The sequence below is a fragment of the Cervus elaphus genome, chromosome 18 (genome assembly GCF_910594005.1).
Source record: "Cervus elaphus chromosome 18, mCerEla1.1, whole genome shotgun sequence".
NCBI classification, from domain to species: domain Eukaryota; kingdom Metazoa; phylum Chordata; class Mammalia; order Artiodactyla; family Cervidae; genus Cervus; species Cervus elaphus.
Window position 1 is genome coordinate 89,506,985 of NC_057832.1, and position 144,179 is coordinate 89,651,163.

A 144,179-nucleotide genomic window follows, 5' to 3' on the forward strand; every position below is an offset into this window, starting at 1 on the left:
CAGGGCTCCTCCCCAGGCCTCCCCCAACACCCACCCCTTCTGGGCTCAGCCTGGTGGTCTTTAAGAGAGATCCTCGCTGACTCCCTTGCCTGTCACATCTGCTGGGAAACTCAGTCTAGCTCACTGTCCCAGCCATGCTGCCGGTCCCAGCACTGCTTCTGGTTTTCCTGGCTCCTGGTAAGTGTGTTGCCTGGATGCTCTGGGGACTTTTCTGTACTTTTTGGCATTGGTGATGGGGAGGGTCATACTAAGAAATGGTGTTTCCTCTTCCTCATGATTTTTTGTTGCTTTCCTTATTGCAGTCACACAGGTATCTTCCAACATGGAAGAGGACAAGTTGTCAGTCATGAGGGCCACTGGGTCATCTGTTGTAATCGATTGTGATCTTACACACAACTATATCCACTGGTACAAATTCCAGGAGGGAGCTGTACCCCGACGCCTTCTCTACTATGATGTCTACAACTCAAAGGTTGTGTTGGAACCAGGAACCAGCCAAGGGAAATACCACGTTTACAAAGGCACGGGGAAGGGCTACACAATTGTAATCTCAAGCTTGCAAGAAAGTGATTCTGGCACGTACTACTGTGCCTTCTGGGAGAAGCACATTGGTTTAGACTTCCTTTACTCTGCACTGGAAATTTTGCTTGTGGTTGCCAAAACAGCCGTGATACACAGGCGACACCAACGCCTGTCTCACTTCCTGACCCCAGTTCTTTTTACTCTGAATGAAGAGAAATCCTGAGCTCAACGCCCAGCCCCAGTCATTGCTACCTCAACAGCCTCCCCTCGACGGCCATTGTTTGTTATGGTCAAAGATTTTTCCTAAAAGCGGGTCTCCATCTTAAGGCCTCAGGCAAGCAGCTGGTAGGCAGCACATTCTTTTAACTTCCCTAGGAGCTGGTGGAGTCTATTCAACCTTCTCTTGAGGACAGACAGGGCACCTCGGATTGACCTATTAAGGGGAATATTTAGGAGAACAAAATGAAAGGTTATTTTATTGAATCATTTATCTGATCATTTTCCAGAGAAGATAGCTAGGAATGAAGCATCTTTATTATTCAGGATTATGAAATATGAGCAAAGATGGAGTGAAAACTTGGATTCCTGAAGCCCAAGCTGGTATCTGACCTATCTTTTGGACAAATTGATAGTTTTATCATATAACCAACCAGGACATGGAATGTAGGAAAAGGGGGATTGGTATAGTTATGCCAATCATAGTATTCTACTTACACCTTCTGTTGAAGTTCAGTCCACAGCCAGAACTGTTCTGTATTAAACAAGTAAAGCCAGAAGTTCTTTTCACTGCCACCCCCAATATTGACATGACCAAGTTCCAAACTGGAATGAGACTTAGAAATTTTTTTTTCAATAATTCAAGTTAAAGAACACTTCAGGTGAACAATTAAACAATGAGTGGTATTTACATCAACAGAAAAGTCTTGTAAGAAAGGGTGTGACTTTCTTATTGGGCTAGGTTTAATGACATAAAATTAATACTGAAGTACAGAAATGCCATATTCATATGTATGTTGTCTCTTGTGTATGCGTGTGGGCTAAGTTGTTTCAGTTGTGTCTGACTCTGTGAGACCCTATGGACTGTAGCCTGCCAGGGATAGTCTGTACTGTCCATTGGGTTCTCCAGGCAAGAATACTGGAGTGGGTTGCATGCCCTCCTCTAGGGGATCTTTCCAACCCACGGATCGAACCTGGGTCTCCTGCATCTTCTGCATTCCAGGCAGATTCTTCACCACTGAGTCACCAGGGAAGCCCCTCTTGTATATCGTATCCTCCAAATTTCTATCAGAGCAGTGTTTCTTAAACTGTGGTCCATGGACCACCTGAGTCAGAAGCATTGGGTTGGAATAAAAGTCCCCATTCTGGATGGCACCCAGTATCGTGAACACATATCTTGGAATGAAGACTGAAAATGTGCATTTTTCAATAAGTTCCATAGCTGATTCTTACTCAAATTGATTTGTATCAATTTATATCAACTGCTGTGCTAGCAGTAACAGATAAAGTGACATGCCTCCCTCTGAAATGGGCCAGTTCCTGGCCTCACACAGGAGTGAACACAGTTTTCATGGGCTTATCCCCAGCCTAGACGTCCTTCCTTTCTTGCTGCATCTTGGATGCTGCTGCTCTCCCAGGTCATCACATTTCTCCATGAGAATCCCACAACCACAGGTCAAAGTTTCTGGTCCTTCTCATTCCTGTGACTGCACACAAGAAGGAATTGGATAGTAAATGTACTGACTTTAACTTGGGCCTCAGTACCAGGGACCATGCACTATTTTGGAGCTTTAAAAAAGATTGAAACAAAAACTTCTTGTCATTTATATTTTTCCAATGTTGTTTACACTTTGTTCTGCACATTTATTTCTTTGATCCACTTTGAATTTAAATTTTGCATAAAATTGGACCTGCACAAATGGAGAGACATGACATATTCATGAAGGAAAATTTCAATGTCATAAAGATGTTGATCTTTCCTAAATTCATGTATGTAAACTGACTATAATTCCTATCAGAATTAAGAAAAGATTTTATTTTTGTTCTATGATGTAGAACAAAATGTTTGAAACATAGAGAATTTCTATTTATTGGATAAAGCATGATTAAGTAATGAAACAACCCAAGTATTTATGTAAATAATGACAGGAATAGCACTATGCTGTTCATTATGTGGGGCTTCCCTGGTGACTCAGATGGTAAAGAAACCACCTACCAATGCAGGAGATGTGGGTTCAATCCTTGGGTTAGGAAGATCCCCTGGAGAAGGAAATGGTGACTCACTCCAGTATTCTTGCCTGGAGAATTCCATGGATGGAGGAGCCTGGTAGGCTACAGTCCATGGGATCTGAAAGAGTTGGACATGACTTAATGACTAAACAACAACAACATTATCATTTCCTGGGAGTCATCTTGACACAATAAATGCTGGTTTTGGTGTGAGATGACTCTAAATTACAAAGTGTAGTTATAGGTTCCGAATTTAAACAGTGGACTTCATAAGTTAGTGTGGCTTTTGTTTCTAATAACCAGGGAAGCATGATATCTCTTTGCTTCTAGAATATTGGTTGTGCTAGTAGCTAATACATGAACTGACCCTTACCAAAAATTTCTTATGTGGAAGATATTGTGCTTTATCGTGCATGCATTTTCTATTTAATCCTCATTACTCACCTTATGGTGTTAACAATATTTCTCCCTGCCCCTACTTTGTAGATGTGTTTTTGTAAGTTGTTAAAATTAAGTTCCTTCAAATGAAGCCACACAGCTCTAATCTGGGGATTCAACCCAGACTACCCAAATCAATGGTTCACATAATTAATTCTCTATCCCTCCCCTAGGATACAGACATAGAGCAAGAATACCAAAGCCAAGGCCCTAAGACATGACAGCCTAATGGTCAGGAGTGTAAGTGCATGGGCTTCTGAGTATCACAGATTAAACTTTAAACCCCAGTTCTTTCTTTATTAGCTATATGAAAGTGCGAAAATTCATTATGTTGTCCTCATTGACCAATTGGGAGTAATTACATCCAACTCAGTTATTACAGAGAAAAGAACACACATATGGATTGTCTCCCACCAGGTATCCATTTAGCCAGCACAGAATCAGTACAAGTCTGTGACCCCTTCTCCTACATGAAGGTTCTAAAGGAAATAGAAGCTCTGGCTCTGGCCCTGCTGATCCCTCCTTCACTCCCTGTATCAGGGGGTCCGGAACTCAGCTAATACGTGACCTGACTGAGGGGAGTAAGCAGGTCAGCCCCTGATAGCCTTTCCACACCAAATGCTAGTGATTCTGGAGTTCTGACTCTGTGAAGATGAAGTATGGAAAAGGGAAATTTCCTCAGGAACACATTCAGCCTTGTGGTTCATTCAGTAACCAAGGCAGACCCATCATAATTAATGTTAATTATTTCTTGACATCATGTACTTCCTGAAAAATTTCAAAGACGAGTAAGTGCCATTGTTCTATAACATCACAGCCACGATGAGAGACATTCAAGGCAGAGAGGTGAATGAGGCATGAGCTCCTAAAGAGTCTGAGAGTTTGGGTTAACCACTTTCTTCCATTTTATACAATGTTCTCTTTAATAGACTCAACCCCACTCCACTGTGAACGCCAGCAGGTTTCATGGGTTTTACCCTTCATAGGAATCTCATTGATGCATAATATGTAATGGCTCAGATGCTTCTAAACCAGTGATTCAACCTGATATTCATGCTAAACCTTTTCATGTCTGAGGTATTTGTTGCACACGGAGATGAAGGCTTACAGAGCAGTTAAGACCATGATCTTTACAGTCAGGTTGCTGGGAATGAAATATGATTTCTGGTATTTTCTAAATGTGTGACATCAGAAAAATTAGTTCTTTCTATCCTCAGTTGATTTTTAAAATGGGGCTGAAAATAACAATCTCATAGATTATTGTAAAATGAAATAAGATTAGAGCTTTGCTTGCAAAGTTCTCAGAATAAGTACCTGGTGTTTGGATCATGGTTAATAAAGATTAACTGCCATTATTATTAGGAGACATGATGAGGGCAAAGAAGGTGCTAAAATCTCTCAGAAAAAAATTTTCCCCTTCTGGACTCATTCATTAAATACACAGATTATTTGCTAATATTTGAGAAGGTTCTAAGTGAATTTGGCAGAAGTTGTTGATTAACTTGAACTTTGAGTTGGATTCTGGGTAGTTCTGCTGGTGGTGGTGGGCCTTGTTTACCTTGAGGATTGGCGGTGCTAGGGTGTCACTTTATAGTAGGTCATCAGAAATAACTAATTGTGACCTTCTCCCATCACTATTCCCTGAACTTTCAAAGGAACAGGTAACCAATCAAAGGACTTCTTCTAGATACCCTGCAGCTTCAGCTCGTGAACACCTCTGCCATTGCACTTACCTCCTCCCCCTCCTCCTCCTCAAGAGTGCAGTCTACTTTGTCATCATTGCCTTCTGCATGTACAAGAGAACAGGTGTCAGCAACAATGGGAAGAGCTCGTGACAGAGGGGCCACAAAGGGGTCAATGTTCCTTCATCATCTATTGTCTCAGAAAGTGTCTGCTGAGGATCTAGACTGGCTTCCTTTCTGATTTGGGTTATTTCTATTCACATGGTATTTTTTTATTATATCTTTATTTTGTAAGAGTTTTTCAAATCTTTGGGCAGACAGTCTGACTCTGTACCAAGGAATTCTGCCATTACTCAGGGGCAGGGTCCCGGGCTGGCCTAGGGGAGCCCCTCCCACCACTATCCCCACAACCCCATCAGCTCCTGCAGCCCTTGAATCCTTGCACCTCCTGAGCGCACACAGTGGGCAGCTCCCTGTCTTCTTCTCCTTTAGCTCCTCCACACAGACCACGGCTGGGACCTTCACTGCTATACACCCTGGGGCTGCCAGCTTTGGTACTTAAATTCTGCACCTTGATTTTCATAATAGGCACAAAAAATTAAATATATCAAAAGCTCACATTTGTCTCTGAGTACTTTAATTTCATGAAATATAATGAAGGTTAGAAACAGCATGACAACTGAGCTATCAAATTCAACATTGGTTGTAATAATGGTCATTAACACATTTCTATGTCTAACGTGATTATGGTGCTTTCTTTGGGGCCACTGGCTCCCATGGGCGTGTGTGTGTGTGTGTGTGTGTGTGAGTCACTCAGTTGTGTTTGACTCTTTGTGACCCCATGGACTGTAGCCCCCCAGGCTCCTCTGTCCACGGAATTTTCCAGATAAGAATACTGGAGCGTTTGCCACAGCCAAACTGAGGTGACAGGGTTCTTCTTTTCCAAAATTGCCAGCTTCGGAGTCGTTGGCTTGAAACGCTCCTGTGGTGACAGTGTGACACCCAGCATGACTTGCACTGCGTGTGCTCAGACTGTACTCGTGTCTCACAAACATCGACTGCTGATTCTCACATTAACCCCATGACGCTACACCAACACCAGAGGGGTGTCAGGTGGAGGGTTAACACGTAGATTTTGACCCCTAAGGACCTGGATTTGAACCCTGAGTCTGTATTAGCATCTGTGTGACCTCAGGCAGTGTTGGAAGGAAGGCTCTATGCCATTGAATCTTCAACTATGTAATGAAGTCACAGTGCCCTGTTTCCTGGAGCATGAGGAATAGATGAGCTAATGATGCTTAATCCATGCAAGTCCTGAACGACATTAGCTTCTACTCTCATGGCTCTACTGTAAAATCAATAGATTCCATACGTACACAAAGCCCTGAAAGCCATCTCTAGCCTCATTCCCTACAGACAGGTTAGAGGTGGATGGAACAGGGACTCAGTTTCTATCTTTCACCAGGGAATCTCATGATTCCCAGTGTGTCTAGTTCACTCACAATAAAACGAGGTCCCAGAGAGACTAAGAAATATGCTCAAATTTAAACACAGATCAGTGCTGGGTTCTACATGGGCCAGGTCGGCCTGACTTAAAATAGGCTGCATTTTTTTTTCCCGATATACCAATGGCCCTCTTATTATAACTGTAATTAATTATTAGAGAAACAGATTGCTAAGTAAATAAATGCATAAGAAAGAAAAGTCACTGAGGTCCAGACTTCATCACAGGCCGGGCATCAGACTTTAAAAACACTCTTTCAGTAATTGTAATGTGCAGCTGGGTTGAGCCAGCAGGTAACATTTCCAGCGCTGCCAGCTTGGATTTCAGGCATCAAGGAAGCATGCAATTAGCTTCACTGTGAAATAAATCCGTGAAAAACCACATAGAGGTTCCCATTCTAAAACATAAAAGACCAATCAGATACAAGATGGATGAAATCTAATTTAAATCAATTCCTTGGTTGTTATGAATTTGATCAGACCTCTCTAGACAAAATATGTGACCTTGGTCTTCGAGATTTGGAACTATTTCTTCATTGTGATAAAACAGTGTATTAAGTGTAGGAGGAAAGGGGGAAACTTGCAAATCACTGAAAGTTTTGTGCAGCTGATTTTACAGCCAGGGTCCTGCTGGGCAGTGTCTCCAGTGGTTTCCAACATCTCAGCAACCTCCTGCCCCAACTCGCCCTGGGCTGCCCTGGCCTGGGAGGTCCGGATAGGGGAGGGCAGTGGGGGTGGGAGTGACAGCCAGCCCGAATGGCAGCTGGAGGGGACGGATATGCTGATGGAGTTTCATTTTCTCATGCTTCTTTTGTTTACACTCCCTGCTTAATGTGGTTGATTCTTGGAAAATGCTCAAACTGGCCCCTACTGGTTGAGGCTGTGCAAGGGGTAGCCGGGGTGTCACAAGGAAATGAGAACAGTTAAACCATGGCCAACTTTGCTCACTTTCAAAGGGTCACAGCTAATGGAAGAAAATATCCTTCTACACTCACATGTGATCGTTATTAAAACACTCTAGGCTATGGGTCCAGGTTCCCCATTCTACACATATAAAGTTCCTCCTATCAGCTCCTATATAAGTTGGGAAACTTACACATAGGCTGTTCAGGTGCTGCTCCTCTGCCATGTTCTGGACCCTGAATGAAGGAGCAGACAGGGCTTCTTTGCAGCCCTAAAATCATCCCTGACTTTCCACCAACCACCTGTGCTCCTCCATGATCTGTGACTTACTGAGGCTGTTACTTCTTGGTCTCATTTTCTCAGTGTAAACAGGGTGACACAAGACCTGATCCCTGAACCAAGCTGCATGGACAGATGTGAAGGGCTTTTTTCCTCATAGGAGCAGAGGTTCCAAGGCCTTGCTCTCTCATCTGTGCGAGTGTCATATACTAAGTCATGTAAATGCCCCAAAAGGGACAAAATGACTACAGAGTTAACTTCAACAAGGCTTACTGGGGCACTAACATCAGATGGCAGCATGACGGGTGAATAGCAGAGGGCTGCTCAGACGCATGAGCTTGAAGAGCAGGTATCCCACCCCCTCCCCACCCAGCAGGCCCAGGATGGGATCCATGCCCTGGATTCCATCTGTCCAGTCTCAGAGCGAAGCAGGGCTCCACTGCTGAGATCATGGTTTCAGCTCTCACATTCTGACCTCAGGGCACATTCAAATCACATCCTTCATTCCTCTTGGTCTCTGCTCTGAAAGTCAACATCTGGGGGGCCTTGCCCTCCTAGGAGGACTGGCTACATCTAAGTGGTGCAGCCAGTGTCAGGGGTGGAGTCCCTTCTCAGGTTAAAGTCACACCCTGATGTCCAGCTCAGGCCCCATCTGTGGTCGTGCTGTAGACGCGGACAAATCATTGTGATGACACCACTGAATTCTTGAGGTCTTAGTCCAAGGCCAGACCCTGGTGCTCTCCCTCCTCCATGTTCTCCATGTAAGGAGCTGCTCCTGCTTAGACCCCAGCCTCCCAGGGAGCCTCCAGCTGCATTTCTGTCCTGTGGCCCATTCTTAGACCAAGCATGGATAGAGTTGATTAGAGCTGCATAAATGACCAATTCCCACACAAGCCAGACCATCTCCATTGTACAGCTGGATTTTACTTGAATGATGGTGAATAATGAAAGGAAATTGACAGACACACTGCGTTCCCATGAAGCATTGCATTGAATATTTCTGTTTTACAAAAACAACTCACAATATAATTGAGTTCATTTGAATTCAAATTAGCTAAACACAAGGGAAAATGATTTCATAGAATGGGTTCAAAATAAGAGTACTCAGACTATTTTAGGGAATACATCTATAAGAAAACTATTGTTTCATGATACATAATACAAAATGTTTGGTACTTTTTATATGTATTCACCATCCATCATGTCTTCTTGTTGTGATTCCAAGACTTTAGGCCAAATATGCAATGCAAAGCAAGAAAAATAAAACTAATCATTTTGACATGTTTAGTTTTATTATTTTTTACAGTTGTACAAATAGTGAATATGCATGAGCTAAATAACAGAAGAAAAATGTAGGGTGCTAAAAAACACCAAAGAAATCTGAGACATGAAACAAAAAATTCCATTCTGCAAAGCAAAATAAAAAGAGATTTTACTTACAAAGAAATGCTACTCAAACATATTAAGAGAGATTTTTTGATTAGGAACACAGCATAAGCCTTTTCTCCAACTTTACATTAAAGGATCAGACTCAGTCTCTCTGAATATAGGGTGGACCATGATAGTATCTTACTAGCCACAGGCAGGTGATTAATGTATGTGGATATAGTACTTATGTGCGTATGGTACCACGTCTGTGAGGTAATTACAGTTAATTAACTCTTTACTAGCCATTCACTAACATCAGCAGGGGGTGTCCTCATTTCAACTTTCAAAAAGGAAACTCCATCTTTAAGAATTTTTTTTGTCTTCTGATGACTTTCAATGAAGGTTTTTTTTTTTTTCATGTAGAAAAGGACAGAACACAAAATACACTTGAAATGTAACATGAAAAGGCAAAAATCTGTTTTTCACCCTGTATTTTTATAACAAAGTTCATGTACCAAACATAAGCCGTGACATAGATACTGCATAGACCGTGGTTGAGGCCACCCAAGAATTTGTTTTAAAGCATTTTAGAAGATGATCTGCTCTGTATATGCCCGCATTTTTGCTTTATGTCTGAACACTGTTGTGGAAACGAGAGGTTGAGATGTGTTGAGAACCGCAGATGCAGGACGGGGCTTCTCTTTGCTGTGACTCTGGCTGCCTCTGCTGGTTCCCTTGCCCCAGTGCCAGCTGCCCAGCTACTCCATTCAGTCCACTACTTTCCCCTTCTTTCAAAAATTTTTTATTATTTTTCAGTGGAGATATAATTGATATAAAACATTACATTAGTCTCTGTCATGCAACATAGGGATTTGATATTTGTATATATGCTGAAATGGTCACCAGACTAAGTCAACATCCCTCACTGTATATAGTTACAGATTATTTTTTTCTTCCAAGACAAAGTTTTAAGATCTACTCTTTCCTTTTTTGGTTAAATATTTAAGCAGAGTTACTGCTTTTACAATTGACTGTATATTTATCTGCTCAAATTTGTGAGAATAAAAGGTTTCCTTTGACGACTTGAAGGGACTGAACAATGTGCTCCGACCTGGAGGCACATGGAGCCCAACTGCTGTGACTGAACCATGTCTGTCATCTCAGAAGCTCCTGTACACTCCAGAGACAACCGTGCTGCTCAGAACCAGAGCTGATCCTGGTACCAGATGGGGAGCCTGAGTCCTGGCTCTGCCGCTGTCAGCTGTGGGACCCTGGACCAGTCACTCACCCTCAGTCTCACCTGTCTCCGTGTAAGTGGAGACAAGGACCGTACCATCCTCCCAGGACAGTTATCCTTGCTGCCTGCAGAAGTTAGGGTTTGTGGTTAATGTCTGACACAGAGATATTCTGGTTCAGTCAACAAAATGAATTAAATCATCATTATTTGGTTATTGGGACTCTGAGGTATTTTTCAATATTCACAAATTTATACCTCTAAGGAAAATGTTTATAAAAATCTACATTATGAAAGGTATGGTTATAGAGTCACAACCATATTCTATACATTTTACTTTGAAACTACCCTTGGTGGTCCACACAACGCAGTGTGAATAGCACTGCAAAGTCCTCAAAAACTGCAGTATTTGGACCCGCCCTTCAAGAGCAGGTAGGAACTTACATTCCATACCTAGGTCAATTCTTAGCTAACAAAAACACTCAGCACTTGCCGTAGTATTTAAAAATACAGCCTAGAGCCCATAACCTAATATCCAAAATGTGCAGAATACAATCCCCAATTACTCAACTTACAGGGGACTCAGAAAATCTCATCATCTTAATATGGAAAGGTAAATTAACAGGTGCCAATCCTGAGATATTGCAGATGTTGGATTAACAGAGAAATTAAAATTGTTATGGTGACCATGGGAGGAAATGGAAAGAGAGATAGAAACAGAGAGGTAAAATCCCTAAGAGTCATAAATGGAGAAATAGAAAAGGAAAGATAGGTGTTAGAGACAGACAAGTAGAGAGAGAGAAAGTGACAGAAATAGAGATGAGGAAGGAAATTTTAAAACAGAGGACAGATAAAGAGAAAGAGGGAAAGGGAAGAAGTCAGATCTGGAAAAAAAAAAAGACAGAGAAGGAGCCTTGGTAGGGTTGCAGTAGGAAAGGGAAAAGATCTGTGGGCAAAGATGTGGACCGACAGAGGGACATAAAGAGTGGTACAATGGGGAAAAAGAGAAGCAGAACAGTAGAGAGAGAAAAAGAACAAGTCAAGAGATAGAGCTGTAAAGTAGGAAATTAGGGGCCATATATTGGTAATTATACATGCATATATACCACAGCGACTTTATTCATCCACTGATGGGTACTTGACTTGTTTCTAAGTCTTGGCTGTTATAAACAATGAACATAGGCTTTTAGATATATTTTAGTGTTTTTGTTTTCAAAAACACTCAGATGAACAGATAAACACTCAGAAGTGGAATTGCTGGATCATGTGGTAGTTCCTCTTCTAACTTACGGAGGAAGCTCCATGCTGTTTTCCATAGCACTACACCAGTTTACTTTCCCACCAACAGTGCACAAGGGTTCTCTTTTCTCCACATCTTCAACACTTGTTATTTCCAGCCTTGTTAATAATAGCCATTCTGACAGGGATGAGGTGATACTTCATTGATGCTTTGATTTGCATTTCCCTGAATTCCAAATAAATGAAAACTGTCTTTTTAGTTTCAGTTTGTTCAAAATACTGCGAAGCTCTCTTTTTAAAAATGAAATCTGGAAACTCTATATGAGGCAACATTTTACTTGAGAATGAACATAAATCCTCCATCGAATTGATTTATAAGACATGCACACAAACACCCATCCATTTACTTTTTTGTGTGTGTTTCATTTTTTTTCCATTTACTTTTAAGGAGAATCAAATGTAGACCCACATAAATGATCTTAATTTCTTATAATAAGGCAGATTTGATTCTTATTAGGTTTGCTAGTTGTTGCCTCAGAGTTTGCTTACAGGTGTAAAAGGAATGATAGTTAAGGGAAAGAATATAAAGACGTTTAGTCACTGGGCAAGACCACTGCATCAACATTAACACTGAAACACTGAACTGATGGGAACTTAGCCCAGTTCAGCTCTGCTCACTCCACTAGGCACCAGGCAAGCTTGTCCACGTTTCTCTGCCTGCCCCTCCATCTGATCCCTCTGCTTGCAGTTCTGAGCTCTCGGAGCTCAGCCTTCTCTTCTCCTGTGGGGGAGGTGGCTGCTCTCAGCCTGCCACAGGGGGGCCCTCCAGAAAGGCGTTGGTACAGAGAGGTGGGGCTCCTCCCCAGGTCCCAACCAGCCCCACCCACTCTGGGCTCAGCCTGGTGGTCTTTAAGAGAAGTATTCGCTGCCTGACCTGCCTGCCACTTATACTGGGAACCCAGTCCAGCTCACCGTCCCAGGCATGATGCGGGTCCCAGCACTGCTTCTGGTTTTCCTGGCTCCTGGTAAGTGTGTTGCCTGAATGTTGGGGGGATTCTTCTGTGTTTTGTGGCAACGGTGTGTGTGTGTTGCGGGGCGGGGGGTGGTCATACTAAGAAATGGTGTTTCCTCTTCCTCATTATTTTTTGTTGCTTTTCCAATTTCAGTCACGCGGGTGTCTTCCAACACGGAAGGGGAGAAGATGTCAATCACTAAGGCGACTGGGTCGTCTGTTGAAATCATTTGTGATCTTATTACCCAAACCCTCAAATATATCCACTGGTACAAGTACCAGGAGGGCACAGCTCCCCAACGCCTTCTTTACTACGACATCTCCTACTCAAAGGTTACGTTGGAATCAGGAGTCAGTGAAGGGAAGTACAAAGTTTATAAAGAGAAGAGCTATACTTTTGCAATCTCAAACCTGCAAGAAAGTGATTCTGGAATGTACTACTGTGCTGCCTGGGAGAAGCACGTTGGTTTAGACTGCCTTTACACTGCACTGGAAATTTTGCTTGTCACGGCCAAGCACAGCCGTGATATACAGTCTAGAGCAGCCCTTGCCTCACTCACTGCCCCCAATTCTCTTTACTCTGAAGGAAGAGAAATCCTGAGTTCAATGCCCATTCCCCAACATTTATATTCAGTTACTACTCACCCCTCCTCTCAGAAGCCACATTTTTCCTAAAAATAGGTCCCCACCTTTAGGCCTCAGGCAAGCAGCTGCCAGGCAACATATTCTTTTAGCTCCCCTAGGAGCTAGTGGAGTCTATTTCACCTTCTCTTTAGGATAGACAGGGCACCTCGGATTGATCTGTTCCTGGAGATATTTAGGAGAATGGAATGAAATGATTAGCTATACTGAATCATTCATCCAGTCATTATCCTGAGCAGATGGCAGGGAATGAAGCACCTACATTATTCAGGATTATGAAGAATGAGAAAAGATGGAATGAAAATTTGGACTTTCTGAACCTCAAGCTGGTATCTGATTTATATTTTGAACAAACTGATATTTTCCTTACATCACCAACCAGGGCATGGCCGACACAGGGAAAGTGTAGGAAAAAGGTGATTGCTGTAGTTGGGCTAACCATTGCCCAGAGCCAGAACTGTTCTGTTTTAAACAAGCAAAGCCAGAGATTGTTTCCACCCTCCCTCCTACTTTGATATGACCAAATCCCAAACTGGAATGAGACTTATCAGATTGTATTTCTCTCAATAATTCATCTGAAAAAACAATTTGGGTGAACAACCAGACAATGAGTGGTATCTATTTCAACTGAAAGGTCAATTAAGAAAGGGCTGAGGCTTTCTTACTGGGTTAAGTTTAAGAACATAAATTGATACTGAAGTACAGAAATGCCAGATTCATATGTATATGTCTCTTTTGTACTGGATCCTTCAAATATCTATCAGAACAGTGTTTCTTAAACTGTGGTCCATGGACCACCTGCATCAGAAATATCTGGATTTGAGTAAAAGTGCACGTTCTGGGTTGCATTCAACACCATGAACACAAATCTTGGGCTGACAGCTGGAAATGAGGCTTCAATAAGCTCCACCCCAAAGTGAATGTTGCTCAGTCGTGTCTGACTCTTTCCGACCCCATACAGTCCATGGAATTCTCCAGGTCAGAATACTGGAGTGGGTAGCCTTTCCCTTCTCCAGGGGATCCTCTCAACCCAGGGATCCAACCCAGGTCTCCCGTAGTGCAGGCGGATTCTTAAGCTCCATAGCTGATTCTTATTCAAGTTGATTTATAAGAACTGCTGTGCTAACATGTCTCCCTCTCAAATGGGCTGATTCCCAGCCTGACACAGGAAAGCATTCTAGAATATTGCTCCTGGGCTTGTCTCCAACCCAGAATCCCTCCTGTTCTGTTGCACCCTGGATGCTTCTGCTCTCCCTAGTCACCACACTTCTCCATAATTCCACAACCACAAGTCAAAGTTTCAGGTCCTTCTCACTTCTGTGACTGCAGAGAAGAAGGGATTGGATAGTAATGGAGCCAATTTGAACTTGCCCCTCTGGACCAGGAACCATGTATTTTAACTATTTCAGAACTTCAGAAAGCCTGAAGCATAAACTTACTGTAATTTATATTTTTCCAGTGTTGTTCTGCACATTTATTTCTTTGATCTGCTTTGAATTCAAATTTTGGGTATGGGGGTAATGTAGAGAACTCACTACAGAGAATATTTAATACAACAAATTTTTCCTGAAATCTGAGTTATAAGAATTTTTATGAGAAAAAGTAGGCATAACAACTCTATTGAGCCAAAAAAAGTATCAGGATGGAACACAAAGACATGCCCCTTGATTATCACATTTTGTGCTGCTGGAAAGGACAGAAATAGTCTCCATAGGTGGCAGGAAAAGAGGGTAGAGGACTTCCAGCTCAGTCATGGGCACTGAATTGATAGGTTGGTTTGACCACTTTCTTTGCTGGAATTCTTCACTGAAATTCTTTTGGACACATTCCTGACCTCACTGGTAACAGCCTGAGAGCTGCTCAGAAATGGAAAATCCTTTGTGATAAGAACCTGAGCATTAGGGTGTATGATGTGACTAAGAGGTCATTTTGCCTGAGCTGAGAGAGGACAAGTTCATGGAGGAGGCGGCCTCCACATTGAAAAAATTCCAAAGTGAATCAAGGATTTTTGGAAGCAGCTGTACAGAGTGTTAATTGACTTACTGTGCGCAGTTCAAAAACTGTGTTGGAGCGTGTCCCTTTCCACCTATGACACCCCTTTTTTCTAATATATGTAGGTACCCACACAAGACATACAGCAACCTTATTAAATGTTCTCAGCTTCAGTCTCTCCATTAATTAAAAGGATGTAATAAGTGTTCCCATGTTGTAGGATTGGTGGAAGATTTATTGGGTTAAAACTTATAGAGAACTTAGACCTGTGCTGATCACACACTAATGACCATTAGTGCTTGTCATTGTTATCTGTAGCCTCAGCCCTGACTAAAGAGGGTATTAGTGAGACAGACAGGAGTCCTCCACGATGAGCTTTCCTCCCAGGAGCTACTTGGAGCCCAGATAACTGAAAGACAAAACCACAGCCTTGGCTGAGATACGCCCATTACTCTCTGCTTCCTCTCTGCTGCCAAAAGCATTCGGCAAGTGCTGAGCACCAAGGAGGTGCCAGAAGTCTTAGTGGAGTTAGAAGATTTAAATTAATATGTAGCTGAATAAGAAAGGGCTTCCGTGGTAGATCAGCTGGTAAAGAATCTGCCTGCAATGTGGGAGACTTGGGTTAGATCCCTGGGTTGGGAAGATCCCCCAAAGAAGGGAAAGGCTACCCACTCCAGTATTCTGACCTGGAGAATCCCACGGACTGCAGTCCATGGGGGTCACAAAAAGTCAGACACAAGGGGGTGACTTTCACTTCACTAAATAAGAAAATGGGAGGGTCTACTTTTGTCACACTTGGCATGGTTGAACCAGTAAGAGGGGTCAGTAAAACTGCTTCTGGAATCGTTTCCTACACTGAAAGAATAGGTCTTTGGAGAAGAACATCCCAAAATTTCAAACTTCCTGTATCTTCCTTGGCACAGGAACAAATAGAATATTTGCACCCAGCTCCCACTTTACCCTGGTTTGCTGTGAGGTGATTGAAATCTTCCTGAAGGACTTGGATAGGATGTCTCTCTACAATCTTGACCATGAAGCTCCACCACACAGTGTGTGTATTGGGATATTAAAACATCTTTTTCTTTACTTTCAGCATTAATAATTTGAATTTTCCCACGTGAATACCTTAGAAATTCTGAAAAACATGTTAATATTTATGGTACCAGCCCTTCTGTCCATCCTCACTGTCACTACAGTAACCTGGGTCCTCAGACGCCTCTCAGTGACTTATGGCGACCGTCTCTGAAACATGTCTGCTTTCCTTGGGATTGCTCCCCTGCCCAATTCACCTATCTGCACTTGATCTTCCTAAAGCTCAGAGCTGATCAAGTCACTCTCCTCTCTACAGTCTTCAGTATCTTCTCGTAATGAATTCTTTTTAAAAAAATAATGATTTGGAAATGCTGTAGAAAGGAAAGATTGTCTACATTCTTCTTCCTTAGAAATTAAGTATGCCTCCTGTTCTCTTGTCACTTTTCTATTCCAAGTTTCTCTACCCAAGGACCCAATTAGTTTCCTGCTTGTTCTTTCTAGCTCACGCCTCTAGATGCTGTTAAATATAAATCTAACATATGGTGTTTGATAGAAAGCTATTTTTGTTTTCATAACAAATAACCTATAGTTCAAGTCTAGTTTTAAAATAACCTATCATTTCTCCAACATTTAAACATGCTTTTGTAGTAGTTTTATTTCAGTATATACTTGGAGTATTGGCTGGAAGATTTCTGTTTCATTTATGTCTCAATATTCCTATATTCTTATCACATTATTTGCAATAGCAGATGAGGTTTGCTATGCCAAATGTCTATTCATTGTTATTCTTAAAAAATAATTTTAAAATTATTTCATATTTATATAACTTAACTAGCTTACTCCCCAACGCTTATACCATAGAACAAAAACAAAATATTTTCTTAATTCTGATTGGAATTATAAGCATATACATGAATTTAGGAAAGATTAGCATCTTTATGATTTTGAGTTTTTCTTTCACAACTATGATATATCTTTCATTTATTCATGTTTAATTTTAGTGCCCTTTACTAATATCTAATACTCTTTATAGTTCTTGTATTTCCTTAAAAGTTAATAAATGATTAAATAAATGATTTTACAACTTTGTACTTATATTTTGCATTTTATTATTCAAAACTTTTATAAATTTTGAAATATATACAACTCCTAAAGCTTCTGAGAATTCAACTCACGGTCTTAGAATAAGAAAAAACAGATCACAAGGTATCAGAGAGGTACCGAGTAAGTATCATTCAAATCTACATAGGTGCAAAGAGTATTTGACAACTGAAAGCATGAATAACTTAATTTTTAATTACAAAAAAAATGTTTTAAACAAAATATTCATCCAGGTCTCTCTTCCTCTTCTATTATGTTGAGGGATGTGAGCCACTGTGAATGAGCAGTTGCCCACCATGTCCTCTTTTTACTTTCATCCTCAGGGCAGAAGCAATGCCTGCTCCCTGGACTAAAGATGGAACCAGGCGGATCTAGCGAGGACATGGGAATAGTCAGGGCCTGTCCTCTCTGGGGCCTGGCAGATGGTCAGCTCATCTGTGCTCAAAGGAATACTCAGCTGCCTCTGGCAACTTCTTTTTCCCATGATCTAGGATGAATGGTTTAAGATTACACAACAGCCTCCAAGAGACTACTTTCTTTTATTTATTTATTTAATGGAGATGAATTTAATTTTATTTTATTTTTCATTTATTTTTATTAGTTGGAGGCTAATTACTTTCAACATATCAGAGAAATGGATATTACTTTCCAGTTTTAGTTTCAATAAAGAACAAAGGAGAAAGAATTCTGCAAATTTCTTTCTTTATCCTAGGAAAAATAAGTTATCACAGGACTTATTTTCTCACCGTGTGTTGGCATGGTAAAGAATCTTGTTGCCCAATAAATGAAGAACATTACTCACATTTCACAAATACACTTGTGATGATATATTTGCATTTTCAGTTACTGAAGAGATTCCTCCTTTTAGAAATACATTCCCACATTGCTAACAGACTGGCCCTGGTCATTGTGAGAACAGAAGCCTTTATCTGATGCATTTTCTGAGCAGTTTCAACAGAGTTGAACATCTGGAAATTAAAAAAAAAAAGTTTTAATTTTTTGAATCCTTTTCCTGGAAACGTAGAAAAGTAGGTGAGTAACCAGTTGGTCCAAACTCTTCTTTTTATTTCTTTCATCTATTATCTGTATTTTCAATGATTTCTCCTCCAAGGAAAACAAACATTTGGGTCCATTTAGGTGAGGAAAACTTGTAAAACATCAAATGCTCTAAAACCTATGTTCAAGGACTTCCAAAACAATCCAGATGACCAAATTGCCAGGACAAACTGCTGTCATGGCCTGAAGCTTAGAAGGCTGAGACTTTTGTAGGAGCTTTAATCAGTGTGACAGCTCAGGAAAGAAAAAAATATTTGGAAAAGTGACTGAGCTCATGGTAGCTCCCCCTTGTAAGTAACTCTTTTTCTAATTTTACCTTAGTTATAAAAGACTGACAGATTTTTTCTAAATTAATATTTCTTTTATCTGACTGTCACATTCTTGGCCTCAGCATAAGAATAGCAATTCTATAGCTACTGGTCATTGTGTAGGGAAACTACATTACTTTGCAACTAATTTATTCTCTGTTTGGATGTAGACTGAAATTCTCCTTTTAAAATACACACACACACACACACACACGACTAAAATTAGATAGTAAAACATTTTACTTTATTGTTTCATTTATGTTTCAATATTCTTACACCTTTAATATACTATATCATTATGTTGGTAAAAAGTTATTGGTTCAAGTGTCTTTTCTTATAGACAGTATATTAAGTGAGAAATATTTTTCTTAATTATTTGTCCTCTAGAGTTTGAAATAAAGCACAGTGCTCCTATCTCACAATAACCTTTAAAATCTATATTATTGGTTTTCCTCTCATCCCTAAAATCAGTGCATAAAAATTCGTACAGTAAATGACTATAGATATTGATAAATTCCACTTAACTTCTTGGAGAGAACCTGAGATCAGTTGAAATTCCTGCAGTCACATATCTGGTTACACTGCCTGGATATGGACCAGTTTCATGGAATTTGTGAGCTCAATGAGCCATTTCAGCTCCAAAGTCCACGAAAAGGGTCTGTATGGTTGGGCATCCTCATTTGCTTATTCTCTAAACAAATATTTATTGAGGACATTTTCTGTGCTGGATGCTGAGATAAAAGGGTAAACAAGACACAGATAGAACAAGTCCTAATGCTCAAACAGCTTCTAGTCTAGGAAAGTATTCTGGATTCTGGCTTGGTTGGGACCCATGTTCTATGGTGTGTAGCTCAGAGGCAGGAGTTCTTGAACTGACTATTTTGTTTCTCTTCCTAATTGGTGTAATAGTTACTATGTTTCATGGAAGCATTTGAGGAAATCTTCCTAAACCATCCTGTTAAATATTTTAATATTAGAGACTATTTTCTGAGGGCCAGACACCATGATAAGTAGTTTCAATGCTTTATCTCTTTCCTCAACAGGAATCTTCTTATTTCCACTTTGTTGGTAAGGAAATAGATTTAGAGAAGTTCCGGTACTTGCTTAAAATTATATGACAGGTTACATTGCAAAGTTTAGGATCCAATAGAGACTTGTCTATTCTAAAGTGCATGGTCTGGACAATTAAGTCATGTGAGAAATATTTAGGTCATATTTTTATATTCTGAGTATTAACTGTTCCTAACAGTAGGAACCACTGTTTTCCAGTTAGCTCATAAGATGTTTTACTACTGACGTGTGAAAACAATGCTTCTACTTCTAACCATGGCACTAAAATGACTTCTCTTCCCCCTAAAAAGTTTACAGAAGTCATATTGAATATAGATTTATTAAATATTCAAAATAGGATTCTTAGTGTATCTCAACAGAATGACACCATTGCACTGAATTTTCTGTTTTGGCATCATATTTGTCAGAAATATTGAAGCTTTAAAAGAAATGGAGCATTTGTACTAAACTTCATTGTACATAGATGTGTGGGATGGAGGGATGGGAGGGAGGTTCAAGAGGAAGAGGATATATTTATACATGGGGCTCTCCAGGTGGTCCTAGTGGTAAAGAACCCGCCTGCCAATGCAGGAAGGTGGTTCTGATCCCTGGGTCAGGAAGATCCCCTGGAGGAGGTCATGGCAACCCACTCCAGTATTCTTGCCTGGAGAATCCCATGAATAGAGGAGCCTGGCAGGCTACTGTCCATGGGGTCGCAAAGAGTCAGACATGACTGAAGTGACTTAGCATGCAGGCACATGGCTGATTCACTGTGCTGGGCAGCAAAAACTAAAATAACATTGTAAAAAATTACACTCCAAAAAAAAGTCTGTAACAACTCATGTGGTCTCCTAAGTGAGAACTGGATTCTGGAATGAAGCTACTTTAGAATCGTTTTAGATGCTTACACCTCAACACATACAAATCACAAAAATACCTGGAAAACATATTGAACGTACATTTATTAAATGCTCAACTATATTATTCCTATAAATATTCCTCATTGATAAGTAGAGGCACATTAACTCCGCCTCACACTCTCAGCAAAGAACTGACTTTATACAGGAAAGCTTTTGAAAGGAGATTTTAAAACACAGGCAAAATGGTAAGAAAAGGTGAAACCCTACTCCCAACTGATGTGAGACAGAAACAGATGTAAGCCAAGCAGCCCAGGCAGAGAAGGGACAGCTCTTCAGTTCTCAACACATTCATACTGTATGTCACTTGCTGGGAGTCACCTCTGTGTCAGGGTAGCAGGGCCAATTTCTCTCTACATTTCTGTAAGTATTGAAACAATATGGACACAACTTTAAAACAGGCACAATTCTTTTTAAATTCTGTATATTTTGTATCTTTATCAAAGAATTAGGATTTGCAAATATATTATCTGATTCCTCCTGCCATATTGGAGTTAGCACTTACTAAATTATCAACCCCCAGGGCAGAAAAGGAAACAAGCTATAATGCACAAACTATTATTTTATTTAAACTGCTAGTTTCCGAAATCTACTTGAGAAGACCTAAGATAAAAAACATAGGTACAGACCATGGCAACAAACTAGAAGACCAAAGTCACTCAGGGAAGTAGAAGGAAAGAGGCTTGTGATGACCTAGCAGGAAGCACAGGATAAGATTTCATTCTCAAAGGTAGGAAAGGTATGTGTCTGTTCTATCTCTATAAAAAAAAAGTAAGCAAAAAATGTAAAAGTTGAAAAATGTAGCGGAATAATAGTTATAATTAACTTTGGTGTGATAAGGAAGCACACCAAATTTTACAATAAGATATGCTTTTCCTACCATAAAATTAGAAAGGGACCTCAATGCTGGAGTCTTTGGTAGGAAAATGAAGATAAAGGGGAACATTGACTTCAATATCTATTTTATAAAATGGAAGAAATCAGTTCAGTTCAGTTGCTCAGTTGTGTCTGACTCTTTGCGACACCTTGAACCGCAGCACGCCAGGCCTCCCTGTCCATCATCAACTCTCGGAGTCCACCCAAACCCATGTCCATTGAGTCAGTGATGCCATCCAACCATCTCATCCTCTGTCGTCCCCTTCTCCTCCTGCCCTCAATCTTTCCCAGCATCAGGGTCTTTTCCAATGAGTCAGCTCTTCGCATCAGGTGGCCAAAGTATTGGAGTTTCAGCCTTAACATCAGTCCCTCCAATGATCCCCCAGGACTGATCTCCTTTAGGATGGACTGGTTGGATCTCCTTGCAGTCCAAGGGACTCTCAAGAGTCTTCTCTAACACCACAGTTCAAAAGCATCAGTTCTTCGGCTCTCAACTTTCTTTATAGTCCAACTCTCACATCCATACATGACTACTGGGAAAACCATAGCCGTGACTAGATGGACCTTTGTTGGCAAAGTAATGTCTCTGCTTTTTAACATGCTATCTAGGTTGGTCATAACTCTCCTTCCAAGGAATAAGCGTCTTTTAATTTCATGGCTGCAATCACCATCTGCAGTGATTTTGGAGCCCCCCAAAAATAAAGTCAGCCACTGTTGCCACTGTTTCCCCATCTATTTCCCATGAAGTGATGGGACTGGATGCCATGATCTTAGTTTTCTGAATGTTGAGCTTTAAGCCAACTTTTTCACTTTCGTCTTTCATTTTCATCAAGAACCTTTTTAGTTCTTCACTTTCTGCCATACGGGTGGTGTAATCTGCATATCTGAGGTTATTGATATTTCTCCTGGCAATCTTGATTCCAGCTTGTGTTTCATCCAGCCCAGTGTTTCTCATGATGTACTCTGCATAGAAGTTAAATAAGCAGGGTGACAATATACAACCTTGATGTACTCCTCTTCCTATTTGGAACCAGTCTGTTGTTCCATGTCCAGTTCTAACTGTTGCTTCCTGACCTGCATACAGGTTTCTCAAGAGACAGGTCAGGTGGTCTGGTATTCCTATCTCTTTCAGAATTTTCCACAGTTTATTGTGATCCACACAGTCAAAGGCTTTGGATTAGTCAATAAAGCAGAAATGTTTTTCTGGAACTCTCTTGCTTTTTTGATGATCCAGTAGATGTTGGCAATTTGATCTGGTTTCTCTGCCTTTTCTAAAACCAGCTTGAATATCTGGAAGTTCACAGTTCACGTATTGCTGAAACGTGGCTTGGAGAATTCTGAGCATTACTTTACTAGAGTGTGAGATGAGTGCAATTGTGTGGTAGTTTGAGCATTCTTTGGCATTGTCTTGAAATAAACCCAGTTCATGCCTTTGGTGCATCAATAGTACAATATTCATAAAATTTAATATCATTCATTTGGGGACCCTGCAGAGAGGGTCAGGCAGGTAAGGTATTGGTGATGAAATGTGACTGTCCACTCACCCACAAAAATTTTGAATTTGAGTTACTTGTCTCTCTTTAGCTTGCTTTATCCCACTTGGAGAGAAAAATGATATTTAAATGTAGGTTTTTTGTATGTCCTATAGAGAGATCATCATAGTTATCTGGTCTCCTTTTGTATACCCATTCCCACCATACCACCTATCCACCCTAAAATATGTTTCCCTATGATAGAATAAAAGAGATTTTTTAAATATATTTTTTCTACCTTTTAAAATTTATTTTATAAGTGGTGGAAAATTTCTTTACAATGTTCCACCATAGAACAACACAAATCAGCCATAATTATACATATAACACCTCCCCTCTTGAGCCTTCCTCCCCTCCCCTCACCCCCCTTCTAGGTAATCACAGAGAGCCAAGCTGGACTCCCTGTGTCAAGTAGCAACTTCTCACGAGTTATCTATATTACACATGGTAGTGTATATATGTCGATTCTACTAATAAAGGAGATCATTTAAAAATGTGTTCATGAATGCTGGAAGCCTTGATATGTGGCAGTTAAAAGTCACAGTTCACTTTAACATGTGGAGAAAGAACAAAGGCCAACATGTAATCTATCCTCTGTTATTTAGTAGCTAGGATGTTTTTCAAGTTACATGATGGCTTGAATTTCTCTTCCCATTGAAAATAAAGACAACAGTGACCACTCACCATCTACGGCAGATGAACAGCCAGGCTGTAATTCAATGGCAACTTTTCTTCCTTTTACCACTTGCTGGGTTGTTTCAAGCCACACAATGTTTGTATTTATCTAGCAACTCTTTTTAATGACTACTTTATTCTCCCCTACAGATAGAGACCTTGATGTAGACATGTCCCCCAAGCCCACTATGTTTCTTCCTTCAATTACTGAAATCAACTGCAATAATGCTGGAACATACCTTTGTCTTCTGGAGAATTTTTCGCTCATGTTATTAAGGTTTATTGGAGAGAAAAAAATGGCAACAGAGTTCTGCCATCCCAACAGGGAAACACCACGAAGATCAGTGATACATACTTGAAGTTCAGCTCGTTGACCATGACTGAAAAATGCATGGAGAAAGAACACATACGTATCATCAAACATGAGAAAAATAAAAGAGGAAAAGATCAGGAGATCTTTCTTCCTTCAGTTAGTCAAGGTATGTGTATATACTGAATGCAGCCTCCCAGAACATTTTTTTCAAAGGGATTACCCCATATCTTCTGTCCATTAATGAAAAACAAATATAAATCTTTTTTAAAATGTTGAGCTATGTCCTTACAGAATGGAAAAAGTAGAGTTTGAAGTTTAATAAAGAGATAAATGTGCTTAAATATTACCCATCTTAATTTCATCAGCCAAAATATTAAGTTTATAATGATGCCTTTTAGGATTGTTATATGGTTTAAATAAAACAATGTATATGGAAGCACCTATAGTGTTCATAGCATACTTGTTCAGTCTCGCAGTTGTGTCTGACTCTTTGCAACACTATGGACTGCAGCTCGCCAGCAAAGCACACAAAAAGAAATTCCACTGTTGTTGATCTTACGTGATCAGGAAGTAAGAAGAATTATGTCTTTTATGAATATTCTGCTTATCAAGCAAAGTCACCTCATTTCAATCTTGCTTACTCAAACTATATCCAGAAATGCGTATTGTTGACAAAATGGTGTTTGTATGAGAGAGTCAGATTGCAGCTCAATAGGAAGTGGAATAATTCGACTACTGTACTTTTGTTATGATCCATGGTCTTATATTTTCAAGATTTGTGTTTTATATACCACCATAAGGTAGAATTTTGTAAACAAAAATGGGTTGAGGCTGAAGTGTAGAGACTTACATTCTATATAATGAATGTATTTCTTGCTAATGGAAAATTCCTCGCACAACTCTCACTGCAGCGCTAGCACACACCAGGCCTGAAGGGACGTGTGGATGAACATACTGGGGTGAATTCCTCTTCCAGGATGATGTCCTACATCAATGAGTATATGGCCTTTCTGTAATCACTCAAAAGTGTTCTGAATCACTTACAGTCCTTCATATGAACACAACTGCCCAAAGGTCCCAGAGGGCCCATAAGAAGGAATCAGTTTGGACTTTTCCCTCTGATTAAAGACCCTTTTTAAACAGTGGGAAACATGCCCAAAATATAATAAAATGTACAGAGACTTTTGCACTGAGCCATCCATACTTCTGAAGTAAGTTTCTCTGACCCTTAGTTTGTCCAAATACTTGCTTTGAACATTTTGTCCTGGGACTGCAATGAAGAGTAAGTGAAGTAATGACAGTGGAAATGCTTGCTTTCAAAAACATAACAGGTGTATTTATTCATATATTCACTGTGGGTTTTTTGTATCTTTTATAAGACTCTTTAAAGTAAGATTATAAAGTAGCCCTGAATCTTTATTTCTGTGGCTAAGAAATAAAGGGGAAGCAAACAAAGTGCTGGTTTAGTATAACTATGGACTTAATTGTCCTTAGATTTTAAGTTTTCTAGTGATCAGAAAAAAATAAGAATTCAAGTTACTTTCATAGTGATGATTATCATAAAGAAGAGAAGGTTTGGGTTATAATGTGTTACACTTGGCACTTAATTGATCAGACAAATGTTTTCCACAGGCTACTCATGGCAACAAAGTGAATGAGGTCATTTCAGTTAACTTCATTCTGCAGCAAATTTCTAAGGAGGAACCCAGTTGACTTTTGTGACTCTGTGTTCCTCTATCCAACAAACCATTATCTATACAGAAAATGTTTTACTTATATGTATGCCTTTTTAAAATTGCAAATAAATACAATTCTTGCCTCAGGTTTTTAATAGTCAGGGGATTATAAATGTGATTTGACCTATTTTTCTGTCCTTTAAAAAATTCCACTGAAATGCCAAGCCCCCGTAATAAAATTGTCATTGCTAAGAATACTTGAGATATATAGAAGAGAAGGTTTTAGTGTCCACAGTAGTGGAATTCTGTTTTCTTTCTATAGAGCAATTTCTTACATTTCTATGTTATTTTCACAAAGTACCTTCCATATGTTTTGTCTCATTTAATCCCCCACCATGATCCTTGGAATGCTGACTCTGCCGTCACTGGTATGACTCTCAGCAAGTTACCCTCTAATTCTTATTCCTGTTTTGTATTATGAAATCTTCCAAAATACAGTTCACTCCAGTGTCACTGGGACAAGACATTGCATGTGAAGTATTTAAATTAGTGCCTGGCACAGTAATAATCACTCAATGACTATTAGACTCTCAATATTGTTTTCTTTATTCCCACCCATACCACATCTGTAGAACTTTGTGCAAGAGTAGCTGATAATGGGAATATGAGTGGTATAGAAAGTTGTGGCTGGTTGTTTATTTTTCCCAGATTGGAAATTTACTTGAGCCAGACTCCTTCAAACATGAGATTCTATTTTAGTTTCTGGGATCAGATGAGTTCATTTTGATGCTGAATTGACCTACTGAATTGCACAGAATCAGACCAACTATTCCTAGATTATAGGGCTCTTATTTTTAATGAATGTTTCTTTGTCAGCAGAGTATATACTTATATGTGTGTGTTACAACAACACATGTATAAACCCATGTACACACTGTCAAATAACAGGCATGAAAAGTTATTAATAATTGTTCTCATTTCTTGTAGTTGTCACTTCAATTGTCATTACTACTGAACTTCCAAATAATGGTTTGATGATGAAAGTGGTAAGTTTTTGTATATGTTTGCCTATAAGTTAGGCTTCAGTAATTTTTCCCTTCTGATTATTTTCCCTTTTGAAGTTTTCCTGGCTTAAAAGGCAACCCACTCCAGTATTCTTGCCTGAAAAATTCCACGGACAGAGGAGCCTGGTGGGCTAAAGTCCATGGGGTCTCAAAGAGTAGGACAGGACTGAGCAACTGAACAAATTAAAAAAGACCAATTATCTGCAATTGTGGGGTTCATCATTGTGAAACTTTTAATGACTCCTCTTTTGTTTCTCTGTCAGGAGAATATATATATATATATGTATATATAAACAGATGTATGTATACAGACACACATGTATATGTACAGGCATATGGACAGATTCTAAAATAATAGGCAAGGGTGACTGATAATTTCTGATCTCATTGCTTCTAGAAGGCACTGATGTTTATTCTACAAAAGCTGTCTAACACAGGAAAATGGTAAGTTTTTGAATATATCTGCATTCATTTCATCCTCTAGCCTTCCCCCCTCCTAATCAAATTATCTTTTTAACTTCCCTGGTCTATAGTGGGAAAGACCAATTATTTGTGGATTTGTGGGGCTGACATTTTTAATCAGTATCTCTCCTGACTCTTTACTGGCAAAGTATATACATTATATATATATATACACACACATAGATTATACATGATAAAATATGTAGATTATGAGTGTGTATATAGACACACACACATACATTCATATCACAGTGTCAAAAACTAGGTATGAACAATAAACTAATATTTTGTCTTCTTTCTTCCAGAAGTCACTGATGTTCATCCTACAAAAACACGTCTGAATGATGGAAACAGTAAGTTTTGTCTATGTTTGCCTTCATGTCAGGCTATAGCACGTTTTTTTTTCCTCTGGATAAACTTAAGTTTTGAACTTTCTTGGTTTAAGGCAGAAAAATCAGACTGTTTGGATTTGCAGAAATAGGCTGAGTGATATTTTAATTCAATATACTATCATTTCCTAGGACCCATCTTAATACAATAAATGCTGGTTTTGGTGTGAGTGGACTGTAAATTAGAGGGTATAGTGATAGGCCCTGAATTATCTAAACAATGGGTTTCATTCATTAGTGTGGCTTTGTTTCTTTTTTAAAATTATTTTTAATTTTTTCTTTCTTTTTTATTTTTTAAATTATGAAAGTACAATAACACATTAACAGGAGACTTGGAAAATACAGAACAAACTTACATATAGTTTCACTATATATTACAGTTATTTTTTAAGTAGATAAATTAAGATTTTAGTTGGAATTTCAATATCAAAGTCTAAAAAATTAATAGAATGAATATACAGAAAAGTAGGAGGATATGTAGATATGAAAATCATTATGAACCAACTCAACATAATTAAGATTTATATAATTTTCAAACAGCAGCAGGATACAAATTCTATTTCAGTTCCCATAGACTATAAACCAGGAGACACTGCAACATATCTGTGGACATGAAGCAAGATGCAAAAGTTTCATAGTTTTGTACTGAAATCATACAGAGTCTGTTCTCTTATCACTGTGGAATTATGTTATAAATCAATATCAAAAGATGTTTGAAAACAGCCCACATATTTTCTAGTGCATGCTAAGTTATGTTCAACTCTTTGTGACCCTATGGACTCACCAGGTTCCTTTGTCCATGGGCTTCCCCAGGCAAGAATACTGGAGTGGGTTTTCATGCCCTTTGCCAGGGTATTTTCCTGACCTACCAAGACAGTGGCACCCCACTCCAGTACTCTTGCCTGGAAAATCCCATGGACGGAGGAGCTTGGTGCGTTCGCTAAGAGTCCATGGGGTCGCTAAGAGTCGGACACGACTGAGCGACTTCACTTTCACGTATTGGAGAAGAAAATGGCAACCCACTCCAGTGTTCTTGCCTGGAGAATCCCAGGGATGGGGCAGCCTGGCAGGCTGCCATCTATGGGGTCGCATAGAGTCGGACACGGCTAAAGCGACTTAGCAGCAGTAGCAGCAAAGATTGAATCGTGTCTCTTGTCTCCTGCATTGGCAGGTGGATTCTTTACCACTAGCACCACTTGGGAAGCCTCATTTTCAAGGGCAACATGACATTTACCAAGAGAGATCTTTGATTAAGTCATTGAAAGCCTCAATAAAGTTGAAAGACTGAGAAAACAGAGAAGGTGATTGTAGAGAAAGTGAAAGAAAGAAAGAAAGTGAAGTCAGTCAGTAGTGTCCAACTCTTTGTGACCCCATGGACTGTAGCCCACCAGGCTCCTCCATCCATGGAATTTTCTAGGCAAGAAGACTGGAGTGGGTTGCCGTTTCCTTCTCCAGGGGATATTCCTGACCCAGGGATCGAACCGGGGTCTCCCGCAATGCAGGCAGACGCTTTTACGGTCCTAGCCGCCAGAATAGAAAGCATTTAAATGAGAAATTAATATCAAAATGAGAGATTGATATCCAAGATACTTTTAAAGCCCCATGGGTTTGGAGATTAAATGTCTGCTTTTAAATTATGAGTGTATCTAAGAAGCGTGTGACTTTGCTTCTAATGACCAGGAAAACCTGATTTCTCTTTGCTTCTAGATATTTTTCATCTGTATTCAATGCTAGTAGCTAATACATGAAATCTGACACTAACTGAAACCTTCTTATACACAAGGTGCTGTGCTGTCTCTTGCATGCGTGTATTTTCTGTGTAATCCTCATTAAACTCCCAGGAGGTGGTATAATATTTCCCCTGCACCCACGTTATTGATGGGAGCAAGCTATTATAATTAAGCCCCTTGAACAAAGCCACACAGGTACATCTGGGGATTCAACCCAGGCCATCTGAATAAATGGTTTATACACTTACTCAATTCTCTCTTCCTCCTTTATGATATAGGTATAGAGCAAGAATCCCAAAGCCCAGGCCCTGAGACAGGATGGCCTGTGGGCAAGGGTGTAAGTGCATGGGCTTCTTGGCATCACAGACTGAAATTTAAACACCAGTTCTTTTCTTTATTAGCTATATGAAAAACTGGTAAATCCCTTATGTTTTCTGAGCAATATGTTCCTCTTTTGCTATTAGGGAACAGATTCCTTGGGGATTCTCAATCCTTTTGCCAGATCCCCAGATTGGGAAGACAGATGTGGGGCCTAGAACCTTCGCAAAAGTGTGAGAACTTCTTTGATACTATTGTTCTCCAGTTTGTAGGTCACCTACCCAGTGGGTATGGGATTTGATTTTAATGTGATTGCACCCCTCCTACCATCTCATTGCAACGTCTCCTTTGTCCTTGGACCTGGGGTATGTTCTTTTGTGCATTTCAACATCCTCCTGTCTGTAGTTGTTCAGCAGCTAGTTGTGATTTTAGTGTTATTTCAGGAGAAGACAAGCGTACATCTTTCTACTCTGTCATTTTGGGATAGTCAACACATTGGAAAAGTCCCTGATGCTGGGAAAGATTGAGGGCAAGAGGAGAAGGGGGTGACAGAGGAAGAGATGGTTGGATGGCACCACCAACTCAATGACATGAGTTTGAGCAAACTCCAGGAAATAGTGAAGGACAGGGAAGCCTGGCATGCTGCAGTCCATGGGGTTGCAAAGAGCCGGTCATGACTTAGCGACTGAACAAAAATAGGGAACAATCACACCAACTCAGTTATTAGAGAGATAAGATCACATATGTGGAAAGTCTTCCACAAGGTATCTATTTAGCTAGCACAGAATCAGAACTAGTTGGTGGCCCTTTCTCCCTACATGAAGGTTCTTAGTGAATTTAGATGCTCTGGCTCTGGTCCTGCTGATCCCTCCTCTATTCCCAGTATCAGGGGGCCCGGAACTCAGCTAACACCTGACCTGACCAAGGGCAGTGAGTTATGAGCCCGTCACTTCCTGAGATCCTTTCCATACCAAATGCTAGTGATTCTGGAGTTCTGACTCTTTTGAGATAAAGTGTGGAAAAGGAAAATTTCCACAAGAAGAAACTCAGCCTTATAGTTAATTGAGTAGACAAGTCACGTCCATCATCATTGTTGTTAATTAGTTTTTGACATCATATATTTCTTGCAAAACTTCAAAGGAGAGTAAGTGCAATTTTCCTATAACATGACAGCTGTGATGTTAGACATTGAAGAAAAACAGGTGAGTGAGGCTTGAGCTCCTGCAGCTTCAGGGACCTGGGACCAAGACTTTGATCCATTATTTACAATATCCTCTTACTAGAAGCCCCTGTCCACACGACTGTGAACCCCACCTGATTTCCATGGTTTGTTTTCTTCTTAGGAATCTCACTGATGCACAGTATATAATGGTTCAGATACCAAATCAGCAATTTAACTTCATATTTATACTTAACTCTGATGTCTGGAGTATTTATTGCACATGGTGATGCAGGATTACAGAGCAGCTAAGGCTTCTTCAAAGTCATGTTGCTGCAATTGAAATGTGGTTTCTGGTACTTTTAAAATGTAAGCCATCAGGAAAATTATTTCTGTGTTCAGTTTACTGGTAAAATGGGATTGAAACTAATAATAACTAAATTTGGTTATTTTAAAACTTAAATAAAAGTAGAATTTTACATACAAAGCTCACAGAATAGATGTTTGACATTTGATTAGTGGTTAATGAATATTACCTATTATTCTTACTCAGAGATGTGGTGGGGGCAAAAACAGGCTAAATGCTATTTATCAAAAATACTTTTTTCTATTGGACTCATTCATTAAAAACATAACCTTGCTTTTTAATATTTTGGGAGGATCTAGTGAGTTTAGCTGAGGTTGTTGATTGACTTGAATTGTCAAGTGGGTTCTGCGTTGGTCTGGCGGAGATAGTGCTCATGGTGGTTGTACTTGTTTCTTTGGGGTTTCATGGTGCAGAGGTGTCACTAGGTTACTGGAAATTAATAGTTGTGACCACTGCTTCCATTAATATATCCTATTCTCTCAAAAGAACACTTGAAACTAACCAAAATGACTTCTCCTAGATACCCTGCAGCTACAGCTCATGAACACCTCTGCCTATTACACCTACCTCCTCCTCATCTTCAAGAGTGTGGTCTATTTTGTCATCATCACCTTCTCTGTGTGTTTAGAAGAGGCATCTGCTGTGATGGAAAGAGCTCATGACAGAGGGGACCACAAAAGGGTCAATTTTTCATCATCTATCCCTAAAATGCTCTACTTTCTTGCTGGGTTTGGATTGTCTCAGTTCATAGGTGTATTTATCTATTATGTCATTTTTAGGTAACAATTTTTCAAGCCATTGGGCAAACAGAGAGTTTGACTCTGTAACAAGGAATTCTGCCATTACTCGGGGCAGGGCCCAGGGCTGGTCCCGGGAGCCTCTCCCACCACTGTCCCCACAACCTCAGCAGCTGCTCCCACCCCCGAATCCACAGGCCTCCCAAGGACACACAGCAGGCAGCTCCCCATCTCCTCCATCAGCGCATCCACCCAGACCATGACCCTGACCCTCCCTGCCCCACACCCTGGAGCCGCCAGCTTTGTTGCTTGAACTCTGAACTTTAATTTTCATAATAGGCATAAAATTTAAAAATATATAAAAAGTCCATTTTTGTCTGTGTGTACTTTAATTTCATGAAATCCAATCAAGATAAGAAACAGCATGACAAACATGACGAATTCAGCATGGTTATAATAATGGTCAGTACCATGTTTCTATGTCTAAGTGATTATGGTCTTTCTTTGGGGCACTGGTTCCAAGGGGAGCCACAGCTAAAGGAAGGGGCCCATCTGGTGACTTCTCTTTCAAAGTCACCAGATGCAGACTCCTTGGTTTGGGACATTCACTTGGAGATACTCTGACACCCAGCATACTTTGCACTGTGTGTGCTCAGATTGTGCTGGAGTCTCACGAACACTGCCTGCTAATCCTCACATTAACGCCATGAGAACTGCTCCAGCACCAGAGGAGCTTCAGGTGGAGGGTAAAGCATGCAGACTGTGGCCTTCGAAGGCCTGCATTTGAACCCTGGGCCTGTTTTAGGATCCGTGTGACCTCAGCAGGACTCTGTGAGTCTTATGCCATCATCCCCCCATCTGTGCAATGAAGTTACAGAACCCTGTCTCCTGGGGCGTGTGGAATAGACGAGTCAGTGATGCTTGATCCATGCAAGTCCTCAACACCAGCTAGTTTCTACTGTTGGTATCTCTACTGTAGAATCAGTAGATTCCACACAAACACGGAGCCACTAAGAATCATCTCTAATTTAATTTCCTTCATGCACAGGTTAGATGTGGACAAAATAGGGATTCAGTTACTATCTTTCACCAGGTAATCTCGTGAATCCTCTAAGAGACCTTGAAGGAAGGTACAGTTATAGTTCACAGTTTAAAGATGGAAGAGGTGGAGTTATCTGCTCACTACAACCATTTTGTAAGTAGTAATTATTTAGAGCCGAGTTTCTCTGATCTCTGTGCCTGTAATTTGTTACCTCATATCTCTAATTCATTCATAAGAAGGAGGTCCCAGAGAGGCTAGGAAATACCCAGGGTTAAATACAGAGCAGTGCAGAGTCCACATGGGCCAGGTCTGCCTGACTTAAATCCTGCTGCTTTTTTCAGTGTATCAGTGGCTCTCTTACAATAACTGTAAATAAATGATTACATTGCTAAATAAATAAATAATACATGCCTACATGCTCAGTTTCTAGGTCATGTTTGACTCTTTGCAACCGCATGGACTGTAAGCTGCCAGGTCCTCTGTCCATGGGATTCTCCATCAAAAATACTGGAGTGGGTTGCCATTTCCTTCTCCAGGGGGTCTTCCTGACCCAGGGATTGAACCCATGTCTTCTGCATTGGCAGGTGGATTCTTAATCATTGAATCACTAGGGAAGCTGAAGTAATACATAGATAATAATAGTAAATAGATAAATAAATAAAAAGTAATAATCATATAAGAAAAAAAAGTTACCAGAGTCAAGAGTTCATCACAGCCCAGATATCAGACTTTTAAAATCTCCTTCAATATTAAATAACTCTAATGTGCAGCCAGGTTGAGGCATCAAGTGACTAAAATAGTTCCAGCATTGCCAGATCAGATCTCAGGCACAAGAAGACATCACAGAACTCATTATACAAGTGTACGATGTGCTTTACTCTGAAAGTGACTTACCATTCACTTACCAATTTCACAAGGAAACAGAATGTACGTACTAAATTTATGTGCCTGGATGTTCATTCATTGTAGTACCATTTACTGCAGCCCTTAGTGAACTGTAATCCTCAATAAGAAACTGAAAATAAATGATGTCATGTGACAGACTACTTTGCATCTTTAAAAAATATAGATTATTTTTAGAAATGGAACATCAATCAGGAAGTGTCATTGAAAAAATAAACTGCATTATGAAAGTGAAAATAACTCAGTCGTGTCTGATTCTTTGTGACCCCATGGATTATACAGTCCCTGGAATTCTCCAGGCCAGAATACTGGAGTGGGTAGCCTTTCCCTTCTCCAGGGGATCTTCTTAACCCAGGGATAGAACCCAGGTCTCCCACATTGCAGGTGGATTCTTTACCAGCTAACCACAAGGGAAGCCCAAGAATACTGTAGTGGGTAGCCTATCCCTTCTCCAGTGGATCTTCCCAACCGAGGAATTGAACCAGGGTCTCCTGCATTGTAGGTAGATTCTTTATTGACTGAGCTATCAGGGAAGCCAATCTTCATTATAGTATCCATCAAAAATTTTGGATAATATCTTTGCATGGATCTAAAATCAATCAAAACACTCTAAAAAATACACCAAGTAACCTTGCTTGAACCATTGTATTTACCTTTCTTCCTCTTTAATGTTATACTTTTTCTTTCTCTGAATCTTTTATAACATATATGAGTATACATATAACTATATATGCATGTATACATACTCTAACTTCCCTCTTTATACTCAAAGGTAGTACACAGCATATATTGTTTTGAACTTCTCTGTACTTACACAACCTAAGAGCTCTTTTTCTGCAAATGTACAGAGATGCTTGAAGAGCTAGGTTAATGTACAATAATTTATAAAATAATTTCCCCTCATAATACAGTATTATCTTACACATTTTGCTATTAATTTTAAAATGCTGAAATCATAATAGTGTTTTATATCATTAAGACTATTTATTTGTAATTTTTATGGGAAAAAAGTGAAAGTGAAAGTTCAGTGGAAAGAATCTGCCTGCTAAAGCAGGAGACTCAGGTTCAATCCCTGGGTAGGGAAAATCCCCTAGAGAAGGATATGACAATCCACTCCAGTATTCTTGCCTGGGAAATCCCACGGACAGAGGAGTCTGGTGGACTACAGCCCATGGGATCGCTAAGAGTCAGCCATGACTTAGTGACCAACTTTCACTTCACCTTTTTTTTTTGCCAATCACAAAGTAAGTGAATGTCAGGAGACTGTTGTGAAATGTAGGATTTTGCTAATTGGATAAGTGAAAATAGATAAAACCTAATCTACTCAACTCCTTGTTGTTTAGTTGCTGAGTTGTATCTGACACTTTTGGGACCCTACGGACTATAGCCCTCCAGGCTCCTCTGCCCATGGGATTTTTCTGGCAAGAATATTGGAGTGGGTTGCTATTTTCTCCTCCAGGGGATCTTCCCAACCCAAGGATCGAACTTGGAGTCTCCTGCATTGGCAGATGGATTCTTTACCACTGAGTCACTTTGGAAGTCCGATCAACTCCTTGGTTCTTAGGAATTTGATCAGACCTCTTTAGACAGAATATGTGGCCCTGGTCTTAGAGATTTGGAACTATTTCTTCACTGTGAATAAACAGTGTATTTAAGTGTAGAAGGCGAGAAAGGGAAACGTGCAAATCACTGAAAGTTTTATGCTGCTGATGTCACAGACAGGGCCCTGCTGGGCATGTCTTCTTTGGTTTCCAACTTCTCAGCAACCTCCTGCCCCAACTTGCCCTGGACTGCCCTGGCCTGGGGGGGGCGGAAAGGGAAGGGCAGTGGGGCTGGGGGTGACAGTCTGCGTGGCAGCAGGAGGGGGTTGATGCGCTGATGTGTTGACTGGGTTTCATTTTCTCAGGTTTCTTTGTTCACCTGCACTGTCGAATGTGGTTGATTCGTGGAAAATGCTCAAACTGGCCTCTACTAGTTGGGACTATGCAAGGAGTAGGTGGGGTGTAGCAAGTAAATGATAACAGTTAAACCACAGCCAACTTTGCTCACTTTCAAAGGGTCACAGCTAATGGATGAAAAGATCCTTCTGCAAGCACATGTGATTGTTATCAAATATACCCTAGACTGTGTGACTGGACTTCCTCATTATTTCTTTGTATAGTTCCTCTGATGAGCTCCTACACAAGTTGGGAACTTTATGCTCAGGATGTTCGTATCTGCATCTTTGTCTACGCTCATGACCCTGAAGGAAGGAGCAGACAGGACTTGCAGCACTAAGATCATCCCTGACTTTCCACCAGCCACCTGGGATCTTCCATGATCTGTGACTTTCTGAGGCTGCTCCTTCCTGGTTTCATTTTCTCTGTGTAGACGGGGTGACACAAGACCCGATCCTTGACCCAAGCTTCATGGACAGATGTGACATGCTTGGTTCCTCACAAGAACAGAGATTTGGAGGCCTGATCTCACCTGTGCAATTGAGTCTGTCATATACGAAGTCATATAAGTTCTTTAAAAGGGAAAAAATGATTTCACAGTCAATCTGAGCAAGACTTACTAGGGGCACTAACATCAGGTGACAATGTGATAGGTGAATAGCAGAGGGCTGCTCAGACGCATGAGCTTGAAGAGCAGGTGTCCCACCCCCTCCCCACCCAGCAGGCCCACGATGGGGGTCCATGTCCTGGATTCCATCCGTCCAGTCTCAGAGGGAAGCAGGGCTCCACTGCTGAGATCATGGCTTCAGCTCCCACATTCTGACCTCAGGGCACATTCAAATCACATCCTTCATTCCTCTTGGTCTCTGCTCTGAGAGTCAACATCTAGGGAGCCTTGCCCTCCTAGGAGGACTGGCTGCATCTAAGTGGTGCAGCCAGTGTCAGGGGTGGAGTCCCTTCTCAGGTTAAAGTCACACCCTGATGTCCAGCTCAGGCCCCATCTGTGGTCGTGCTGTAGACACGAGTCCACTCCTGACACAAGACAAATCATTGTGATGACACCACTGAATTCTTGAGGTTTCTGTCCAAGGCCAGACCCAGCATGTTCTCCATGTAAGGAGCTCTCCCTGGTTAGACCCCAGCCTCCCAGGGAGCCTCCGTTTTTGCATTTCTGTCCTGCGGCCCATTCTTAGACCAAGCATGGATGGAGTTGATTAGATCCACATATATGACCAGTTTCCCCCCAAGCCAGACCATTTCCTTCATGCCGTTGGATTTTACTTGAATGATGGTACATAATGAAAGGAAACTGACAGACACGCTGCCTTCCCATGAAGCATTGCATTGAATATTTCTGCTTTACAAAAGCAACTCAAAATATAATTGAGTTCATTTGAATTCAAACTAGCTAAACGCAAGGGAAAATGATTTCATAGTATGGGTTCAAAGCTAAACACAAGGGAAAATGATTTCATAGCGTGGGTTCAAAATAAGAGTACTCAGACTATTTTAGGGGCTTTATCTGTGAGAAAACTATTATTTCATGATACATAATACAAAATGTCTGGTACCTTTTATATATATTCACAATCCATCATGTCTTCTTGTGATCCTAGTACTTCAGGCCAAATACGTAATGCAAAATAAGAAAAACAAAACTAATCATTTTGATATGTTCAGTATTACTTTTTACAATAGTACAAATGGTGCACGTACATGAGCTAAAAACCAGAAAAGAAATGTAAGGTGTTGAAAAACATAAAAAGAAATCTGAGACATGAAACAAGAATTACCTTCTGCAAACCAAAACAGAAAGAGATTTTGCTTACAAATAAATTCTACTCGAATTTATTAAGAGGTTTTTTTGATCAGGAACACAACACAAGACTTCTCCAACTTTTCATTAAGAGATCACTCAGTCTCACTGAATATAGGGTGGACCTTAACATTATTTTACCAGCCACAGTCAGGTGTATGTATATATGTGTGGACATGATACCATGTCTGTGAATCAATAAATTCTTTACTAGCCATTCAATAATATCAGCAGTGGGTGTCCTCATTTCAACTTTCAAAAAGGAGACACCATCTTCAGTTTTTTCCCTTCTGGTGACTTTCAATTACATTTTTTAAATTAATTAATTAATTTTTTATTGAAAGATAATTGCTTTACAGAATTTTGTTGTTTTCTGTCAAACCTCAACATGAATCAGCCATAGGTATACATATAACCCCTCCCTTTTGGAACTCCCTCAATTATGGTTTTTTTTTCATGCTGAAAAAGACAGAATCCCCCCAAAAATTTGAGATGCAATGTGAAAAGCAAAAAGCTACATTTTACTCTGTATTTTTATAGCAGTTTATGTATCAAACATAAACATGGCAAACATGAGCCATGAGATAGACACTGAAGAGACCAAGGATGAGGTCACCCAAGAATTTACTTTAAAGCATTTTACAAAAAGATCATACTCTTCACATGCCCACATTTTTGCTTTATGTCTGAACACTGTTGTGGAAAAGAGGCTGGATTGTCTTGGGAACCATGCATTCAGGGCGGGGCTCCTGTTTGCTGCAACTGGCTGTTTCTGCCGGCTCTCTTGCCCTATGCCTGCTGCCCAGATACTCCATTCAGTCCACCACTTTTCTCCCTTTTTTAAAAACATAACTTTAAAATAAAACTGACATAAAATATTATATTATTCTCAATTATACAAGATAGAAATTTGATATTTTATATATATTGAAATGGTCACCACATTTTCAATATCCCTCACTGTATATAGTTACAGATTACTTTTTTCTTATAAGATAAAATTGTAAGATCTACTCTTTCCCTTCTTGGTTAAATATTTAAGCAGAGTTACTGCTTTTATAATTGACTGTATGTTTATATGCTCATATTTGTGAGACTGTAATATTTCCTTTGATGTTTGGAAGGGACTGAACGATATTATCAGACCTGGATGCACATGGATTCCGTCTTCTGTATGTATATATGTGTGGACATGATACCATGTCTGTGAATCAATAAATTCTTTACTAGCCATTCAATAATATCAGCAGTGGGTGTCCTCATTTCAACTTTCAAAAAGGAGACATCTGTCATCTCAGAAGCTCCAGAACACTCCAGTAGAGCTCTCTAAATCCATCAGATAATTAGGGCACAAAATGGTAATTATCTCTCTCTCTCTCTCTATATATATATATATATATATATATGTATGTATACAACACACATATATACCATATATATGTACATATATACCACACCTAGTTTATCTGTCCATCTGGTTTTTGGCACTTAGGTTGTTTTTGTGTCTTGGTTGTTATAAAAAATGAACATAGAGGTGCTGGTATCTCTTAGTGTTTTTGTTTTCTATGGATAAACACTCAAGTGAAATTGTTGGATCATGTGGTAGTTCCATTTCTAACTTATGGAGGAAGATCCCTACTGTTTTCCATAGTGACTACACCAGTTTACATTCCCACCAACAGTGCACAAGTCTTCTCTTTTCTCCACATCTTTAACACTTGTTATTTCCAGCCTTGTTGATATTAGCCATTCTGACAGGAGTGAGGTGAAATCTCATGGTTGGTTTGATTTTCATTTCCCTGAATTTCAGATAAACAAAATATTATTTTTAGTTTAAGTTTGTTCCAAATACTGCAAAGCTTCTTGCTTTTATTTTTGTTTTTTGAGAAATCTGGAAACCCAATGTGAGGTGGCTTTTTACTTTGGGATGAACATACACTCTCTATCAGAATGATTTGTAACGCAGACACACTCACACACACATATCCCTTCACTATAGAGAGTCAAATGCAGACCAACATTATAATCTTAATTTTAATAAAGCAGGTCAGTTCTTATTGGATTTGCTGTTTGTTGTCTCAAACTTTGCTTACAGGTAAAGAGGAAAGGTAGATCAGGGAAAGACTATAGACGTTTCGTCACTGGACAAGACCACGGCAGCAGCCTGAGCTGCAGGGAACTTAGCCCATTCAGGTCTGCTCACTCCACTAGGCAACGAGCAAGCTTTGTCCGTGTTTCCCCATCCACCCCCCACCTGATCCCTCTGCTTGCAGTTCTGAGCTCTCACAGCTCAGGCTTCTCTTCTGTGGGGGACGTGGCTGCTCCCAGCCTGCCAGAGGGGGCCCTCAAGAAAGGGGTTGGTGTAGAGAGGCGGGGCTCCTTTGCCCGCCTCCCCCAGCACCCACCCCTTCTGGGCTCAGCCTGGTGGCCTTTAAGAGAGATCCTTGCTAACTTCCCTGCCTGTTATATCTGCTGGGAACCAAGTCTCGCTATTGTCCCAGCCATGCTGCGGGCCCCAGTGCTGCTTCTGGTGTTCCTGGCTCTTGGTGAGTGTGTTGCCTGGATGCTCCTGGGATTTTTCTGTATTTTTTGGCAATAGTGTGTTTGTGTGTGTGTGTGTGTGTGTGTGGTGCGGTGGTGGTGGGAGGGGGTCATACTAAGAAATGCTGTTTCCTCTTCCTCAGGATTTTTTGTTGCTTTTCCCATTGCAGTCACTCAGGTATCTTCCAACATGGAAGACGACAGGATGTCAATCACCAGGGCAACTGGGTCCTCTGCTGTAATCCCTTGTGATCTTCCTACACAAAGCATCCAATATATCCACTGGTACAAATTCCAGGAGGGAACTGTACCCCGACGCCTTCTCTATTATGATGTCTCTTCCTCAAAGGTTGTGTTGGAACCAGGAATCAGTCCAGGGAAATACCATAGCTATGAAGGCACAGACAAGATGTATAAATTTGTAATCTCAAATCTTCAAGAAAGTGATTCTGGCGTGTACCGCTGCGCTGTCTGGGAGAAGCACATTGGTTCAGCCTACCTTTACACTGCACTGAAATTTTGCTTGTCGCTGCCAAAAAACAGCCTGGGTACACAAGATAGACCAACCCCTGCCTCACTTCCTGCTGTCAATGCCAGTTCTCTTCACTCTGAACAAAGTGAAATCCTGAGCTCATCGCCCCATCCCCCAACACTTTATTCAATTGTTACTCACCCCCCTGCACCAAAGCCACAGTTTTTTCTAAAAGCAGGCTTTCATTTTCATGCCTGAGGCAAGCAGCTGTCAGGCCTCATCTTCTTTTAACTCCCGTAGGAGCTGGTGGAGTCTATTCAACCTCCTCTTTAGCAGACAGAGCACATAGGATCGATCTGTTAATCGAAATATTTAGGAGAAATATTTAGGAGAGCTTGGAAAGGTTGGGAACCACACTGTGGTCCAGTGTTTAAGGATCTGCCTTGGAATGCAGGGCACTTGTGTTCTGGAGCAACTACACCTGCATGTTTTGAAGACTCTATTCCACAACTAGAAGTTCCTGTGCCACAAGGGAAGACCCCACATGATGCAACAGAGATCCTGCATGTTGCAAGTAAGACCCGATGCAGAAAGTAAATAAGTTTTTAAAAAAAAATAAAAACCACAAACATTAAAAAAAAAAAAAAAAGAAAAACCTAGCTATACCGAATCATTTATCTGATCATTATCCAGAGAAAATGACTGGGAATGAAGCATCTTCAATATTCAGGAGTATGAAGAGTAAGAAAAGATGAAAATGAAAACTTGAACTTCCTGAACCTCAAACTGGTATCATATTTCTCTTGGACAAAATGATATTTTCCTCATAAAACCAATCAGGGCATGGCTGACATAGTGAAAGGGTAGGAAAACAGTGATTTGTGTAACAATGTCAACCATTGTACTCTTCTTTCACTTTCTTTTGAATTCAGCCCATAACCAGAACTGTTCTGTATTAAACAAGTCAAGCTAGGGGTTCTTTCCACCCCTACCCTCTACATTGATGTGGCCAAGTCCCAAACTGGAATGAGATTTAACAGATTAGTTTTTTTTTTCAGTAATTCATCTTCAAGAATGCTTTGGGTGAACCATTAGACAATGAATAGTATCTCTTTCAGCTGAAAAGTATACATGAAAGGAGTATGGCTTTCTTATTGGGCTAGACTTAAGGATGTGAAATTCCTGGTGGCTCAGCTGTAAAGAATCCACCTGTAATTCAGGAGCTGCAGGAGACCCGGCTTCAGTCCCTGAGTCGGGAAGATCCCCTGGAGGAGGGCATGGCAACCCACTCCAGTGTTCTTGCCTGGAGAATTCCATGGACAGAGAAGCTTGGCGGGCTTCGGTCCATAGGGTTGCAAAGAGTTGGACATGACTGAAGCAACTTAGCAGGAACAGAAATGCTAGATTCACATGTATGTGATCTCCTGTGTATTGGATCCTCCAAGTTTCTATCAGAGCAGTGTTTCTTAAGCTGTGGTCCACCAACAACTTGCATCAGAAGCACCTGAGTTGGAATAAAAGTGCTAATTCTAGGTGATACCCAATACCATTAATACAAACATTGGAATGAAGGCTGAAAATGTGTGTTTTTCAATAGACCCCATAGCTGATTCTTATTCAAAATGATTTTTAAGAACTGCTGCCCTGGTGGTAACAGATAAAGTGACACACTTCTCTCTGAAATGGACAGGTTCCCAGCCTGACACAGAAATGTATTCCAGAATGGTACTCATGGGCTTGTTCCTAGCCCAAAACCCTTCCTGTCTTGCTGCACCTTGGATTTCCCTGCTTTCCCAGGTCGTCATATTTTTGCTTGAGAATCCCACAACTACAGGTCAAGTTTCAGGTTCTTCTTATTTCTGTAATTGCAGGGAAAAAGGAATTGGATAGTAAACAAACCAACTTTAACTTGGTTCTCTACCAGGGACCATGTATTTTAACTATTTTACAACTTTAAAAAAGACTGAAGCATAAACTTATTGTCATTTATATTTTTCTAATATTGTTTAGGTTTTATTCTGCATATTTATTTCCCTGACCTGCTTTACATTGAAATTTTGTGTATTGGGAAATTGTAGAGAATTCTCTGCAGAGGGACTTTTTATGCAATGAAATTTTCCTGACTTCTGAGTTCTAGGAATTTTTTTCAAGGCAAAAAGACATGACAAATCTTTTGAGCAACAGAAAATCATCAAGATGAAACACTAAGATGCCCTTTGATTACTGCATTGGGGTTTCATTGCCCCATCTACCCTGCTGGGAAAGACAGAAGTATTTGTCACAGGTCATGGAAAAGAGTAAACGATTTCCGGCTCAATCATGGGGACTGAATTGAGAGGTTGGCTTGACTGGAGTTCTTCACTGGAATTCTTTTGGACACACCAGACCTCACTGCTAGCAGCCTGAGACCTGCTCAGAAATGAAAGACCTTTAGTGATGAGAACCTGAAATTTAGGGTGTATGGTGGCAAGGAGGTCATTGTGCCCGAGTTGGGAGAGGATAGATTCATGGAGGAGGTGGCCGCCATATTGAAAAAAAATTCAAAAGTGAATCAAGGATTTTTGGAGGCATCTGTACAAAGTCTTATGGACTTATTGTGTGCTGTTCAAAAATTGTGATGAAGCATGTCCCTTTCCATCTCAAATGCCCATTTTTTTCTAATATGCATAGGTGCCCCGACACAGGACACACAATTACCCTGTTCAACATTCTCAGATTCAATCTCTCCCTCAGTTAAAGGGTTGTAATAAGTGTTCCCACCTTGGAGGGTTTCTGGACAATTCATTGGGTCAATCCATGTAAAGAACTTAGACCCATGCTTGTCACATAGTGTGAGTTCAATAACTGTCAGTGCTTGTAACTGTTATCTGTGGCCTGGCCTCTATGTAAAGAATATACAGATGAAGCAGATAGGAGTCTTCCTCCCAGGAGCCACTTGCAGTTCAGACAGTTGAAGACAAAACTGCAGCCTTGGCTGAGATGGCCCCGTTACCCTGTGCTTCCTCTGTGGCTGCTGGGAACACTTGGCAATGGCTGAGCAACAAGGAATTTCCAGACCTGTACTTGACATCATTTTTCTGACTTAGGTACTATCATATCCTCCCCTACCCCTAATGCATGATGAGCTTGGGATTCAGAGAAACTCTGTAGCATCCAAGACCACAAAGGCATTGAATCAGAAGAGACGCAGTTTGAAACCAAGTATAAATGTCATTTAAACTTACGCTTTTCCTTACACTCTACCCAGAACCAACAAGAAGTAATGAAAGGATAGAGAAGAGAAGCGGGGGAGTCAGGGTGGTCTCTGATCACAGAGATGCAGCATGTGTTCTTGTAAATGTATCCAGGTAGGAAAATTGATCCTTTGATGAAAATGGTTGGAACAGAAAGAATTCCTATCTTTCAGATAAAACATGATTAAGCAATATAACAGTTCACATATTTAGAAAATAATGATAGGAGTTGCACTGTGCTATTTACTATGTACCTCAAAGGAAATATCAAATTAAACTAATGATTTGTTCATTTCCTATAGTCAGAAATTAATGGGCCATCGAGAATGCTTTGTGGAGCCAGAAGATCCAAGTCAATATGTAGACGAAAAATGAGAGGGTTGACATGTGTCACATTTGGCATGGTCGAACCAATAAGAAGGATCATAAATAGCTTCTGTAATTAGGTTTTCTATCCTGGAGGGACAGATATTTGGAAAATAGCAACCTGACTTTTCGATTATCCTATATCTGGTTGGCACAGGAAAAAACAGAATATTTACACCCAGCTCCTTCCTTGCCCCTGATTTCTGTGAAATGGGTAGGAATTTCCCTGAAAGACAAGGATGTGTGTAGCTGCCCCACAACCTTGACCATGAAGCTTCACCACACAGACTGTGTCCCAGGATGTTAAAACATCTTTTTCTTTACTTTCAACCTTGCTAATGGTCATTTTATTTATCTCTTGTGAATTCCTTAGAAACTCTGTCAAACCTGTTAATATTTATTGCACCAGTCCTTCTACACATCCCCACTGTCACTACAGTAACCTGGGTCCTCAGAGACCTCTCAGTAGCTCGTGGTGATCATCTCTGAAATGTGTCTGCTTCCCAGGGATTGCTCTTCTGACACCAACCTTCCTGCTTTTTCTTCCTAAAGCACAGATCTGATCATATCACTTTCCTCCCTACCACCATCAGTATCTCCTCCTCATTCATTCTTTTCTAAAAATATATATATGAAAATGCTGTAAAAATTGCTCACATTCCTACTTCTTAAAAAATAACTATTAAGTAAGGATGTCTCCTGTTTTCTTTCTATTCAAAGTTTCCCTACCCAAGGAGTCAATTAGGTTTCTACTTGTTCCTTTTAACTCACATCTCTCGGCTCAGTTCAGTCGCTCAGACATGTCCGACTCTTTGTGACCCCATGGATTGCAGCACACCAGGCTTCCCTGTCCATCATCAACTTCTGGAGCTTGCTCAAATTCATGTCCATTGAGTAGGTGATGCCATCCAACCATCTCATCCTCTGTTGTCCCCTTCTCCTCCTGCCTTCAATCTTTCCCAGCATCAGGGTCTTTTCCAGTGAGTCAGTTCTTCACTCTGGTGGCCAACATATTAAGAGTTTCACCTCTCTAGACATTGTTTAATATGAACTTCACTTATATTGTGTTTGGTAGAAAACTATTTCTGTTTTCCCAACAGATAATCAATCACCCTAATTTAGTTTTAAGATAATCTTTACGTTTCCCTACAATTTAAAAATGACTTACCATATTTTTATATCAACATATGCTTTTGAACTGTGGTGTTGGAGAAGACTCTTGAGAGTCCCTTGGACTGCAAGGAGATCCAACCAGTCCATCCTGAAGGAGATCAGTCCTGGGTGTTCATTGGAAGGACTGATGTTGAAGCTGAGACTCCAATACTTAGGCCACCTGATGCGAAGAGCTGACTCATTTGAAAAGACCTTGATGCTGGGAAAGATTGAGGGCAGGAGGAGAAGGGGACGACAGAGGATGAGATGGTTGGATGGTATCACCGACTCAATGGACATGGGTTTGGGTAAACTCTGGGAGCTGGTGATGGACAGGGAGGCCTGGCATGCTGTGGTTCATGGGGTCGCAAAGAGTTGGACACGACTGAGCAACTGAACTGAACTGAACTGATACTTGGAGTATTTGCTAGAGGATTTCTGTTTCGTTTATGTCTCAGTATTCATACACCATTATCACATTATGTCAGCAACTTTGCAATAAGGATTTAGACCTGCTAGGCCAAATGTCTATTCAATATTATTCTTAAAAATAATTTTTAGTAATTTCATATTTGATGTTATTTAACTAGCTAACCCTGAACCCTTATACCATAGAACAAAAAATAAAATGTTTTCTTAATTCTCATAAGAATTGTAGTAACTTCATAAATGTGAATTTAGGAAAGATCAGTATCTTTATGATATTTAGTTTTTCTCACACAAATTTGATGTCTCTTTATTTATTCAGGTTTAATTTTATGCTCTTATAAAACCTTATACTCTTTCTTCTTATAGCTTTGGAATTTTCTTATAAATTTGACAAATGATTGTATAACTCTTTACTTACTCTTTTGCATTTTATTGGTAAAGCTTTCATGATTTTGAAAAATAGGCAACTCCTAAAGCTCCTGATAATTTGATTCATGGTCTAGAATAAGGAAAAACAGAGTACAAGCTACCAGAGAGGTACTGAGTGGTACCTCAGATACCACTGAGATCTCAATAGGTCCAAATGGTATTTGACAACTCAAAGTATTAATACTAATAACTCAATTTTCAATTAAAGAAAGGTTTCTAAACAAAATATTCACCCAGATCTCTCATCTTCTCCTGTGTGTTAGGGGCTCAGCTACTATGAATGGACAGTTGTTACTGTGACCTTCTATTTTCATTCTCAGGGCAAAGGCACTGTTTGTTAATAGGACTTAGGCCAGGACCAACCAGGTGGATCTGGCATGGACAGAGGGATACTCAACCTGTCTTGTGTGGGTCCTGGAGGATGGCCAGCTCATCTGTGCTCAGAGGAGCACCCAGATGCCTCTGACAACCTTTTTTTACCCTGATCCAAGATGAGTATCTCCAGATTACAAAACAGTCTCCAAGAGTCTTCTTACAACATATCAGAGAAATGGATATTATTTTCAAGTTTTAGTTTCAATAAGGAATCTATTATTTCAAAGGAGAGAAAATTCTACAAATTTCTTCTTTTATCCTAGGGAAAAAAACAATAACTCATCACAGAACTTACTTTCTTATCTTGTGTTGCCATGGTAAAGAATGTTACCCAGTGAATGGAGAACTTTGTTCACATTTTACAAGTACACTTGTGATGGAGTATTTGCATTTTCAGTGACTGAAGAGTTTCTTCCTTTCAACAATATAGCCCCAAATCCCTAAGGGACAAGTTTTGGTGTTTGTGAGAAGAGAAGGGTCTTTCTTTGATGCAAACTCTGAGCAGTTTCAACAGATTTGAACACCTGGAAATTAAAAAAAAAAAAAAAGGCTTAATTCTTTGAATACTATTACTGGAAATTTAGGAAGGCAGGTGGTTAACCCGTTGGTGGTGAACTCTTCTTTTCCTGTTTTTATTCCTTTCATCTTTCATCAGTGTCTTCAATGATTTCTCCTCCATGGAAAGCAGATATTTGGGTCCTTTTGTCTGAGGAAAGTTAGTAAAACACCAGATACCATAAAACGTATGTTTAAGGACTTTCAAAAGAATCCAGAAGATTGTATTTCCAGTACAAAATTTTTAACTTCCAGTCGTGACATGGAGTTAGGAGAAGGCTAAGATTATTGTAGGAGCTTCAACCAGTGTGACAGCGCAGGTTGGAAGAAGATATTTGGAAAAGCAACTGAGCTCATAGTAGCTGCCCCTGGTAAGTAATGTTTTTCTCTTTTTTTCCTTAGTTACGGGAAAGTGACAGGTGTTTTTTTTAGAGAAAACAATCTGTGTTGTGTGTTAAGTCGCTTTAGTCATGTTCGCCTCTTTATGACCCTGTGGACTATAGCCTGCCAGGCTCCTCTGTCCATGGGATTCCGCAGGCAAAAATTCTGAAGTGGGTTGCCATTTCCTTCTCCAGGGTATCTTCTTGACCCAAGGATCTAAAGTATTCACTTTATCTAACTGCCACATGCTTGGTCTTAGCATATGAACAATTCCGCAGGTACTGGTCACTGTACATATTATGTCATTACATCGGTATAAGCTATTGAATCGATTCTAGACAATCTATTAAGTGAGAATCACTTTTCTTAATTATTTCTTCTCTACAGTTTGAGATAAAACACAGTGTCCTTGTCTCCCAATATTTCACAAAATTACATTATCGGTTTTCATCTCATCCCTAAAATCTGTACATAAAAATTCTTATAGTAAATGACTATAGAACATAGGTAAATCCCATTTCTTATTACTGTAGCTTCTTAGAGGGAGGCTGAGATCAGTTGAAATTCATGCAGTCACATCTCTTGTTACATTTCCTGGATATGGATCAGTTTCATGGAATTTGTGAGCTCAATGAGCCCTGTCTTCCCTGGTGGCTCAGATGGCAAAGAATCTGCCCGTGATGCTGGAGACCTGGGTTTGATCCCTGGGTGAAGAAGATCCCCTGAAGAAGGGAATGGCTACCCACTCCAGCATTCTAGTCTGGAGAATTTCATGGACAGAGGAACCTGGTGGGCTATAGTCCATGGGGTTGCAAAGAATCAGACATGACCAGAGACTTTTACTCCCTCACTTATGAGCCATGTCAGCTCCAAAGTCCATGGAAATAGTTTACATGGTTGAACATCCTCATCTGCGCATTCTCTTAGCATTTATTTATTGAGGGCAGTTTCTGTGTTGGCTGATGGAGATAAAAGAGTAAGCTAGACAAAGATAGAGCAAGTCCCAACACTCAAACAGCTTCTATTCTACCAGTTGAGCTTTATAGATTCTGGCTTGATTGGGACCCATATTCTATGATCCGTGGCTGCTAGACAGATGGCTGATTTTGGATTGATGGACTTGTTTCTTTCTCAATTGACGTAATAGTTATAGCTTATAAAACTCTTATATTTTATCTGGTGGAAGAATTTAATGAAATGTCCTTAAGTCATCCCACTAAAGAGAATTTTAGTATCAACTGCTATTTGCTGAGAATCAGACAGCAAAAGAAGTTTCAGTGCCGTATCTCATTCCTCAACAGGAATCATCTTATTCCCAGTTCATATATAAGGACACTGAGGTTTCAAGAACCTCAGTTACTAGTGTAAATTCACCTGACAAGATACATTGCAAAGTTTAGGATTCAATAGGGATTTGTCTATTCCAAAGTGCATGATCTGAACTGTTATTGATGTTCGAAACACTTAAGTCATGTTTTTACATCCTGAGTATTTACTGTTCCATAGCCTGACCTTTTCCAGTATTCTCACCTGAAAAACCCATGGTCAGAGGAGCTGGCAGGCTGCAGTCCAAAGGGTCTCCAAGAGTCAGACACAACTGAGTGAATGAGCACTCAGCCTGACCTTTAAAATGAGTGCTTTAATTGACTACTTAGTAGATTATAATTTACTTTACTCTCATGTGTGAAAACAATGCTTCTGCTCCTCTTTGGTAGTTAAAGACATATTTACTCTAAGTGACATTCTTGACCAAGAACTGACTTTATACTGAAAACCCTTTTTGAAAGCAGATTTAAAAAGATTCAGGCAAAATAGTGAGAAAAGATGGAACCCTACTCCCAATGGATGTGAGATGGAAACAGAGGTAATCCAAGCAGCCCAGAGAGAGAAGGGACAGTTCTTCAGTTCTTGACACATTCATACCTTACGTGGTTTGCTGAAAGTCACCTCTGTGTCATGGTACCAGAATCAATTTCTCCATATATTTATGTAAATATTGAAAAAAGTGGACACAAATTCAAAACAGATGCAATTCTGTATGTTTTGCATCTATCTCACAGAACTAGGATTTGTAAACACGTTATCTGATTCCTCACGCTCTGTTGGAGTTAGAACTTACTAAATTATTAAAACCCAGGGCAGAAAAAGACACACGATATTTGTCATTTTATATGTTGCTTGTTTCCAACCTCCATTTGAGAAGACCTAAGATAAAAACACACATACAGGGACTTCCCTGCTGGACCAGTGGCTGGGTCTCTGAATTCCCTGTGCGGGAGCCTGGGTTCATTCTCTTATCAGGGAGCTAGATCCTACATGCGGCAAAGAAGAGCCTGTGTGCCACAACTAGAGACCTGGTACATTCGAATAAATAAATATTTAAACACACACACACACACACACACACACACACAGGTTCAGGCAGGGCAAAAATAGGAATAGAAAATCAAAGGTACTCAGGAAAGTAGAAGGAAAAAGGCCTGTGAAGACCTGGCAGGAAGCACAGGGTAAGAGTTCATTCTCAGAGATAGGAGAGATATGTGTATGTTCTATCTCTATAAACAAGTGATTAAAAATTTTAAAAGTTGAAAAAATGTAGCGGAATAATATTTTTAATTAAGTGATAAAGAAGCACACCAAATTTTCCAACAAGGTATGTTAAAATAATATTAGAAAGAGATATCAATGCAGGAGTTTTTTAAAAATGAAGTAAAAGGGGGACATTGGCTTCAACATCTGTTATATGAATTGGAAGAAATGGTCTTTAAATAAATCCAGTTCTTGCTTCCAGGGCATCAATGTTACAAACATCATAAAGTTTAATGTCATTCAGAGATGACCCTGCAGAGAGGGTCAGGCAGGGAAGGTTTTCGTGATGCAATATGACTCTAGGAGAATCTGAGGACCAGGTATCCTGCCATTTCTCTAGTCATCCTGTCTTGAAGGCCCACTGCAAGGACTCACAAGTTGAACTCTGTTCAGGAGCTGGATAGAAGTCAATTCAAGGCTAAAATTTCTAGTCAAAGCTTGGAGCCAAAATCAATTGTGGTCTTGATTGGGGGGAATGCCATTTGTTTTGTACAAAACAAGTGAAACAGTTTCATATAGTAACTGCATATATTAGGTTTTAACCAATGTTCCTTTTGATTTTTTTAACCCTGGAAATACAGTGGCTAAGACAAGACTAGTAATTTTCCATCAATTTGGTTTGTGAAAGGCATGTTTCCTGTGATGATGGAGTTGAGGATTTCAGACAGTTGAGAGCACAGTAGAATTGCAATCAAGGGAACCAGTGTTCAAAGTTAATTGGGAGGGATTTACATGAACATCTTCATTTTCAAATAAATAAAGCATCAAAGGCTTTAATTGACCCAATTGGCTCAGTCACAGAACTTATAAGGAAAATGAAGCAGGATCAGAAGCCTGGTCTCTTGAACTGAAGGCCACCATAGTTTCCCTAGGATTTGAAGAAGTCAGAGAAGCTAAATTAGTCTAACAATTTCCATATGGGTTGAATAATTTTGAAATTATTATAGAAAAATATTTGTTAATGGAATAAAATTTTTGTCATAGGTAGATAGCAGGAGAAAGCAATTTTTTTTTCAAGGGAATTGGGGAAGGCAAGAAACAATTCAAGGAAAAACATATGGTTAAGAATGTTTAGGAAAAAATGGGAATGTGAAAGGGGATTAAATGTAGAACTCTTAGGAAGAATTTTAAAACAAATCCCTGTTTGTAAAGGGCACCATGGAAAAACATTGTGCAAGTAACCTAATAGGATTTGTCTTGTGTACATGAGGACTACTACTAAGGATTCATGTATAAAGTGTGCAGTCATCTTGAAAGTGTTTGGCCCAAGGTTTAAATTTGTTATTATAAGTAAGTTTTGTGAGTTGACACATTTCCTTTTCTGAAGTGGAAGGGATGTTTTCAAAGAAAACTTTGGAATCAGGTTGACTTGGAATTTCAGGTACACTACTTACTGCTTATGTGAATCTGGGTAATTATTTTCTGGCCTCAGTATCCTAATCCATAAAGTGGGATAATAATATATACCCAGTAGGGGTTGTATAAAAGTTGAATGAGATAGTGTGTAGCTATCATATTTGGTACATTGTCTTGGCATATGATAGGGAATGTATATGTGTACCTACACTCAATTCAAATGTTAAGGGAGAATTGTATGCAGTAGGGAGTTGTTTGCAGACAAGAACGCTGACTGAATTAAAATTCTCCAGAGAATACAGCTGTACTTTTAACTCCTCAAATGGAAAGTTATCTTACTGTCCACTCACTGCAAAAAATTGAATTTGGAGATATTTGTCTCTCCTTAGCATATTTTTCCCACTTGATAAGAAAAATGAGTTATAAATATGTTTTTTAATATGTCCTATAGAGACATTTTCATAGTTACCTGGTCTTCTCCCTCAACCTATTCCCACCACGCACTCCCATTCACCCTAAAACAGTTTCCATTATAATAGAATAAAATAGATTTTTAAATAATAAATGTGTTCATGAAGGCTGGAAGCATTTGATATGGGCAGTTAAAAGTCATACCCCATCGTAACATGTGGAGAAAGAACAAATGTAAACGTTAATCCAGCCTCTGTTACATATTAGTGGGGACTTTTAAGTTTTACGATGTCTTGAACCTCTCTTCCCATTGAAAATAAGAACAATAAAACATACCTCACCACCTACTGTGGATGAACAACCAGGCTATAATTCAATGACAAATTTTCTTCCTCTTACCACTTGCTAGATTGTTCCAAATCACACCAACATTTGTGTTTGTGAAATAACTCTTTTTAATTACTATTCCATTTTCTCCTACAGATAGAGACCTTGATATAGACATGTCCCCCAAGCCCACTATGTTTCTTCCTTCGATTACTGAAATCAAGCATGATAAGACTGGAACATATCTTTGTCTTCTGGAGAAATTTTTCCCTCATGTTATTAAGGTTTATTGGAGAGAAAAAAGTGGCAACAGAGTTTTGCCATCCCAGCAGGGAAATACCATGAAGACTGATGACACATACATGAAGTTCAGCTGGCTGACCGTGTCGGGAAACTCCATGGATAAAGAACACATGTGTATTGTCAAACATGAGAAAAATAAAAGAGACAGAAATCAAGAGATTCTTTTTCCGTCAGTGAATGAAGGTATGTGAATAGAAATATAAGTATAACCTCCTAGAACAATTTTTCAAATGGATACTCCACCTCTTCTATCAAGCATTAATGAAAAACAAATGCAAATCTTTCTTAAATTTCAAGCTATTTCCTTACAGAATTAAAAAAAAAAAGTTTAGGGTTTGAAATGCAAAAAAGAAAGAGAAAAGTTTACCTAAACTTTATCAACCTCAGTTTCATCATCCAAAATATTAAGGTCATAATGAAGTATTTTGGGGTTGTTATATGGTTTAAATCAAACAACATATATGGAAGCACCTAACAATTTAGCACACTATAAACACACAAAAAGAGATTCCACTGTTGAAGATCTTAGTTTATTAGGAAGTAAGAATAATTGTATGTCTTTTATGAATGTTCTATTCATCAAACAAAGTCATCTAATTTCAATCTTGCTTTACTCAAACGGTAGTCCAGAAACGAGTCTTAACATCAATTGATGTGCTTATGAGCAAGCCAGAGTACAGATCAACAGAAAGCAGAGTAACTTGGCTACTGTACATTTATTATGGTCCATGGTGTTAGGTTTCTAAGATTTGGATTTTTTTATATATCACTTGGAGTAAAATTTTGTGATTAAAGACGGGGTGAGGCTAGAGTACACAGAGTTACTTACATTCTACATAATGAATATATTTCTTGCCATTGGAAAATGCCTCTCACCAACTTTCATTGAAGCCTAGCACGTGCCAGGCCTGAAGGGAGTCTGGATGAACACACTCAGGTGAATTACTGTCCTTTCTATAATTACTCAAAAGTCCTAAGTCACTTAGAGTCCTGCATCATATAAACACACTGACTAAAGGTCCCAGAGGGCTCTTATGAAGGAATCAGAAGTCCCTTTAAACAGTGAGAAACAAGCCGATCATAGCATGTGCAGCCAGTTTTGCTGTGTGCCTGTCTGAATTTCTTTCTTTTTTTTCAATCTGAATTTCTGAAGTAAGTCTTTATTTTCTCTGACCCTTAGTTTGTCCTGTGATCAAATTAGGTCCAAACATTTGCTTTGGTCTTTTCTTGGAGCTGTGAAGAGCAAATGAAATAATGTCAGTGAAAACACTTGCTTTAGATAACATGACATAGATGTATTTATTCATATATTCATTATATTTTTATATCATTTCCTAAAACTCTTTAAAAGTAAGATTACAAAATAGCCCTAAATTTTTGTTTTACCATAAGAAAAAGAAGGGAAGCAGATATGCAAAATGCTAGTTTAATATAGCGATGGGCTTAATTGTCCTTATATTTTTATTTTTTGGGTGATCAGGGAAAAATAAGAATTAAAATAAGTTTCATGGTGATGATTATTGTAAAGGAAACAAATTCCAGTTTATAATGTGTTTCACTTGGCACTTAATTGACTAGGCAATGTTTCCCATTGACTACTCATGGCAGCCAAGCTAAGAGGGTATTTCTGTTAATGCCATTCTACTGCAAATTTCTAAGGAGGAACCAAAATGACTATTGTGACTGTTTTCTTCCCATCCAACAAACTATTATGTATACAAATAAATATTTCACTTACATGTATTCCTTTTTACCTGGAGAAGGGAATGGCAGCCCACTCTAGTGTTCTTGCCTGGAGAGTCCCATGGACAGAGGAGCCTGGTGGGCTACAAGTCCATGAGGTTCCAAAGTGTCAGACACGGCTGAGTGGCTAACACTTTGATGTCTTTCTAAAAATTGTAAATAAACCCAACTCTCACCTCAGGTTTTTTTTTTTTTTTTTTTTTTTATGAAATTGTCTTTCCTTTTTTAATAATTTTATTTCTTTATGGCTGTGCTGGGTCTGTGTCGTTGTGCATGGGCTTTTCTCTAGTTGTAGTGAGTGGGGGTTACTCTTCCTTGTAATGCACAGGCTTATCATGGTGTTTTCTCTTGTTGCGGAGCATGGGCTCTAGGGAGAGCAGGCTCAGTAGGTGTGGTGATTGGGCTCAGTTGCTCCACAGTGTGTGGAATCTTCCTATACCAGGGATCGAACCCAGGCCCCTCGCATTGGCAGGCAGATTCCTATCCACTGCTCCACCAGGGAAGTCCTCCCCTTAGGTTTTCTATAGCTAGAGGACTATAAATGGGATTTGGCCTATTTTTCAGTCCTCAAAGGAATCGCACTGAAATGCTGAGCTCCTGTAATAAAATCATCATTGCTAAAAATATTTAAGAAAGGAAGCTGTTTTTGGTATGAAATTCTGTTTTCTGTCTATAGATTAATTTTTCTGCATTTCTATGGATTATTTCTATGAAGTACTTTTCACAGCTTTGTCTCATTTAATCTCCCTCAACGATCCTTAGAGTTCTGACTCTGCCATCAGTGATATGACTCTAAGCAAGTTACTTACCATCTGATTCTTATTTCCTCCTTTGTAACATGGAATCCTCCAAAATACACCTCACTCCAGTGTCAGTGGGAGATTAAATGACATACTGCATGTTCAGTATGTAAGCGAGTGCCTGGCACAGGCATTGAGTAATTATTATTACTCAATGGCTATTAGTATTAGTATTGTTTTCTTTATTCCCACACATACCACAACTGCAAGAGTATCGGATGCTGGAGATATGAGTGATGTAGAAAGGTGTGACTGGTTTTTCATTTTTCCTTGATGGGAAATTTGCTGGAGCCAGATTCCTTCAAATAAGAGATTCTGTTTTATTTTCTGGGATTGGATGAATTTGTTTTGATGTTGAACTGATCTACTGAATTATGCAGAATCAGACCAACTCTTCCTGGGTTGTAGGGCTCATATTTTTTAATGAGTGTTTCTTTCTCAGCAGATTATCTACTTATATATGTTTTAATAATACATATATAAACACAAACGCACATTGCCAAATAACAGGCATGAAAAATTGATGAATAATTGTTCTCATTTCTTGTAGTTGCCTCTTCAGTTGTCACTACTACTAAACCTCCAAATGATGGTTTGAAGGATAAAAGTGGTAAGTTTTTGTCCATGTTTGCCTTTATGTCATGCTTCAGTCTTTTTTTCCTTCTTATCCCACATCTTCTGCATCTCCTGCATTGCTTTCTGAAGAATTTCCCTTTTGAAGTCTACCTGGCTTTAAAGTAAAAAGACCAATTACCTGCAATTGTGGGGCTCATCATTGTTATACTTTTAATGACTCCTCTTCTGTCAGGAGAATATATTCTATCAGGAGAATACATATATGTGTACAGACATATAGCCACAGACACACACATGTATGTACAGACATATAGACAGACTAAAATAACAGGCAGGGACAATTGATCATATATATATCTGATCATATATATATATCATATATATATCTACACACACATGAATATATGACTTCCCAATATAAAGAATCTGCTTGTAATGCAGGAGACCTGAGTTTGATCCCTGGGTCAACAAGATCCCCTGGAGAAGGAAGTAGCAATCCACTCCAGTATTCTTGCCTGGAAAACCCCATGAACAGAGGAGCCTGGTGGGCTGTAGTTAATGGGGTCACTAGAGTTGGGCATGACTTGGTGACTAAACCGCAGCCATGGCTTCCTAGGTGGCCGGGTGGCAGGGAGTCCACCTGCCAGTGCAGGAAATGCAGGAGATCTGGGAGATGTGGGTTCAATCCCTAGGTCGGGAAAATCCCCTGGAGGAGAAAATAGCAACCCACTCTAGTATTCTTTCCAGAAGAATCCCACGGACAAGGAATCTGACGGGCTACAGTCCATGGGGTAGCAAAGAATTGGACAGGACTCAGCAATGGAGCATGCACATAGATGTCTATATGCACATGCATATGCATATACATATCACACTGTCAAAAATAGATATACACAATCAACTAATACTTGCTCTCCTTTCTTCTAGAAAAACAAACCCCTGCTGGAAATTCTACAAAAGCATGTCTGAAAGATGAAAATAGTAAGTTTTTGTTTAGTTTTGTTGTTATGTCAGCTACAGCACTTTTTTCCACCATATAAAATTAACTTTTGAACTTACTTGGTTTAAGGTAAAAAAGCTATACTGTTGGGATTTGCAGAAATAGACGGAGTGGTATTTTAAGTAAATCTATCATCATTTCTTGGGCTTGGTGGCTCAGTGATAAAGAATCTGCCTGCCAATGCAGGAGACACAGGTTCAATCCCTGGGTTGGGAAGATCCCCTGGAAAAAGAAGTGGCCACCCACTCCAGTATTCTTGCCTGGGAAATCCCATGGACAGAGGAGCCTGGTGGGCTACAGTCCATGGAGTCTCAAAAGAGTCGGACACGACTTACCTACTACACGTTATCACTTCCTATGGGTCATCTTAGCACAATAAAATGCTGGTTTTGGTGTGAGATGACTCTAAATTAGAAACTGTTATGATAGATTCTGAACCATTTACACAGTGGATTTCATTTGTTAGTGTGGCTTTTGTTTCTAATGACCAGGGAAACATGATATGCCTTTGCTTCTAGTATTTTGGTTGTGCTAGTAGTTAATACGTGAAAAGACACTTACTGAAATCTTCTTATATGGAAGGTGTTGTGCTGTATCTTGCATGCATTTTCTGTGCATGCAATGTTCTCTTTACTAAACCCCACTATCCACCCTCTGTGAACACCAGAAAACTTCATGGATTGTAACTTTTGTAGGAATCTAACTAATGCACAACATATAATGGCTCAGATGCTTCCAAATCAGCAATTCCACTTGATGTTTATGCTAAGACTTTTCCTGTCTGGGGTATTTATCACATGTGGAGATGCAGGGCCCCAGAGCAGTTAAGAGTGTGTTCTTTACAGTCAAGTTGCTAGGAATGAAATACGGTTTCTGGTATTTTCTAAATGTATGGCATCTGGCAAATTCATTCTCTCCATTCACAACTGACTTGTAAAATGGAAACGAAAATAACAATCTTATAAATTATTGCGAAATGAAGTAAGATTAGCACTTTGCTTACAAAGCTCTCAGAATAAATGCCTGGTATTTGGATCATGGTTAATGAAGATTAGCTGTTTTTATTACTTAGAGACATAGTGAGGGCAAAGAAAATGCTAAAATCTCTCAAAAATTCTTTTTTCCCACTGCACTAATTTATTAAAAACACAGACTTACTTTTTAATATTTAGAAAGGTTCTAAGTGAATTTAGCAGAAGTTGTTGATTGACTTGAACTTTAAGTTGGATTCTGAGTCGTTCTGGCGGTGGTGTGATGGTAGTGGTGGTCCTTGTTGACTGTGGGGATTGGTGATGCTGGGGTGTCACTTTATAGTAGGTTGTCAGAAATAAACAATTGTGACCTCATCCCATCACTGTGTACTGACCTTTCAGAAGAACAGGCAACTAATCAAAGGACTTCTCCTAGATACCCTGCAGCTGCAGCTCATGAATACCTCTGCCTATTACACATACCTCCTCCTCCTCATTAAGAGCACGGTCTACTTTGTCATCATCACCTCCTGTGTGTTCAGGGGAACAGGCATCTGGGGCAGTCAGAAGAGCTCGTGACAGAGGGGCCCCATAAGAGGATCAGCGTTCCTTTATCATCTACGGTCTCTAAAAGCTCTGCTGAGAATCTAGCCTGGTTTTTATTCTGGATTTGGGTTATTTCATGTGTTATTTTTATATTATGTCTTTATTTTGTAAGAGTTTTTCAAACCACTGGGCAAACAGACAGTTTGACTCTGTAACAACAAATTCTGCCATTACTACTGGGGCACGACCCAGGGTGGGTCCGGACAGCCTCTCCCCTCGCTGTCCCCACAACCTCATCAGCTCCTTGGGCCCCTGAGTCTTCACGCCTTCTCAGCGCACACAGCGGGCAGCTCCCCATCTCTTCCCTCAGCGCCTCCCCCCAGATCATGACCCTGACCCTCCCTGCCACACACCCTGGGGCTGCCAGCTTTGCTACTTGAATTCTGTACTTTCTATTTCATAATAGACGCGATTAATAAAAGAAAAACGCAAAAGTCCGTCTTTGTCTGTGTGTACTTTAATTTTATGAAATCTGACCAAGGTAAAAGACAGCATGACAACCGAGCTATCAAATTCAGCCCTGGTTGTAATAATGAGCAACAACACATTTCTAAGTCCTTCCCTGGGATGGTGGTTGTGGCACTTTCTTTGGGGCATTGGCCCCAAGGGGATCCATAGCCAAAGCAAGGTGCCTGGGTTCTTTCTCTTTTAAAGTCAGCGGATTCAAACTTACTGGTTCGGGACATTCCTGTGGTGACTGACACTCAGCATGACTTTCTCAGTGTGTGCTCAGATCTGTGCTGGTGTCTCTTAGGCACTGCCTCCTGATCCTCATCTTAACCCCATGAGAACTGCACCGATACCAGAGGGGCATCGGGTGGAGGTGAAGCATGCAGACTCTAATCCCTGAGGGCCTGCATTTGAACCCTGGGTCTGTGTTAGCATCTGTGTGACCCCAGGCAGTGACTTGAACTCTCTGTGTGATGAAGTTACAGTGCCCTGTCTCCTGGAGCAGGTGAAGTAGATAAGTTCATGATGCGTGGTCCACGCAAACCCTAAGCCACATTAGCATCTACTGTTGGTAGCTCTACTGTAGAATCCGTAGACTTCACAGTTACACAAATGCACTGAGAATTTTCTCTGATCTCATTCCCCATGGACAGTTTAGATGTAGATGGAACAGGGATTCAGTTGTTGCAGTTCACCCAGATAATTCCATTAATCCTCTAAGCACCCTTGGAGGAAAGTACAGTTAGAGGCCACAGTTTTCAGATGGAAGAGGTTATCTGCTCATCACATCTACTTTTAAAGTAATAGTTATTTAGAACCGGGTTTCTCTGACCTCCGAGCCTGTATTTTGTTACTTAACATCTCTAATTCACTGATAAGAAGATGAGGTCCCAGAGAGGTTACGAAATATGCCCAAAGGTAAACCCAGAGCAGTGCCAGAGTCCACTTGGGCCAGGTCTGCCTGACTTCAAAACCTGCTCCCTTTTTCAGTACACCAGTGGCTCTCTTATTATAGCGATAAATAAATGATTAGAGACATAGATTGATAAATGTATAAGAAAAAAGTCACTGATGTCCAAACTACATCACAGGCCAGGCATCACATTTTAAAAATTCTCCTTCATTAATCCTAATGTGCAACCGGGTGGAGGCATCAAGTAACTGAAACAGTTCTAGCGTTGCCAGCTCAGATCTCACGCAGCAAGGGGCCATCACAGAGCTCACAAGTGTAGAACGTGCTTTACTCGGAAAGTGATCTTAACATCCATTCATTAATTTCCTAAGGAAACAAAATGTACTAAGATTTATGTTCGTTAACTGCGGCCCCCAATGAACCCTAGTCCCCAGTAAGAAGCTAAAAAATAAACTAAAAGACCACTATGTGTCTTCCAAAAAATATACATCATGTATATTTATTGACTACTCCAAAGCCTTTGACTGTGTGGATCACAACAAACTGTGGAAAATTCTTCAAGAGATGGGAATACCAGACCATCTTTCCTGCCTCCTGTAGGCAGGTCAGGAAGCAACAGTTAGAACTGGACATGGAACAACAGACTGATTCCAAATCAGGAAAGGAATATGTCAAGGCTTTATATTGTCACCCTGCTTATTTAACTTATATGCGGTGTACATCGTGTGAAATGCTGGGCTGAATGAAACACAAGCAGGAGTCAAGATGGCCGGGAGAAATATCAATAACCTCAGATATGCAGATGACACCACCCTTATGGCAGAAAGTGAAGAAGAATTAAAGAGTCTCTTGATAAAAGTGAAAGAGAAGAATGAAAAAGTTGGCTTAAAACTCAGCATTCAGAAAGCTAAGATCACGGCATCTGGTCCCATCACTTCATGGCAGGAAGATGAAGAAACAATGAAAACAGTGACAGACTTTATTCTCTTGGGCTCCAAATCACTGAAGATGGTGACTGCAGCCATGAAATTAAAAGACACTTGCTTCTTGGAAGAAAAGCTATGACCAACCTAGACAGCATACTACAAAGCAGAGACATTACTTTGCCAACAAAGGTCCCTCTAGTCAAAGCTATGGTTTATCCAGTGGTCATGTATGGATGTGAGTGTTGGACTATAAGGAAAGCTAAGCACCAAAGAATTGATGCTCTTGAACTGTGGTGTTGGAGAAGACTCTTGAGAGCCCCTTGGACTGCAAGGAGATCCAACCAGTCTATCCTAAAGGAAATCAGTCCTGAATATTTATTGGAAGGACTGATGTTGAAGCTGAAACTCCAATATTTTGGCCACCTGATGCAAAAAAACTGACTTATTTGAAAACACCCTGATGCTGGGAAAGACTGAAGGTGGGAGGAGAAGGGGACGACAGAGGATGAGATGGTTGGATGGCATCACCGACTCAATGGACATGAGTTTGAGTAAACTCCGGGAGTTGGTGATAGACAGGGAGGCCTGGCATGCTGCGGTCCACGGGGTCACAAAGAGTCAGACACAACTGAGCAACAGAACAGAACTGAACTGAACTGGTCTTAGAGATTTGAAACTATTTCTTCATTGTGAAGAATCAGTGTATTAAACGTAGGAGGCAAGAAGGGAAATTTGCAAATCACTGAAAGTTTTGTGTAGCTGATTCCATAGCTGGGGCCCCGCTGGGCAGTGTTTCCTGTGGTTTCCAACTTCTCCTCAACCTCCTGCCCCGACTCGCCCTGGGCTGCCCTGGCCCTGGAGGTGCAGAGAGGGGAGGGCTGTGGGTATGGGGTGACAGCCTGAGAGGCAGCAGGAGGGCGCTGGTGTGGCTGATGGGGTTTCATTTTCTCGGGGTTTTTCTGTTTACGTGCTCTGTCAAATGTGGTTGATTCGTGGAAAATGCTCAAAGTCAAACTGGCCTCTACTGGCTGAGGCTGTGCATGGGGTAGCTGGGGTGTTACAAGGAAATGAGAACAGTTAAACCACAGCCGACTTCCTACAAGCAGCTCCTGGGTGAGCTGGGAACTTTATGTCCAGGATGTTCAGTGGCTGCACGTCTGTCCATGCTCAGGACCCTGTTCTGGAGGAAAGAGCAGACAGGACTCCTTGCAGCACTAAGATCATCCCTGACTTTCCACCAGCCATCTGGGCTCTTCCATGATCTTGACTTATTGAGGCTGCTGCTTCTTGGTTCCATTTTTCTCAGTATAGACAGGTGACACAAAACCCGATTCCCTGAACCCAGTGACGTGGACAGATCGCAGATGTGTGCAGCAGTGACAACTGTGTGCTTCTTCAATAACAACAGCAATAGTGTGCCTTTTCCCTCATGAGAACCAAGATATGGGGGCCCTGGGTTCACCTGTCCAGTTGAATATCATATACTGAGTCATATTAAGTTCTCCTAAAAGGACAAAATGAGAATTAACCTGAGCAAGGCTTACTAGGGGCACTGACATCAGATGACAATGTGACAGGAGAACAGCAGAGGGCTGCTCAGACACATGAGCATGAAGAGCAGGTGTCCCACCTCCATCCCACCCAGCACGTCCAGGATGGGGGTCCATGCCCTGGACTCCATCCATCCAGTCCCAGAGGGAAGCGGGGCTCCACTGCTGAGGTCACAGCTTCAGCTCTGACAGTCTGACCTCAGGGCACATTCAAGTCACATCCTTCATTCCTCTCGGTCCCTGCTCTGAAAGCCAACATGTGGGGGGCCTTGACCTCCTAGGAAGATTGGCCACATCTAACTGGTGGGGTCAGCGCGTCGGGAGAGAGCTCCTTCTCAGGTTAAAGTCACACTCTGACGACTGGCTCAGGCCCCATCCGTGGTCGTGCTGTAGATGCAAGTCCACTGCTGACGCAGGACGCACTCATTGTGATGACACCACTGAACTCCTGAGGTCTGAGTCCAAGGCCAGACTCTAGTGCTCCTCTCCCCCAAGTTCTCCATGTAAGGAGCTCCCCTGCTTAGGATTCAGGCTCCCAGGGAGCTTCCAGCTGCACTTCTGTCTTATTGCTCATTCTTAAACCAAGCATGGGTGGAGTTGATTAGATCCACACAAATGGCCAGTTTGCACCCAAACCAACACCATTTTCACTACACAGAGTTGAATTTTTCTTGAACAACACAAGTGAATAATGAAAAGAAACGGACAGACATGCTGCCTTCCCATGAAGCATTGCATTGAAAATTCCTGCTTAACAAAATCAGCTCACAGTATGAATTAATTTTAGTTCAAACTAGCTAAACATAAGGAAAAATGATGGCAATGGTTTCATAGAATGGATTCAAAATAAGAGTACTCAGAGTGGTTTAGAAGATAAGTCTAAGAGAGAAATATTTCATGCTACGTAATACAAAATGGTTGGTACTTTTATATGTATTCACAATCCATCTTGCCTTCCTGTTATAATTCAACACTGTAGGCCAAATACATAATGCAAATCAGGAATGAAATGAATCATTTTGATAGGTTCAGGGTTTTTTATTTTGTTTTATTTTTTGGCTGCAGTGGAAGTGCTGAGCTCTAGCCACAGGACTATTAGGGAACCCCCGACATATTCTGTTTTCTTACTTTTTACAATTGTACAAATAGTGCATGAGTTTAAAAACACAATAGAAAGGTAGGGTGTTAAAAAAGATATTAAAAAGAAGTCCAAGATACAAAAGGAAAAAAACCCCTCTGTTCTGCAAATCAAAATAAAATTAAAACTAAAAAGAGATTTTGCTTACAAAGAAATGCTACTCCAATATATTAAGAGGTCTTTTGATTAGGAACACAGCACAGGTCTTTTCCCCAACTTTTCATTAAGAGATCAGACTCAGTCTCATGGAATAGAGGGTGGATCATGACATAATCTTATCAGCCACAGGCAGGCAACTAACTCTATGGTGCCATGTCTGTGAGCTACTACAATCAATAAAACCTTTATTAACCTCTGAATAACATCAGCAGTGCATGTCACCATTTCAGTTTTCAAAAAGAATAATCAATTTCCAGTCTTTTTTTTCCCCCTCTAGTGACTTTCAATGAAGGTTTTTCATGCAGAAAAAGAAAGAACACAAAAATTATTTGAGATGTAGCATGAAAAGGCTAAATATTGCATGTTATTTTGTGTTCTTTTTTTTTAATAACAAAGTCTATGTATTTCATGGGCTGTGAAATAGACATTGAAGTGTCTATATGATTTAGGCCACCCAAGAATTTTATTTTAAAGCATTTTAGAAAAGGATCTACTCTTCACATGCCCACATTTTTGCTTTATGTCTGAACACTGTTGTGGAAACAAGAGGCCCGGGTTCGTTGAGAACCACAGAAGCCGGACAGGGTCTCTGTTCGCTGTGACTGTGGCTGCTTCTGCTGGCCTGCCTGTCCCTGTATCAGCTGCCCAGCTACTCCATTCCAGTCCTCTGCTTTCCCCTTCTTTTAGAAAAGATTTTATTAGCTTTCAGTGCGGCTATAATTGACATGAAACTTTACATTAGTCTCAGTTATCAGCATAATGATTCCATATTTGTATACATTTATAAATGGTCACTGGGCTTCCCTCGTGGCTCAGCGACGTGTTTTAAGATCTACTCTCTTTTCCCTTCTATGGTTAAATAATTATGCAGAGTCATTGCTATTACAACTGATCATGTGTTTATTTGCTTGTATTTCTGAGGTTGAAATGTTTCCTTGGTGACTTGAGGGACTGAATAATGAATGTGCCTCGCCTTGGAGGCACATGGAGCTGCATTCCCGGCAGAGGACCGTGTCTGTCGTCTCAGAAGCTCCCGTACGCTCCAGAGACATCCACTGGTGCAGGATCAGCGCGGATCCTGGGACCAGAGAGGGCGCCTGAGTCCTGGCTCTGCCTCTGTCAGCTGTGGGACCCTGGACCAGGCACTCACCCTTGGTCTCACCTGTCTCCGTGTAGGTGGAGACAAGGACAGTACCATCCTCCCAGGACTGCTGCCCTCACTGCCTGCGGAAGTTAGGGTTTGTAGTTAAACTGTGTCTGACACAGAGACATTCTGGCTACATAAATGAGAGTGAACTAAGTCATCCTTATTTGGAAATTTGGGACTCTGGGGTGATTTTCATGCTTCACAAATTTATACCTAAAAGGAAAAGGTTTAAAAAAAACCTCCCTTTATAAAATCACAATCATATTCCTGAAATTTTACTTTGAATCTACTCAGAGAAAGGCTCCATATTTAACTACTTTGTCACGTAGTTTCATTTTCAAAGACTTACTTTAACAAAAGAGTTTTCATTGTCCTAAAAGTGGTTTTTCACTATCCTGCTTTTCTTCTGCTTCTCCTGAAGAGTCTAGATGGTAGGAAAGGGGAAGGAGAAAAAGAACTGCACTTGATTGCAGTAACAAATGATTTCTTTTACATTACAGTACACACGGTTAGAATATAAAATGAGAGGTACGTAGGTTTAATCCTTGAGAGGTTTAGATTAACACAATGCCATGTGTAAACTAAAGTTTTATCTTATTTCTTGTCGGAGGAAACCCTTTATAACAGGAGCTACCTGTTGCGCTAATTTGTCAAAAGAGATTTCACGTATGTCTATCAAAAAATATTTATCTAGACCAAGGACTGTTTTCCACCGTTCCTCCTCCTGCATCTCTTTACTGACAAGCTTATGCAGGTTTTTCAAGTGCAGTTAGTTTGGACTTTGGTACAAATAATTTACCCTTCATATTTTGACAAATGGCTATATTCAGTTAGTGAGAGAGTTTCTAGTGCAGAGATAAAACGGACAGTCATGCTCTCATGTTATTGCCAGCAACCATTGTGTTACAATCTTCCTTGGTCAGTGTCTCCTGAACCTTATATTGTTGTTGAGTTCTACCTAGATATCCACTCAGGAGTTATCTCCAAACTACACTGTTATACATCTATTTAATATATGAATATGCTTGATATGATAAATAAAATGTCTTTCTTTCTCTCTTTATATATACTATCCTTCTGCATATTTTCCCTATCTATCTCTTCCTCTCTCTCTCTGTACTATTGCACAGCAACACTGTATAACAAACATCCCAAAGCATAGTGGTTTAAAACAGCAATCATTTATTAAGCCTCAGCGAGGCTGTTCTCCTGATTTGAGTCAGACTCAGCTGATGACCACCCAGGCTCCAGCCAACCCATCAGCGGATCACCAGGTGACCAGGTCAAGGTAGCCTGGGCAAGGATGAATCAACTCTATACGCGGTGGGTCTTCATCCTCCAGGACTTGTTGTCATGACAATGGTGGGGATCCAAGAGATCTGCCAGAATTTCATCAGGCCTTTTAAGGTCTAGACTCAGACCTGGAACCCCATTCTAATGGGGAAAGAAACTGCAGCCTTGGATTGAAGGACTGACTGTGAATTCACACTGCAAGGAGTCAGTTCCAATCTGGAAAATTCGCCGAGAAGCACATTTGGCCTTTGAATGTCTCTTACTAAATGCAAATAACACCCATGATTTTGGGAGCTGCAAAAAGTAAATGACAGCTACAAAAGTAAATGAAGTATTTTGAAAAAGGAAAGCATAAAGTTAGCACTACTGAACTGATGGTGAGTTTCTCTCATTTTTCTTTTGGTCTCCCCTAGCTGGCACTCAGAGAAGCCTGATGCCTGAATGTGCATCAGGTGCAGAGAGAGGGATGGCATGCTCAGTGGCCAGGAGAACTGCTTTTCTGTTTTTGCTTGTGCTTCTTTTGTCCTTTTCCATTCTCTCCCACTCTCACCATTCCGCACTCACACCCCCAGCCCAGGCCATCCCAGTGTCTATGACAGCAGCAGTGACTATATGGAGGTTAAGCCCTGAGGGAAGGGACCGTCTCTCTCACATAGGAAACTGTGGTCCCAAGAGCACACGGAGAATCCCAGTGGCTTTTGTTCTCTCTGTCCTGTTCCTGCTTGGTGCGGAAGGGAGACACAGTTGCAGGAATGCACAGCAGAGCAAATATACAGTAGTCTACTTATCTGGTCCAAGAGCCAGAAGGACAATTCCTGTGAGCTGGAAAGTGGTGCAGAGCTTGCGGAGAGGAGAGAGATTAAGAAAGAAATCTCATATAAGGGTGTTTGACAGCTAGGATCACCGCCCCCTAGCTGCACATGCATAAAGTGGAAAAAAGTGAAAGTGAAGTCGCTCAGTTGTGTCCGACTCTTTGTGACCCCATGGACTGTAACCTACCAGGCTCCTCCTTCCGTCCATGGGATTTTCCAGGCAAGAGTACTGGAGTGGGTTGCCATTTCCTTCCCCAGCACCTGCATAAATGTGATCCAAAACAGATTTTGCAAACTGATCTAAGTGTAAACAAACACCCAGGGCCACTGGGTGGCGCACACAGTGCAGTGTGAATAATACTGCAAAAGCTTTGAAAACTGCGCTATCTGGACCTGCCCATCACAGACAGGTAGGGATTATTATTCCATAACTGGATCAATTCCCAGCAAAAAAAAAAAAAACAAAAAAACACGTGTAGGATATAATCCAGAATCATTCAATTTATAGAAAGCCAGGAAAATCTCAACATATTACTGTAGAAAAGTCAGTTAACAGATGCCAATCCTTAAATAGGGCTTCCCTGATAGCTCAGCTGGTAAAGAATTCACCTGCAATGCAGGAGACCCCGGTTCCTGAATATCACACATGTTGGAATGACAGAGAATTTAAAATAGTTATGAGGACCGTGGGAGGAAATGGAAAGAGGGAGAGATAGAAAGTACAATAGGTAAGAGATATAAACAGAGAAATAGAACAGGAAAGACAGGTGGTGGAGGTAGGCAAGTAGAGAGATAGAGTCAGAAATAGAGACGAGGAAAGAAATAGTAAAACAGAGGAGAGACAAAGAGAAAGAGAGGAGGGGAAGAAGTCAGAGCTGAAAAGAAAGGGGGGGGGTATAGCAATAGGAAATAGAGAAGATCTGTGAACATAGAGATGGACAGACAGAGGGATATAAAGAATGGTGCTTTGGGGAGATAGAGAAACAGAATAGTGATAGGAGAAAGCGAGTCAGTCAAGAGACAGCTGTAGAGCAGTCAGGAGAGTCATCTAAACCCACCACATAATTAAGGGCCACATAATGGTAATTTCATATATTCATATAACCACAGCTACTTTACCTATTCATCTGTTGATGGGCACTTAGCTATTATAAACAATGAACTTAGGAGTGCAGGTATCTTTTAGTGTTTTTGTTTTCTTTTGATAAACACTCAGAAGTAGAATTGCTGGATCATGTGGTAGTTCCATTTTTAACTTTTTGAGGAATATCCACATTGTTTTCAGTAGTGACTGAACCAATTTGCATTCCACCAAAAGTGTACTTAGACTGTAAAGAATTCCTGGTGGCTCAGATGATAAAGAATTTGCCTGCACTGCTGGAGACCTGAGTTCTGTCCCTGGGTTGGGAAGATCCCCTGGAGGAGGGCATGGCAACCCACTCCAGTACTCTTGCCTGGAGAATCCCCATGGACAGAGGAAACTGAGGGTTACAGTCTATGGTGTCACACAGAATCCTACACAACTGAGCGACTAAGCACAGCAAAAGTGTACAAGGGTTCTCTTTTCCCCACATCCTCACCAACATGTATTGTTTGTGTTCTTTTTGATAATAGCCATTCTGACAGATGTGAGATGATATCTCGTTGTTGTTTCGATTTGCATTTCCCTGCATTTCAGATAAGTAAAAAATTTGTTTTCCTTTGTGGATGTTTCAAATATTGCAAAGTTCCCTGCATTTTTTTTCCCCCACAAAATCTGGAAACCCTATATGAGACAGTCTTTTACTTGAGGATGAACATAAATCCTCCATCAAACTGTTTTATGAGGCATGCATACACACAAACACACATCTGTTTACTTTAAAGGAGAGTCAAATGTAGACCACTATAACTGATATTAGTTTCTTTTAATAAGGCTCATTCAATTCTTATTGGATTTGCTGCTCAAAGTCGGCTTACAGGTATAAAAGGAAAGGTAGTTCAGGGAAACTATATAAAGATGTTTAATCACCGGACAAGACCATGGTATCAACATTAACACTGAAAGGCTGAACTGCAGGGAATTTAGCCCGATTCGGGTCTTCTCACTCCACCAGGCAACAGGCAAGCTTTGTCCGTGTTTCTCCTCCCCAGACCCCAATCTGATCCCTCTGCTTGCAGTTCTGAGCTCTCAGTGCTCAGGCGTCTCTTCTCCTGGGTGGGGGAGGTGTTCCCAGCCTGCCACAGGGGGGTCTTCAAGAAAAGGGTTGGTACAGAGAGGCGCAGCTCCACCCCAGGCCTCTTCCGACACCGCCCCGTCTGGGCTCAGCCTGGTGGTTTTTAAGAAAGATCTTCCTTGACTCCTCTGCCTGTCACATCTGCTGAGAACCCCAGTCTAGCTCACTGATCCAGGCATGTTGCCGGCCCTAGTGCTGCTTTTGGTTTTCCTGGCTCTTGGTAAGTGTGTTGCCTGGATGCTCCGTGGATTTTTCTGAATTTTGTGGCATTGGTGGGGGCACTGGTGGGGGTAGGGAAGGGTCATACTAAGAAACTGGTGTTTCCTCTTCATCATTATTTTTTGTTGCTTTTCCCATTGCAGTCACTCCGGTATCTTCCAGCGCGAAAGGGGCCCAGATGTCAGTCACTAGTAAGACTTGGGAGACTGCTTCTTTCACTTGCGATCTTACACAAGATGCCACATATATCCACCTGTACAAACAACAGGAGGGGATGGCTCCCCGACGCCTTTTCTACTACGATGTCTACTACTCCAAGATTGAGTTCGAATCAGGAACCAACAAAGCAAAATACAGTGTTTATAAAAGCTCAGGAAGGAGCTATAGATTTGCAATCCTAAATCTGGAACACAGTGATTCTGGCATGTACTACTGTGCTGTCTGGGATAAGCACGTTGGTTCAGACTTCCTGTACACTGCACTGGAAATTTTGCTTGTGGCTGCCAAGTGCAGCTCTGGTAACAACCCCTGCCTCACTTCTTCCCCCAAATTTTCTTTACTCTGAACAAAGAGAAACCCTGAGCTCAATGCCCATTTCCGAAGCTATATATTCCATAGCCACCTCTTTCCTCTCCAAAACAGCCATAGTTTTTCCTGAAAACAGACCTTCATCCCCAGACTGTAAGCAAGCAATCTAGCAGGCAGCATATTCTCACTCTCCTAGGAACTGGTAGAGTTCATATAATTTTTTCTTTAGGACAAACAGGGCATCTAGGATTGATCTCTTAGGAGACACATTTAGAAGAGCAAAATGGAAAGGTTAGACAATATGGAATCATTAATTCCATCATTATCCAGAGAAAATGGCTGGGGATGGAGCATCTTCATTATTCAGGAATATGAAAAATAAGAAATGATGGAATGAAAACTTGAGACTTCCTAAACCTCAAGCTGGTATCTGATCTCTCTTATGGACAAATAGATATTTTCCTCATATAACTAACTAGGGCAAGACTGACATAGTGAATGTGTAGGAAAAAAGTGATTGTTTTAGGTAAGCCAACCATGGTATTCTATTTACACCTGCTTTTGAAGTTCAGCCCACAGCTGAAACTGGTCTGTCTGGTAACAGATAAAGTGGTATGTCTCCCTTTGAAATGGGCCACTTCCCAGCCTAACACAGGAATGCATCCTAGAAGAGGGCTTGTGAGCTTCCTCCTGACCAGGAAGCCCCTCCTCTCTTATCGCTCCCCTGGGCCCTGCCGCTCTCACAGGTCATCGTATTTGTCCATGATAACCCCACAACCACAAGTCACAGCTTCAGGTCCTTCCCCTTCTGTGACTGCAGGGAAGATGGGATTGGCTAGTAAATGCACCAACTTTAACTTGCTCTATTGCTCAGCAAGCTCTGGGAGTTGGTGATGGACAGGGAAGCCTGGCGTGCTGCAGTCCGTGGGGCTGCAAAGAGTCGGACATGACTGAGCAACTAAACTGAACTTGAACTGATCAGCAACCACATGGTTTAACTATTTGCAGCTTTAGGACAGTCTGAAGCATTAAACATATTTTAATTTAGATTTTCCAGTGGTGGTAAGATTTTGTTCTGCACATTTGTTTCTTTGATCTGCTGTGATCTCAATTTCTGTGTAAGGTAGCAATCTTAATATGGAGATCCAGTTTCTTCCCCAATTACTGACAAATACATCATTACACCACTGTTTTTCATCATCACGTAGTGATAACTACCTTGTCCTATGCTCACGGGGTCCTTGTTCTCTCCCTCCTCTTCCCACTCTCCATCTGCTTATATAGGCCAGTTTCTCCAAGGGCACAGCTAGAGTTGGCAGTCACTGTGTACACACAAGAAACACAATCACAACCTTGTGTAGGATAAAAGGTATGCTATACATAACCCGTGTGTGACCAAAGAAATCAGAGAAAATAAAAAATACTTGAAGACGATAAAACTGGAAGTGAGTGACGCGAAAGTCGCTCAGTCATGTCTAACTCTTTGCGACCCCATGGACTATGCAGTCCATGGAATTGCCCAGGTGGGTAGCTTTTCCCTTCTCCGGGGGATCTTTCCAACTCAAGGATCAAACCCAGGTCTCCTACAGTGCGGGTGGATCCTTTACCAGCTGAGCCAGAAGGGAAGCCCAAGAAGACTGGAGTGGGTAGCCTATCCCTTCTCCAGTGGGTCTTCCTGACTCAGGAATCGAACTGGGGTCTCCTGCTTTGCAGATGGCTTCTTTTCCAACTGAGCTATTAGGGAAGCCCCAAAATAGAAGAACACCATAAAAATCTGTGGCACACAGCAAAAGCAGTTCTAAGAGAGGTTTATAGTGATACAAGCCTACTTCAGGGGACAAGAACAACCTGAATAAACAGCCTAAACTAACACCTAAAAGAACTAGAGAAAAGAAGAACAAACAAACCTAAAAGTAAGTAGAAGGAAAGAATAATAAAGATCAGAGCAGATATAAATAAAATAGAGCCTAAAAAAAAAACCCAGAAAATATCAGTGATATTAAGAACTGGTTTTTTGAAGACAAATTGGAAAAACAAATTTATCAAGTTAAAAAGAGAGAAATCTCAAACATGCAAAATTAGACATGAAATAGAAGAAATTGCAATTGACACCATCAAAATACAAAGAATAAGACATTACTGCAAATAATCATATGCCATGCAAGAAAACAGACAACCTAGAATAAATGGATAAATTCCTAGAAATGTAAAATCTCTCCACTTAACCAGGAAGAAACAAAATATAAATACACTACCAGAAATGAAACTGCATCAGTAATCAAAAGCATTCCAAAAACAAAAGTCTAGGACCAGAGAGCTTCTAAGATTAATTCTACCTAATATTTAGAAAAGAACTTCTGTCTCAAAATATTCCAAAACTATCAAAGAGGGAGGAACACTTCCCACCACATCATCAAAAATTAAATATTGAGTATTGAGGTCCCCTAATGCTTAGTCATTAAGTCACATCCAACTCTTTGCAACCCCATGGACTGTAGCCTGCCAGGTTCCTCTGTCCATGGGATTTCCCAGGCAAGAATACTGGAGTGGGTTGCCATTTCCTTCTCCAGGGCATCTTCCTAACCCAGGGATCAAACCCACATCTCCTGCATTGGCAGGTAAATTCTTTACCGCTGAGTCACCTGGAAAGCCAAAGATGTCTCTTTCCATCTTCTCATTCCAAGTTTCTCTACCCAAAGATCCAAACAGTCTCATACTTGTTCCTTCTAGCTCACTTTTCTAGATGCTTTTTAATATAAACCTAATACTTTCAGGTGTATAGAAAAGGTAGAGGAACCAGAGATCAAGTTGCCAACATTCTTCAGATCTTAGAGAAAGCAGGAGAATTCTAGGAAAACATCTACTTCTGCTTCATTGACTATGCTAAAACCTTTGTGTGGATCACAACAAACTGGAAAATTCTCAAAGGGATGGGAATACCAGACCTGTCTCTTGAGAAACCTGTATGGGGGTCAAGAAGCAAGAGTTAGAACTGGACGTGGAACTGACTGTTTCAAAATTAATAAAGGAGTATGACAAGGCTGTATACTGTCACCCTGCTTATTTAACTTATATGCAGAGTACATCCTGGGAAATGCCAGGCTGGATGAAGCACAAGCTGTAATCAAGACTGCTGGGAGAATCACCAACAACCTCAGATACGCAGATGATTCTACTCTAATGACACAAAGTGAAGAGAATCTAAAGAGTCTCTTGATGAGGGTGAAAGAGGAGAGTGAAAAACCTGGCTTTTTCAACATTCAAAAAATAAAGATCATGGCATCTGGTCCCGTTACTTCATGGCAAATAAAAGGAGAAAAAGTGGAAGCAGTGACAGAATTTATTTTTCTGGACTCCAAAATCACTGCAGATGGTCACTTTAGCTTTGAAATTAAAAGACACTTGCTACTTGGAAAGAAAACTATGACTAACCCAGATAGCATATTAAAAAGCAGAGACATCGCTTTGCCAAAAAAATCTGTATAGTCAAAGCTGTAATTTTTCTAGTAGTCATGTATGGATATGACAGTTGGATCATAAATAAGGTTGAGTGCCCAAGAATCGATGCTTTCGAATTGCAGTGCTAGAGAAGACACTTGAGAAGTGTCTTGAGAAGTCACTTGGACAGCAAGGAGATCAACCCAGTCAATACTAAAGGAAATCAATCCTGAATCTTCATTGGAAGGACTGATACTGAAGCTGAACCTCCAGTACTTTGGCCACCTGATGCAAAGAGCTGACTGATTGGAAAAGAACCCTATGCTGGGAAAAATTGAAGACAAAAGGAGTAGGGGCAGCAAAGGATCAGATGTTTAGATAGCAACACTGACTCAATGTACTGAGTTTGAGCAAACTCTGGGACACAGTGGAGGTCAGAAGAGCCTGGTGTGCTGTAGTCCATGGGGTTGCAAAGAGTCTAACATGACTTAGTAACTGAACAACTGTCAGGGAATGTTTAACAGTAGGATTCCTGTGTGCTGTTTCCTATCTCTCTTGAGCCCTCTGTTCCTTATCGGTCCATTTAGGTGCAAGAGGAGCAGGCAAGCCTCTCCCAGGATGGAGATCAAAGAGATGGGATGCTTGCATAGGATTTCCTTCATTGGCTTTTCCATTTGGTGAAAGGGATTATTTATGACCCTCTTATGATATGGATCGCCTTTTGGCCTTATGGCCTCTATTGCTCCTTGCTTCCTTGGTAACTTGTAAAGTCTGGTCTCTTGATCTTTATCTGAAGAAGCTACCTTGTATTGTGGTATATATATTATTCTTACAGAATTCAATAAAACACCCTTGTTCCATCAAAGCTTGGGTCCCTGTGTCTTTCTCTCTCTCTCTCTCTCTATTTCTGGCTGATTCCCTGGAGTGTGAAAGCCGGCTGCGTAACCCAGGAATATTAGCCTCTTTCTTTCTTTCCCTTTCTCATAGTCGACTCCGGACGACCAGGTTCCGGCCCATTAAAGGACCCCAACAAACAACAGCAACAAATTTATATGGTATTTGATAAAGAGCTATTGTTGTTTTCCCAAGAAATGATCAGTAGCTCAAAGCCAGTTTTAAAATAATCTCTCATTGCCCTACAACTTAAAAATTCCTTATCATATTTTTACATTAATATATGCTTGCAGTGTTTTGTGCAGGACTTTTGTTTCATTTATGTTTCAAAATTCTTACAACATAATTAGCTCAACCCCAATTCTTACAACATAAAACAGCAACAAACAAAGTTTATCTTAACTCTGATTGGAATTACAGTCAATTTATGCAGTTTTTTTCTCAGCCCTTTAGTAAAATCCTATACTGTTTTCTTCATATGGTCTTGTATTATTTTGTAAATATAATCAAAGATTTTATAGCTGTTTACCTGTTCTTTTACATTTTACTACTTAAATCCTTCATAGGTCTTGGAATACAGACAACTCTTAAGCTTCTGATAATTCTGCTCGTGGTCTTAGAATAAGGAAAAACAGAAGACAAGATGTCAAAAAGGAGATGAGTGGGCATCACTCATGTCTATAATAGATGCAAAGAGTATATGTCAGCCCCAAGTACTAATAACCCAGAATTCTCAATTTAAAAAAATGAGATGAGATGTGCTTAGTCACTCAGACATGTTCAACTCTGCAACGCCATGGACTGTAGCCTGCCAGGCTCTTCTTTCCATGGGGATTCTCCAGGCAAGAACACTGGAGTGGGTTGCTGTTCCCTCCTCCAGATCTTCCCAACCCAGGGATCAAACCCAGGTCTCCTGCATTACAGGCAGATTCTTTACCATCTTTGCCACCAGGGAAGCCCTTAAAAAAAAGACTCCTTTCTAAATATGATTTTCATCCAGGTCTCTCATCCTTTTCTATTGTGTTGGGTGCTATGAGTGGACAGCTGCTCACCATGATCTCCTCTTACTTTCACCCTCAGGGCAGTGGCATTGAGTGCTCACGAGCCTCAGGCCAGGACTGGGTGGATCTGCATGGACATGGGAATCTCAGGGCCAGTCCAGTCTGGATTCTGGCAGATGGACTGTTCATCTGTGCTCAGAGAAGCAGTCAGTTGCTTCTGGCTATTTCTTTTTCTCCTGATCTAAGGTGAGTGGCTTGAGATTACAGAACAGCCTCTAAGAGTCTTCTTTCAACATATCAGAGAAATGGATATTGTTTTCAAGTTTTAGTTTCAGTAAGGAATCTAATCTCAAAGCAGATAGAGTTCTACAAATTTCTTCCTTTATTCCAGGAAAAATAGTAAGTCATCATAGGAGATATTTTCTCATCTTGCATTGGCGTGGTAAAGAATTACATTACTCAACAAATGGAAAACTTTGTTCACATTTCTCAAGTATACTTGTGTTGGCATATTTGCATTTTCAGTTACTGAAGAGTTTCCTCTCTTCAGAAATACATTCCTAAATTGCTAAGGGAGCAGCCCTGGTGTTTGTGGAAACAGAAGGGCCTTTCCTTTGATGTAAACTCTAAGCAGTTTCAACAGAGCTGAACACCTGGAAAAAAAAAGTCTTAATTCTTTGAATACTATTCCTGGAAATTTAGAAAGGCCAGTAATTAACTGTTTGGTGCCAGTGATGTGTTCTTTTCCTGCTTTAACACTTTTCATCTATTATCAGTGTTTCCAATGATCTCTCCTCTGTGGAAAGCAGATATTTGGGTCCATTTATCTGAGGAAAACTAATAAAACATCAAATACCACAAAACCTATGTTCAAGGACTTCCAAAAGAACCCAGAAAATCAAATTGCCAGTACAAAGTTTTTAACTGCTAGTCATGTCATGAAGGTAGGTGAAGGCTGAGATTATTGTAGGGGCTTCAACCGGGGTAAACGGCTCAGAATGAAAGAAGATATTTGGAAAAGGAACTAGGCTCATAATAATTCCCCATGGTAAGTAACTTTTTTCTGTTTTTTACCTTGGTCATGAAAGACTAACAGACTCTTTTCATTTTATTTTGGAGGCTTGTGGGATCTTAGTTCCCTGATCAGTGATCAAACCCAAGACCATGGTAGTGAAAGTGCCAAATCCTAACCCCTGGATAGCCAAGAAATTTCTGACAGATGCTTTTTAGAGAAAAGCAATTTAGGATTCCTCCTTATGTGACTGCCACATTCTTGGGCTCAGAATACAAACAACAATTTTTCAGCTACTGGTCACTGTATATGGAAACTAAACTACTTTGGAAATGGTTTACTTTCTCTGCTTGTAAGCAGTTGAAATTTTTCTTCTAGAAAACACACACACACACAGAATAGGCTCAGGCTAGATAATAAAATATTCCGAGGACTCAGTTTTATTGTTTCATTTATATTCCAATATTTTTATGCCATTATCATGTTCCTTACTATGTTAGTGTAAGTTTTTGGTTCAGGTTCCTTTTCTTGTAGATGGTCTATTAAGTGAGTTACTCTTCTCTTAATTAGCTCTTCTCTAGAGTTTGAGATAAAACTTCTCCATTCTCCTAATAACTTGCAAAACAAATATTATAGGTTTTCACCTCATCCCTAATAGCAGTGCAAAAAGATTCTATAGTAAACGACTATAGAACTTTGATAAATCTCACTTCTTGTTTCTCTAGCTTCTTAGAGGTAGGCTGATATTCTTTAAAACTTGTGCTATTGGATTTCTTTTTTTAATTAATTAATCTTTTAAAACTGAAGAATAATTGCTTTACAGAATTTTGCTGTTCTCTTTCAAACCTCAACATGAATCAGCCATAAATTTCCTGGATATGGACAAGTTTGTCAGCTCAAGTCATTTCAGCTCCAAAGTCCATGAAAATGGTGTGCATGGTTACATATCCTCATTTGCTCTTTCATTCTTTCAGCAAATATTTATTGAATTGTTTCTGTGCTGGGTGCTTAAGATAAAAGTGTGAACATGACAGAACAAGGATAACACTCAAACCATTTCTATTGTGGTGGAAAAGTGTTTGAAATTCTGGCTTAATGGGGACCCATGTTCTATGATCTGTGGCTGGCAGGACACCTTGATGAACTTGTTTCCTTTCTTAATTGATTAAATAGTTGTTGTTGTTGTTGAGTCATTAGGTCATGTCTGACTCCTTTGTGACCCCATGAACTGAAGCCTGCCAGACTCTTTCATCCATGGGATTTCCCAGGCAATAATATTGGAGTGGGTTGCCATTTCTTTCTCCAGGGGATCTTCCTGACTCAGGGATCGAACTCATGATGCCTACATTGGCAGGCAGACTCTTTAACACTCAACCACCAGGGAAGCCCAATGTAATAGTTATTGCTTGTAAAATCTACACCTTTTGTTTGGTGGAAGACTGATAAAATGGCCTCGATACCATCCCATTAAAGAGAATTTTAATATTAATCAATATTAGCTATATTTACTGAGGGCCAGGCATCATGATAAGTATTTCAATGCCTTATCTTTTCCTCAACAGGAATCCTTTCATTCTCATTTCATAGATAAGGAAACTGAGGTTTAGAGAAGTTCACTTAAATGCTGTAAGTCACATGACTAGTTACTGTTGGCAAAATTTGGGATCCAATAGGGATTCCCTTGTGGCTCAGCTGGTAAAGAATCTGCTTGTAATGCAAGAGACCTGGGTTCGATCCCTGGGTTGGGAAGATCCCCTGGAGAAGGGAAAGGCTATCCACTTGAGTATTCTGGCCTAGAGAATTCCATGGATTGCATAGTCCATAGGGTCGCAAAGAGCTGGACATGACTGAGTGACTTTCACACTCACACAGAGACTTGTTTATTCTGAAGTAAGTGGACTGGACCACTGCATGATATTAGAAACATTAAGTCATGTTTTTATATCCTAAATATTTACTCTCTGTAATCTGACTTGGATCCTTCAATTAACTACAGTATTGTCATTGTGCATAGGGAAATGGCAACCCACTCCGGTACTCTTGCCTGGAAAATCCCATGGATGGAGAAGCCTGTAGGCTACAGTATATGGTAGGTTACAGTCTATGGGGTCGCAAAGACTCGGACATGACTGAGTGACTTCACTTTCACTTTCTTTATTTTATACTTTGTATTGCTACTTATATGTGAAAACAATGCTTTTGCTTTTAATGATGGCACTGAAATGACCTCTCTTTATGCCCAAAAGATCATGTAAGTCATACTGAGTATGTATTTATTAAATATTCAGAATATGTGTCAGTTCTATTTCAATACAAAAGAGGCAAGTAAGAAAAAGAAATAAGAAAGAAGAAAAAATTGTAGTGGAATACATACTTTTTGTTAACTGGTAAACACACCAAATTTTCAAATATGATATGCTTTTCCCTCCAAAATTAGAAAAGAACTTCAATGCAGGAGTTTTTAAGAGGTAAATGAAGTAAAAAGTGAACATTGCAAAATAAATAAATAAAAAGGGGATATTGCCTTCAGTATCCATTTTATAAAATGGAAGAAATGGTCTTTAAACAAATACATTTATACTCCCAGTACATCAATGCTATGTCCTGCAACATTTAATATCATCCACAGGTGGTGACCCTCAGCAGTTAAAGTTAAGCAGGCAATGTTTTAGTGATCCAAGGGGACAATAGGAGGATTTGAGGACCGGGCATCTTCATTTGGACCAGGCCATTTGTCTTAGTCATTCTGTCCTAAGGTACAGTGCCCAGAGTTGCAAATTGAACTTTGGGCATAAGTTAGGTAGAAGTCATTTTGAGGCTGTAATTTCGGGTAAAAGCTTGGAATGCCAGTAGATGTGCTGTTAATGGGGGAAAAAATGCCATTTATTTTGGACAACATCAGTGAAGAAGTTCCATGTACTGACTGCTTCAGCCAATGTTCTCTTTGACTTTCTTAAACGTGGAAATACAACAAATAAGAATAAACAAATGATTGCCTATTAATTGGGTATGTGAAAAGCTATGATGATGGTTTTGAGAGCTCTAGACATATATAGCATAGAGTAAAGCAAACAAGTCATTAGTTGCTACAAATCTAATTGCAAACCCCAAACACTGAATTTTTATCAGGGTATGCAAAGTTTGGTCCTATGCTATTAAAATGTCATGTTGGACCACACAATTATCAGAAATAAAAATGCTAATAATAATGTTAATGATAACATAGCAACTTTTAGAATATCTTATCTCCATATTATTTTTATTCAAATCAGTCTTCAGTTCTTGTTTTGTTTTGATCTCACTGCAGCAGTGATAAGGATGTTCAATTGACTTAACAGTAATATCATCTTCTACAAATAAATGAAGCTTCTAAGGCTTTAGCTTATTTGATTTGTTCAACCCCAGAACTTGTTAGGAGCAAAATGAACTAGGACTAGAATCCTGGTGTCTTGAATTCCAAGCCATCATAATTCCACTAGAATTTGAAGGAATCAGTGAAGCTAAATTAGTCTAAAGTTTTTGATACAGCCTGAATCACTGTGTAATAATTACGTAAAAAACTTCAATGTTGGAACAAAACTTGTCGTCACAGGTAGGTATCAGAGAATGTAATTTTTTTCCAAGGCAATAGAGGGAAAGTGAGGAACAATTAAATGAGAATGAAAGTCTCAAATAATGGGTATGTGGTTGGGGATTAGATTTAGGAGAGATTTTACAACAAGTCCATGTAGTAAAGGAGCGTGCAGACAACACTGCACAAATATTGTAATAGGATTTGGCTTTGTATCCATGTGGACTTCAGTAAAGGGCCCATGTGGCATTCTTGCCTGGAAAATCCCACGGACAGAGGAGCCTGGCGGGCTACTCTCCGTGGAGTCGCAAGAGTCGGACGGGACTTAGCAACTAAGCTAAACAATAATGTATTATATGTAATAGTCATGAAAGTGTTTGGCCCAAGGCTGAAGTTTGTCATTACAGCTAAGTTTTGTGAGTTGACAGGTTTCCTTTTCTGATGCTGAAGGTGTATTTTCAAAAAACATGGGCTTTCGAGTCAGGCTGACCTGGAGCTTCCGACCCACCACTAACTACTTATGTGAACATGGGGGTGATTCTCTGGCCTCAGTCTCCTAATCCATAAGACAGGATAACAGCGTATATTCAGCAGGGGTAGTAGGAGAATTGAATGAGATAATGTAAATAAAGTACTTAGCACATTGGCTAACACCTCATAGGTGCTGGATGGGTTTTTATTCAAATGTGAAGTGAAAATGGCATCCAGGAGAGAGAGTTTTTTGCAAAACTGTTGACAGAACTGACATTCTTCAGAGAATGCAGCTGCACTTCTGATTTCTCAAATGAAAAGTTATCTTACTGTCCACTCACACACACACAAAATTGAATTGGGCGGGGGGGATTTGTCTCTCTTTAGCAGGTTCTTGTCTACTTGGCAAGAAAAATTAGATTAAGATGTATTTTTTTATATGTCTTGTTGTTCTATGTGGTTTAAATCTTAATCCTTTAGCTTAATTGGTATCATTTCTAACAACAATATTTATTGGCTCTAAAATATATAGTCAATAAGCTTGGGCTTCATGCTCATATTTATCAGAAAAAAGCTTTAATCTATAAAGAAAGTGATCAACAAGTGAAGTCAAATATAGAGGGAAGTATGAATTTGAAACTGCTATTTAAAAATGAAATAGTTCTAATTATCTAATTTATAAAAGAAAAATGAGAAGAAAAAAGAGAACATGTTAATAGCAACATAGTATGTGGTTGGGGCTATGATAATGAATAAAATACTATTTGTCCTAAAAGGAAGATGTATAACATTAAATTAAGCACATTAAGATCCAACTATATTTACAGCATGAGTGAAAAATCAACACTGTCTGTTTACTGACTTAGTAAAATCAGGAGCTTTGCTGCACAGGCAGAAATTCTGAATAATTTTTTTCTTCTCATGTGAAAAGTCCAATTTTTCTTTTCTTAAGATATTTCCCAATGAGGGGCTTCTCTGGTGGTTCAATGGTTAAGATTCCGCCTTCTAGTGCAGGGGGGCACAGGTTCAATTCCTGGTTGGGATATACACTCTCTTCAGTAGGTGGAAAAAGAGCAAATAGTGGTGGTCCAAAGCAGTTCAGCAGCCTTATAGAGTAGGTACAAATTAAGGGGGGGACACTGAGAGTCAAAATATTATGTATTATTACTGAAGACAAAACTTTAGATGAAATTCCAAAATAAAATGTGCTCTTGGTGAACACTTTCTGAATTGAGACGAAATTCTGATAAATGCATTACTTGATGAGCTTAGTGTAAGAGCATTTCTGAAAATAATGTGGGTTCGGTTGCTTCAGTCATGTCTGGCTCTTTGCGACCCATGGACTGTAGTCCACGAGGCCCCTCTGTCCATGGGATGCTCCAGGCAATAATACTGGAGTGGGTTACCATTTCCTCCTACAAGGGATCTTCCCAACCCAGGAATCGCCTCTACTTTTCATGCGTCTCCTGCATTGCAGGCGATTCTTTACCACTGAGCCATCGGGGAAGCTCTTCTGAAAATAATACTTTTTTAAAAAGGGAAGTATAGTTGATTTACAACATTGGGTGAGTTTCAGGTGTATAGCAAAGTGATTCAGTTATATGTGTGTGTGTCTGTGTGTGTGTGTGCGTTTTTGTGTGTGTGTGTCTGTGTGTGTATAGACTTTTTCAGGTTCTTTTCCATTATTGCAAGGTTACTACAAGATATTGGATATAGTTCCCTGTGCTATGCAGTAGGTCCTTATTGTTTTATCTATTTTATATATAGTATTGTGTTATCTATTAATCCCAAATTGGGGGTTTGGGATTAATTATACATTTTAAATGGAAGTTTTAGAAATATAGCTATCTTGCTTCCACATTCAAGGCACTGTAAATAATGTACTGCTCTACTAAAAAATCCGGAGTGGTTCAGATGTAAAATTGAGAGGTTATATAGAATTAAAAATAGAGAGAATCCCAGCACTTCAGAATTGGGCATGGGACCCACATCCGGAGAGAAAAGTTAACTTCATACATTGTCACGTACCCGTGGACACTGACTCCATTTTAAAAAGCAACTGCATATCACTTTTTAAAAATGATAAACTTCTCTGGGTGTTTATTTTTGTGGGGAATAAAATAAATATGGTGCATCCCAGAATCAGTTAAATGAAGAATGAGTTTCCACAGAGTTTCAGAACATGAGAATGTGTCATTTGGCCAAAGAGAGCATAAGTTATAACATAAGACAAGATGGGAAAGGGAAGTAGTTCAGAAGGCATCAAAGATTCTCACAGACAGAGAAACGATCAGTTACCTGGTCTCCTCCTCCATCCCCATTCCCACAACCCACCCATCCACTGCAAAAGAGGCTCCACTATGATGGAGCAAAAGAGATTTTTTTTTTTAATTGAGATTTCCCTGGCAGTCCAGCGGTTGGGACTTTGCACTTCTACTGTAGGAGGCACAGGTTCAATCCATGGTGCAGGAACTAAGATACGGCATGCTGCATAGTATGGTCAAAAAACCAAACAAATAAGCTGACAAAACAATAAATGTATTCATGAATTTTGGAAGCCTTGATATGGGGTATTTACATGGGGGTATTTAAAGGTCATACACCATCTTTACAAATGGAGAAAAATGAAGGTCAAGGTATAATCTAGCTTTACTACTTAATAGCTGTGACTTTGGGCAAGTTACATGAAGTCTTGAACTTTTCTTTCCATCAAAGATAAGAGCAATAATAAGCATCTGACAATCTATTGTGGATGAGAGGCCATGGTGAGCACTGGTCCAATGATGCCTTTCTTTTATACTCGCTGTGCTGTCCTCAGTCATTCACTTATGTCCGACTCTTTGCTACCCCGTGGACTGTAGCCTGCCAGGCTCCTCTGTCCATGAAATTTTCCAGGCAAGAATACTGGTGGGTTGCCATTTCCTTCTCCAGGGGATCATCCCAACACAGGGATTGAATCCGCATCTCTTGTGTCTCCTGCATTGGCAGTGGATTCTTTTCCACTGGACTACCTGGGAAGCCTTATTACTTGCTAGGTTTTTCCAAACCTCAAAATGTTGGTGTTGCTCTAATGATTCTTTTTAATTATATTTTATTTTCCCCCACAGATAGAAACCTTGCTACAGACATTTCACCCAAGCCCACTACTTTTCTTCCTTCAATTGCTGAAATCAACCACAGTAAGACTGGAACATATCTTTGTCTTCTGGAGAAATTTTTCCCTGATATTATTGAGGTTTACTGGAAAGAAAAGGATGGCAACAGAGCTCTGCCATCCCAGAAGGGAAATACTATGAAGACCACTGACACATACATGAAGTTCAGCTGGCTGACTGTGGCTGAAAACTCCATGGATAAAGAACATATATGTGTCGTCAAACACGAGAGAAATATAGGAGGAATTAATCAAGAGATTCTTTTTCGTTCAATAAATGAAGGTATGTGAATAAACATAAATATAACTTCCAGAACACTGTTTTTCAAATAAAACACACCACTTTTTCTGTTAAGCATTAGTGAAAAACAAACAAATGTCTTTATAAAATGATGTTTTGTTTAATGGTAGCATAAATGTTCTGCTATCTCCCCCATAGAATTAAAGTGGGATAGGCTTTGATACATAAATATGAAAAAAATTTTACTTAACCTTTTCAGATTTGGTTTCATCTTCCAAAATATTAAGATCATAGTGATGTTTCTTAAAGTTGTTGTATGGATTCAAGGAAACAACATCTGTGAAAGTATCTAGCAACTTAGCACATAACAAATCTCCACTGTGGATGACTTTGGCTGATCAGGAAATAAGAACATTATGCATCTTTCTGGAATGTTTTACTCAGCAAATAAAGTCAGTGTCATTTTAATCCTGCTTTACTCAAGGTACCATTCCAAAACAATGAGTTATTAAATGATAAAACAGTGTTTGTATGATGGAGGCAGATTGCAGTTCAACAAAAAGTAGAATAATTAGACTCCTGGGGTTTTATTATGTTTTTAGGTTTTTGAAATTTGTATTTTATACCGGATCTTCCCAACCCAGGAATCAAACCAGGGTCTCCTGCTTTTCAGGTAGATTCTTTACCAACTGAACTATCAGGGAATTTCCATACCACCCTAAGATAAGCTAAAATTTTGTAATTAGAGATGGGGTGAGGCTAAAGTATATAGACTTACTCTCATTCTACATGAAGAATGCATTTCTTGCCATTGGAAAATGCTTCTCATAAACTCTCATTGCAGCCCTAGCACGTGCCAGGCCTGGAGGGAGTGTGGATGAACAGACTCAGGTGAATTACTCTCCCAGAAGGATGCACTAGTCAAGAGAATATACTTGTTTCTTAATCACTCAGGGTTACTCGTGATTCGACCAAGGTGTCCCAAAGGAGACCCTGTGATGCGGATGTTGGGCAGAGGGCTGGAAGCCTGTTGGCCCTGGCGGTGGTCCTGTAACTCACAGGATTCTGGACTGAAAGTCTGCAGTATTCACCTAGCAGACCCCAGTGTCCCTAATTAGGAATCATTTCTGTGCCTTTCCCTGTGGTTAGGAAGCCCTTTTAAAGTAGTGGGAACCACGTACTTAATCAAATGTACACAGACTTTTACTGGGAACCAGTCTGAATTTCTGAAGCAAGCCTGTCTCTTCCCTGATCCTCAGTTTGTCCAATGATCAAATTAGGTTTGAACACTTGCCTTGGCTTTGTCCTGGGGCTGTGATGAAGAGCCAATAGTATAGCACCAGAGAAAACGTTCCAAAGCATGACAGAGATGTATTTATTCTCATATTCGTCAAATCTATTTGTATCCTTTCCTAAAACTAATTAAAAGTAAGAATACAAAAACAGCCCTAAATTGTTATTTCTACTCTTATAAATAGAGGGGAAGCAAATTCGCTAAGTTTAGTCTAATGTATCCACAGCTCTGTTTGTCCTACTAGGTTTTAATTTTTCTTGTAATCAGGAAAAAATGAGTCCCTGTGACAATTACCATATTGGAGAGAAGCTCCAGTTCATAGTGTGTTTTACCTGACACAATTTTTGAAACAAATGCTTTGAAAGGGGTTCTAATGGCAGTAAAACTAATGAGGGCATTTCTGCTAATGTCATTCTTTAGCAGATTTCTAATGTTGTTTCTAAGAAGCTTTTTGTTTTTGATAAAAGCTAATAATATAACAGGGGAGTACAGACTGATGAAATGATTTTGAGGAGAAATACAATTAATCTGGTCCTAGTTTTCAACCAGCCTTTACTGAGAAATTGAACTTATCATAAACACACGAAGTTTATTACAAAAATTTGTTTCTTTATTGTTTCTGCCTCAATCAATGCATGGTAATAAGAAGTTTGTTTATCTTTTAATAATTTTAAAAATTTATTTATTTTGTATTTTGCTGTGCTGGGTCTTCATTGCTGCGTGGGCTTTTCTCTAGTTGCAGTGCATGGGCTTCTCATTGCAGTGGTTTCTCTTGTTGCAGAGCATGGGCTCTAGGGCTTGTGGGCTTCAGTAGTTGTGGCTCATGGGGTCAGTAGTTGCAGCTCCCAGGCTCTTGAATGCAGGCTCAATAGTTGTGGCACATGGCCTTAGTTGCTCTATGGTATGTGGGATCCTCTCAGATCAGGGATCAAACCTATGCTTCCTGCACTGGCAGGCAGATCCTTTACCACTGAGCCACCAGGGAAGCCCCTATTTACCTTTTCATGAATAAAATCATTATAAGGAAAGAAAGGGACTTATGAAAGTCAGTTCTTGAGGATACTTGAACATCAAAACATGACTCTACTTGTATTTTCATTCTTGGGATTTACTCCAAAGCATTTATACCTCAAATCCACATTTTAGATTATAGTGAAAAAAAGATCTCGTTGAGGGCATAAAAGGCATACCAGACTGTATCCATGTGGACATGAACCCATTCAGGAGAAAAGCGATAAACAACTTCTGTGACTGTTTTCCTCCATCCAACAGTCCATGATCTTTTAAAAAAAAATTTGTACCAATATGGTTGTATTTTTGTTTGACTTTACTCATGAATAAAATTCTCACTTCAAGTTTTATCAAGTCAGATAACTAAAAATGTGATTTGATCTATTTTTTTTTATCCCGGAAAGAAATGCTGAGCTCCTGTAATAAAAAGGTCATTGTTAAGAATAATTAAGATCTCTAGAAGAGAAGATGTTTTTAATGTCCACAATGGTAGAATTCTGTTGTCTTTACATAGGTTAATTTCTGTTTCTAAGGCTTATTTTCAGAGTACGCTCCGCTTGCTCTGTCTCATTTAATCCCCAACAACCATCCTTTGAATGCTGTCTCTGCCACCACTGGTATCAGATACAACTCTCCGCCAGTTACCCTCTAATTCATACTTCCTCCTTTGTAACACGGAATGCTCCAAAACACAAATCACTCCAGTGTCACTGGGGGATGAAAGAAGATAATGCAGTGAAGAGTTAAGTGAGTGCCTGGCCCAGTTACAGTCACTTAGCTATTAACCTTATTAATATTGCTTTGGTTATGCCCATAAGCCCCACAACTACAGAAAAATAATGTCCATGAGGCAAGGATACTGAGGATGTGTGTGCTTTGGAAAGCTTCAGCTGCTTTCTTTTGCTTGATGGGAAATATGCCTTAGCCTAACTCCTTCAAACGTGGGATTCCCTTGAGGACTCTAACTTTGAATGACTTTGATTTGGTAGCAATTCTTCATCTCGGCAGTGGGTGCTGAAGTCATGGAGCAGCCACTTTTCCTGATTACTTGTCTTTGCAACAAGTATTTCTCCAACACCTACTTTGTGGTAAGCACAGCGCTAGGAGCTATGAATACAGAAGGAAAATAAGATGCCATTGGGTATTACCCTCCAGTTATGGTAAAATGTAGCCTTCATGAACTTCAACATTTCCATGTGTAGAAAACCATATGCAAATGAAATCTATGAATTACATGGAATCAGACCAACTAGTTTTGGAACTGTAGGGCTCATATTTTTAATAACTGTCTCTCTCAGCTGATTATCTATCTATATACATATATATATATATAGCAATAACACATATATAAACATATACAATGCCAAATAATGGGCACAAATAATTGACTAATACTTTTTTTCATTTCTTGTAGTTGTCAGCTCAATTATCCCTACCACTGAGTCTCCCAGTGACTGTTTAAACCATGAAAGCGGTAAGTGTTTGTATATGATTGCCTTTATGTCATGCTTCAGTATTTTATTTCCTTTCTAATCTATTTATCTTTTGCACTTCTCTGGCTAACAGTACAAAAGACCAATTACTGGAATTGTGGGGCTCATTGTCATAGTTTTAATGACTATCTCTACTGTCTCACTGTCAGCAGATTATATACATATGTATATATTTATATATACACAGACACACACATATGTATCTGTGTATATATTTACATACATTTACATACATATGTACACATTGTAAAATAATGGGCAAGGACAATTGATTAATACTTGCTTCCATTGTTTCTAGAAGTTACCGGTACTGGTTCTAAAAAAGTTTGTCTGAAAGATGAAAGCGGTAAGTTTTTGCCTATGTTTGCCTTTATGAAATCTTACAGCATTTTTTTCCCTCCTGATCAAATTACCTCTTGAACTTCCCTGCTTAATGGTAGGAAAAAGCAATTATTCCTGAAATTGTGGAGTTCATACATTTAATCAGAGTATCTCTCCTATTTGTGCTAGCAAATTTTACCTTATATATACATATATATTAACACACATGTATTTAATCACATATGTGCCACTGTCTAATAATAGATATGAACAATTGACGATACAATTGATTAATACTAGCTCTCCTTTCTTCTAGAAGTCACTGCTGATCATAATTCTACAAAAGTGTGTCTGAAAGATGAAAGCAGTAAGTTTTGCCTGTGTGTCTTGTTACAGCCCTTTTCCCCTCTAAATAAACTTAACTTCCGAACTTCTTTGGTTTAAGTAGAAAGCCAGAAAGTCTGGATATTGCAGAATGGATGGCATCATGTTTTAAGTAAATCTATCATTCCCTAAGAGTCATCTTAGCACAGTAAATGTTGGTTTTGGAGTTTTGAGGATGCAGTGATAGGTTCTGAATTATTTCAACAGTGATAGGTTCTGAATTATTTCAACAGTGGGCTTCACTCACTTGTGTAGCTTTTGTTTGTAGTGACTAGAGAAATGTGATATCAAGTTACTTCTAGACAGTTGAGTTTTAGCCCCTGTTTGCATCTAATACATGAACTAACACAGAGAGCTTGATATACACAAAGTGTACTGCTGTATCTTTCACGTAGACTCTGTTCGCTCCTCACAACCACTCCTATGAGGTGGTACCATATTTTCCCAACATTTTGCAATTAGGGCAATGTGCCAAAATTAGTTCAGTCCTTTGTACAAAGTCACACAGCTAGATCTGGGGATTCAACTTAGTCCATCTGAATCAATGGTTCACACAACTTACTCAGTTCTCTATTCCTCCTCTAAGAGGTAGACATAGAGCAAGAATCCCAAAACCAAGGTCCTGAGACAGGATGAACCCATGGGCAGCGGTGTTAAGTGCATGGGCTTCCAAATATCACAGTCCCCAGTTCTATTATTATTAGCTTCATGAAAAATGGGTAAATTACTTGCATTTCTGAGCAATACTGCCCTCATATGCCAGTTAAGACAATAATAGACTGAACCTAGTTACTGGAGATATAAGATCACATATGTGGAGTGTCTCTGATAGGGTATCCAGTTAGCTGGCACAGAATCAGTACCACTTGGTGGCCCCTTCTCCCTACATGAACGTTCCAAGTGCATTTAGAATCTCTGGCTCTAGCCCTGCTGATCCCTCCTCCATTCCAAGTATCAGGGCCCCAGAACTCAGCTAATACCTGACCTGACAGAGGGGAGTAAGTTATGAGCAGGTCACCTCCTGAGATCATTTCCATACCAAATGCTAGTGATTCTGGAGTTCTGACTCTCTGAAGATGAGGTGTGGGAAAGAGAAATTTCCACAAGAAGAAACTCAGTCTTGAGACTAATTGAGTAGCCAAGTCAGGCCCATCATTAGTGCTGTTAACTGTTTTTTTGACAGCACATATTTCTTGCAAAACGTCAAAGACAAATAAGTGCAATTATCCTATAACATCACAGCCATGATGGTAGACATTCAAGACAGACAGGTGAGTGAGGCATGAGCTCCTGATGTTTCAGGAATTTTGGACTAAAGACCTTCTTCCATTTGATAAAATGTCCTCTTTACCAAAACCTTCTGCCCACTACACTGTATGACAACCAGATTTCCATGACTTGTATCCTTCTTAGGAACCTCACCAATGCACAACATGTAATGGCTCAGATCCTCCCAAATCAGCAATTCGACTTGATATTTATGCTTAACTTTGATGTCTGGTGTGTCAATTGCACATGGAGTCACAGGATTACAGAGCAGCTAAGAATGTGTTCTTCAAAGTCATGTTGCTGGGATTAAAATGTGGTTTGTGGTACTTTCTAAATGTGTGACCTCAGGCAAATTATTTTTCTCTGTGCTCAGTTTCTTGTAAAATGTGGTTGAAAATAATAATCTCATGCTCTGCTGTGCTTAGTCATTCAGTCATGTTCCAACTCTTTGTGACCCCATGGACTGTAGTCCACCACGTTCCTCTCTTCACTGGGATTCTCCAGCCAAGAATACTGGAGTGGGTTGCCATGCCCTCCTCCAGGAGATCTTCCCAACCCAGGGACTGAACCCAGGTTTCCTGCACTGCAGGTGGATTGTTTACCATCTGAGCCTCCAGGGAAGCCCAATAATTTCATAGGTTATCTTAAAGCTTATATAAGAGTAGAATTTTGCATGCAAAGCTCTCAAAATAAGTGTTTGATATTTGATTAGTCATTAATGAATATAACCTGTTATTATTACTCAGAGATGTGGGAAGGGGGCAAAAAAAGTGCTAAATGCTATTTGTCACAAATATTTTTCTCTTTGGACTCATTCTTTAAAAACACAACATTGTATTTTTTTTTAATATTTTGGAAGATTCTAGTGAATTTAGCTGAGGTTGTTGATTGACTTGAATTGCCAACTGGATTCTGAATTGTCCTGGGAGTGGCGGTGCTCATGGCGCTTATACTTGTTTTCTTTGGGGTTTGGTGGTGTGAAGGAGTATCACTTCACAGTAGGGCATCAGACATAATTATGACCTCCTCCCATTACTGTGTACTGACCTTTCAAAAGAACGGATAACTAATCAAATGATTTCTCCTAGATACCCTGCAGCTGCAGCTCATGAACACCTCTGCCTATTACACCTACCTCCTTCTCCTCCTCAAGAGTGCGGTCTACTTTATCATCACTACCTCCTGTGTGTTTCGGAGAACAGGCATCTGCTGTGACGGGAAGAACTCATGACAGAGGGTCCCCGAAGGAGTCAGCTTTCCTTGATCATCTATTGTTACTGAAATTCTCTGCTTGCTTTTTGGATTTGGGTTATCTCAGTGCATATGTGTTTTTCCCCCTATTGTGTCATTATTGTGTAACAGTTTTTCAAACACTGGGCAAACAGACAGTTCTACTCTGTAACAAGGAATTCTGCTATTACTCAGGCAGCAAGGCCCAGCGTGGGTCCAGGGAGCCTCTCCCACCACTGTACCCAACCACATCAGCTTCTTCCACCGAGTCCTCGTGCCTCCAGGGCACACAAAGCGGGCAGCTCCCCATCGCCTCCCTCAGCATCTTCCCCAAGACCACAGTCTTGACCCTCCCTGTTACACATCCTGGGGCAGCCAGCTTTGCTACTTGAACTCTGTACATTCTTTTTCATATTAGGCACAATAAGTTAAAAAATAAATGAAAAGTCCACTTATTTGTCTGTGTGTACTTTAATTTCATAAACTCTGACCAAGGTAAGAAACATCATGACAACTGAGCTACCAAATTCTGCATGGTTGTAATAACGGTCAATTCCACATTTCTACGTCTTTCCCTGAAATGCTGGCTCTGGTGCTTTCTTTGGGGCACTGGTTCCCAGGGGAGCCACGGCCAAATGAAGTTGCCCAGGGTCCTTCTCTTTCAAAGCCACCAGATTCAGACTCATTGGCTTGGGACGTTCTGATGGTGACAGGGTGACACCCACCGTGCCTTGCAGCGTGTGTGCTCAGATTGTACCAGTGTCTCACAAGCACTGCACCCTGATCCTCACATTGACCCCGTGAGAACTGCTCCAGCACCAGGTCATTCGGTGGAGGGGGAAGCACACAGACTATGACTCCCAAGGGTCTGGGGTTGAACCCTGGGTCTGTTTTAGCATCCGTGTGACCTCAGGCAGTGATGTGAACTTGTGCCATCATTTCCTCATCTGTGCGATGAAGTCACAGTGCCCGGTGCTCAGTTTACTGTAAAGTGGGATCGAAGCTGGTAATCTCATGCTGTGCTTAGTCGCTCAGTCATGTTCAAGCCTTTGTGACCCCAAAGGGTAAATGAGGAAATGAGTTAATGATGCTTCAGCCATGCAAGTTCTCAATAATATTAGCATCTACCAGTGGTAGCTCTACTGTAGATATCGTAGATTCTGCATACACACACACAAATGCACTGATATTCATTTCAAAACTTACTTCCCACAAAGAGATTAGATGCAGAAGGAGTAGGGACTCGGTTTCTACCATTTGTCAGGAAGCCCATTAATCATCTCAGAAGGCTCGGAGGAAGGAACAGTTAAGAGTCCACAGTTTACAGGTTCAGTTCAGTTCAGTTCAGTCACCATTCGTGTCCGACTCTTTGTGACCCCATGAACCACAGCACGCCAGACCTCCCTGTCCATCCAAACCCATGTCCATTGAGTCAGTGATGCCATCCAACCATCTCATCCTCTGTCGTCCCCTTCTCCTCCTGCCCTCAATCTTTCCCAGCATCAGGGTCTTTTCCAATGAGTCAGCTCTTCGCATCAGGTGGCCAAAGTATTGGAGTTTCAGCTTCAACATTAGTCCTTCCAATGAACACCCAGGATTGATCTCCTTTAGGATGGACTGGTTGGATCTCCTTGCAGTCCAAGGGACTCTCAAGAGTCTTCTCCAACACCACAGTTCAAAAGCATCAATTCTTCGGCACTCAGCTTTCTTTATAGTCCAACTCTCACATCCATTCATGACCACTGGAGAAACCATAGCCTTGACTAGAGAGACCTTTGTTGGCAAAGTAATATCTCTGCTTTTTAATATGCTGTCTAGGTTGGTCATAACTTTCCTTCCAATAAGTAAGTGTCTTTTAATTTGATGACTGCAGTCACCATCTAAAGTGATTTTGGAGCCCAGAAAAATAAAGTAAGCCACTGTTTCAACTGTTTCCCCATCTATTTGCCATGAAGTGATGGGACCAGATGCCATGATCTTAGTTTGCTGAATGTTGAGCTTTAAGCCAACTTTTTCACTCTCCTCTTTCACTTTCATCAAGAGGCTCTTTAGTTTTTCTTCACTTTCTGCCATAAGGGTAGTGTCATCACATATCTGTTTATAGGTTGGAGAGGTTAATATGTCTGTTCATGGTCATTATTTTGTAAGTAAGAGTCATTAAGGTTTTTCTGAACTCAGAGCCCATATTTTGTTACCTAATATCATGTGGCTTTCCACTGACTCACTTTCTTTTGGGGAAAAAAACAAACCAACCACAGCAAAACAGAAAATGCACTGCTTCCTTACTAAAGGCTTCCTCCAGGGATTTACTGAGGATTTTCTTAAGGACACGTGGGGGTGCATCTGTCTTCTCCTCATGTATATTCTCTGGTATCACCATAGCTGCCCTCTTGATTATCAACGTGGTGGAAATCCTGCCTTATTCTGTGTGTGTATATTTAAAACTTCTTTTAAGGTGAAATATTTGTTCATGTCTTTCAACCATTTTTTTCTATTGATTAATAATACTAATAAACAGAACACTATTAAATGTATTTCTGTAGAGTTCTATAAACAGACATAAGACAAGAAGTTCAATTCATGGTAAAAGGGAGAAAAAATAAGTGAGTGTATATTTTCTATTTTCTCTAACGAATCCTTTTAAAGGAAAAATTTTAATGTATTAGAATTAAAACACTGTCTCATTTAAAACCAAGGAGGCTTTTTGTTTGTTTCTTTGTTTATAATTAGTTTCAGTGGATGTGAGACAAGTTCTTAGGACACTAAACAGAAGTTCCCCATTTGAAAGCAAAAAAGACCAACCATATATAAGATAGAGGAAATCCAGTTTAGATCGGCTCCTTGCTTCCCATTAATTTGATCAGACCTCTTTAAACAAAGTAAGTCGCTCTCATCTTAAAGATATGGAAATATTTCTTCACTGGAAAGAAATAATGTAATAAGTAAAGAAGTCAAAGGGCTTCCCAGGTCATTCAGTGGTAAAGAAGATAGATTAGTTGCTCAGTCATGTCTGACTCTTTTTGACTCCATGAACTGTAGCTTGCCAGGCTCCTCTGTCCATGGCATTTCCCCGACAAGAATACTAGTGTAAGTTGCCATTTCCTTCTCCAGAGGATCTCCCTGACTTAGGGATGGAACCTACATCTCCTGCATTGCAAACAGATTCTGTACCGTCTGAGCCACCAGGGACGCTCTAGCAGTAAAGAATCCACCTGCCAATGGACAGAGGAGCCTGTTGGACAACAGTCCATAGGGTCGATAAAAGTCAGACACACCTTAGTGACTAAACAAGAATAACAACAGAAGCCAAGAGGGGAAGCTTTGGCTATTGTACATACTGCTGCAATGAACTTTGGGGTACATATGTTTTCTCAAATATGGTTTTCTCCAGATATAAGCCCATGAGTGTGATTGTTGGATCATGTGTGGCATGCTTGGTTGCTTAGTCATGTCCAAATCTTTGTGACCCCATGGACCATAGCCCAACATGTTCCTCTGTCCATGGGATTTTCCAGGCAAGAATACTGGAGTAGGTTGCCATTTCCTCTTCCAGGGGATCTTCCTGATCCAGAATCAAATGGTAGTTCTATCACAACATGGATAGATTTAGAGATTATCATACTAAGTGAGGTAAATCAGACAGAGAAAGACAAATATTGTATGGTATCACTTATATGTGGAATGTAAAATAATGATACAAATGAACTTATATTTAAAAAAAGAAGCAGACTCGCAGACTTAGAAAACAAATCTATAGCTATGAAAGGGGAAAGATGGGGGGAGGGTAAGTTAGGAGTTTAGAATTAACACATACAAACTACTATATATGAAATAGATGATCAACAAGGACCTACTGTATAGCCCAGAGTGCCTCTTGATGAAGCTCTCTAACTAAAGAGCCTCTTGATGAAAGTGAAAGAGGAGAGTGAAAAGGGTTTGAAAAAGAATGAATGTATGTATTAATATAACTGACTTACTTTGCTATACACCTGAAATTAACACAATGCTGTGAATTGACTATATTCTATATGAGCTAATAATTAAATTTAAAAAATGGAAGCAATAGCATTTTAAGAAGAGGCTAAACCTGCATATCTCTGAAAATTTTGTGTAGCTGATTTCCCTGCCAGGGCCCTGCTGGGCCGTGTCTCCTGTGGTTTCCAACTTCTCAGCAGCTTCCTGCCCCAGCTGCCCTGGGCTGCCCTGGCCCCGAAGGCGCAGCAAGGGGACGGCGGTGGGGGTGGCGGTGGCAGCAGGAGGGCGCTGGTGTGGCTGATGGGGTATCGTTTTCTCAGGCTTCTTTGCTCATTCGCTCAAAACCACATTTTGGTTGATTTGTGGAAAATGTTTAAAGTCAAACAGGCTCTACCAGTTGGGGCTGTGCAAGAGCTAGCTGGGGTGTCACAAAGAAATGAGAACAGTTAAACCACAACCAGCTTTGCTCACTTTCAAAGGTCACAGTTAATGGAAGGAAAGAGTCCTCTGCACAGGCATGTGATTGTTAGCAAACAAACTCCAGGCTGTGGCTCAGGCTCCCCGTTATTTCTGTATGCATTTCCTCCACTATGTCCATGTAAGAATCTGTCCGCAGTGTAGGAGATCTGGATTTGATCACTGGGTCGAGACGATCCCCTGGAGAAAGACATGGCAACCCACTCCAGTATTCTTGCCTAGAGAATCCCATGGACAGAAGAGCCTGGCAGGCTACAGTCCATGGGGTCGCAAAAGAGTTGGACACGACTTAGTGACTAAACCACTACATACATCCTATGTGAGCTGGGAATCTTACCCCCAGGATGTTCAGATGCTGAACATCCTGTGTGTCCATCCACAACAGTTCATCCACATCACAACACAACGATGTTGTCCATCCACACTCAGGACCCTGTTCTGGAGGAAGGGGCAGACAGGACTTCTTGCAGTGTCAGGAAGCATTTAACAGGAGGCTTCCCGTGTGCTGTTATGGATCTGTCAGGAAACCTTTGGCCCTTATTAATTCCTGAATATTCAGGAATTAAGAGGAGAGGCACGCCTTTCCGCCTTTTCCGGGGCTGATGAATCCAGGCATTTCCTTTGTTAGTTTCTCATTATGGTGACAAGTACCCTCTTCCTTTTTATGAGCCATACAGATAAAAGGTGATTGTTTGCAACTCTCTCTTTGATAGGGATCGTCTTATGTTTTGTAAGTCTGGAATTTTAATCTTTATCTTTGCTGAGAATAACCACCTTGTAAGACAGTATATATGCCCACACCATGTTGATTAAAACACCTTTCTCCATCAGAGCTTGGGTCCCCATGTCTTCCTTTCTTTCTTTCTATTCTTTCTCTCTCTCTCTCTCTATTTCTGGCTAATTCCTTGGAGCACGGAGGCCGGCTGAGCTCACTTTCTTGCCCGGGCTTCTAAGACCCTCTCGAGAAGGCGCACTGAGCCTTCACCCACTGGAGAGGGCGCCTGGTGCCTACGTGCAGCAGCGCGAGCCCCAAGAACAGGACTCTGTTGGCTTTCCGCGTAAACCAGGGGATATCAGCCTCTTTCTCTCTCTTACTTTCTTATTGTCGACTCCGGGCCAGCAGGTTCCGGTCCATTAAAGGACCAACATTGCAGCACTAAGATCATCCCTGATGTTTCACCAGCCACCTGGGCTCTTCCATGATCTGTGACTTACTGAGGCTGCTACTTCTTGGTCTCATTTTCCCAGTGTAGACGGGGTGACACAAAATCCCATCCCTGAACCCAGTGACATGGACAGACCACAGGTGTGGGCAACAGTGATCTGCTTTGTTGCTCAAAGACAGTAGTAAGGAGGCTCTGGGTTCAGCTGTGCAATTAACTGTCGTATATGGAGTCACCTAAGTCCCAAGGGGCCTGGTGGGCTACAGTCCATGGGGTCGCAAAGAGCTGGACACAACTGAGAAACTTCACTTTCTTTCATTCTAAGTCCCCCTAAAGGGACAAAATGACTTTAGAGTCAACCTGAGCAAAGCTTGCTAGAGTTCAGTAAGTCAGATGACAGTGTGATGAGCGAATGAGCAGAGAGCTGCTCAGCAAAGTCAGTGTGAAGAGCAGGTGTCCCCCTCCCTTTCCCCTCCCCACCCAGCAGGCCCAGGATGGGGGTCCATGTCCTGGACTCCATCCGCCCAGTCCCAGAGGGAAGCAGGGCTCCACTGCTGAGGTCACAGCTTCAACTCTGACAGTCTGACCTCAGGGCATATTCAAGTCACATCACTCATTCCTCTTGGTCTCTGCTCCGAGAGCCAACATGTGGGGGGCCTTGCCCTCCTAGGAGGACTGGCGCCTTTAACAGGTGCAGCCAGTGCTTCAGGGACGGAGTCCCTTCTCAGGTTGAAGTCACACCCTGATGTCCAGCTCAGGCCCCATCAGCGGTCGTGCCGTAGATGAGGGTTCACTCCGGACACAGGACGTTCTCATTGTGATGACACCACTGAATTCCTGGGGTTTTACTTCAAGGCCAGACCCTGGCACTTCGCCTCCCCCTCCATGCAAAAAACTCTCCCTGGTGAGGCCCTGGCCTCCCAGGGAGCCTGCAGAGGCATTTCTGTCCTGTGGTGCATTCTTAGACCAAGCACGGATAGAGTTGATTAGGTCTGCACAAATGGCCAGTTTCTACCCAAACCAAAAGCACCGTCACCACTGTACACATTTGGGTATTTCTTGAATAAAACAATGAATAATGGAAAAATCTAATAGTCACGCTGACTTCTCATGAAGCATTGAGTTGAATACATTTCTATTTGAAAAAAAATAATCTCACATTATAATTGAGTTCATTTTAATTCAAACTAGTTAAACACAAGGGAAAATGGTGGCAAAAGATTTCATAGAATAGATTCAAACTAAGGGGACTCAAGACTATTTCAGAAGATATGTCCAAGAAAGAGATATCATTTCATGATATATAATATAAAATGTCTGGCACTTTTTATATGTATTCACCCATCTTGTCTTCCTATTGCGATTCCAACACTTTAGGCCAAATACATAATGCAAAAGAAGAAAAACAAAACTAATCATTTTGATATGTTCAGTTTTAATACTTTTTACAATTATAGAAATACAATTATACAATTGTACAAATGGCCAGTTTCCCAAAGCAGCGACATTACCACTATACACAATTGAGTGTTTCTTGAATAAAACAATGAATCATAAAAAGCAAAAAAACTCATAGACATGCTGCCTTCCCATGAAGTATTACATTGAATATTCCTGTTTGCAAAGAAAACAGCTTACAGTATTGCTGAGTTCATTTTAATTCAAACTAGCTATACATAAGGGGAAATGATGGCAATGTTTCAGAGTACAGTTTCAAAGAAGAGTATTCAAACTATTTTAGATCATACTTCTAAGAGAAAGATACTGTTTCTTCTGCCCTTTTATATGTATTCACATCCCTCATGTTCTTCTTTTGTAATTCTAACACTTTAGCCCAGATACATATTTCAAAGCAAGAAAAATAAAACTATTTTGATACATAGGGATTTGTTACTTTTAAAAATTGTACACAGACACATGTGCATGAGTTAAAAGAACACAAGAGAAATGTAAGGTCAGAAAGAAGAAATACAGAAATCTGAGACAGGAAACAAAAATTCCATTCTGCAAATCAAAATAAAAAGGGATTTTCCTTACAAAGAGATGCTATTCCAATTTATTAAGAGTTCTTTTGATTAGGAACACAGCCCAAGACTTTCTGCAACTATTATTAAGAGATCAGACTCAGTCTTACTGAGCACAGGATGGATCATAATACTATCTTACCAGCCACAGGCAGGTGACTAAATGTATGTGGATATGATACCATGACGGTGAGGGGTTACAAACAATAAATTCTTTATTAGCCATTCAATGACAGCAGTGGATGTCAGCATTTCAACATTCAGTTGGGAGACCCCATATCCAGTCCTTTTTTCCTTCTTGTGACTTTCAATGAAGGTCTTTTCATGCTTCAAAAAAGAACACAAAACTATTTGAGACATAGTGCAAAAAGGCAAAGTGCTACATTTTGCCCTATGTATTTATAAAGATGTCTATATTCTGAACATGGACTGTGTTTTAGACACTTAAAGAACCATGTGGAAGGCCACAGAAAGATTTATTTTAAGGCCTTTTAGAAAAGGACCTACTGTTCACATGCCCAGATTTTTATGTCCAAACTCTGTTGTAGAAAAACGGGCCAAATCATGTTGGGCACCATTGATGTGATACATGGCTTCCAACCACTGCTGCTTGTTTTGATTTCCACGGTTGTTTTTCTATGTAGATGTCACTTCAGTTGTCACTTTCTTTCCACTTGTGGCTCAGGCAGTAAGGAATCTGCCTGCAATGCAGGAGATCTGGGTTTGATCCCTGGGTTGGGAAGATCTCCTGGACAAGGGAATGGCAACCCACCCCAGTATTCTTAGCCTGGAGAGTCCCGTGGACAGAGGAGCCTGGCGGGCTACAGTCCATGGGGTCACAAAGAGTCGGACACAACTGAGCGACTAACACTTTTAATTTCACTTCTTTCCACTTAACGTTTTATCATAGCTGGGTTAGACATCTCTGGGTAGTATAAATGACAGCCCCAGAATATTCTTTCAGCAAGTATTCTATTAGCTTTATATTTGACCGACACCTCACCAGCTCAGCACAACCCAAGAGCCTTCATTGTGGAACTCATGAGGCTTGCATTTTGGTTACAGCTGAGCATGTCTGAATTCCAGCTCTGGAACCGGGTCCGCTGTGCTGCTAAAGAACCCACAGCTTCCCTGCCAAGCCAAGTCCCCTTTCTTCACGACACCCTCTGCCTCCTTCTCTTGGTTTTCAAGTAAAATTAGCCTGGAACATTAGCATCACTATATATACCCAGGAGGCCCTGGGCATAATTAGCAAAACTAATTTTGTGCCCACAAAACTAATTTTGAACCCACATTTCAGTTGGAAGTCATGGCTATGTTTATTATAGTGGCTTCATTTCCAGTGGATTCCTCAGCTGATCCTTCCCTGTGCCCTGCCTTCAACATTCCTGAGGATATGATTCTGGAGCAGGAGGACTTGTTGTTTTGGAGGATGGCTTCCAAGATTTTAGAAAAGGTTCAGAAATATAGTGTGAGGTAGTCAAGGAGTATGGACTGGGGATATACAGTATCACTGCAGGGGGCGGAGTCATCTACTCCGGGAAGGAGAACAGGAGAGCAGTCAGCATCACCACGTGCCTCATCCAGTGCAGATGTGTGGGTGCAGGAGCAGCGGGTTGGATTTGTGTGTCCAGCTGTTTGCAACCCTATGACCTGACAGAGGACAGGCTCCTCTGTCCACGGGATTCTCCTGGCAAGAACAGTGGAGTGAGTTCCCAATTCTCCCTCCAGGGGATCTTCCCGACCCAGGGATCGAACCTGTGTCTCTTATGTCTCCTGCATTGGCAGGCAGGTTCTTCACCACTAGGGCCACCTGGGAAGCCCCAGAGTTGGCTTTAACTTGGCCGTGTGTGGATAATCACAGCAACACCTCCTCCCCCATCATCCCTTCACACCCCTCATCTCCTCACAGAAATCTCAGCTATCTCCTTGCTAACGGAGAGGAATATCGTTCAGAGATCTTGGTCATTCTATCTCAGCTTTCAATATTTCTCCCAATGACATCTTGCAAAAGTTTTGTTTTGTCATTCACTTTTTCTCTTCACATCTCACCATTCTTGGGTTTCCACCCCCCCCCCCCCACCCCGTTTTCAGTATTATGCAATATAGCTGTATCCTGACTAACCAATTTTCCAAAAGGGATGAAGACAACTGGGGGAGAAGTATAGTTAAGACTCTAAAAATATGCCAATAACATTAAATATCATTTATTAAGCACTTGGTATGTCCTAGGCATTTGACCTACACTTCCAATTCTTTCAACAAACCCTCCATTTTAAAGGAATGGAAACTTAGAAAGCAAAATGAGTCACCCAGGTGATCAATGCCTGAGTTAGATCCAAACCCTGGCCTGCCTGCTCCATGGGGCTGACTCTGGCCACTCCACTCTAACCTTTATTTGCCAAGGCAAAATTAAGCTTGAGTTGCTCCCATTCCATCCGCACATATTCAAATGTTGCTGAGTGGGGCTTGCCTACATATCTTTAATTCAAGGGGCTGTTTCTAACTTCTCTTTCCAGATGCCAGAGACAAAAATTCTAGTTTTCACATTCCTAATCGAACTCATTCCTAAATGCTGAACCTTTACTGGTGTCCTCTTCCCCAATTTTAAATCTCTGGATACATTCAGCTGTATTTACAATACCTTGGCACTGTTGGCATTTGGGGCCAAGTAATTTTTGTCTGGCTGGGACCTGTCCTGTGCATAATAGGTTGTTTAGCAGCAACCCTGACCTCTATCCAATGGATGCCAGTAGCATCCTCTCCCTAACTGTGATGACCAAAAATGTCTCCAGACATTGCCAAAGGTCCTATGGAAGTCAAAACTGTCCCTGGTGGAGAACCACTAGATTAGAAGTAAGTGAAGTTGTTCAGTCGTGTGCAACTCTTTGCAATCCATGGACTGTAGCCCACCAGGCTCCTCTGTCCATGGAATTTCCCAGGCAAGAGTACTGGAGTGGGTTGCCATTTCCTTTTCCAGGGGATCTTCCTGTCCTGGGGATTGAACCCAGGTCTCCCGCATTGCAGGCAGACACTTTACCTGCTGAGCCACCAGGGAAGCCTAATTAGAAGTAAAGATTACATAAAGCATAGTAAACTCATTTTTCTTTTAAAAAATATTAAAATTTTTATATTGCCACTTTGTCCATAACAATTACAGATATGTTTCCTTTGTACTTTTTGGCTTTACAATAGGTTTTTTGCTTTTTATAAAAAGATGAGCTCTTCTCAGATTTTACGTTCTTTATAATTTTCTAATAACTCCTTGCTTCAACATCTTCTTCAGATGCTCAGTTATTTGCAATAGTCATGTTCTCTCATAGTGTCTTCCCTGGTGGCTCAGAGGTTAAAGCGTCTGCCTGCAATGCGGGAGACCTGGGTATTGTAGTCTTGGCTACAATACTATCAACACTTTGAGAATGGAGACAATATAATATTCGTTTCTACACCACCAGCATCTACAAAAATCCTAAGTATGTGCTTAACTTGTGCTTTTAAATCATGATACAAGGCTTTCCACTTGTTGGCTCTTTCAATTGCCTGTGCCTACAGAATGTCTGGGCTTCTCTGCTAGCTACTGGTAAAGAATCCACCTGCAATGCATGAGACCCTGATCTGATTCCTGGATTCAGAAAGATCTGCTGGAGAAGGGATGGGTTACCCATTCCAGTATTCGTGCCTGGTGGCTCAGATGATATAGAATCTGCCTGCATTGCAGGAGACCTGGGATGGATCCCTGGGTTCGGACGATCCCCTGGAGGAGGACGTGGCAACCCACTCCAGTATTCTTGCCTGGAGAATCCTCATGGACAAAGGAACCTGGCAGACTACAGTCCAAAAGAGTTGGACACAACTGAGAGACAAAGCCAAAGGCTAACAGAGTTTTGCCAAGAGAATGCACTAGTCATAGCAAACATCCTCTTCCAACAACAGAAGAGAAGATTCTACACATGGACATCACCAGATGGTCAATACAGAAATCAGATTGATTATATTATTTGCAGCCAAAGATGGAGAAGCTCTATACAGTCAACAAAAAAAAACAAGACCAGGAGATGATTGGGGCTCAGATCATGAACTCCTTATTGTCAAACTCAGACTTAAATTGAAGAAAGTAGGGAAAACCACTAGACCATTCAGGTATGACCTAAATAAAACCCCTTATGATTATACAGTGGAAGTGATGAATAGATTCAAGGGATTAGATCTGATAGAGTGCCTGAAGAACTATGGACAGGGGTTCGTGACATTGTATAGGAGGTAGTGATCAAGACCATCCCCAAGAAAAAGCAATGAAAAAGGGCAAAATGGTTGTGTGAGGAGGCCTTACAAATAGCTGAGAAAATATGAGAAGCTAAAGGCAAAGGAGAAAAGGAAAGATATATCCATTCGAATGCAGAGTTCCAAAGAATAGCAAGGAAAAATAAAAAGCCTTCCTCAGTGATCAATGCTCTTTGCATTGATAGAGGAAAACAATAGACTGGGAAAGACTAGAGATCTCTTCAATAAAATTAGATATACCAAGGGAACACTTCATGCAAAGATGGGCACAATAAAGGACAGAAACAGTATGGACCGAACAGAAGCAGAAGATATTAAGAGATGGCAAGAATACACAGAAGAACTATATAAAAAAGATCTTCATGACTGAGATAACCACGATGGTGTGATCACTCACCTAGAGTCAGACACCCTGGAATGCAAAGTCAAGTGGGCCTTAGGAAGCATCACTACAAAAAAAGCTAGTGGAGGTGATGGAATTCCAGTTTAGTTATTTTAAATCCTAAAAGATGATGCTGTAAAAGTGCTGCACTCAATATGCCAGCAAATTTAGAAAATTCAGCAGTGGCCAAGGACAGGAAAAGGTCAGTTTTCATTCCAATCCCAAAGAAGGGCAATGCCAAAGAATGCTCAAACTACCGCACAGTTGCACTCATCTCACATGCTAGCAAAGTAATGCTCAAAATTCTCCAAGCCAGGCTTCAACAAAACGTGAACCATGACCTTTCAGATGTACAAACTGGATTTAAAAAAGCCAGAAGAACCAGAGATCAAATTGCAACATCCGTTGGAACATCGGAAAAGTAAGAGAATTCCAGAAAAAAATCTATTTCTGCTTTACTGATTATGCCAAAGCCTTTGACTGTGTAGAGGACAACAAACTGTGGAAAATTCTTCAAGATGTGGGACTACCAGACCACCTGACCTAACTCCTGAGAAATCTGTATGCAGGTCAAGAAGCAATGGTTAGAACCAGACTTGGAAAAACAGACTGGTTCCAAATTGGGAAAGGAGTATGTCAAAGCTGTATATTGTCACCCTGCTTATTTAACTTATATGCAGAGTACCTCCTGCAAAACGCTGGACTGGATGAAGCACAAGCTGGAATCAAGATTGCCAGGAGAAATATCAATAACCTCAGATATGCAGATGACACCACCCTTATGGCAGAAAGTGAAGAGGAACTGAATAGTCTCTTGAGGAAAGTGAAAGAGGAAAATGAAAAAGTTGGCTTAAAGCTCAACATTCAGCAAACTAAGATCATGGCATCCAGTCCCATCACTTCATAGCAAATAGATGGGGAAACAATGGAAACAGTGACAGACTTCATTTTCTTGGGCTCCAAAATCACTGCAGATGGTGACTGCAGCCATGAAATTAAAAGACACTTGCTCCTTGGAAGAAGAGCTATGACCAACCTAGACAGCATCTTAAAAAGCAGAGACATTACTTTGCCAACAAATGTCCATCTAGTCAAAGCTATGGTTTTTCCAGTAGTTATGTATGGATGTGAGAGTTGGACTATAAAGAAAGCTGAGCACCGAAGAACTGATGCTCTTGAACTGTGGTGTTGGAGAAGACTCTTCAGACTCCGTTGGACTGCAAGGAGGGCCAGCCAGTCCATACTAAAGGAAATCAGTCCTAAATGTTCACTGGAAGGATTGATGCTGAAGCTGAGAATCCAATACTTTGGCTACGTGGTGCGAAGACTGACTCATTGGGAATGACCTTGATGCTGGGCAAAATTGAAGGCAGGAGGAGAAGGGGACGACAGAGGATGCGATGGTTGGATGGCATCACTGACTCGATGGACACGAGTTTGAGCAAGCTCCAGGAGTTGGTGATGGACAGGGAAGCCTGGCGTGCTGCAGTCCATGGGGTCGCAGAGAGTCACACAGGCCTGAGCGACTGAACTGAGCGGACTGAACTGAGGCACTAGCCCAGCACAGCCCCGAATGCTCACTGTGGCTTGTGATATTTTATTACAGCCCTGCCATCTAGTGGCCAGTCACTCAAACTGCAGGTACAATATCTAGGCTGAAGCTAAGCTAACAGGCCGTGTTTCACAAACACAAAATTTTAAAGCTACATTCAGTATCACAAGAAAAAGATACTACTTAACCACTTTCATTCATATGCAAATCTATTTTTTAACTACTGAAATATTCCTACTTTAACTCTGCTTGAATGGAATTAATTCACATGTATAAGGTTTTTGAAAGTGAAAGTGATAGTCGCTTAGTCACGTCCAATAAGGTGCTTCGCTCCAATACATAGCACTTTCAGATTAAAACAAGGAATATTTGATGTCCACATTCCCAACCTTTTATATTAAATTATGTCCTTTTCCAACCAAGTTCAAGCTTTGCATTTTTTTCCCTTGGAGACTTCTCTCCCTAATGAGTCTAAGCCATTTGACAAAATGCCTACAGGGACACCAAACTCAGCTACATAGCCAGATCTCAGGAAAAGCTCCACAGCTAGGATGATTCATCATCTGATTGGAGCCAAAGCTGTTCCACAATTTGGATTGAAATAAGTAGTTTTTACCCTGGAGGAGGGCATGGCAATGCATTCCAACTTTTAATCAGTACATTACTAGTGTGGTTATAGGACTGACTGAATTGATCCATCAATTCAACCAAGCAGGTTAGAAAATTAATCTAAATATTAAAACCATTAATTTTGAAGAAGCATTTTCATCACTAACTCATTGCCTTCACCAATTATATGTTTTCAAATGTCTCATTCATGCATTATTCTCCTGTTATAATTAGAATAATACTGTTAACTAATAATACAGATTGGATGGGGGGGGCAAGAGAATGGAAAAAGGATGAGAAATAAGGGTTGACAATTCAGTTTCAACTTTATGATTTAACATTTGAGAGATCATAAATATATTACCAACTCATATTTATGAGTTATGAAGTGTATCTGCCTTAGCAGGGAGGCATAACCAAATGTCTCTAAAATATGCTGAATTTTTTTGTCACTTATCTGTTCTGCTGAGATCATTAACATGTTTTGAAGCCAAATGTAGCAGATGTATAAATTCTCAGATATTTCTCATTCTTCCTAATATTAGCTCCTGATACATCATTGATTTGCAAGATGAATATTTAATTTTAGTATTACAAACTTACCAGTGGCATGACCCCATTTCTTTATTCTCAGATATTTTAAATATCCGAAGAAATTAAAAATATTATTTAGACCAAGTACTCATTGCACATTTGGAAAGACTGAGGTTTTGAGAGGCTTGGTGCCTTGTCCAGGGTAATGGAACTAATTGTGACAGATGATTCTAGAGTTCTCAGCTCCTGACAGACTAGCAGTCCTGAGGCCACACTGCAAATTAATGCCTGAGGCTAACATACCACTGAGAGTGTTACCAGGTGTGGGTGTGAATGCTAAGTCACTTTAGTTGTGTCTGATTCAGTGCTACGCTATGGACTGCCAGACTCCTCTGTCCATGGGATTCTACAGGCAAGAACATGGGGGTGGGTTGCCATGCCCTCCTCCAGGGGATCTTCCTGACCCAGGGATCAAACCCTTGTCTCTTAAGTCTCCTGCATTGACTGTCGAGTTCTTTACCACTATTGGCCACCTGGGAAGCCCCATTATGAAATGAGCCTCTCACTACTAATCCCATCATCTTCACCTCCCCAGGTATTCAATACTTCACCAATCTTCAGGAGGCCCAGCCTCTCTAACTGGTTCTTTTTCTCACAAATTCTATTTGTCTTCTCCACTTACCTCTCTTCTCCCACAAACCCTTCCAGTGTCTCCTGTGACCTCAACCTGTGACCAGCTGTTCCCCTTTCTTCAAATGTTCCCTTCATCTCTTTGCTTTACTTAAAATCTACCTGGGTCCTGAGCAAACATCAGGGCCAGGAGTTGAGGTAGGTGTGTTCCTTGCTACTTTCAAATTATCTTACCCTTTCCCTCCTGCAAAAGTCTCTGTTTTTTTAATGCTAACATCATTGGGATATATAGCAGTCCTTCTATGTCTTTCACTCTTCTGCTAACCTCCTAGTCACACCTCCTCATTCACTAGACTTCTGTTCCCAGAAAAGTCTTCTATTCCATTTGGTTTCTGACCTTTATCCTTGGTGATTTCAATAAGTGGATGACCCATCAAAAAGCCCCAGCTTCTCAGTTTCTTGATTTCCATAATCCACTCTCATTTACCTTTTTCCCCTTCAGTCACTTGTTTTATGGTCACACCCAGGATCTTTACATCTTTTTAAAAATATGAACCTTTTCAAGTAGAAAGATCTAACTTCTTCCTGCATAGCTGTGCAATTTATTGATAAAAGTACTTCCATACAACCACATGGTTCTTCAATGATGTGGAGGCCTTTGATCCCTTTATCCCATCACTTTCTTGTTATCCATCAATCCCCTCTCATCCCTTTCTGTTTTCTTCAGCACAGATTCTATTATCATCGGCATAGTGCTCCTTTGCAAAGACTTTCTACTCCCAGTTCCTTCTTTCAGTTGAGCTCACCCTATAAAACCCCAATCCATGTGTGAATACATCTTGCTTCAGGGTGTTTTGCACCTAAACAGGAAAAGATTAGTAGTCATAGGAATCACACAGATGACTCGTTTTGTTTTAAATTCATAATCTCAGGCCACAGGTTGAATCTTGAGAGGACCCAGAAATCTTGTTACATTTCTCTAATAAGTCAGTTTTTCTGCTCCCTGGGATGATGGTAGTGATATGGCTCCTGTCTCTTCAATCTTCGACCCAATCTTTTTCCACTTTTCTCTCCCAGCAGTGTCCCTGTTCATATTTTATTGAGAAGATGGAACAAAGCAAAAAGATGCAAATAGAAAAGGCTACAGACTATATTATTTTAACTATATGATCTTCTGATCAAAAGACAAAACTATGGAGACAGTAAAAAGATCAGTGGTTTCCAGGGGTTTGGTTTGAGGAAGGGACGAGCAGGATGAACACAGAGGATTTTCAGGCAGTGCGACTGTTCCATACCATAATGGTGGTTACACGTTGTCATACATTTTTCCAAGTCCATAGAGCATACAACACCCAAAGTGCACAGTGATATAAACTATGGGCTTTGGATGACTATGATGTGTCAATGTAGGTTCATCAGCTATAACAAATATAACTCTGTTGGGAGATGTGCATAATGGAGGCTGTTAGGCATGTGTTAGTGGTAGAAGGTGTATGAGAAATCTCTGTACTTTCCCTTCAATTTTGCTGTGAACCTAAAACTGCTCTAAAAACAGTCTTAATTTTAACAGTCTGTGTTTAAAGGGTAGTTGAAACTGTCATTAATTCATAAACAGAGAAATTAAAGTGAACTAAATCTAGATATATCAAAACAGATAAATCTCAAATATATAGTGAAGTGAAAGTGAAAGTGAAGTCGCTCAGTCGTGTCCGACTCTTTGCGACCCCATGGACTGTAGCCCACCAGGCTCCTCCGTCCATGGGATTCTCCAAACAAGAATACTGGAGTGGGTTGCCATTTCCTTCTTAAATACATAATCTTCAGCAAAAGCAAGCTGCAGAGATTCTGTATATGTGAGTTTTAAAACAAAGTAACATACACTGTATGCAGACACACAAATGTAGAAAAGTATGTTAATGATAAAACAACTTCAGAATAGGAGAAAAGAGAGGGAAAGAATAGGAGTTGTACATTAGCTTGATCTGCTATGTCATAGTTCTTTTAAAAAAATGCTTCCAGTAAAAGATGCCAAAAGAGAGGGTATAAACTGAAAATGTGGGGAATGTTATAAAAAGGAAAATTAAACAGAGACAGTAGGTCCTAGACATCAAGAAAGGAAGGAGGTATATTTTCAAACAAAGGACATAAAACACAGCATCCAATTTTTGCAGACAAGTGGAATGAGGATTAAGAAGCTCTGCCTGTTATCAGTCATAAGTTTTGAAGAAAGTTTCAGCAGAATAATGGGGGTACAAGCCAGATGGTGGGAGGTAGAGGAGAGATTTGGCACTGAAGAAGTGGAGGCAGTGAAAGCAAATTGCTCATTCAAGAAAGTTGGCAATGATGAAGAAAGGGGTAGAGAAAGATATACAGTAGTTGGAATGAGAAATTTTTGTCTGATGCTTCATTTTTGGGACAGGTGGGTTCTCAAATAACTGAACCATTTTGCAAAACATATGTAAGTCTTTATATTATCAAAAATAGAGGACAGAAACAAATATCTTTTTTCTTAAGGGAATATCTGAAAACGATCTTATTTGTTAATATAGCATAACATAGCATTAGGAGCTTGGTTCAATTGACAAATGAAATGAATAACAGAGTTGGAAAAAATGAGAAAAGATCTGTGAGATCTAGAATTTCCTGGGTGTGATGCTAACTCAGATAGATCTCCACAAAGTGGGCTTCTTGATATTGTTATCCAGCTGGGATCTGTGTTTCAGCCTTTCAATCTTAGAAATTTAAGCTCATCAGTATGAATATAGTTAGCAGTCTCAGGAAGCTGATTCTACTAAAGAAGCTCATCAGATCAAGTTGATTTGGGATGTGAGAAAAAAAGACTTAATTTCTTTAAATTTTCACCAGAAATGTACTTATACAAATAAGAAATGGCATTAAATTATTCTATTCCTATAACTTTTCCTAATTGTAAAAGTGCCCCTTCTCTGGTAATTTCCTTCAGGTAACTTTCTAAAAGAGGAAAATATTGTTAGAGAACATATTGAAAGATCTCTACTGCTAAATTAACCAGTTCTACTCTAGATTATCTGTCCAAATGTGTATGTTATTACATTTTTGGGTAATAAAAAAACCTGAAAATAAATTTTAAAAAGCTCATCAGAGACTACTGTTTAAGCCACTTCACTTATTTATATGTATGCCAGCATTTACTATCATAGCTTCTAAATTATCATGTATCTCAGTAAGGTCTAAAACAGCCCATGCCATCTTGGCCTGTTACTGAAGATTGCAAAAGTATTATCTTGTTGTAACATCAGCCCTGCCCTGATTCAGGAAACCCTGATATGAATGCTAGTTCAATTTTGAAAAGAAACTTTAAAAAAAAAGACTATAGAAAATATGAGTTGTTTGTATGGAATATTCCTTAGTGTAATATCTTTAAAATGAAATCAGTTCTCCATGGAAATAAACTAGTGAGTCTTTCATATAATTCTACTTTAAAAAAAAGTTCTGATGTCACACTTAAAGGAGTAACATTAAACTACTTACTCCTGTGTATGTGGTGAGTTTTAAAACATTTTCGCAGGTATAAAAAGGTATAGTTCTTTTGGACCTACACCAAAATATTTATTTTGCACAGCTCATTCTATTCAACGTGTAGCTTTGACTTGCAATCGTCCTGGTCAATGCTATTTGTCCAGAACGTTTGTAAGCATGGGTCTCTGGAAAAAATAATTATATTCTGAGCCATAAGATTTTAAGATTTTTCTCTGAAAGGGTAGAAATTATAAATGTCAAATATCTTTAAACCTTTATTTCCAAACTGAGGTTCATGTTTATATTTTAACAACATCAAGCAAACTCAAAAGGAAAAAGACATTCTAATAGTATTTTAGATATGATAGGTACTTCCTTAGTACATCACTGACATGCAAATAAATTCTTGCTTCAAGCTGTGTTTCTGGGGACTCTGTCCTAAGACAGTCTTCTAAGCAGAAAGATCTATAGATTGCCAGACTCAGAGGGGTAATATGATAGGGACAGTGTCGCAAAAAGGTGGGTAAACTGTCACCATCCCAACATGATTTGAGGACGGCTTTAGTTTAAGGATTTGGTTGCCACTAGTACTGGAAATGCGTACCTGAATGACTTATCTGTAAACTTTGGGGACTTACAAATTTACCATTCCACACCCAGTTATCCCAGGAAAGAGGCATAGGTAGCACAAATCTTGTTCTTCATGACCAAAATCACCAAGCTGGGTGTAGCCCAGGCTTCTGGATGCCACAACTAGATCACGATGATGGGGTTAGGGAAAAGGAGGGCTCCTGAGGCACAGTCAGATACTGGGGTCATCCTTGTGCTTCATTTGTTGTTGCATCATGGATTCTGACTGAAGTGTCAGGCAGCAGCCTGATTAAGGGACCAGAGATAGGTGTTTCAGTTGTTCAGGTGTTCAGACCAGTTCCGGTTGTTAAGTAACAACCCACTTTAAACCAACTTAGGTGGCAGCAGTGATTGCTTGCCCAGGGATATTTGAAAAGGCCTAAATAGACAGGTCTGTGGGGTGGGGCAGAAGACCCATCTCGTCCTTTGCATCATGTGAAAAAAAGACGGTCAGGTGAAATCAGATGGTGACTAGGACTGCGGTTAGGATATGGCTATCCTCAAACTGGAAAATTCTTAACGAGATGGGAATGCCAAAGCACCTTACCTGCCTCCTGAGAAATCAGTATGCAGGTCAAGAAGCAACAGTTAGAAATGGAAATGGAAAAACGGACTGGTTTCAAATTGGGAAAGGAGTATGTCAAAGCTGTATATTGTCACCTTGTTTATTTAACTTATATGCAGAGTACATCATGCGAAATGCCAGGCTGGATGAAGCACAAACTGGAATCAAAATTACAGGGAGAAATATCAATAATGTCAGATATGCAGATGACACCACCCTTATGGCAGAAAGTGAAGAGGAACTAAAGAACCTCTTGATGAAAGTGAAAGAGGAGAGTGAAAAAGCTGGCTTAAAGCTCAGCATTCAAAAAATAAAGGCCATGGCATCCAATCCCATCACTTCATGGCAAATAGATGAGGAAACAATGGAAACAGTGACAGACTTTTCCTTGGGCTCCAAAATCACTGCAGATGGTGACTGCAGCCATGAAATTAAAAGACACTTGCTCCTTGGAAGAAGAGCTATGACCAACCTAGACAGCATATTAAAAAGCAGAGACATTACTTTGCCAACAAATGTCCATCTAGTCAAAGCTATGGTTTTTCTAGTAGTCATGTACGGATGTGAGAGTTGAACTATAAAAAAGCTGAGTGCCAAACAATTGATGCTTTTGAACTGTGGTGTTGGAGAAGACTCTTGAGAGTTCCTTGGACTGCAAGGAGATCCAACCAGTCAATCCTAAAGGAACAGTCCTGAATATTCATTAGAAGGACTGATACTGATGCTCCAATACTTTGGCCACCTGATGAGAAGAACTGACTCATTGGAAAAGACCCTGATGCTGGGAAAGATTGAAGGCAGGAGGAGAAGGGGTCAACAGAGGATGAGATGGTTGGATGGCATCACTGACTTGATGGACATGAGTCTGAACAAGCTCTGGGAGTTGGTGATGGACAGGGAGGCCTGGCGTACTGCAGTCCATGGGGTTGCAAAGAGTCAGACACAACTGAATGACTGAACTGAACTGAAATGAACTGATCCTCAAACTCAGAAAAGATACAGGCCTTGCTGAAAGGAAGAAGTATTCATGATCTCTAGCTTAGTCTGAGTTGCCCCAAAGGGAGACCCTGAGGCAAGGATTCAAGTGCAGTTAGTTTATTTGGGGGAAGCCAGTAAAGGAGTGAGAAGCATTACAAGGAAGGAAGGCAGGCAGTGAAAAGTACACTATACACTGGCTATGACATTGAGTGACTGGAGATAATCCCACCTGGTTGATGACAGGCATCTACAAACCCTTCTTGACAGTCACTGACAGAAGACTACTTTCTGGGGGGTGTTAATTCCCCAGCATTTCCAACCTGCCATATGTACACACACACACACACAAAAAAAAAGCCCTCAGAGCACATATCAACAACTCCAAGTGACCGGAGCACACTGAAACAGTTTTGAAAGAATTAAAAATGGCTGTTATTATATACTACCTTCCTAGAAGTTGAGCTGAACAGGGCATACAATTAGCCCAGGTTAAAAAAAAAGAAAAAAGTGACCAAGGCCTCACATTCACAGCACATCCAGAAAAGATGTATGTGGATTTGCAGAGCTCATGATGGATTAACTTCCCAGCAATTTTCATGGAATGCATGGTAAAATTTTTTTTTAAGTGAAAATAAAGTCAGTTGATGGGTTTGATAAGTATGGATTTTGTCATAAACTTTAAGTTAAATCTGCAACTCCAAGGTTTGAAAGAATAAATCTTTTAAAGTATATAAACAAAATACTATGTGACAGGAATTATATTCTTTATAATTAATAAATTTATAATGCAAAAACTTAGGATTTTAAAGTAAGTTTGTATAATGAGGTTTTGGTTTAATTTTTTTTTTTTTAAGTGTTTGAAGATCACTGTAGCTCACTGCTAACACAACACTTCCGGAAGGTTTCTGGATTCAGAATTCCTAGTTGCCAACTTGAAACCAGAAACCAACTTGAGCTGATTCAAGTCGGAAGGGAGGTAACTGACGGATGTGCAGGAGCTCACATAATTCTGGGACAGGCTGGAGGACAAGATCCTGAAGTTACATAACCATGTCCCATGTCCCACGTCCCACGTCCCAGACACACGGCAGAGCTGGGTTAGTGCCCTGTGGACGGCACTGCAAGACAGCACAGACTCGGGCTTGCACTGCTGGTGGGACTGCATGCCCTGGGTGCCCCCAGGAACATCAACGGCATGGCTTCTTTGTGAACTTGCTCTTGCTGAAGGTGTATGACCATAAGAGGGTGTTCTCCTTAGGTCAGGTAGTCATAACCCTGAGTCGAGGTCTCTGTCGCTATGAGTGAGTGAGTGAAGTCCCTCAGTCGTGTCCGACTCTTTGCGACCCCATGGACTGTAGCCTACCAGGCTCCTCCATCCATGGGATTTTCCAGGCAAGAATACTGGAGTGGGTTGCCATTTCCTTCTCCAGGTCTCTTGCTATAAGAAACAGCAAAAAAAAAAAAAAAACAAAACTGATATAATGAGTTATATGTCCCATTCAAATTCACAAAGTAGGAAATTCTCAAGAATAAGAGAGCTCTGCTGTTGAACAGCTGGAAAACAAAGATAAATACCCCTTACAAATGGTTGTTTTTCACTTGAATTACCACCTTCTGTTTTTCAAAACAACTGTCTGCTTAGAATTTCTTTTAATCCACTGTGCTATGACATGTCTGTGGTTTTTAATTGAGTTTCTGATGCATATGCTAAAAAGCAGATCATTATTTCCTATCATTATTTTTATGCATGAAAAAATCCCATTACAGGAGTTATTATCACATGGGGTAATGACTTGGAAAATGTTTCTCTGATTCCAGAGTGACAATTTAACAAAAGGAAGAAAGGGAGAGAGGGGGAGACACCACAGACATTCTCCTGAAGTCTTATATCTGAGTTTTGGTTTGTTTGTTATTCATGATGCGAATTGTTAAATTCAGAAAAATGGAGGGACCATATCTCAAAGCTGCTCAAAATGGGCATTAGGGTCATATCTGAGGCTGACCAGGATGATGAATAAGCTTCCTTCCTTGATGGGAGAATGAGTGTGCCAACTTTGTAGAGGACATTTTGGTAATATGGATATAAATGGTAATATGGATATTTAGAAATCTCATTTGCTGAAATTAGAGAACAGAGGTCTGCAAATTTTCTGTTAAGAGCTAGATCCTCATTATTTTGTGGACCATATGGTTTCTGCCACAGCCACCCATTGTCATACAAAAGCAGCCAGCATACATAACACATAAACTAACAAGTGTGACTGTGTTCCAATAAAACTTTCTAAAAAAATTTGGTCTGTGGGCTGGTTAGAGATGTTTAACATTAACAGTGCAGATGCCTACTACTGAAGAAAAATAAATGTACCAGAGGCATTTATTACTGAATAAAATATTTAAAATTGTTGAATTTTCCTCTTTGTAACTGTCTTCAACAAGAATCTGAAGGAAAACTCACAGTGCCCACATCTGGGCCAATAACTTCACATGACCTCTTGTTTACATCACGGTCTTTATTTTGCCATTCTATTGGGCACATCCCTGGGACAACAGTGTTAAAATCACAGCGCAGTGCTTGACCACTTAGGTTCAAAGACTGGCTTTGTCATTTATTAACAAAATGACTTTGAAGAAGATAAAATCCAGAATAGAAACCAGCAGAACCACGAACACATTCATAAGTGAGATGGAGGCTGAGAAGAATACAACTGAGTAATTCAACAAGACTTAGGGTTTCAGTAAAGGTTGCACACATACCACTCCTTCTTGCCCTGGCAGTGAAGCCTAAACCTTATAACACCTGTATAATGAGTGAGAAACACATATGAAGCAAATGGCAATCTAGGCTGAAGAAACTAATGCTTACACCTAAAAATTCTGGGGAGAGGTTGAGAATTTAGAAGGACTCTGTGCCTCAGAGAAAGATGGTCATGAGCAGTAGCACTTACATTGTTTATAAAGGGTCAAATATGCTCCAATTCTCTTTCTGTCTGATAGTGTAGTTACTTTTCTCAATGAGTTTCTTTAGTCAAAACCCACAAAGCTAATAAATTAAGTGGTTGTTCATCTCCATTTATTTTTTATTGCTGCCATAACAAATTATCTCAAATTTCATGGCTTCAACAAGAAAACTTTATCACTTTACATGCTGTAAGGTCAGAAGTCTGGTATGGGTCTGACTAGAGTAAAATCCAAGGTGTTGGCAGAATGTCTTCCTTTCTGGAGGCTCTTAAGGAGAATGCATTTCCTGTTCAGTTGTTTTTTGGGCAGAATCGGGTATGCTTCTCTTCCTGGGACCAAGATACTTGTTTTCCTCCTGGCTGAACACTAAGCGCTGCTCTCAGCAAGAAACTAGCACAGTCCTTGGCTCCCGGCTGCCTCCTCCTTCAACTTCAAAGCCACCAGCAGCAGAACCAGATCTCATGTAGGACTCTCAGACCCACTCTCCTGCCTCCCTCTTCCAGTTTTAAGGATTCAAGTGATTAGAGTTGGGCCCACTCAGAAATTCAGAATATTGTCTGCACCGACCATCCTTTACAGTAACTACATTAGCAAAACCCATTTTTGCCACATAAGGTAATAATCACAGGTCCCAGGACAACCCTCGGCTGATGGGGGGGGAGGTGTGCATTATTCTGCCTACCACAATACATATCCTATATGCTTCTCCTACTGTTCCCAGTGGGATTGATATCTGAAAAATGTTGAGCTGCCTTTGTTTATTCTTGGATATCAATTCCTTTTGATCTTTGAAAAAGTCTACCTTACAAGGGCACACAATGATATATCCATGGACGTGGTGCTGATCATCTGTAGATACAGACTCAAATTTTGTCTTGTGAGTAAAAGTTACTTTATTTCTAATTACTATAAAGAGTACTGAACTAGAGTCAAGAAGGCCTTCACTGTTGGCTCTTCTATGTGACCCTCAGAGACTCTCTCAGCTTCTTTGGGACTCAGTTTCCTATCCACCAAAAGAGAGAAGTGAACTTGAAAATTCCTAGATTTCCTTCTAGCTCTTAAAGTCTAAATCCATGGTTTGGGGGGTGGGAAAGGCAGCAGATGTGGGAGAGTAATTATATTTTAGGTAAAAAATCAAACAACTACAGCAAAACTTATAAAATGAGAATTTTTCCAGAAAAACATCTTGCAGAAAAGCCCAAATGAACTCTTTGACCAACCCAATAGTAAGGTAAAGCTTTGACTTTTTTTTTTTTAACTCCATACATATTTTAATGTAATTTCAGGTATTTGCTTTCCATTAGTGACTCAAGGTAACTTGGTTTTGTCAAGACAATTCTTACATGCTTCATGCTACCACTCCATTTCCAAGAGCTCTCCTTTGTGGCTCAGAGGGTAAAGAATCTGCCTACAATGTGGGAGACTTAGGCTCAATCCCTGGGTTGGGAAGATCCCCTGGAGAAGGGAATGGCAATCCACTCCAGTATTCTTGCCTAGAGAATACCATGGACAGAGGAACCTGGTGGGCTCAGTCCATGGGGTCCCAAAGAGTTGGACACGACTTAGCAACTACACTTTCTTTCTTTCACCACTCCATTTATCTTTCTTTACTTTCTCACATTATTCATACCTCATAGGCTAACCTCAGTATATCAATAAATTAGCTTTGATCTCTCTCACATTATGTCTGCAACAAATCTAAATCAATCTATGCTTTCAGTGTGGATTATACCATCAGAAGCAAGTTTAGGTGGAAGATTGTAGAGACATAAGTCAAGTAATTTCTGACATCAACATCATTTTCCAAGTCCATCATGCTAAAATCACAGTGAAAAGATAGGATAATTTTTTTTTATTTTTTTTATTTTTTTTAATTTTTTTATTAGTTGGAGGCTAATTACTTCACAACATTTCAGTGGGTTTTGTCATACATTGATATGAATCAGCCATAGATTTACACTTATTCCCCATCCCGATCCCCCCTCCCACCTCCCTCTTCACCCGACTCCTCTGGGTCTTCCCAGTGCACCAGGCCCGAGCACTTGTCTCATGCATCCCGCCTGGGCTGGTGATCTGTTTCACCATAGATAGTATACATGCTGTTCTTTTGAAACATCCCACCCTCACATTCTCCCACAGAGTTCAAAAGTCTGTTCTGTATTTCTGTGTCTCTTTTTCTGTTTTGCATATAGGGTTATCATTACCATCTTTCTAAATTCCATATATATGTGTTAGTATGCTGTAATGTTCTTTATCTTTCTGGCTTACTTCACTCTGTATAATGGGCTCCAGTTTCATCCATCTCATTAGGACTGATTCAAATGAATTCTTTTTGACAGCTGAGTAATATTCCATGGTGTAGGATAATTTTATTTGTACTGCAATCCAAGCTGCTAAAGACAGTTATCTTGAAAAGAAAGCAAAAATTACAAAAAGGTAAGCACTCAGCTTAAAAGAATGTTCCTTAATGTGCTTTGCAATAGTGATTACACAAAAATAGTAATTTACACATGCAAACACACAAAGGACACTGAAAAGGCACAAGTCTGGGTGTTCCATTTGAATTAGTTGCACTCTTTACTTGCTATTTAAATCAGGTTGCCCCAAGTTGTATGAATCAAGCACCTTCTCAGGCTAAAGTCAGAGGAGGCATAAGACCAACCTGCCTGGTGGCTCAGAGGTAAAGAATCTGCCTGCAATATAAAAGATGTGGGTTCGATCCCTGGGTTGGGAAGATCCCCTGGAGAAGGAAATGGCAACCCATTCCAGTGTTTTTGCTTGGAAAATTCCATGGACAGAGGAGCGCGGCATGCTATGGTCCAAAGAGTCAGACATGACTAAAGCGACTGAGGATAGAGCCCCAGCCACAGGAGATAAGTAAAATAAGGGCAGGTTAACTAAAGTCAAAGACCAGATATGCAGTGGAATAGTAGTAGTCTGCTGTGTCAGAACACTGTATTGTGTGGTATAAATCAGCTCACGTGTGATTGTTAAATAAGGGAGTAACATTAGAATAGTGCAGAAAGCAGGTTGGTATGTAGGTAATTTTTCCTAGCACTTTAATAATGTCCTGTGCTACCAAGAACCAACAGCTAAAAGTCACATGGCTGACTGATGGACTGCTCCTGGCCTGGAAGAATACGGTACCCAAATAACACCTTTACACTCTGTGGCATCCTGCTGTCCCCTCAGCTTAGCTCAGCCATTGTACTCCATTTTGATAGTGCTTATTTTGCACTTCTCCTACATCTGCACAAAAGCAACAACAGACAACTGGTCAGAGCCGTCTGTCTCTGGCATCTCTAATTTTGTGCAAAGTCTGCAGCTTTTGAGGGTGATGCTCTTCTGCTCTTGCTTCCATCATTTAGCAGTGTCTCTCTTCCACAAACTGTCATTTGTCAAGACACCTCCAATTTTTTTTTAAAGGTACAGCAATCTAAGTTACTATAGCATCTCACTGCATGCGTGTTCAGTCACTTCAGTCGTGTCTGACTCTTTGCAACCCAGCTGACCATAGACTGCCAGGCTCCTCTGTCCATGGGATTCTCCTGGCAAGAACATCGGAGTGTGTTGCCATGCCCTCCTCCACAGGATCTTCCCAACCCAGGGATCAAACTCACTGTCTCTTGCATCTCCTGCACTGGCAGGCGGGTTCTTTACCACTAGTGCCACCTGGGAAGCCCTAGCATTTCTTTACTTGTCAGGAATTTCACCTATCACGTCCTTTTAAATGTGTTCTTCTCATTTGGACTGTTACTGTCTCTGTTAATGCTGTCCACTGGTTCTCAAACTTTGCTTCCTGACACCATCACTTGTGGACCTTTTAGAATCCTGATGCCTAGGCTCTCCCCTCATACCATTTAATTTAGAATGTCTGGGGGTGGGAGCCAGGGCATTAGTAGTTTTCAAATATTCCCCATGTGTTTTCAACAAGCAGCAAAGTTTGAGAACCACTGCTCTAGTTCAGTTGTTCATGGTTTGAGTGGTCTTTCCCCAACCCATTTTTTCCTTAAGGTCTGTTATTTTAAGTGAGCTATTTTTTTTATTTTTTTGAACGTGAGGATTTTCAGGAATGTACTTCACACTGTAGCCAAAATGTTTTATTTTACCATTTCAAATTTCCAAAATATAAATAATTTAAAGAATGCATAAAAATATATTTAAGTATTTCATTAATATGGATTATTGAAGATCCTCTGAAGAAGGAAAGGGCAACCCACTCTAGTATTCTTGCCTGGAAAACCCCATGAACAGAGAAGCCTGAGAGTCTATAATCCATGGGGTCGTGGAGTCGGACACAACTTAGCGACTGAACAACAACGAACGATAATTTATAAATGACACAGTGGGCCTCCTGAGATAGACGGGCTCTGCAGATCTCCAGGATGACGTGCCTGCCACAGCTGGTGGAGCCGGTGTGTTCAGTGACCTCACCACTGGCCAGTGCAGTGTGTGTCACACCTACACACTTCTACAACTTGGCCCCCCTACTTTATTTACAAGCAGCCCTGTCTTCTCCTGGGTCCCCCTACTCTTGCCATTCTTCCAATTCACCAACCACCATCATTATGCTGCCCTTGATTTGCTGGCTGCCTCTCCGCCTATCTTAACAATTATCTTTGAATCACATGCTTTCTGCCTTTCTACTCCTGCTGCTACAGATCAGAAACTCACATCTGGAGCCTTGCTAGTCTTCTAATCCTCACTTTCTACCTCTCTAAATAATTAAAGTCAGATTAATTTTCCTAAAGTGCATCTGTACTTTCCCTCAAGCAACAACTTAAGTCTTGGCTTTTTGGTAAAACGGTCCAAGAGTCTAACACATATCCACCTTCCTCTTCCTGAATTAATTAAAATGCATACTGCTCAATTTGTCCAATCAGAAAAAAAGAGACAGTGGGCAAAAATGCTTTGATAGTACAAGCCCTGGGACTGAGTAAAAGGTTATCTGTGATATAATCTATGTCCATGAGCAATAAGAACTGACATTAATAGAGTGCTTATTACATCCCAGGTTTTACAAGAATTACTTTTAGTCCTCCAACAATTTGACAAAGTACGTACCATAATCTCTCCATTTTACAGATAAGAAAACAGAGGTAAGAAGGTTAAGTAATCCACTCAGAGCCTCACTGGATCCAAATTCAAACAGGATAGCTCCTGAGGTAGTGTTCTTAATCAAAACCTTATACTGCTTCTCAAGTAGCAAGTTAGTTAAATTTAATTCTTCCCAAATCTTAAAAAATGGCATAAAATGTGCCTGCTTTAATAGCTAAAAGGAAAAAAACCCATAATATATGAAAAACACTTTGTAATTTACACTATTAAATGAACAAATATTTTCACATCAATTATCTTTATATTGTGGGATATTTATTATTTTTTTATATACTAATTATTTCATGCTTATAATTAAAGCTCTGTACCTATCCAGGAATTTCTTTGTAAGGAGAAATCAGGGTTTATTTATGTCCTTTTCTGCCTTGGAAAATCCTAGAAAGATCTATTTAATATACATTGCTAATTGGTTGACACTTTTGGAACTTGTAGGAATACAAATTGATACAAATAAAAGCTACATTAGATAAAAAAGGAATATTTTAATTTTCTATTATTGTCATTTTTTACTATGAACCATTCAAATTCAGTTTCCTCAGAATCTACCATGAGTCTGATTCTTTGGGTTAATGAAAGAGAAGAGGATACAAAAGGGAAATGAGTTCTGTCTTGCCTCTCAAGGGAATTAACCAGAGAGAGATTGATTTTATATACTTTGGTTTCTACTAATGGAAAGTAACTTCAGGAAAGTCAGATATTTAGCGAACTCCTTTCTACCCTTCCCCATTTCTTTTCTGCCCTATTCTTGATAAATCTTGATTGCAGTTCTAGATATATGTAGTTGGATTACTAGTGAGAGACAGACTCATGAATGGGTTGGGAGAGACAAAATATTGAGCCAATCTTAACTGAACTAAATATAAAAGAAAAAGCTTTCTGCTCAAAGTTTGAATTCAGAACTAATGGACTAAAATGAGTGCTCTTAGTAAAATAAAAAGCATTCCAGCATACTTGGATGTTTTAACAGTGACAGAGTTTCATTCAAATGAGTAGCACTTTGAGATATTGTATTTAAGTTCAAAATTTCATTGCGCCCCTTGGTAAAGAAACCACCTGCCAATACAGGAGATGTAAAAGACATGGGTTTGATCCCAGGGTCAGGAAGATCCCCTGGAAAAGGGCATGACAATGCACTCCAGTATTCTTGCCTGGAGAATCCCATGGACAGGGAGTCAGATACAACTTGGCAACTGAACTTGTAGTTTAGGTATGTAGTTTATGACGAAATTAGTTCCATAAGTTACTATACAATGTTAATAAACATTTTCACATATGAACATACTCTAAGAAATGAAACACTACATGGGTTATCCATTTTAAATACTTCGTATAATTAGCTGCTGCTGTTCAGTCGCTCAGTCCTGTACGACCCCATGGACTGCAGCATGCCAGGCGTCCCTGGCCTTCCCTATCTCCAGGAGTTTGCTCAAACTTAGCACAATACTTTTTAAAAACTTCTTACTAATGATACCACATTTATCACTAGATAGTACTTTGTTTTTCTTTTAGTTCAGTATCTAACACCTGCACATCACATGATAGCTTCATTTTTTTTTTAATTTATGGAAGATATTGCACTTGCATTTACCACCACCACCATCCCCCCAAACAAACAAACAAACAAACAAACAAACTGGGGCATGTACCACCTAATTCCTGACTACCTGTGGTTTCAAACAGGTCAAAGTAAGTTTCAGTAAATAAAATACTAAACATTTGGGAATGATCTGTAGGTAATTTTGTGAGTGTGCTGTAATGAAAACAGATGCATTTCAGAAGAAAACTGCTGACATTGCAAGGGTTTTTAAACCTTCAGTTCTTCAGTTAAGAAACAGCACACCTGTGAAAATGACTATACTACCAAACGCAATCTATAGATTCAATGCAATCCCTATTAAATTACCAATGGCATTTTTCACAGAACAAAAAATTTCACAATTCATATGGAAACACAAAAGACCCTGAATAGCCAAAACCGTCTTGAGAAAAAAGAATGGAGCTGGAGGAATCAACCTTCCTGACTTCAGATTATACTACAAAGCCACAGTCATCAAGACAGTATGGTACTGGCACAAAAACAGAAATATAGACCAGTGGAACAAGACAGAAAGCCCAGAAACAAACCCGTGCACCTATGGGTACCTTATTTTTGACAAAGGAGGCAAGAAAATACAATGGGGCAAAGCAGCCCCTTCAATAAGTGGTGCTGGGAAAACTGGACAACTACATGTAATAGAATGAAATTACACTTCCTAACACCATACACAAAGATAAACTCAAAATGGATTAAAGACCTAAATGTAAGACCAGAAACTATAAACCTCTTAGAGGAAAACATAGGCAGAACACTCCATGACATAAATCAAAGCAAGATCTTCTATGATCAACCTCCTAGAGTAATGAAAATAAAAACAAAAGTAACACGTGGGACCTGATTAAACTTAAAAGCTTTTGCACAGCAAAGGAAACTAGAAGCAAGGTGAAAAGACAACCCTCAGAATGGGAGAAAATAATAGCATATGAAACAAATGACAAAGGATTAATTTCCAAAATATACAAGCAGCTCAGACAACTCATTACCAGAAAAACAATCAACCCAATCAGAAAGTGGGGAAAAGACCTAAAGAGACATTTCTCCAAAGAAGACATACAGATGGCCAACAAACACATGAAAAGATGCCCAACACTACTCATTATTAGAGAAATGCAAATCAAAACTACAATGAGATATCACCTCACACTGGTCAGAATGACCATCATCAAAAAGTCTACAAACAATAAGTGCTAGAGAGGGTGTGGAGAAAAGGGAACACTCTTGCACTATTGGTGGGAATGTAAATTGATACAGCCACTATGGAAGACAGTACAGAGATTCCTTAAAAACTAGGAATAAAACTACCATATGACCCAGCAATCCCACTCCTAGGCACATACACCGAAGAAACCAAAATTGAAAAAGACACGTATATCCCATTGTGCACTGCAGTACTATTTACAACAGATAGAACATGGAAGCAACCTAGATGTTCATTGACAGATGAATGGATAAAGTTGTGGTACATATACACTATGGAATTTTACTTAGCCATAAAAAGGAACACATTTGAGTCAGTTCTAATGAGGTGGATGAACCTAGAACCTAGAGCCTACTACACAGGGTGAAGTAAGTCAGAAAAAGATACATATCATATATTAATGCATATATACAGAATCTAGAAACAAGGTACTGAAGAATTTATTTGCAGGGCAGCAATGGAAAAACAGACATAGAGAATAGACTTATGGACATGGGGAGAGTGGAGAAGAGGGTGAAATGTATGAAGAGAGTAACATGTAAACTTACAATACTATATGTAAAATAGATAGCCAACAGGAATTTGCTATATGTCTCAGAAACTCAAGCATGGGCTCTGTAGCAACCTAGAAGGGTGGGATGGTGAGGGAGATGGGCAGGAGGAAAAAAAAGAAACATCACCCCTAACTGACATCATAAGGCAATTATGTACAAAGGAAAAATAACTGTGGTATTTTGTACACGGATTTTTTTTTTCTAACTTCAAGTACTTTGAATCTAGAGTACCACAGTAAAATAAATACGTTTTGTAGTAACACACATAAATATCCAAAATGATAAATGGGGTAGAATCTAAGGAAACTGAGGCCCAGATGAGCTGATGTCACTTGTGCAAGGATACACAATTTCATTTGCACAGCAGGACTAGAACCCAGTCTGCTGCTTATTTAACAAGCTCTTCCACAATCAGTCCTTTCCTGGAATAAGCAGCGGACCTGCCAGCCTTTTAAAAGTAACTGATTTTAGAACCTGAGGGGAGGGAGACTGTGGTGTGGTAAAAGAAAGACTGTTTCCTAAAGGAGACTCACAACTCTACCACTTGAATTCTGTCCCTGGTAGCTCAGACGGTAAAGCGTCTGCCTACAATGCGAGAAACCCGGTTTTGATCCCTGGGTCCGGAAGATCCTCTGGAGAAGGAAATGGCAACCCATTCCAGAACTCTTGCCTGGAAAATCCCATGGACGGAGGAGCATGGTACGCTACAGTCAATGGGGTCGCAAAGACTCGGACACGACCGAGCGACAAAATAAATGAATGACAACGCCGCCGCGATGCAGCATTTTTAATTTTTTTTTTTTTAACAACAAAAACATTTGTATTGGGGTATAGCCCATTAACAATGATTAACAATGTTTGACAGTTGCAGGTGAACACGATACAGCACTTTTAGAAGCAAATGCAAACTGCGAATATGCTTTTAACTACTGACTTCTCCAAATATGTATACCATACGGTTACAACTTGTGGAACTTTGTCCGGGTCGTTTAGCTTCTAAAAGGTTAATTTTCGGCCTCTGTAGCACAAAATTAGGGATTCCACATCCCGGCGTCTACATTTCATACCAGAACAGCACTCATCTCTCTAGTTCACTTGTGACAAAAACACCTTATCCGGTTTTCTCCTGCCGTCTCCATCTTCTCTCAACATTTCCCCTTAGTAACTTCTGCCACTAAAGCCTTCCATTCCGCTATGAAGCGCGCTCGCCCACCTTCTCCCCATCTTCAGGGAGCTTTCTTTCTTCCACCGTCTGCTCTCTTTAGTTCTTCCCGGCTTCCAATACCATCAGCTAGAAACACTGCAGAAACATACTGCGCACGCGCATTAAGTTCGTCGTCGCTTTGCATCTCGGGAATGCTTGGCCGGTTTGTTTTAGTCTCTGATTCGTGGAGGCCGCCCTGCGGTGGTTCTCGCGGTATTTGCTGCCGCCAGTCGGCGGGAGAGGCTGCAGTTTCCTGGAGGTCCTTTTTAGCTCATTTGGTCGCCGGGGTTGTTGTGTTTCCAGTTGCCAGGTCGCGTATCATGACGTCCGCCTTGGAGAACTACATCAACCGTATCCTTCAGCCGGCTGCCGCGGGCGGCGGGCATTAGCCAAGGCCTTGGTGAGGCCCACGTCTGCACCGGAGTGGACCAGTGCTGGAAAGGCCAGGGGTCGGGATCGGCGGGCGGTTGGGGCACCGGGCCACTGACGGGCTTGGGGCCCGGGCTGGGGATACAGGGGTTAGGGATCTGGGACCCACCAGGCTCGCCCCTGGGACTGGAAGCGGGCCCAAGGCGTCTTTTAACTTGAGGAAAAAACCGACATGATTATTCCGAACTTTTCCGTGTCTCTATAGAAATCAGTTATTGATTCACCCTTTCCATTTCCCTCGGGCCTATACGTTCACGTTTGGGCAGAAGATAAACAGTTTTACCAGCTGTGACGGTGGATTCGTAAATCTCTGTGTTTGTTTTATTCATAGGCTTTTGCTCAGTCTTCGAGGATAGCAAAAACTTTACAGATGATGCAAAAATTGAATATCTGCCCCTTTACCAGTTGAAATCTCAACCTTATTGTTGATGGAATTAAAATAATGCTTGCTGTTGTAATAGATCGCCTTGTGGGGCAAATAACTTTAAAAAGTCCCTGTAATAGTACTCTATGCACCATTTTAAAATCTCGAGACAGAAACATTACTTTGTGCTCTTATGTATAAATTTGGGACAGAAGTGGAATGCTAAAGGTTTTTCTTTTTACATGATGCAAGCACATTGGTACTTGTGACATTGATTATAGTTTCTCTTGAGTTCCAGAAGGCAGGTCCTGGAAGACAGTATCTTAACATACATTAAATCATTTGACATTGAATAGTTTAGCACTGATCAAGTTTTCCTTTCAGAAATGAAGAAACAGGTTTAAGAAAAGGAAAAATATCTTGCTCAATTTTCATATTTGCAATATTCCCCCATTAAAAATGAGTACCAAACATCCCAGCTGTTTTAAAATAGAATACACTGATCTCATAAAAAGGGTGTTCTTTTTCTGTTTTTCCTTTTTTTAGATTGTGTAGTTGTCACAGAGAATTGAAGAACTTACAGTTTTATGTTGTAAATGTGGCTGTGTTAAATAGTTGTATCTTAATTCTATCACCTTTTTTCCTAGTAATTTAAACCATTTCCTTACCAGATTTTAAGTTTTCATTTTGCATTCCCTCAGAAATGCTTTCCTTGATTCAGTTATCAGGAACTGTTGCTGTTATTACTTCTGATGGGAGAATGATTGTGGTAAGTATTGGGCATATTCATTCTCTGCTTTCTTCTAGCCTTTTCTGCCCGCGGTGCTCAGTTGTCCCAGACTCTTTGTGACCTCATGAAGTGTAGCCCACCAGGCTCCGCTGTCCATGAACTTTTCCAGGCAAGAATACTGGAATGGGTTGCCATTTCCTACTCCAGAGCATTGTCCCAACTCAGAGATCAAACCTGGATCTCCTGCATCTCTTGCATTGGCAGGTGGATTCTTTACTGCGGTGCCATCTGGGAAGCCCACTCTTGTAGGCTTATTGGTTGTAAATTTTTATGTACAACCTCTGATCTCCAGTGCCTAGGCACCAGAGTACACCTGCATTGCAGTTTTCTTATGATTCAACTCTTTATCTCTCTGATAAATAGCTGCCAATCTGTTTTTTTGTTGTTGTTGTTTTTTCATTAATAAACATTGACTGAGTTACACACAAGGCTTCTAGAAGCTTGGATGAATAACAGAATCTGCCCTCAGAGAACTTCTGGTCTAGTCTGCAGATATCTGTCTATATTTTGTATTTATCTTTCTTCATCTTTTATTTCTTTCCCCATTCAGTGCTCTGACATCTACTACATGAATCATACTTTTTTTTTTTAATTGTGTGTGTGTGCTTCTTGGAAACTTTTTTTTAAAGATTTAGATACTACCTCTATATAATGAACATTTAAGACATGTTTGGTGTTAATCTTCAGATATTCTTAGGTTGTATTATCTCGTGCTTCTGTAGAATAAATTATGATGAATATCTAAGTTTATTTCATCTCATTTTTCCTTTTACATTATATCCCATTTTAATTCCAGAAAAGTCTTGGATTCTCTCGATCTGAGGAATTTATTCCATGATTTTTGGCTGCTTAATTTCATTTATAATTAATTCATGATTGTTAACTTTCAAAAAAGTTTTCAGGCTGCTAACTTTATTGTCTTATATAATTCATAGAATTTGTTCTTTTATCTTCCCACTCTGCAATTCTGTTTTTGTTTTCTTTTTAATACTTGGGATTTTTCTCAGTGGGTCCTTAAGTGGCAATTACCAAGTGTCAGACTTTGCCATTTATTAAACATATGTCATGTACCAGGCATGTCACGTGTGTTATATCACTTAATCCTAGTACAACTCTGTGAAGAAGAACTAGCCCTGCATTCTAAGCTAAGAACCTGGATCAGAAAGATTCACTTTCCCAGAGTCATATGAATGTATGTGGCAGAACCAAACTGGGATTTTAACTGAGTTTGACTCCAAAGCCTAAGGCCAGTGGTGTTGCTTCCTTCTTAATCAAGAGAGCAGTCATGGTTTTGTTTATTTTTTTAAGGTACCTCACATTGTATTTTGTCAAATTAAGAGAGTGTGAAATATTTTAATCTCATCTTAACTTTGAGAAGCCTATTGCTATTAACAAATATTTGCAAATAGTTTTTTAGTTTGTGGAAACCTTGAGTTTAAATTTTTTTTTAACAGGATAGATGATAAATTGGAAACTTCTTTTAACTTTATAGAAGGAAAGCCATTTGAAAAGAACATTTTGAGAACTAAAGTTCAGCAGTTCTGTATTCCTTTGACACATAGTTCACTTGATAGAATTTGTTGAGTTGCTAAGATAGACTCTTTGTGGTCCCATGGACTGTTGCCCACCAGGCTCCTCTGTTCATGGGATTTCCCAGGCAAGAACACTGGAGTGGGTTGCCATTTCCTTCTCTAGGGGATCTTCCCAACCCAGGAACTGAACCCACATATACTGCATTGGCAGGCAAATTCTTTGACGCTGAGCCCCCACGAGAGCCCACTTGATAGAATGTGTTTCTACTCAGTTGTGTCCCAATTCTTTGCAACCCCTTGGATTGTAGTCCAGCAAACTCCTCTGTCCATTGAAACTTGATAAAATAGTTACTTGTAAGATGAAGCCAAGAAGCTATGTATGAGTGTGGTAACAACTATTTGCTAACTAGTTTAGTATAGTAAATGCTCCACATTTTGCTTCTTTTCCAAATTTTAAGTTAACATTTTCTCTTTATCTTGGTCTAATTTTACATATTTTGAGTTTTAAAACATGAAACTTTAATAAGAGATTTAACCAACCAAAACCATCAGTATAAGTTGATGTTCTTCAGAAACTGAAACAGCGTCTGAGATACTGTGTTGTGATATGCCCATGTCTTCCTTTATTAGGAGCCATGATTCTTCTGTAAAACTCTGAATATTTCCTTCAAGTTCTAGAACTTCCCAGTTGTTGTGATCATATTTGTGTCTACTGTTACTGAGTTATTAGGGGGATTAAATAAGTAAATCCATATGCAGCCCATAGAACACTTTGGCAAGTACTAAGTATTCATCTAGCCTTAGCTATCACTACTGCCAGTTGAAGTTTGTGTTTATTTATGGGATTGATTTGAATCTCTGAAAAGTGGTAAATTATATTTGTTTGTTCATAGTAGTGTAATGTGGAAGCTCAGTGGTCTGGCTTTGAAGCTAGCTTTTCATGGTTTGGATTCTAGCTCTGCTAATTACCACCCATGAAACCGTGAGAGATTACTTCTCTGTGCCCCAATTTTTCTTCTCTGGAGTGGGAATACATATAATATCTACCACCACAAAGGGTAGGGATTGGCTGAGATAATGTGTGTAGCATGTTTATTGGCATGTAACATGTATGATACTGTTACATTACTATAGCTGCTGTGTATAGGAGTATTTCCCTTAAGTTTTCCTTGTTTTAGTTTGTATCTTTAGAATATTCGCTTCCGGACAGCCTGAAGTTTTATGCTACTTCCTTGGAGGTAAACTAGTATATGGGGTCCTTTGTAGTTCTCAACAGCTCTGCATACTAGCAGAAGCTTGGAGCCCACCACCCCCTTAAAAAACGAAGAGGTACATTTTCTGCCAAGAGTACTGTTGGTCATAAAGAGATATTTTATAGTGAACTTGTATGTATATTTAAAATAGGTCCTCCCATTGGAATATCTGGCAGCTAAAATGGTGTGGTTGAATTTACACATTCAGATAATTTGTCTTTTTTCTCTTGAATATTTTCTTTACAGGGAACACTGAAAGGTTTTGACCAGACCATTAATTTGATACTGGATGAAAGCCATGAACGAGTGTTCAGCTCTTCACAGGGAGTAGAACAAGTGGTACTAGGGTTATACATCGTAAGAGGTGACAATGTGTAAGTAAAATATCTTTTTTAAAGCAAGTAGCTCAGACTGTAAAGGCATCAACCTGCAATGCAGGAGACCTGGGTTCAATTCCTGGGTCAGGAAGATCGCCTGGAGAAGGAAATGGGCACCCACTCCAGTATTCTTGCCTGGAGAGTTCCATGGACAGAGGAGCCTGGTGGGCTACAGTCCATGGGGTCAAAAAGAACTGGACATGACTGAGTGACTAACACAGAGCAGTATACAATAGGTGCACTGCTTTGCTGTATGGAGAAGAGGTTTCCATCTACTGAGGTCTGTCCATATTTCTAATAGTTAAATACCTGAATATGGTCCAGAAAGAGCCCTGCCTTAACACTGGATACTTCACTGGAGGAGGTTCTTAAAATGTTCTTCCAAAATATCCCTAGTTTCAGAGGAACATAAATACACTTCCAGGCTAGAGTTTGAAAATGTCTTTGAAATCTCTTGTGTGAACAGTTTTAAATAATGCTTTAGAACATAGATGAATTTATCCATTTTTTTCTTTTAATTTTTAGTATAACTGGCACCCTTAAGCTGTCCCATGTTTATGTTGTGGCCTCAGTTAACTTGTGACACTGATATGACAGTTTGAGAAGATATACTTTAGTGGTAACAGTATAAGAAAAGTGCAACAGTGTAGAGCAATGCTGTCCAATACAATTTTAGGGGATGATGGAACGTTACATATCTGTTGCATGTCTGCATTGTCCACTGTAGTAGGTACTAACCAAGTGTGTGGCCACTGGGTACTTGAAAAGTAGCTGGTGTGACAGAATAACTGAATTTTAGATTTTACTTAATTGTACTTAATTTTAATAGTCACATGTGGCTAGATGCTACTGTATTAGTGCAGCTATAGAGACTGGAAGATTGTTGAATCACTTTACTAGTGAGTACTGTGTAAAATTAAAACATGGCTGGAAGGCAGCAAAAGATACATTAAGCATCTCAGATTACTTTGTTGGACAAGTAGAATATGGAAGAAAATCACCTTTGGATGGATAAATTATTTGATCTTTAATCAAAACCAGAGGTTTATAAAATATCCTATAGAGATAATATTGAGGTGAAGTGAGCTGTAGAGAATGGCAGGTAGAGCCCAGGTCTCCTGACCAGAACACACTGATTGTATTGGGGCTCTGCATAATAACTGAGTTTAAAATGATTTCTCCTACTTTAATTTTAAAAAATTTTCTCTTTTTTGAACTTCATTTTAAAAAAATTTAAAACATTGCTGTAGACCCAGTGATATGCTGGAGCCATCTTATACTGCTCACCAAAGCAGATTTTTATATTGTGGGAAATTTTGCAAGCTGATTGATTGATGTCTTGTTGGTTTGGCTGTAGTAGGAGTATTTGCACTATGGATATTAGCCAACACTGCAAATCAGCCTACCCCTTTTCCTTGGAGAACTGGTCTTAAAACATTTTTCAGCACTCCACTCTTACCCATAAAGATTTTAAATGACACTAGATTTTTAAAGATGGAACTAAGGTCTTGATTTGTTTCATGTTGAGAAAACGGAACATATTCTACAGTTTGGTATTTCTCATTTATTAGAGAACTGAAGACTTTATATAGTTTAAAGCAAAATCAGGCAAATTCTGTGTAACATATTTATCTGTAGAATTTACTTTCATTAAAGCCAGACAAATTTGAACAACCAGTCTTTTATGGAATAATGTTTGAAACGTGTCCCCTGGTCTGAATGTAACAATACCTATATCCAGCTAGAGATACTGGTTACCTAGCTTGGCATTAATGAAATTAATGTTATACATATTATGTTAGTGTTGAATCAAGGAAAAAATTTGCTGACTTTTAACCCTAGTCAATCACAAGTCATTCACATCAAAAATCATTTGTTAGATACCTAAATATCTGTTCTGTCATCTTTGTGTGGAAGAATTGCACGTCTTCCTTTTTTTTTTTCATTTATTTTTATTAGTTGGAGGCTAATTACTTCACAACATTGCAGTGGGTTTTGTCATACATTGACATGAATCAGCCATGGAGTTACATGTATTCCCATCCCGATCCCCCCTCCCACCTCCCTCTCCACCCGATTCCTCTGGGTCTTCCCAGTGCACCAGGCCCGAGCACTTGTCTCATGCATCCAGCCTGGGCTGGTGATCTGTTTCACTCTAGATAATATACACGTTTTGATGCTATTCTCTCGAAACATCCCACCCTCGCCTTCTCCCACAGACTCTAAAAGTCTGTTCTGTACATCTGTGTCTCTTTTTCTGTTTTGCATATAGGGTTATCGTTACCATCTTTCTAAATTCCATATATATGTGTTAGTATGCTGTAATGTTCTTTATCTTTCTGGCTTACTTCACTCTGTATAATGGGCTCCAGTTTCATCCATCTCATTAGAACTGATTCAAATGAAGAATTGGACTTCTTTTTGTTGTTCGGTTTACACTGAGTAAATTGAGAAACCATGAAAGGGAACCTAATAGATATTACATTGATGGATTTGGTTCATTGAAGTTACTCAAATAATAGATACTTTTATTTGCTTGTTTAGTAGTGATTTTGTGATTCCTCCCCCAACCCCACTCCACCTCGCCCAGTCCCAGAATAGTCCTTCAGTTCAGTTCAGTCACCCAGTCGTGTCTGACTCTTTGTGACCCCATGAGCTGCAGCATGCCAGGCTTCCCTGTTCATCACCAACTCCTGGAGCTTGCTCAAACTCATGTCCGTCGAGTCGGTGATGCCATCTAGCTATCTCATCCTCTGTCATCCCCTTCTCCGATAGTCCCTGGATTCAGTGAAAATCAGAATTGAAATTCTGGGGTTTTGTATATCCCATATGTTTTTTTTTTTCCCTTAAAGACTTGTGACTTTCCTTTAAAAACTCTTTCCTTTAAAAACCACTCACATTATATGCAGTTTGTCCTTTAATATTTGTTCCTGTAACAGTGTTGCCTTCAATTTGAGTTTTGTGACTTAAATGTACAATTCACTACCTTATGAAAATGTTTTTCACTTAACTAGTAGTTCTTTTTACTATCTCATCTCAGTTTTAGTCAGAAATGAGATTGTTCTGATTTTTTTTTTTTTCCTTAACAGTGCAGTCATCGGAGAAATTGATGAAGAGACAGATTCTGCACTTGATTTGGGGAATATTCGAGCAGAACCTTTGAACTCTGTAGCACACTGAGGAAAAACTACATATATCGGACAGCTGTAAATCTTTGTACAGAAACTGATTATTCTGAGATTGATGGTCAGAATTTTTAGGAATGTGTAATGTGGATTTTTGACTCCATATTGATTCATTGTAATATGGTATGTAAATTAAAATGTTTCTACATTTTCTTGAAAAAATTTTTTTTGGCCTAAATAATACACTTGGTAGCTTGGTTTTATTTTTCTATTAAATATTAATAGTAAAGAATCTAATTATTATTTTGAGAACTTTTAGAAAAAGATATTCTACTATTTTAATATTTATGGAAAATGAGTTGAAAAAAGAAATTCCTGTACTATATAAATTAAACATACAAATAGTGCAGGATACATATGTTTTTTTCCCTGATTTTTTAAGTCATGGAAAGCTAAATCTTGTCTTGTGCAGCTATCTGAACCATCTGCATTTATCACACTGCCCTGCTGGTTGCTCTGTAGCACTTCAGAAATGTGGGTAAAAGTGTGTTTGGTTGAGAAAAGGAAAAATGCTAACACAGTTGTGTGTATTACTTGACAAACATTTATTCCATATAGTCTTAAAAACCATCTTACCTTTTAAGAATTGGGGAATTTCTAGTATTAAAGGAGTTTTTTGTTATTTATAAATGTGAGTAAATGTACTTTGAGGCAGTACTTGCTATTATTGTCAACAGCTTTTCATGACGCCCTAGTTCCATAAACCTAGTTAAAAAAGAAGTAAACATGTTTTTTCCAAGTTTGTCAGGCCTATTCTTTGGTTGATTCTTGGAGTGAGTCAATTAAATAGATAAATGTCCCTCCTTTGTTCCAACTAGTTGTGTATACTTTTTAAAGGATCGCTAGAAACAGTGCTATAAGCAGTGTTTAGATACCCAAGCTAGTCCACAAAAATTCTCAAGTCATATGTAGGCCAAAGTGTGTAGCTTTGTGGTAAGAATAGAAAAATATTTATTTTCTTGTAATTCAAAATTTCAATAGTTTCTTTTTAATGAAAATATTTAAAGTAGAAGTTGGCAAGCCTTTTTTGTTAAGATGCAGGTAATATTTAAGCTTTGAGGGCCATATGGTCTCTGTCACAGTTACTTAAGTCTGTTGTCACAGCATGAAAATAGCCAAAGATAATACATAGTAGATGATAGTTGTAGCTGTGTTCCAGTATTCCAATAGAACTTGATTTACGGTAACAGGTGGCAAGCTGGATTTGGCCTATAGGCCACAGTTGTTGACCCTTGGCTCAAAATGAAAAATATAAGCTCAATAAGAAGAAATGATGACTGATTTGTATAAATTCTGGAAAGGATTTCTGGAATGGATCCTTTCAGAGTTCAGAGGTGGATTTAATTGTATTTTTTTTGTAAAATTGAAATCCCTACTTATTAACCATGGTAGTTCTTTTGGTTCACAAATAAAACATTTTCCAGAGGAAAATATCGTCACATTTTCACGAAACCAAGACCTGTAAGGAGAGAACTGTTAGTTTTCCCCCTTGGTCATGAAGCACCAATGCCCAGAATAACTTGGTTGATATTCTGATGTTCAGGGTTGTCTCTGGGAGGTTTAGAGGAAGGTTAGCTAGTATTGGCTATCCATAGATATTTGGCTTTTGTAGTATAAAGCTTTATAATCAATTTAGTTATAAAATGAAAACAATGCAAAGTGGGTAAAGCAAATAGGCCACTTTAATTAGGGATTGTAAACCAGATGTTCTGTTTAAACAAATAATGTATTTTAAATTGGTAATCTAATTCCAAAAGTCAAGGAAGGAATACAGCTCATTCATTTGCTAAGTAAAATGTATTCTAAGTATAAATGATGTCCAGAATCAGATGCTTTCTCCACATACTTGACCTAACACAAATAACACATACCATAATCCCTCTCCCTCACAGTAACAATTTTCCTCTATATGATGTGTCCTGGGGGCAGCAGGGGATGAGATGGTTAGATAGAATCACCGACTCAATGAATATGAATTTGAGCAAACTCCAGGAGATAGTGAAGGATAGAGGAGTCTGGTGTGCTGCAGTCTATGGGGTCACAAAGAGTCAGACACAGTGACTGAACAGCAACCTTTTGAGATCTACAGTGCCTCATAAAGATGTATTTTCCTAATTGATGCCAGAATAATCATTCCCAAAATATAAATTGAATGTCTTTATTAATGGTTGGTAGGGGAAGTGAATGAAAACACGCAAGGGTACATGTACTTCATTCCTGGGTGCACATGGTGGGCCTTTTATGCTCAACAAATTCAACTTGGACTTCATTTTGCATGAGCATTGTAAGGGAGCCACAGTTATGAGGGCCAACTTGATGAATATGCAGTGTCAAGTCTTATATTCCTAAGTAAGACTATAATTTCTTTATAAAAAGCCTCAAATCAATTTAACCTGCAATTATCTCTGTGCTTTGTGACTCATGGTCTAAGCTGAGCTAGTAATGAAACAAGGAACTTCTAGGCAAGATATTTTCACTGAAGTTTTCTGTAAAGGGCAATTAACTGCAAAAAGAACTTGTTTTTTAACTGGAAAGATACCAACAGTTTAAAGCATAAAGGTAATCTTTTATTAATACTTGCTTTACTTAAACATGTGTTTAGCACCTTTATAAAATTCTGGATTTTTAATATAATGTGAAGTCGAAGTATGACAAAAACAACATCTAAGTAGTATTCGTTATACAAATGTAGGCTGTCCATGTCAACATTTTTCTCAGATGTGTAACACGGAAGGTTTACCATGTAGGTGAAAGAGTATACTGTTCCTTTATAATGTGAATGTACTTGGTAGTCACAGTTAAGAAGCAATCCTTAACTGGCAATATAGTATATTCTGGGCCTTTTGAAATTAGTAGGGAGCATTTACTGAGTGCATAGCATGGACTAGGCGTGATACCAAGTGCTTACATGATGGATCATTTAACATGTGGAGAAACAGACTCAACAGGGTTAAGTGTGTGAGGTCATACTTGTAATAGGCTTTTAATTGAAGCAGGTTTTTTGTACTCCTTATATAGCATCTCAGCAGCAAGTATAATCTCAAAATCTCTGTTGTCTAGTATCTCTCAGAAGCCTGGAAGAAATAGAACTAAGGCAGTTCCCAAGGCTGTGTGTGGACCATTTTCATTTGGTTACCTGAGGTGCTTTAAGTACTCTTGGGCCCTACTCTCACTGATTGTGGTTCAGTAGATCTGAAATGGGGCAAAAAACAATACTTACTAAAAAGCTAAATCATGAAATTGTGGTAGAATTAAAAGACCTCGCACTTGTCATATGCCAGATGAATCCCCAGTTATACCTCAGAGCCCTTACCTTGAAGACAGTGATAATACCTATCTTTTTCAGGATTGTGAAAAATGAAACTAGACTGCATTTAAAACACTTGGTATGATTTGCCAGCTATAACAGTACATAACTATTCTAGGTATTCAAAGACCAATGTGGAAAAGTTATAAACATGGGTCTTATCACCTTAGTTTTTCAGATTTCCACTGGCTATCATATCTCTATAACTACATAAATTATGAGGATTTCAAGTTAAATAATAATGTATAATAAATTTAAATTATTTTAACAAATATACAGGAAGATTGATTTGTTTTATGAGGAGCCCTATGCCAAAGAGCAAAGAAAACCTTTTCCATTTAATTGGATTTTTTGTTAGTTTGTTTTTCAAACCATTTAAAAAGCTATCCATTGATCTTTTATTATAGAATGTTGTAGCGTGACTTAACAGCCTTGAAAATTTAACATACAGGTTAAAGTAAGACAATATAGACATTACTCCCAAAGTAGAAGCATTTGAAAATACAGAAAACAATTTTAAATGTATGTTGAGGTAAGAAAAAGACTTTTTAAATGCTTCAATATTAGAGCAATATCAGTACACCTAAAAGGCACAAGAATTATTTGTTGAGTAAATAAGTTAATGAATGAAAACTATGTTTTTCTTAGGAAAGGATTTTTAAAAAACCACAGAAATTATAGTGAGTACCTTGATGACTAAAACTACATTTATTCCATGCTTCTATTTTTGACATCTAATAAAATGCCTCATTTATGTAAGAGCGTTAAACTACAAAATTTAATGGTGGCCTCATACAGTTGTTCAGGTCATGCACTACACAAGTCACCACCTTTAAGGGGAACCGTTTTCGTTGCAGCATTTTTGCTTTTGTGACATATTTTTCTACTTCTATCAAAATTCTGAGTTAGGTCCAGAGATAGGCTATTTTTAAACTATTATACAAACTTAACTCCTCTGGCTGATGGCAATTAAGTATCTTGTTCTAACAAAATTAGTAAACATTATGGACTGGATCAGACATGACTGAGTGACTCAACCACCACCATGGACTGGATGGTTGTGTCCCTCCAAAATTCATGTGTTGAAACCCTAATTTCAACGTGATGGTATTTGGAGGTGGGAACTTTGGGAAGTAATTAAATCATAGGAGCCCTCATGAATGGGTTTAGTGCTTTTATATGAAAAGCCAGAGATAGCTTCCTCTTTCAGGCACATAAGGACACAGCAAGTAAACCAGAAAGGGCTGTCACCAAGAACTGGCTCCTGCAGGTGCTCTGATCTTAGACTTCCAGCCTCTGGAATTGTTCTAACAAAGGTTTGTTGTTTAAGCTACCTAGTCTATAGTAATTTGTTACAGCAGCCTAAACTGAGTAAGTAAATCATGATGATTAGCCAACGAACAGAAGTATTTTCTTCTAAGAGGAGCAAAACGTTCTCTTCAAATTATGAAAGAAAGATCGATAATAGATTGTTAATACAACCACATATAAAATAACTTGTGATTCTCAATAAAGAATTGCTTTAATAATATCTATACTGATTTGCAAAAGTAAATTAAAATGTAATATCTTATTAGTATACACCATCTAAACCTGACGTTTCTTTTGCAGTTCACATAATTTTGTTTAAAGCCCCAGTTTAAACAGACAGGTGTTTTTCTTACAAATAAATCACTCTGTCAATTATTATAAATGCTTATCAATTAATAGTAATTTATTATAATGTTATAAAAATAATGAACTCATTTTATAATAAATCCAATTTGTAATTATAGAGAAACAAATGACATACTTCCTAATTTATACAAAAGTACCAATATGGGTTTAATGAACTTAGTGAACTTTTGAAACTAAACATAAACCTCTCTTTAGACCTTATTATTTCAGAATTTCAGTTACCTTCTTAAAGAATCACAAACTATAGAATTTCAAGAAAGAAATGCTAATGATGAAATTTATATATCGGTCTTTAAATAGCTCTTTTATTATCAAAACTTTCATGAGCCCACTCTCTGTATCTTTGGCAGGACCACCAACAGAAAATCCACTATGAAAAGTCTTAACTTGATAGGTACATTTGAGATCAAGGATATTTGGATGTCTTTTATTATTTTTCCTGAGAAATTACATGGGTGTTGTTATGTAGGAAAAATAAAAACATTGCTATTTTAATACTGATATAGGTACCAACCATGTTACATAATTAATACTCACATGTCTGATAATAGAAGAGACAGCAGCTCATAACTGTTGATAAAAATTATATAAAATTAGCATACCATTAGCCATACACTTCAAATTTCTGAGCTCTATTAGCTTTATCTTAGCATTTAAGGGAAAAATTGTTCTCAAGTCATCCTGAATTGAAGGGGATGCAGCTCATTAAATTAAGCAGAGATAGCATGATATGAGAAGTGTCCTGAAGCTTATCAGTTCTTGTCCCAGTTCTAACACAAAGCTTTTTTCCTTGGGCAAGTAATGCAAATGAGAGAGATGGTGTTGGCCTGGACCACAGTGATGGCAGTGATCAAATTTTGTATGTATTCGGAAGCACTTCATACAGGTTTTGCTGAGTATATGTGGCCTTTGAAAAAGAAGGAAGTCAAGGATGACTGTAAAACTTTTGACCTGAGCAACATGAAGAATGGAATTACCTGCCCTTATGTAAGAAAGACAGTGACAGATTGGACTGTCAGGAGATCACCTGAAACATGTTAAGTTCCAGATGCCTATAGAAGCTATAGACAACTGGATATACCAGTCTGGAGTTTAGCAGAGGGAACCAGACTAGAACTCCCAAATTTGGCATTGACAGTGTATAGATAATGTTAAAGTTTTGGAACTGAATGAGATCAACCCAGAAGGGAATATAGATGGTGGAAGAAACCAAATGGATTATGGACATATTGTGTAGTTAGACTTGGCAGAATTTGCTGTTAAATGTAGGTGTAAAAGGTAAGATTCAAGAATGGCTCCAAGGGTTTGGAGGGAAAAAAATGAAGCTATGGATTGATTGATCCTGGGACTCTCCAATATTGGAGATAAAGAGGAATCAGTGAACTCAACAGGAGGAATGGTTAAAAAAGAAGGAATGAAACCAGAGAAGTAAATGTCTTGGAAACCAAGTAAAGTGTGTTTTGAGGAATAAGCAATGAATTGACTTGGATTTACATGGAAAGGGAGAAATGATCATTGGATTTCATGTGATGGAGATCACAATCAATCATATTTAAAGTGGTGCGGATTGAGCAAAACTGGAAAACAAGGTAAGTATGGCAATTGCTTTTAAGTGAGAACAGAGGAAGAAAAATTACAGACAGAGGTTACAAGATTACAGATAATTCTAAGGCTTTTGCTGTAAAAGAGAAATGAGGCAATGATTGCAGGCGGAGGTGTGGTCAGTTTTTGTTTTTAGGATGGACACTAGCATGTATTTTTGTTAATAATGTCATTGGAGAGAGAAACTAAAGACATCAGAAAGCAGGGGAAAGGTTGCAGAAGCAATACAGAGGATGGGGTTCTAGAAAATAAGAGACGTGCTGGCCTTTGCTAGAAACATGGACATACTATCAAATGAATAGAAGAGAATATAAAATATTTTTTTGGCAAGGTGTGGATAAGTGGATGGGCTTCCCAGGTGACTCAGTGGGAAAAGAATCTGCCTGCCAATGCAGGAACCTCAGGAGACATGGGTTTGATCCCTGATTCAGGAAGATCCCCTGGAGTAGGAAATGACAACCCACTCCAGTATTCTTGCCAGGATAATTCCATGGACAAAAGAGCCTGGTGGACCACAGGTCACAGCATCACAGAGAGTCAGACACGACTAAGCAACACCGCATGGTGGACAGATATCCTGGTAGCCTACAGAATTGCTTTTCTGATTCTTTTCTCAGAGGATCAAGAAACCAGGTCATCAAACAAGAAGTTTGAAGACAGAGAAGATATGAAATATTAAAGGAAAGTATAAGTATGAATGGATGAGGGAAATACCTAAGAACTGCTGGGAAGCATAATCCATTTCAGGTGAAATCCATTTCAGCGTTTTCATGAACTGAAAATGAGAAAAGACATCACAAGTGTGTATTTTCCTTTAGTCACAGGGCTAGACAGATTTAGATAAGAATTTTATTATTTATTTATGCATGTATTTATGTATTTATTTGACTGAGCTTGGTATTTGTTGCAGCATATGGGATCTTTAGTTGCAGCATGCAGGATTTAATTACATGACCAGGTGTCCAACCCCCAGCCCCTTGCATTGGGAATGCAGAGTCTTAGCCACTGGACCACCAAGGAAGTCCCTAGAAGATGGGAGTTTTAAATGTAACTAGGTCTATGGTTTAGGCAAACAAGTAAGAAAAGGAATAGGGGCAAACTTATTGTAGGTGTGTGCATGGGAGTGATAATCATTAACTGTGGAGTTTAATCTAGTTATGTAGGGAAGTGAGAACACAGAGTTGGGGGGGTCAAGGTCACTGAAAGGTGGCAGAATTAATGGACTGTAGGTGTGATGAGTTAGAAGGATTTTTGGAGTTTTGTGATGAGTGAGTTGAAATATAAGAGGTGGTGTTCAAAAGTATGTTTGAAATTGACATTAGGAAGGGATTTCAGTTATTATTAAAGGCTAGTTGTATCATGTGAATCATGTTGGTGAGAGGCAGAGCGGGTAGGCTGGAGGCAAGGTCACTGGAGGAGGTTCATCTCCACCAGGATGAAAGTAAATCTTGGTTTGTAAGAGTTCAAGCCATTAGGTCTATCTTTGAAGGAAAAGGGATTATTTGTAAGGAAGTTGGTAGATTTCTACCCAAAGGCTCTCGATCTAATAGGAAGACTGAGAGCGTTTCAGTTAATCTAAGATCTTGGGGGAAGAATCTGGATTTGGGCAACACTGGGTGCCAAGGCCCTGCGTGTTGCTAGGCAACTGAGAAAAGCCGCCCAGCCTAGTTCTGGTCTTTGGCGCACTTCCTGTCTGCGACCCACTTCGGGTCTCTGGCCACTTTGACTCCAGCGTTGTGGGGGAGGATCTGGCCAGAGGGGTCTGCCAGCCAGAGGCTCAGGGCCCAGAGGTAGGTGGGGCAGTTAGGTGTTCCAGGACTTCCTGATCCCACTGAAGGGCTGCCTCCGGCACCGCCATGAAGAAGCTTTTCACCTCACGGAGAAGGAAGGATGAGCCCCGCGGTTCCTGCTCACCCCTGCTTGCAGGCAGATGGGCCAGTATTGGTCTCCTCGCCCAGTCAGGCTACACCCTTCGAGATAAGAATTTAAAGAAACTTCACAGAGCTGCCTCAGTCGGGGATTTAGAGAAGGTGAAGGAGTATCTTCAGCTCAAGGAGCATGATGTGAACACGCGGGACAGAGATCTCAGGTGACCAGAGTGACTGAAGGGCAGCATGGGGGGCGGGGGGGAAGCTGGGGCCACTGGGCCCTCTAACCGGAACCATGACTTGTCTGGGCTCCTCCATTGCTTGTCACTCCATGTTTCCCACAGCAGAGAAGTCTGGTAACCTTTGGCAGAGGGTCACAACCCCAACTTTCAGCTTCTTCCCTTTAGAAAGGCTCTTCTGGATATCTGAGGGCATTTGCCTTAATCTCCACTGCTTACTCCACCCTCCCCCCTACCTCCGATTTGTCCCTGTGACAAATCTTGTCCCTAGCCACTAAGATTTTCCATGTTCTTAACATACTAATAGAAAAAGAGTAGAGGCAACTTTTCAGAATAGTTGTTAAGATTTTAAGACTCTGAAAGAGCAAAACTTTTTAATGTAGATCTCCTATGTAAAAACTTTTTTTAGTTATAGAGGATATTCAAAAAGCTCATCAGCAACCACTTACTGCAAAAACAAAACTAATTTTATAAAGAAATGAAGAACAGAAAATGTGTTCTATATGTGCCTCCCTTAAATCTTGTGGGGAGTTTTCAGGTCATTGAGTGTGTAAAATGTCATGTTTCATCACTATGGTTAGAGGATTTGTGTTAACTTATGGATAGGTTTACCTCCTCTTTTAATAAAATCAGAGTTATCTAATTTATCTGACTTTTATCCTGTACCTCTGCTTTGAATTTCTTTACAAGGTCATGAATAACCTCAGCATGACTTTATTCAGTGGTCAATTCTCAGTCTTACCTGGCAGGCCTCTCAGCCAAGTCTCTTACCTCCTTATCAATAGTATTTGAAATACTGTGTTGTCTTGCGGCACAACTGGTTCACCTGGCATTTGTCCTACTTTTGTGTACAGTTCTTTTTAGACTCTTTTGCTGGTATCGCTTCATCTTCCTGACTGGTAAATATTTGAAGCCTCAGACCTTGAAATGATTCTCTTTCTCTTAATCCTCACTTGACTGGTGAAGAGAGATCATCTGTATCTGATTTCCAATGCTTCCCAACTTTTTATCTCCAGCTAGACGTCTCCCTGAACTCTAGACTCACATATACAAATGCCTACATTATCACTTGGATATCTAATAGACTGTGGTGTTCTTGTGAATGTTTAATAACAGGCTTTTGAGTTGGGGTGGGGTTGGGGAGAAGGGCAGAGAAGCCCTGATTTCACGCTACAAATGTGATGTCAATTGGCTTGAGTAATTCCTGAGAATTTAACAGTCAGCTTGTGAGAGCCACTAGCTCCACTCCATCACTGCTTTGGGATCTCACATATCCCCATACTGCACTCCTGTTACTTCTCAGATCTACTCTTCTCTTCCTATAAATGCCAAATCTTTTCTTTCAGTTGTTTAGACTAGAACCCGTAGAGTCAGTCTTGACTAATCTCATTCTTTTACATCCTCCATTTCTTTCAACAGGAAATCTTGGTTTTACCTTCAAAATAGATCTAAAATCTAGCCATTTCTTGCCACGTTCACAGTTACCACCCTAATCAAAGCCACTCTCATACTTTAATGAGAGTTACTGCAGTGGCCTCCCAGGTAGTTTTCTGTCTTCTAACATTTTCAATTTATTCTCCACACATTAGCCAGGATGATCCTCTAACGTGTAAGTGAAGTGATGTCTTTCCTTACCTAAACAACATCCATTGGCTTTTCTTCTCATTAGGTGTAAAAGCCAAAGTCCTTGCAAGGCTCATAAGCCCTACACAGCCTTCACCCCCACTTCTTGTTATCTCTCTGATCTTGCCTCCTACAACTCTCCCTTTCACTCATGTCCAGTTCCCCTTGCCTTTTTAGTGTTCCACAGAAATGCCAGACGTAGTTAGAACCTTTGGACTTGCTGGTTCCTTTGCCTGGAGTTCTTTTCCCTCCCAGATAGTCACATGACTTGATCTCACTTCCTTCGGGTCTGTCACCATATCATAAAGGCTTCCTTGGCTACACTACCTACAACTGAACCCCTTCGCCAAGCTGACATTTTCTGTTCCTCTTCCCTGCCTGATTTTTCCCTTTAGCACTTAATACTGTCTGTTGTTCCTTGGATATTTTTTGTTGACCTCTTCCGCTAGCCAGGTGTGATTCATAAGATCAGGTATTTTTGTTTTGTTTGCTGCTGTGTCTTCATCACCTACAACCTTGCCTAAGCCATAGTAAATATTTAATAAATATTTTTGATGAATGAATACATACATATATATCTATGCCTATAAATATAATTTAAAAATATTACTCAGCAATAAAATGATATCTCACTAATATAAGGAATGAAATTACTGATACATGCAGCAACATGGATGAATCTCAAAAGTGTCATGCTAATTCAAAGAAATCAGATAATAAAGACTATATATCAAGTGACTCCTTTTCTATGAAATTCTCGAAAGGCAAAAGTATAGCCAAGGAGAGCAAATCAGTAGTTACCAGGTGCTTCATACAGGGACTGGAGGAACAAGATTGATTATAAAGGGATATGAGTGATAGAAACATTATCATGTTTATGGTGGCCATTATATGACTATATATTGGTCAAAACTCATAAAATTGTACATTTAAACTTTTTGTATATTATACCTGAATAAAGCTGAATAAAAAAGTCTCAAACTGTATATTCTATTTGAATATTTCTGTGAGTGTGTAGAAAGACTGAGAATGGGATAGAATATGAGTGGATACATACTAAACTTAAAATCACTATTTCTGAAGAGTAGATGAGATTTGGGCAGGGGAAGTAGGGAGAGTAAGAATGGTTATGGGAGACACACTTTGTGCTGTTTAATTTTTTTTAAGTGATTTTAGTGATTTATATAATGCTGCATAAACTCATTTTATAAGCATTATGCTAACGGGCTCTGATGCCTCATGTAGGTATATGTACATATAAATAATGGCCTTAGGAAATATATTCTATATATGTTTTCTAGTAAACGTAATGATACTAAAAGTGGAAGTTTCTGGTTAGGAGAGAACAAGAGAAACAGCATGACAGTTAATGAGCGGGTTGTTCTGAAGGCCATAGTAGCCCAGTAGGAAGAACATTGTTTTGGGAATAAAAATCTGAATTTTCAGCCTGTCCTGCATTTGTATGACCTTGACCCTAAATCTCATCTTGTCAAATCAGAATTATTACTAGATAAGTGTTTTTTAAACCAAAATCTGCAAGCCCTATTGCAAACCATTTCTTATTAAACCAGAAGAGCTCCTTATTCATGTCCTTTGTTTATTTGGCTTATATTTATGTTTTTATTTTAAAAGTAATGTACCTAGTAAGTATAAAAATGAATGGAAGATGTCTAATATCTCTCCCAGCAATAAAATTAAATTACTTCTGTGGTTTTTTTTTGTTGTTGTTGTTTTGTTTTTGTTTTTTTTTTTTTTT

The 144,179-nt window shown here is 39.9% G+C and overlaps 2 protein-coding genes and 3 gene segments (V, D, J or C); all 5 read left to right on the plus strand.

Annotated features, from left to right (window-relative positions):
• Positions 1-12,315: 12,315 nt before the first annotated feature.
• Positions 12,316-47,379, plus strand: LOC122674538. The segment is given in 3 exon segments: positions 12,316-12,419; positions 12,561-12,872; positions 47,360-47,379. Coding segments are annotated over 3 exon segments (360 nt in total).
• LOC122674536 lies at positions 39,937-58,552 on the plus strand. The segment is given in 7 exon segments: positions 39,937-40,046; positions 40,212-40,516; positions 47,363-47,423; positions 52,273-52,602; positions 55,513-55,572; positions 56,466-56,519; positions 57,946-58,552. Coding segments are annotated over 7 exon segments (996 nt in total).
• Positions 58,553-68,791: 10,239 nt separating this feature from the next.
• Positions 68,792-90,705, plus strand: LOC122674535. The segment is given in 8 exon segments: positions 68,792-68,939; positions 69,082-69,385; positions 79,354-79,403; positions 82,961-83,290; positions 86,968-87,027; positions 87,345-87,392; positions 87,684-87,734; positions 90,109-90,705. Coding segments are annotated over 8 exon segments (1,029 nt in total).
• A 33,675-nt stretch (positions 90,706-124,380) lies between these two features.
• On the plus strand, positions 124,381-132,849 carry LSM8 (LSM8 homolog, U6 small nuclear RNA associated). Its single transcript, XM_043872968.1, has 4 exons — positions 124,381-124,528; positions 125,699-125,739; positions 128,792-128,919; positions 132,012-132,849. The coding sequence occupies exons 1-4, from the start codon at positions 124,498-124,500 to the stop codon at positions 132,100-132,102; spliced, it is 291 nt and encodes a 96-aa protein (XP_043728903.1). The 5' UTR covers positions 124,381-124,497; the 3' UTR covers positions 132,103-132,849.
• Positions 132,850-140,096: 7,247 nt separating this feature from the next.
• The window catches only part of ANKRD7 (ankyrin repeat domain 7), an 11,011-nt gene continuing 6,928 nt past the window's right edge, over positions 140,097-144,179 (plus strand). The window contains 2 exon segments of the mRNA XM_043871792.1: positions 140,097-140,595; positions 140,656-140,782. Of these exon segments, the coding sequence (XP_043727727.1) occupies positions 140,550-140,595; positions 140,656-140,782 (173 nt within the window). The 5' untranslated portion in view covers positions 140,097-140,549.

Excerpts from the sequence above, each read along its gene's own strand:
- LSM8 (XM_043872968.1), top strand. The coding sequence starts at position 124,498 with ATGACGTCCGCCTTGGAGAACTACATCAACC. Across the intron at positions 124,529-125,698 it reads CTTGGAGAACTACATCAACC|GAACTGTTGCTGTTATTACT; the intron begins GTATCCTTCAGC and ends TTCAGTTATCAG. Across the intron at positions 125,740-128,791 it reads CTGATGGGAGAATGATTGTG|GGAACACTGAAAGGTTTTGA; the intron begins GTAAGTATTGGG and ends TTTTCTTTACAG.